Below are 144,179 nucleotides of genomic sequence, written 5' to 3' on the forward strand. Positions count from 1 at the left end.
CAAGAAGAGGGCTGTTCACCTTCATAATGCTCACGGGTGCACCTTTAAGAACTTGCAGCTGCTGAGAGTGTATCGTGATTCATTTCAATAATTTTTAAAGTTATATCTTAGCTCCTTTGGGGACATGTCTATTACTTATTTGTTCGTTTGTTTTGTTTGTTTTTGTTCATGAGCATGCGTTCCTATTTCTGGCCGTCCTCCATTCAGATGGTGCCGCTTTCACCGTCTGCTAAGTCAGTTACCATCTTGTATTCTTTCTCCACGTTCCTTCGCAACAGTGTTTGTGACTGCATACGTGCGCTTTCTTGCTCAAAAAATAAAAAAAATAAACAAGCTTTGCGTTGCTTTGACGTATTTACATGTAAAAACAGGCCAAGATTCCATGGGCACAGGCATGAAAACTCCTGTAATTAGCCGAATGCCATTAGCAAGCTTCTCCCATTTTTATGGTTTCACCGCAGTAGGGTGTCTCACAAATCACGTAGTGATGCCTGACAAATTATCCACAACAATAAAAATACGCAAGCAAACAAATCAGTGGTCACGCTTTGTCACATTGCAGGAGGAGCAACAAAGGCGTGCCAAAGAGACTAGAAAAAAACATACGCAGCCTTGCTTCTCACTAATTTTACCGCTATAACCTGACGAAGGATGTGAGGGCTACGTGTCTATCAGCTCAGTCAACAGTCTCGGTCAAAAAGTCCAAAGGTCTCGCTTAAACGTAACCGATATGTTTCTGAGCATCCTAAAACCTACGCGTCAAGGAATAGCGGGAGAAGAGGAGACGAGAGTGCGGGGAGGCGTTAGAACGCCCAGATCTGGTTGCAATGATTAGTGAGTGGACGCAAAGCTAGATTTCTTTTTCTCTCTACTCACACTTCCAAGGCGTTCAATTGCCTAAGGCCGGCGTCCAGCGCTCGGCGTTCGCATTCGAACTCATTCGAACAGCGAGTAGAGACAAAACCAGCTAGCTATACGTCTACCCACTAATATTTCCAATAAGAGCTTATAGCGTTTTGACGCCCAGCGCGCTCTCGCCACCTTCTCTCTTTTAGTTTCTTGGCGCATTGAAAATCGCTAATGAAATTCTTTCATCACACTAACCCTCCAAAAAAAATATCCACGGGTGATATGTATTCTTCTAAGAACCTTTTACAGCAAAGCTGTTAGGTGCTAGGAACTGGAAAAGAAATGGGTCCATGAATGATAACAAAAGAGCTCCCGTTTAGACGGCGGTCCTTCGTTCCGATGAGTCCTGGCAAGTATGAATAAAAAGAGGGGGCAACCCGCGTGAGTCGGAATTCCTTGGCATTATTGAATAGTGAGGTCCTCATTCCTTGTTATCATCTATGGTCACCGACTTATCTCAACTAAGAGTGCGCTGTGAAGAGGCTGAGGGCGGAACGCGCCGATCTAACTTAATTTCGCTTCCGGGGTGCTGATAAAAAAACTTGGGCTATTAATGAGCATCACTGATAAAAAAAAACCAAGTTGCTGTAAAATCTTAAATAGTCGTATACCAAGACGTATACGTATATTATCAACCAACAACAGAACGTGTATCGACCTCACGTTTCGCAAGAACGTACCCGAAGTCAAATACAACAAATGGCGGTTTAGCATAGTGACCAAAAGGCAATGATCACTTTAGTCACTTAAAATTAAATAAAGACAATTAAAAAGCAAAGTGGTGTACCTGTCTTTATCGCAGACATATGTAAATCGTATAGATGTCGCATAGTTGTCGTAAAGTTGTCGTAAAGATAACAGCCTCGCTTGTCCTCCATCTCCACACGAAGTGCATGGGCTCTGCATTTTTTTTTCTTCTCGTTATACCCACTCACCGAATTTTTATGCTAATTTAATGAAGAAATACAAGATAGAGAGACCTTATATATAACAAGAAGAGCCACTAGGAGACAAAAAGTTAGCTCATGGGGTTACAAAACCCCGTGTCTATCAGTCCCAGACGAACCCTTCTTTTGAAAGTGTTTTGCTCTTGATTCAAGACACTTGAATATTTAAGGCCCTTTTGTAACCTGAAGGTTTCCTAGGAGCCTAAAAGAGAATCCTCTTAATTTTAGAGTGAACATGTTCTACTCCGCCAGCGCCTTGAGTGTCTGGAAGCTGTTGGGCAACGAACGAATCCCCCGTTGCCTCCGTAAAGGGTATCTTTTATCGTCACGCTGAACGAGAATCTATAACACGTTCATTGTTCATGGAGTAGCAGAGCCTGTTGTTGCGCAGAGCGACCGTTATAAAATTAATATGAGATTTACGGCCGCTGTCGCGGCCTTGTGCAAAGGCGTGGGATCGTCGTTAAATTCTGACACAACGTTGTAGAAAATTTTATTGTTGTTTTATTACTTTAGTTTGTTGCTTTGCTCGAGTAAAGCTGATATGGGTATGCAGAGAGCAAAAAAGCGCTTGGGCCGATGCCCCACTACAGGCTTTCTATAAAACAAAACATAATTGAATTTATGCGGAGGTAATGAATGCAATCAGCCCCGTCCGTCCTGGGTTGTGAGATATGCGGCTTCAGACTTTGCGCAAACCCCTATGACAGGTAATTGCATCAGGTTAACGATGGACGGCCGTAACACACTATCTGAGGGGTTTATAAATTGTATTACTACTTCCACTTATGGAGTATTCAACAAAATCACGCAATTTTTGTTTTAAATATTCGAACGGTGTTTGATTTACAGCGCAGCGCGCGCAATGCCCAAATCTGCTGGTTAAAGAACGGTACCAAGTCCCTTTCTATACAATGGCTACAATTTGTTTTACCTTAAGCACATAGGGAATGCCAACGATAGGAACCGATAGAACCAATCCAGCAGCGCTAATAGCGCAATGTCACGTTTTTCGTAATTCTTCTGTTTTTTTTTTTGTTTTTTTTTTGCAAGACTATCGGCTAAACCAATCAAGTGCAATGAGTGCGCATCGACGTTCCACATTATGCATTCGCGTTTATATGTCTACTTTTAGTTCACTCCTCCTGACTATTGGTTAAATAATATAGAGGACTGAACTCCGCATAAGGGTTGTTATGGTAAGTGAAATGCACGGTAATAAAAAGATTAAATGCTTGATGTGTTTTTGTTTTGTTCTTCAAATATTACCCCAAAGCAGGCGAGGATAGGGATAGTGCGCAGCGCTCCTTTACTTTTATTAAAAAAAAATGGCGGTCAGAGCACAGCTTGCGACCTAGTAATAAGAAAGCTATAAATTTGATTTATTTTGTTATATTATTTTATTTCTTTAAAATTCTGTGGTCTTTCAGTCTGCACATGAGTAAGTAAAGAGAACACGCGCAAAATAATAAATTCAATCACGCACTCACCGAGTGAAGCGAGCGCAGGAAGGTTGTAGGTATCCACGCATGCTCAAGATATACATTTTCACGTGCAAAACTTAACAAAACAATTCATTCCGCTGTGCTTAAAATACTTCAGGGTTACAGAAATCAACAACTTGCTCTAAAAGAGCGTTCCACTCAAAAATTGTCCGGAGAAAACGAGTATTTAATTGCATCATTTCTGTACTGGTAGGGTGAAATCGCTTTAGTTTTCCTCGTACTTTAGGACCGTGATGTTGAAGGCAAAATGTACAGTTCAAGATTAATATTCTTCAAGCCATTGTCCACAGCGTATAATTATTTTAATATACACACTTTCCTTTATTTCTTTAATCATTCAAGCCGCACTTCACTTCTCATTGCAGTAACTGGTTCAGTGCACACGTATTCAAAAAAAAAAAAAGAAGTGCCAATTACACTTACTTGTTCTATATGTGCGACCTGCTGCTTCCTGCACGGGTTCGATACGCACCCCGCATATTCCAATGTTGGACGTACGGAGCATTTATACGCAGGTGATCGAACATCTTCATTTTCATGTCCAAGATGGATTCAAAGATAGCCGAACTTCTGATAAGCCTCGGCGCTTATGTAATTCACATGACTATTCCAGCTAAAGTATTATCTAAAATAACTCCTTAATTCTTAAATTATTCTACTTTATTATGTTCCACGCCGCCTAGAGAATTATGGAGCTCAAATGCCTTTTTTCTTATTTGTAATACTGCAAGAGAACACAGTATACAAATAAATTACCCCAAAATATTTCTTACTCCACGAGATTTCTTCCAACGGCTGGGGACAATTTCTTGGTCCTGAACTATAGGCACTGCTGAAAATACCGTACAATATTTTGGGAACAATATAACTTGAACAGAAGAAGGGAAATTTGTTGCTATATCATTTATATAAATTAAGAATTAAAAAGAACCTAACACTAATCCTTGGGGTACTCCTGAGTAAACTGCTAACGGGGGAGATAAAACTTTATTACAGCTGACATACTGCGTTTGTCCCTCTAAATAAATAAGAACGTATCCTTGATATCAAATCCAGATTTAATCCCGAGACAAATTGTTCTACTAATTTGTCGTGAGGTACCCGGTCAAACTCTTTAGAATAATCTATAATTGTTCCGTCAACCTGACTTCGTTCGTTCATAGCTTATGCAAACTCAAGTGTGCACTTCATTAGTTGACTGAATGTTGATAGCCTTCGCCAAAAACCGTGCTGGTGTATATACAATGGCTTATTTTCCTCTAAGTATTTCTCTGTATGTTAAGAAATTTTGTGTTCAAATAGTTTTCAGCATGTCGTTGTTAAATATAGAGGGCAACAGTTTTGAAGGTCCCTCTTATTTTCGGATTTCTAAATGAACAAAATCTTTCCACATAACCAGTCTTCTGGTAACTTGCTCTGAATAAGGGACGCTTGAAAAATTAAATATTAATACTGCGGTACCCACTTGGCATATCTTCTCGGAAATGCGTAAAAGACATTGTCTAGTTAAGTTTCTTTTTTTTTTAAAGTTTATATTCAAAACTGAATTAAAAATACAACTTTTTGACAAAAAAAACTCTGGCATTTGGGAGACGCTGGGTGTGTTCACAAGCTAAACCGGCGGGGGATGTGACACCCCGAAGATAGATTATGCAAATTTCCAACTTTCCTACCCGTAAAATGCGCGATGGATGCAGTGTGGTATCACAGGACTGCCAAGATGGAGGCTTATCGCTTCCATCTGTGATACCCACGCAGGTGAGATAGCGAGAACAAAGAAAGGTATTCGGTGGATACCCCCGCCGAGACGGATAAGACGAATGATGCAATCCCCCATCTTCTCTGATTTTTCGCACCACATCCTCCACCTGAATGTTCGTTCACATTATAGGGAGATTATTTTTATGGTGTGACACATATCTGGAAATATTTGTGCTTAATGTATCCGAAAGCTCGCTTTCGGAAAAAAGTATTTAATTAAAAACAAAGACTTTTCCTCTATTCACCTTCATTAGGCTAGACTTACGCAGTGCTCTACTAAAGCAGACATTAAAACAAGGTGCGAGAAATCTCGTTTGCTAAGTAAATCAGCTCTGCAACGAAAACTTCAGGACTGTGAGTGAAATCAGAGTTATCCAGTATCCCGGTTACACAGGTCAAACCTCGAAAGTAACTCCTGCCTGGAAAGTATGATAAACACACAACACCGTTATAGTTGGTGATGAAATCTTCACCATCAGGCAACAACAAACCAAAACGTTTGTGTGAACCCAGAATCGTTGAAGGGTGGCTCTATCGTTAACAAATGGTTTATCGTATGTCACCAAATGAGTGACAAAGATACTCAAAGCTATCAGAAGTATATTGAAGAGGAACCTTCTGAAGTTCTCAGAGGAAAAGCCGACGTTTGCTCAGAGCCGTAGCTTTTTTAGTAGCAAATATCAAAGCTATTTTTAGCTAAACGTCGCATTCTACTCGTGCGACATCGAGCAACTTTTTCTTTATGTCAATGAGAACGTTTTTTCATTGTAAACATATGTTAGAAACAAACACTGAGTTGTCAAATCTACAATGTATCGCAAGTATCGCGTTGCTCGGTGTCTTAATGAAGCACTAATATCTTCAAGAAACAATTTATGATATATATTTTTACATTTTGATTTGAAATTGTGCAGCACATAAAAAAATAGACAAACAAAGTTTCTGTATCATATTTTTCGGGCTGTTGACCGCACCCGGTGTATAGTCCCCAGGGTTCAATTTAAGACCAAGCGTAAACTTTTTGCTTAGACAGCAAGCACCCGGTTCATAGTCCGCACTCTGTGCAAAGTCCGCCCTTTGTGCCTATTCATACACGACACACTTTGACAAATGTTTGTTTTGTTAGCTCATAAATAAACTTGTAATATAAATTAATAATTATTAAGATCCGCTTTCAGTAACAAGTCTGTCACGTCTCGACATAATAAACGATCTTGAAAAACGAAATTCCTGTATAGCCTAGACATACCGATAGTCCGCACAGCCTAAATTTTCAGCTTTTAGACATGTGTAGTCCGTGGAATATAGCCCGGAAAATATAGTACTTAGAATTTGTTAATGAGGAAATAAAAAAAAAACAAAGATGTTGAACATGATAAGGCGCAAGTGGTTCTGCTGGATCGAACGACGCGTTTTTTTTATTAAGATATAAAATACACAGATTGTAGGAGACATAAAAACGGTTTCAAATTTCACTAATAAAAAAAATGCGTCTAAAAATATAAACAGGGTACAAAGCCAAACCTCCGTACGTAAAAAAAAAAAAAAATTGTGTCTTTGTCGAGGATTAGCCTCGACAAAGACACACAACTTTTTAGTGTTGTTTTTTACAGAGAACGCCTCAGTTATATAATCCCCCTACCTCATATATATATTCACAAACTTCAAGTAACATTGTAGTGCTGTTTTTTGTATTAATATATATTACGTCTTCATTTTACGCTTCGCCCTTATTTTTTATAAAGCAAACTGACCCTCTCTTCTTTATTACACCGAAGTAAGACTCGACTGCATCTAAATATTGACTTATCTTTGTTTTGCAAAGACTTAGTCGAGTAGCGTCATTTCGTCTCCCTTGCTCAAAGCATAACACAACTCAAGCTGCACTCCGAGCTAGAAAAAAAAATCTCGCTTTGTCAGTTGAATAAAAAAAGGAAGCAGCCTCAGCGGCGAAAGAAATAAAGCACGGTAACAAGCGTCCGACTGATCCAGCTAGCAAATAAACAAACTAAGTAAGAACAAAATGGCGACCCAGTAAGTGATAACTAGAAGGAGGAGCAAGACGAGGGAGCAAATGAAAGCAACTTAATCGATTGAAAGGGGACGACGTCAGACCCGGATGAAACAGAAACTGGATTACTAGGAATCAAGACCATGTCAAACTACTTCTCTAGGTGACATTATTTTGAAAGCCGTATCATCCTGAGAAACTTGGAAACCTCTGAAATTTTGCTTTTCCAATAAATTTTGCTTTTCCAATTATTCAGTCTCGGGGCCAAGTAGACGCAATATATCTGGATATGTCCAAAGCCTTCGATAAGGTCAATCATGAGCTGTTATTGCTGAAACTTAGGGACTATAGCCTGAGTCCTGAGTACAATACTTGGTTTAGGAATTATCTTCATAAAAGGCGGAACTGTGTAAGGGTATCTGTCTTCTTGTCTCGACCATTCATATTTACGTTAGGAGTGTCTCAGGGCTCAAACCTTGAGCCTTTGTTGTTTCTTATTTTTATAAATCATTTGGTGTCGTCCGTAAAACACTCTCAAATACTTTTGTTCGGAGATGACGTGAAGTTGTTTCGAGAGGTCACCTCAGTCACTGACTGTACTTTGCTGCAGTACGATCTTTGTTCAGTGGTAGAATAATGCAGTTCTAACAATCTTTTCTTAAATCCGCGCAAAACAAAAGTCATGTCGCTGTCAAGAAAGCGTCACAATTTATCCTATGTATATGTTCTGGAAAATGAAACGATCTGTCGGACCACGCAGATGCGAGACCTAGGTGTTCTTGTGGACGACCATCTTTTTTTCCTTTCTCATGTAAACTCCATTGTCAGCCAGTCATTGCGCACGCTAGGAATAATGTCTCGCTTAACTAGACCATTTATCACTCATCACTGTCTCTTGAAATTATATAGTACCCATGTACGTTCGAAACTAGAATTTGCATCTGTAGTCTGGAACTGCATATCTATAACAGCAAGTGAAAGTATAGAACATGTACAAAAGCGATTTGTGCGCATCATTTACGACCGATATTTTGGAAGAAAGTGTTTTTATGACTATAATTCGATTTTAGCAAAATTAACATTGGGCACGTTAGGTAAAAGAAGGTCTATTCGGGATGTTCAGTTTTTACATAGGCTAATTCATAATGCAATAGACAGCCCTACTCTCCTCACCTGTGTTCACTTTCGCACACCACTTAGAACGAACTCTAGAAATCCTAGAGTCTTTTACCCAGACCTCATTCGAAACGCATCACCGGTTTCGCGTATCCAACATGTTTTAAACACGCAATTTACTGACGTCGATATTTTTAGTGCAAACCTGTCTTTTGGAGAACGATCATTTTGATGCCTGTGTTTTTAATTGGCATATATACACATTTGAGTGCTTTCATGTTTCTTTTTTTTCACAACTCTTTATTTTGTCTACTCTGTATTTTGTGTGTATTTCAATTGTATGTGCTTAACCCAGTAGGCTTTCGAGCTGTTGGTTAGCACAAGAGAAAAATAAACATTTATTGATTGATTGATTGATATACAATATGTAATTAGACTTCGTCCGCGCTGGTAAAACCCGTGATGCAATTACCGGGAAGGAAAGAAATGGCTGTTTTCTGTATTATTCTGAAAGACAGTTTTGAGGCTGGGATTAAAAGGACTATACTTTGTTTCACCGTAACTTGGCATGCGGCGAAGGTTACAGTCCCAGTGAACAAGTCAACGCGTCGGAGTGATAAACATGAGTATACTCTATCTCACTAGTTACGTGCAGTGCTGTCGAAGCCGCAGGCGGGATGGAAAAGAAAGCCGTTATTGTACGGATTTCGAGGGACGGCCTAATCGACAAACGACGGCTGGGATGCTAGAGAAAGGGTCTGGAATGGGAGTACCTCCTTTTTCTCTCCTCCAACTTTCGACTCTGTACATTCGGCACTGTCACGTGCGTCACCTTCAACGCTACGATTGGCTTGAGTGGGTTGTTCGTTTTTGCAAGGTTAAGACACGTTCACACAGCCGCGTCAACTGCGTTGCGCCGCGTGACGACTGCATCCCAGCTCCTGCCATTGGCTCGTAGAAAGGATCGCCATAGCAAGAGCTCGAGGTTAGCAGTTTCAACGTAGTCAAACGCAGTCAGACGCAACTGTATGGACGAGCCGTTTTGGTAATCCGAAGTATAGCTCACTGCACAAACACCAACAAAATAATTTACAATAAAAAATTCTACACTACATAACACCAATACGAAGAAGACAAATCGCGACTAAACTGTTGCCATATTTGTAGCGCAACATCTTGTACGTGCCACAGAAACATCTTAAAGCGTCGCTTACTGAGTGAACTTTGTGGGCTGGTTTGCGAGATTAAAACTATGCTTTCAGCGTGTAGCCGCAAACTGGGAAATGACTGGGGCGTTGTGTTTGAATGCGCTTCCGGCCGTGTCTCGCTGGATGAGAACCCAGGATCGCGTCGCAGGAGCAGCAAGAACGTGCCTCGGGGCTAAGGCAGCGCATCGGGAGCGAATCCAAAACTAATCGATAATGCGTGCCGGAAATGGTTCCATGCGCCTCGGGCAAGGCATCGGTCCGCTTCGCTGCGCGCCTAAACATAGTCGCTTCTACGTGGCCATACGCCGGAACAAGCAAAAAAACGAACTAATCAAAAATAAAAAAGGAACAAGAGTTAAATGAAGAGCACTACAATGCGGAGCTTATTTATCAGAGATGTGAAACTAGTGAAGCCGTACCCAAGCAAGGCAATACGCTGGCTAAAAGGGTGTACAACTCCCTGTAACGCCGAATTAGAGCGCAGCTCTTCAGGAGGCGGAGGGAAGGATACTGAGGGGAAGGTACACCCCTCCTCCCTCCTCCTCACGTTCTCATCCTGTCTGCTACACCTCCCTCCGAACGGCGTCGCCGTCGCCTCACGAGGGTCACGTGACCTCATGGGGGTCATGTGACGTCACCGGGGTCACTTCTTTTGCAGTCCTCATGTGTAACTCTTAGCAAAAAAAAAAAAAACAGATTGGTTCCCTAATATCTTTATTGAACATACTAAAATATAGAATAAAATATCGCTCAAGAAGAAAAAAAGTATGAGTAAATATAGGAAGAATCCAATCTCCCACAAATACTCAGATTTTGAAATCCCCGTCTCCTCGTTTCAAAACTTCTCAGCATTTAAGTTTCAATTATGGGCAATATTTCAGCTTATTCCTACCGTCTCACCAATTCGCCCACTTTCATTTTCTTGGACAGCCTTTCCCTATATTAAGCTGTCTTTATCTTTTCCTAATGATTTCCCCGGTATCATTTCCTAAAATGCCCTCGCTGCCGCCTCCCCACAGAATCTGGGCACTTTTGTTTTTTTTCTCTCGCCAGTTCCTCCTTCTACTAGCACTATTTTTATTCCGCCTTTTTCGGCCGTCCCTAAACTCCCCATTCCCCGAGACTTTGATCTCTCCCGCACATTCTTCCTAATCTCTTCTTCGTTTTGACTCCGCCCCGTTTACTCAGCTATCTCCTATTCATCTCTCCCTAACCCACCCCAGTCTCCTTTCCTCTCCTTTTATAGGCCGAACAGGGGAGGCGTTTCTCCCGTTAAATGTTCTTAGTCAACGCAGGAGCTAAGGCAACCCATCGCGCCGGAAAATGCGCAACCGCAAAAGCACGCTCTTCCAGCACTTTCCCTGTATCCAACTCTCTACCCAAAATTGTCAAAAAACCAGCGATTCCTACCGCCACGTGTTAAGATCCAGAAGAAAAACCGTATAGAACGGGGATGCCTGTGTGCGTCGGCCAAACATGTCGTTGTTGGAAGACAGGGTGTTTCTAGATCCACGAAGGGTGCAGCAAAACACAGCTTGTCTGATTCTCGAATTTCCACATATCTCAGTGCTGCATGGCGCAGTACAATCGAAGCTGAATTTTTGAAGACGCCGAAGTCATGAGCCTTTTCTCTAATATGCGAGGATTCCTATTGCTTTGAAGTTTTGTGGTACGGACGCAAGTAGCGCTAAGCGAATAGCAGACTAGATATTGGTTGATTAGGCAGCGAAATGTTGTTTTGAATCTAAGGTATTGGCCGACGTGAATCAAGAAGTCGATAAAATATTTCACCAGTTCGATACGATCGCTTGCTTGGGGTATTCAATGTTCACAAAGCAGAGTAACTGCTCTACCACACACCGGTACGATGCTCATCGAGAGGGAAGCAGACAGGGGCGTAGATCTAACCTAGAAGGTGTCCCTGGGGGCCGCAGACCTTTTGTGTATTATTGTACGTTAATCGCGACAGCCTGAGAACATTTCGCAGAAATTCTTCCTTCCAGAAAGCGCGGCAAAGCTGAATTAATGGACTGTGATCAGGGGGGGGGGGGGGCGGTTTAGAGATTATTGCAAACTTGATCGGTGCTGCAAAGGGGGCAGAAAAAGAGAAGTAATAACCCCATTACAAAGCACAATAGAGTCATTTCTTTAAATATATATATATATATATATATATTGTAAGGAAGAAGAAGTCGCACGGACAGACAGGCAGGGGTTTGACCAAGCGCGCGCTCGGCACGGGCGCTTCTTGAATGCTGTACCGCCATTCATACTGGTCGCATTTTCCTCCTATCTTCTATTAAATCTCTTTTATCAACGTCTCAACACTTGGTGGAGGTGCGCTAGCGATCCCCAACCTGATCATCTGGTAATTCCGACCTGGAGCTGCGCAGCGGACGGTCGACTGTCACAACCATGAACGACGATAACGGGAATGTAAGAGACCAGCGCCCCACCAACACTTCAACGGTCAAAACTCGCCAACGTGACCCCCAGGATTTCACCGGTTCAGCCGACGCTGACGTTCTGGACTGGCTCAAAAATTACGACCGGGTGAGCCAACACAACCGTTGGGACGACACCATCAAACTCGCCAACGTCGTATTTTTCCTCAAAGGGACTGCACTCCAATGGTACGACAATCACGAGGAAGAAATTAATTCATGGGATGCGTTCAAAACCGCCTTCGCAGACGTCTTCGGTACACCTGAACGCAGAAGACAAGCGCGGGACAAACTCTCCAGGAGATACCAAGCCCCCTCCGAAACATCGACGTCCTACATCGAGGACGTCCTTCGCCTCTGCGGACGTGTCAACGCAGCTATGCCGGAGGACGAAAAAATCAAGCACCTCTTCAAAGGATTATCCCAAGAGCTGTTTTCCATCGTCGCACCCAGGTCACCTCAGACCGTGCAGCAGCTCATTGCAGAATGCAAGCATTATGAAGACCTTCAAAGTGGTCGGATCTCCAACACCGGATTTGAACGGCTCCCTGAAGTTTCAACTACAACTGCCGACACTGACCTCCCCAATCTCATCAGGCGAATAATTCGAGAGGAACTACGCGACTTCTTGGGATCCCTGCGCCTCTCAGCCAGTTCTTCAATCTCGCAACCCAAGGCGCCTAAGATTGAACAGGTAATCAAAGACGAACTTCGTGCTGCCCTTCGTCCTATTTCTTCGTCGTCTCCCACATGCATGGCACCATCGACTTCCTCACCACCCATCTGCTCTTTACAGCACTCAGCACCACACATTTGCGCTCTGCAAACTTCTCACAACGTCTCAATTCCATCCACACGCTACCTATCACCCCGGCGGACAGAGGAATGGCGCACTCAAGATCAACGTCCGATATGCTTCTGCTGTCACGCCCCAGGTCATATCATCCGCTACTGCCGACGCCGCATAAATGCTGAAGCCTACAGTCGCACCCCACAGAATCAAGCTCGACATTCTGACGACCACGACACGCGCCGAAATTTCGACAACCACGGCAGTTCCAGTGACCGCCGCAATTTTGACGACCATCGCAACACACGTCCCTTTCCAGCTGCTGAATTCCGACGTGGTCGATCACCCTCCCCCTATCCTCGACGAAACCGCTCCGTCTCGCCGTTCACTGACGCTACTACCGGACTTCCGTCGTCAAACTAAGCAGCGCAGCCCGTCTTAACAATGGAGGTCAGGCTGCACTACCGTCTCCGGTCCTAAATCCTTCTTACCTTGGCCCTACAACTATTACCGTCTACATTGGAGAAGAAAAACTTTTAGCATTAGTTGACACAGGTGCTGCAAAATCCTGCATTTCTAATCAGCTTCGCCGCCGTTTACACAAAGTGCTCACCCCTCCACCCGCTGGACATTTTCTACGGATGGGAAACAGTGAACTTGTGCAACCTCTTGGCTAATGCACCATCCCTATTTCTATCGGAGGCACTTCCTATATCATTTTGTTTACTGTACTTGCTAATTGTGTCGTCGACGTTATTTTGGGATGGGATTTTTTGTCGGCCACCGAGGCATTCATTGACTGCGCCAGCCGCCAACTTCATTTGAGCACTCGGCAGACTAGTTACGACGTGTACGAAAATTCACCCATTTCGCTTCACACCGACGACGATTACCTCTTGCCCCCCTTTCCGCTATTGCTATCACACTCCTGCCAGACCGTCCATACGAAAGCACCACTGGTTTCATTGAACCCATTGCCAACTTTGTCGCAAAAAAGCCAGTTATTCTTCCCTACTGCATCGCCACGACAACTCAAGGACAAGTTTCTCTTTTCGTCACCAACACATCTACTGAGTCGCAAATTGTTCCCCGTGGTGCACGTTTGGCCACTCTAACATCTCATTCTTATACCACGCTTGCAACGCTCTCTGAACTTACATCTACGAGGCTACCGTCAGCTGCCCAAAGCACCGCCGCACAAGTTGCTAAAATGGTAGACTCTAGCTTGCCTCCTCACCAGAAGGAAGCCCTAACAAAGCTTCTTGTTTCGTATGAACAACTCTTCGATTTTAATAGCCGCTCTCTAGCTCAAACTTCGGTAGTCTCTCATTACATTGACACCGGCACAGCATCTCCCATTCGAAGCCGCCCTTATAGAATTTCACCCACCGAACGTAAGGCCGTCGACGATCACGTCAGAGATATGCTCCAAAGAAACATAATCGAGCCTTCATCCAGCCCATGGTCGGCCCCTGTTGTTCTCACTAAGCAAAAAGACGGATCATGGCGATTTTGTCTAGATTACCGTCGACTTAACAAGATCACCACTAAAGACGTCTATCCCTTACCTAGAATCGACGACACCCTCGACACTCTTCAGGGATCATCATTTTTTTCGTCCATGAACCTTAGAAGCGGTTATTGGCAGATACCCATGGCCGACGCCGACAAGCCAAAAACTGCTTTCGTTACACCCTCCGGCCTATACCAGTTTAATGTCATGCCGTTTGTCCTGTCCAATGCACCTGCCACGTTCGAACGCATGATGGACACTGTGCTACGGGGCCTCACGTGGAGAACCTGCCTTTGTTACCTCGACGACGTAATTGTTTTCTCCGCCTCATTCAACGAGCACTTGCACAGGCTAGAAGAAGTGCTGAATTGCTTTCTCGCCGCCAATTTGCAACTGAACACAAAAAAATGTATCTTTGCAGCTCGCCAAATTCAGGTCCTCGGTCATATCATTAGTGAAGATGGCATTCGCCCTGACCCATCTAAATTACAAGCTGTTTCCGAATTTCCATCTCCGAAAAATTTAAAAGACCTTCGGTCCTTTCTCGGCCTTTGCACATACTTCAGAAAATTCATACCCGGATTCTCCCACATCGCTGAACCTCTCAACACGCTACTCCGTAACAACACCGCTTTCCAATGGAATCGCCCTCAAAGCAATGCTTTTCAAGCCCGGAAAACCGCCCTAACGACTGTTCCAGTGCTCGGCCACTTCGTTCCTGGCTCTGACACTGAGATACGGACAGACGCCAGTGGCCATGGCCTCGGCGCCGTACTGGCCCAGAACATTTCCGGTGTCCAGAGAGTAATCGCCTACGCCAGCCGCACATTAACGAAAAGTGAACGTAACTATACCATAACTGAACGCGAGTGCTTGGCCGTTGTGTGGGCGATCTCGAAGTTCCGTCCCTACCTATACGGCACACACTTCACTATTGTAACCGATCATCACGCCCTATGCTGGTTATCCACCCTAAAAGACCCTTCAGGAAGACTCGGACGTTGGTCCCTGAAACTCCAAGACTATAACTACACGATTCATTACAAATCTGGAAAACGACACCTTGATGCTGACAGCCTTTCCAGATGCCCCCTTCCCCATGGGTCGCAATGTTCGAACTCCTCCGCCCACGAAGACACAATTGCTGTCCTGAGCTCCGTCAACATTGCACAAGAGCAACGGTTCGATTCTTTATTGCACCCCATTATTCAATGCCTTGAAGGTGCTTTGCCGCATCCTTCTGTGCAAATTCAGCGCCGTGCCCGTCTTTTTCAACTCAGAGATGGCATTCTTTATAGGCGAAACTACGACACACAACAAGGACGGCCATGGCTTTTAGTGATTCCCCGCCGACTACAAAAGAATCTTATCCAAGCAAACCATGACGACCCTACAGCTGGCCACCTTGGATTTTCTAAAACTTACTTTCGCATCCGAGGCAGTTACTTTTGGACAGGCATGACCCGCAGCATCAGCAAGTACGTTCGAGCGTGCCACCACTGCCAGACCAAGAAACGTCCTACCACAAAGCCTCCAGGTTGCCTACAACCCCTTCCCCAACCGCAGCGCCCATTTGAACGCATCGGAATTGACTTCCTTGGCCCCTTTCCCCAATCCACTCGCAACAACAAGTGGATACTTGTTGCGATTGACCATTTAACACGCTACGTCGAGACGGCCTCCGTTCCCGCCGATACCGCCCACGAAGTCGCAAACGTTTTTATCCACTCGATACTGCTGCGCCATGGAGCTCCACAATACATAATCACCGATCGAGGCACTCCCTTTCTATCCAACGTGCTCGAAGATGTCCTCCGCCTTTCTTCGACTGTTCACAGCGTTACAACAGCCTACCACCCACAAACAAATGGATTAACAGAGCGCTTCAACCATGCTATCGCTGACATGGTTTCAATGTACGTAGCCGATCATCACGACAATTAGGACATCATCCTCCCCTACGTAACCTTTGCATACAATACTGCACGACAATCTACCACGGGACACTCTCCCTACTACTTGCTCTATGCATCCGAACCCCTAACACCCCTTGACACGATATTACCCTACCAACCTGACAACTTCATGCAACCCTACGCAGAGGAGATTGTCTCCAGAGCAGAAGACGCCCGTCAGCTTGCCCGCATCCGCACCCTTAAATCCCAGCAGCAACAAAAACTGCGCTATGACGACCGCCACCTCCCCACTGCCTATAACATAGGTGACGAAGTCCTCTTGTGGTCTCCCCGGCGAGCACCGGGCAAGTGCGAGAAGTTTCTTAAACAGTTTGTTGGCCCTTTTCGTGTCATCCGACAGCTTTCCCCAACCAATTATGAAGTCGAGCCCGTTACGCCGCACCGCGACCTTCGCTCCAAGTCCTCCGACGTGGTACACATCAGCCGCATGAAGCCCTATTACCGCCAAGACTCATAATCTAAACGCGCCGGATGACCGGCGCTTACAACACGGGGGGGGATATTGTAAGGAAGAAGAAGTCGCACGGACAGACAGGCAGGTGTTTGACCAAGCGCGCGCTCGGCACGGGCGCTTCTTGAACGCTGTACCGCCATTCATACTGGTCGCATTTTCCTCCTATCTTCTATTAAATCTCTTTTATCAACGTCTCAACAATATATATATATATATTCGGAGCCAAGATTTGAGAAGGCATGAAGCCAGTTTTGTGGTACCCTTAAATGTGTCAACAGTGTATAATTTGTTTTTGCACGCCTTCATTACAGCCTGAGTGTTTCTTGTGCTTTGACATGTTTTAGCGGGAGTCACGTGGGCTAACTTCTTTCTATAGTTTCTTCTTTTTTGTTCGTGCCAACACAAGTATATTGAAATTTTGCGATCAATAAACTCAGCTGTAAATCAGTGCTGTGTCCGTGTTACTTCTTCGTCTAGTCCTTACCTTTTTGCACTGTTTTTAATTCTAAAGTATGCACCAACTCGCCGAAGCCTCACCTTTAACATTTTTGTTGATTGGAGAGACCAAACATTAGACGTTATTTGCAGCGAGCTCACATCTTCCGAATCAAGGTTGAATAAACACTTCATTTCTGCACTCTAAACTCTTTTCCAGATTCAGAAAGAATATTTAAGTGACCGTCGCACATTCGCAGTTCAGTCACGCCTGGAGGTTTTCGACCCACACACGTGTTTCCCGTTTTAATCAGAACGGTACAGCTCGTCTCAGAACTTCTCTAAATATGTTAACTAGCAAACACGCAAATCAATATTGCATTTTTGTCACACGATCCCTTTTGAAACTCATCAGCCTCGGTCCATACTTGAGCTTGGGCGAGTTGCTGAATCATGCTAACACTTCACGGCGCACAAAAGACAAGACACTGTAAAAATACATACACACAAAAAAAATAACTCTCACGCAGCGCTGACTGTTAACTATGGGATATATTAAACATAATCTTTGTTGCCTTTTACTCTTACGCAACACTGACGAGATTTTTTTTTTGTTTGTTTTGCTCTGCAGGCACTTTTTAACCTATACAAGCGGATTCATTCTACCAGAGTGCTGCGACAAATACCACAAGACCAAGTTCGTTTCCTCTGCAGGAGTGATTTATTCCTTCCCTCTTACCCGTGGGAAGCGTTACGTCGGGCAGACGGGTCGCTGTTTTAACGATAGACTTCGAGAACATAACAACAACGCCATTAATGCTAACCCAGGTCACCTGGGAATTTGATGCAGAGATTCTGGATGCTCCCCCCTTCTAAACAATTGTACGGTACTTGGACGAAGCAAGAACAAACTGACCCGAGAAATTATCGAAGCCGATGGCATAGATATGCTAGATGGACTATGTGTTAGTACAACGTCGATTATTTTATTCCAGAAAGATTTAGATTATTTAGGAAAACTTCCTTAGCGACTTTCACAGTGGCCGGAATTTGTCTTCCTCTTTCATTTCCTTTTCTTTCTTGTCTTCTCTACTTTTCCTTTGTTTCTTTTCTTTTTCTCTTTTTCACTTTTTTCTTTTTCTTTTTCCTTCCCTGTTCTTCCTTGGGACTTTTTGAAAATTTTCTCTTTCTTAGTGCGTAAAACTAAAAGATAACAAAGACGATGTTTAATATATCCCAAAGTTAAAAGTAAGTCCCGCGTAAGTTTTTTTTTTTTTTTTTTGTGAGTGTGTAGTTATTTTTATAGTGTGTTATTGTGCGCTGTGTGTCCATATCAGCCTCGCTACGTGGCTTGTCACTGTATTGATTGCGAATGGCGCCATCATAATTAAAATAAAATAAATAAAAACACAAAACATAATCTTATTAGTGACTTCCAGCAAAGTCCTCTAGTTAATCTTGTTTCAAAGTTGTTTTAACCGCGTGAAACTACAATAACAAATTACCGCATCTTCACGTGGGGAACGATGTTGATTGGGGCGAAGCTCGGGTGGTGCTGATGATACTGATCTTGGTCATAGGTAGTGCTGATGGCGCCGTTTCCATTCGTGTCACTAGGAGAATGTGTGGTTTTCTTCTTTTTCCTTTTTTGAGAAGACCGATGGGATGGCATCTCAGAACCCCCTACTCTTTTTTCCTTCCTTTTCTTGATACTGATTTTGGTCATAGGTAGTGCTGATCATGCCGTTTTCATTCATGTCAGTAGGAGAATGTGCGGTTTTCTTCTTTTTCTTTTTTTTAAGAAGACAGATGGGATGTCATTTCAAAACCCCCTACTTTTTTTTTCTTCTTCTTTTCTTTTTTCCATAATTTTTTTTCATCATTTTTTCGATTTTTTTTCTTGCTCTCGCAGCTGAACTCACGAGCAGGAGCACGCCGGACGGCGGACGGACATACGGACATGGCTAGACCCTAAAAAGCTTCGCCCCTAAAAAAACAGATAAAGTAAAAGAAAAGCAGACGCAACATAGGAGAAACCTGGGCAGTTTGATACTTTAGACCCATGTTACGGGTAAAAAATACAGGACGCGGGATGGCCAAAAAAACATGCTTTTCGTGCAAGGCTCGTCAAATTATGAGGCGCTGGAGAAATGCAGCATTCTGCGTTAAGTCCATATTTCGAACTCTTTTTGTTCGCCTTCCGCCCATTGAAAAGCATGCGGGAAGGGCCTTAGAACGCACCTGGTATCGCTGCACCGCAGCGTTCTTCCGCATCAAAAAGTTCGTCTGCTTTCCTCGCCGTCACCATGGCAACGAACGCCGAATGAATAGAAGCACGCACGGTACCGCCGCGTGAACCTAGCAACAGCTCACGCCATTTTACGAACGCCGTCTGCTAGCCACAGCCGAACGCGGTGTGTCAGATCAACCGCCTCCGCCGGTGCGCCGCTAGCAAAGACGACGAAGCTAAGACACGCCGACGGCGATCGAGCAAGCAATACCACCGCGGGGCGACTGCAACGGCGGCATTTATTCGGATCAAAGGCTGCCTTCGCCGGTGCGCCGCTAGCAAAGACGACGAAGCTGAGGCACGCCGACGGCGAATGGGCGAGCAACAGCACCGCGGGACGACTGCAACTGCGGCATTTATTCTGATCAAAGGCGTGAAATAAGCAAGAACAATTTTTATTTGAATCATAACAGCCGATATCCAAGTTGGGGACCACATATGTTTTGCAGGGTCTTTCCTGTAAACTTTTTACAGAGACACGGGGTGCCGCATTCGAAACACAGCTCCGTTTGCAAAATATGGGGGCCCTGAAAAGGACCGTTTAGACTGCTACCAGAACCTATAACTGACGTAACGAGCACTTGACGAGCGGTTGGCGCATAAGTCGTCTTTATGAATGCAGGCAGGTGACGGGCTCAGCGCAGCGGATCACTCGAAGTCACCGGGGCCGTCAGAATCCTCGCCCTGTCTGCGTCGGGGCTCTAGATTTTGGCGGCCGCAGCGACGAACGACTGGAATCTATTAGTGTTTCCGCGCGCCTTGTCTCACCTCCAAAACATGAACTTTGCAAGGTGACCAGTGAAATGGTGGCTCTCGCGCCGTCAAGATGGAAGAGAGTTTCTGAGGTGGGCCCAGGTGCAATCCACCGTATTGGTGTGCGCACCAGTGTTCGCGTCGACAAAGTGCAGCTTGTGGTTGACGGTGAGGTGCGTGAAGCGAGCGTCATCTGCAAGCTTGCGATAGCCAGCCCAACAATCAGTGATTATTCTTGTTCCCGGGCGGACCCACTCGGCTATTAGCCCTTACACGGTTTTAGCGTCACGGGTTTCCATGGGAACAAGAAAGTAGCACCCGCTGCAACGCGCCACACCGCCGAAAACCCACTGGCCAGGCCTTAAGTACCCGCGATGGTACTTGTGCCGACCCAACATACTCTCGTCTAGTTCTACAGTCACGCCTTCGCCACCAATCATGTCTGAATGCTTAAAGACGGCATTTACCACAATCTCCCGACAAAGGCTCGCCCAATCAGTTATTGTCTTACTTGCGATATCAGCCTCCCGCTGAATGACGGCGCACGGTAGGTTCTGGCATCCGGAGGATGATTTTCACGAGTTGGAGAAGCGTCAGGTGCGATCCTTCGAAAAAGGAACCGCTCGGTACAGGGACCTCGCCCTGGCACTGAACTTTGACCGGCTTCCTCCTGGGCATCTCACGAGTCATCCACACACCGCACCTCCCCCCCCCCCCCCCCCCCCCCCCGGGTAGCCATCCGCAGATCTAGCGCGGACTTGCAGCTTGTCATCGCAGCTTCGCACTCTGGACACGCACGAAAACCCAGGAGCCAGGAGCAGGCCAACCCGCTAAAGCAAATTAATTGCTTCAAGAGGGTCTTTCATGGCGCCATGAAGACGGCACAAGTTGAACGCCATGGCACTGCGATGCTCGCCTCTGGAAGAATAAAGCGCCGAGGGGGAACTGCGCGCTTCTTTGCATTTATTATTTTTATTTCATCCGCCATTTTATACCTCGTGACACAATTCTAACAAACTCATTGGTTGAAAGGTCGGACCACACCATCGCGTGACAAAACAAACGCCAAACCAGAGTCCGAAAGCGTTGCTGCTAGCCCCTCCGCCGTCAACTTTGAGTAGCTGTCGAGTCTGAAGAACTCTGCTCTATGAGGTCCACATCCAGCCACTGAGCACATACACAAGCACAGGGAATAATACTCGGTTCCAAGTACAAGCGAAGAACCCGGGTCGGAAAGCCCTGAATGCCAAACGACCGGCGTCGGGCGACGGCGACTGACTGCGTAGTACACAGGTTGCACTCCTTCGACGCCTGCATCGCTGCGGCGGGTGGTCGTAGCTAGTCGTAGCAGTTCGTGTGATTTCCTTTGCTCGTACCGGAACACTAGAGCCGCGTAATTTTCTTGCTGTCGAAGTTTATAAGCCTACATTCGCGACCAACGCATTTACACAAAGCCAACGCCCAGCGAACCTATCCCTCTCGTTCTCGTTCGGCGACCGGCCGCCAGGGCGGTGACACCGTCGCTGAAACTCCTCAATAACTGACGTAACGAGCACTTGACGAGCGGTTGGCGCATAAGTCGTCTTTATGCATGCAGGCAGGTCAAGGGCTCAGCGCAGCGGATCACTCGAAGTCACCGAGGCCGTCAGAATCCTCGCCCTGTCTGCGTCGGGGCCAGGGTGTAAGATAGACAGGTGGAGAAACGAGAGGCAAATGAGTGACCGCATTGTGTCCCCCTCGGTTTTCTCTTTTTCTGTGGCGCCATCTATGGCGAGCACCGTGAACACTCACTCCGGGTGGGCGACCGATGGCGACCGGCTAAACTGACGGAGATTGTTTTTTTGTGGATTTTTAATGAAAGACTGTCGTGCTCTCGATTTATTTTGCGCGGTCTCCAATAGAGTTCCACGCAAATCCGATTCCGATTTTTTTCCTATCGCCGCAGCGCCATCTGTCGCAAGTCGGGGGTACCCGCAAGCAGACGAGTACACAATCCGGTCACGACGCTGCGGTAGGCTTCTATGGGCCGTTTCCCCACCTGTCTATCTTACACCCTGGTCGGGGCTCTAGATTTTGGCGGCCGCAGCGACGAACGACCATATTTTGCAAACGGAGCTGTGTTTCGAATGCGGCACCCCGTGTCTCTGTAAAAAGTTTACAGGAAAGACTCTGCAAACATATGTGGTCCCCAACTTGGATATCGGTTTTATGATTCAAATAAAAATTGTTCTTGCTTATTTCGCGCCTTTGATCCGAATAAATGCCGCAGTTGCAGTCGTCCCGTGGTGTGTTGCTCGCCCATTCGCCGTCGGCGTGCCTCAGCTTCGTCGTCTTTGCTAGCGGCGCACCGGCGAAGGCGGCCTTTGATCCGAAAAAATGCCGCCGTTGCAGTCGCCCCGCGGTGTTGTTGCTTGCTCGATCGCCGTCGGCGTGTCTTAGCTTCGTCGTCTTTGCTAGCGGCGCACCGGCGGAGGCGGTTGATCTGACACACCGCGTTCGGCTGTGGCTAGCAGACGGCGTTCGTAAAATGGCGTCAGCTGTTGCTAGCTTCACGCGGCGGTACCGTGCGTGCTTCTATTCATTCGGCGTTCGTTGCCATGGTGACGGCGAGGAAAGCAGACGAACTTTTTGATGCGGAAGAACGCTGCGGCGCAGCGATACCAGGTGCGTTCTAAGGCCCTTCCCGCATGCTTTTCAATGGGCGGAAGGCGAACAAAAAGAGTTCGAAATACGGACTTAACGCAGAATGCTGCATTTCTCCGGCGCCTCATTATTTGACGAGCCTTGCACGAAAAGCATGTTTTTAGATCGGAGTTTGGAAATAGTTTTTTTTTACAACAACATGGGTCTAAAGTATCAATGTGCCGAAACCTGTTTGTAAGAGCCGTAGTAGCACACTCCTCTAAACATAGAAGCTAGGCTTGTGTTATCCGTCCCAGTCTCTTGGCTACCGCTCAGCCGCTCCAATATTGCGGCACCTGGAAGGCGTCTTCGACTGGTGTGTTTTAGCGTCGTATCCCACCTACGCTACAAAAGTTGTCCCGTAGTGGCAACAAATGACGTCGCCCAACTGTCTACTCTACTTCAGCCTGGGTGTCATGTTGGATGTCGCGATTGTAGCGGTTGAGCCTAGAAGCCCTGGAAACACGGACCAGCGAATACGTGCGTCGCTTTCGTCACCGAGTTCCCACTCCTGGCTACCGAAGCTTCCGTGGATAATCAAGCTACAAATTAGGTGAATCCACACTACGAAAACCAAAGACAAATCCACTAAAAACGTAGCTACCCTCGTCCTGGATTTAGTTTAGTCCGTTATCCTTGTTAATTTTATTGGTTTGGAACAGCTTATTACTTTAAACATTATTTGTCACTTTTTTTTACGGTTACATCGAATAAACGTGAGTCAATAAATCTAGAAAAACACATATATGATCAAAGTCATCGCAGACCAACCCGCGCCACACAATCAACAGCACATAATGATTATTTAAGGCAATGTCTCTAAAAAGGAAACTCAATAACATAGTTTCACGCACCTGGATATAAATACAACTCCCGGTAAAAATGCACGCTTCGCTGTCACTAATCCAGCAGACATTAATTTGGTCGAGTCAGGAAATACACGAAACCGAGTAACCCAACTGAAATCAGACGTCTACGCAAATCCGACTATATTGACTTTCTCCTGGTTACTAAAGAACTCAAACTAAAATCCCCTATACGTGGGACCGAATTCTGCGAATGGTCTTAATCCCCCAGACGTCCTAATGAAGATGCAATATATCTAAATCATGCCTGGAGAAGGACAAGGAGGTTGGGCCTAGCCGGTCTGCTTCAGCAGCGTCCGACAAAGCGAAACTTGCGAACGAAGCAGTTTAAAAAAAACAAAAAAACAAAAACAAAAAAAAAACAGCATCGCTAAAAAGAATTTTTTTTTTTTTAACGGGCGGTTTTTTATTTTTTATTCTTTCGCTTTGTATCACCTTCGTCCTTTCATGCCCTCCTTGTCTTCTCTCATGCGCGCTGCTCGTCTCATGGGTTTATACAACGCGACAAAACAAATAATACTGCTGACTCAGTGCATAGAAAACCCCAGCGTACTTTCCCTCCAATCAGTGCTTTCCCTTCCTGCACGAGCAATAGTCTCAGCACACACCGTTCACCCACTGTCAAATCATCTATTTGAGTTGCCTTTTGATCTGATTGTTTAGAGCCATAGAGTCTGATCAAGAATACCATATAAATTAGGAACAAGTAAATAAAACCGTTTTACCCCTCTTGTTTTGTGTTGTTTTGTAAGTTCAAAATCAGATTATGGTTTATTTTACGTCCAAACCAACGAACTGCATCAGGCACGCCCCATCTGGGGACTTGGGACTAATTTGGACCACCTGAGAATCCTTTGGCGTTCAACCGAAAGCTCGGTTATACGGCCCATTTTCCGCAATAAGCCTCCGTCAAATTAAGGGCACCTCGGCCGTGATTCGAACCCGCCACCTTGCAGTTGGTCGGCCGAAGCTTCGCTTCGAAGCCACCGAGGTTTTACAGCGAAGCTGTTTATGGGTAGGTTTCCGTGGATTTTTCGTGTGCGTCAACAAAAATTCAGGTCCCGAATTTGATCCACAATTGCTTCAATTTATGCAAATGCTTATACGTCTCATCACTTGGATATGAATTTTCAGTAGGTTAGTTATCAATAGGCACCATTTTCAAGATCACTAGACTCTCAGGTAGATAACAAAGGTTTCTCAAAGATTTGCCGCTGTGCTACCCGCGTCGGCCATGTCCACGCTCGCACCGCCCTCTCTCTGTCGTCGTTGTAGGCGCTTGCGTGTCTAGTTTCCTTTCCTTCCGCTCTCTCAGGGTAACGGTCCCGTCACGCGTGTCTAGTTTCCTCCGGCTCCTCGGGGCAACGATAGTCGTCCACGCAAATGTATATTAGCGTGGATCACCATCAAGAGCAAATGATCCACCAATCAAGACAAATAATGACCACCGATTAAGAAAATAAATGTCTGTGAACCTTTCGTCACAATGAACACCGATGAAAACAATAAATGTGTTTGTACCTTCGTTCAAAATTCCGTGTCACATCTGCGTTGTGTGCTAAACACCTTCGCTGGTCATCAGTCTTCACAGGGTGGAATGGCTCGTGATTTTTCTCATTTCATTTATTGCGGATTATCGCAAACATCTTTACAAGCAACAAATTCACGTGTATACAAATTAAAAAATTCACTGCAAATAGCCATTGAGGCAATCTCCGTTTATATTTTCGTATCTGGTTATTTTGTATTTTTTTCACGTCGTCTCTGAGATCTTGCGATGTTGGTTTCTTTTCGATTCTTTCTTGTGATCGGCTGGAAAGCTTAAACAAGGTAGACAAGGCAGAAATATTCACGTCGTATACGCCGATGACACGCATCATTAATGTCATTAACCTTTCATGCACATGCATTTAGTGATGACACCTATTAGAAAGGCTATTCGCATTTCTGGGAATAGAAAACGGCCTCGCTTACTGACCAGTGCAAGAATGTCGTTCCGCCGTTAAACTATTTGAGGTTTAGTTTAGCATTCGGGCACAAACGGATCCAACACTAAAAAGTTTATCAAAACGCCATCATTAGCACGCACAACAAAAAAATAAAGTAAAAAAAAAAAAAAAAAACTATGACTGGAGACATTCTTCCTAGATCCTGATTGTACTTTTAATCCTGCTTTTAAGACATCTGTATCAATTAATGTTTTTTTTCTACGGTGTCGTAAACCATAACGTCGAATGGAGCTCATGCGAGGATGCACTGGCCTCGAGACAAAAACTATTGCATAAATTTTAGCAAACCACTATACGTAAAAAAAAAAGTGTTCTTCACTAATGTTTTTCATCAAATCCACAGCAATTTTATATTTTAGGTTGATGAGCCCGTGCTCTTTACACGGTTAACAAAGGCAAAACAAAAATACTGAACGACATGTTAATGCCACTTGCTAGCGATTATTCGGCAAACAATACCCCAACAATGCAATTCTTTTTTAACTTTTCAACTGTATTACGCTTTAAAATGTACTCCTCTTTGACATTTAATTTCTTTTTCTAGAACTTACCTTTTAATTTTATGTATTTTTTTATCTTAATATTGTTATTTGCGCAGTTTTCTTTATTATTTTTTATTTGCGATTTAGAAAACAAACAGCGAGCAAACACCTACGTTTCCACGTTCGAAGAAAAAAAAAACTGAGTACCTAAGGAAAAGAAAAGAAGCAAAAATGTAAGCGAGAAGGAAATGACTCGCATGAATGCAGCCGCTTTCAATTCGTTCCGACTGCCTTTGTTTCCCGTTGTACTTACCCCATGCGTTTATTATGACGAAGTGCCGCACTTCCAGTGACCCACCGCCCGCATCCCCCTCAATGATAGCCGTGTCGTTTAAGATCTAAGAAGGAATAATGACTCGCGGCCGCTCTCGTCGAGCAAACAAAATGTCATTCCCTTTTCGGGGACGAGCGGAAGCTAGGCCTCTTCTTTATGTAAACTTGAGGTGAAGTGGGGTTAACTCACTCCTCGCGCGCAAAGACAGAAATGAGAGCAGTCTTATTTTATTCACCAGAGAAGATCTCTACGTTTTGAAGAAAAGGAAAGAAAATTTTGAAGGAAAATTGTCTCATTTTTGTGAGCATGCATAGTAAGATACTTTGGCACAAGCTATATACTTCCCGGCGAAAAACTTTGGAGTCGAAGGATATACGGTACGAGCGTTACCTACATAAAAACAGAACCTTTAACCACGTTACATTTTAAATTTGTAGGTAGAAAGGTTGCGGCCAAAGGGACTAAAAATTATCCATATTTTCGCTGCCGACAGTATCGTTCTTGCTGTAAGGAAAGGTCTCGCAGTTTTTGCGTATTCTGTATCAAGCAAATGCAATATCCTTGTCCCAAGGCTCGTTGAAATGTGTCACGTCTGCGCCGCTTAAATTTCATACATGAATATTTCACACATCAGGATTAGATCGATCGTTTTAGAAATCCAGTGCAGTTGCCCAGCCTAAAACTAGCATTATCCTCGGGCAGGATTATTGATACTGACCCAAAAAAAAATGCTAACACAGAAAATTTGTACGGTTGAAAAAATTCGGGGAGCCAATAAAAAGACAAATAAAAACGAGGCCTTAACGCACACAGAATATCATCAATGAAACATCGTCACTGTACCCACCGCTAAATAACGCACCAACCTACCGTATAAGGAGGTGAGTCGGCCACGTCGGTGATCGTTGAGCATATTAAAATCAGAGCTAAAAAAAACAGGACAAGAGGGATAAACGTGTTTGTCTTGTGTTCCTTTTGTGTTGTACCTTTGAGCGCTGCTTTTTATCTTGTTCACCTACCGTAACTCATTCTTCTCCTAATTTTTCTATATTTTTTATCTGATAATTGTTTTGACAGGTTAAAAATTAAAGAAAGGCTACGTTCTCTAAATGATGGTGGATTTATTTTTGAGTTTGGTCCTAGTCACACAGCATTTATAAGAAGGCGAGAAAAGCGAAGCAAAAATGAGGTCGTTATATTGAAAACAAAAAGGCACTCTGTCGCTTCCCTGCCTATTGTCTTCCAGCTTTTTTTTTTTTTTTTTTTTTTTTGTTCGCACGGAAGTTTGTTTGTGCCTTCAAGTTGCCTCTAATTGCGCATGCTCCGTGCTTCTTGGCACCTTTTTCACACGATCCGCGTCATTCTCTTCCCTCGCTCGCCGAGCAGAGCCAACGCTAAGGCGCCGTCTTCTGAATTCCGTTTTCCCGCTTATCCCTTTTGTGCGACGACTTAAATTAATGGCGGACGGCTCCTCCTGGTGACGTGACCTGACCCAGATTCCACAAACGTCTCGTCCTTTCTACCTCTTTAATCTCACTTTAAGAGCAGTCCTTGAGAGTATAGTGCATTTGTCCAGTCTTCTGCCTTTTTAAATTATCTCTTTTCTCGCAGGTTTGACAGTGCCCAACGGCTTCCGTAGACGCATCGGGTCTGGTCGGGTCGCGTCGGGTCGGGTGGGGTCGGGTCGGGTCGGGTGGGACTGCGATGATTCTGATGCACTTGGCGAATGCTACGATTGAATTGAAAACGACATGTGCCATTTCTTCCACTCTACAGCTTGGTGAAACATTGAATCCCTAAAACACACCTGAGTGTTTTTTTTCCGAATGTTTTCATTGGGTGTTTTTAATGTTTGTCTACCCATAGTTGGCAAAAACAAAATAGGACAACTACCAAACTTTTAGTTGTAAATCGACTCAGTGGTGAGCTATCTAAGCTCAAGAAACAATGCATAATATTGATACAGGTGGTGCCCCTACTGATTTTCCAATTGTCGACTCTCTCGGCATGAAGAGCCCAGTAGACTAACTTCCCATGACGACCATCTTTCACGTCCAAGATTTCTGTCGATTAGGAGAGGTTAGATAAGTAAATGTGATGTAGACAGAGGAGAGAGATAGAGAGAGGAGAAAATCTTACTGCCCTCTCTGTATTAGGCATTTCCGCCCCGTCAAGGATCGATGAGCTGCGAGTGGATCGTGTGGAAGAGCCCACTCAAAAGCCGCGTTTTTAGGACCCCACGTACTTCACCTAAACCCCCAACAACTCCGGTACCTCGTTGCCGCCGTTAATTTTGTCTGTTTGAACGAGGAGTTTTAAATGACAACGAATGCCAATACGACACGAAACACCGCGAGGAAAGAGTTCCCACAGCGTGAAGGGCAAGCCGGCAATTGAAGCTCACCGACACTGACTTGGGATTCGGTAGAGTGTGGGCCTGTTTGTTGACACGGAAATAGACTCGTGTAGTCGATAGCGATATCTTTTCTCACCTTGTCTTCAATCCTATTTTGTTTCTAAACATTTAGTCGGCTGGTGTGTTTGCCGAGTATTCTAGACACAGACATCACGTGTGGTTAGAGAATCCATGTTTGGAAAACGAGCCTAATATATAATTTGATCATGCGTGTTCGGCTTAAATTTTTTTCTTTAGAAATGCAAAAGAGATTCGTTGGATGAATGATATACAAAACGGAGTTTTTCTGCACTTCAAAGGTAAATTATAGTGGCGTTATTTACTTCCCTGTTGGTATCCTTTTTTTTATCGGTTAATATTAATATCTCACCGACTACTCAGTGTTATTGAAGAGATCGAAGCCGTTCTTTCACACTTAAGTTTCACAGACTTTAGGGTGCTGTAACCAAGAGCAGCTTAGTTACACGAAGGGGATACCTATCAGGCTCATTCAAATTCGTTTAAGTTCCAACTAAAATGTAACGTTTGTGAATTGTAGGAAGGTCCCATGTACTGAAAGGGTTGTTATTCTTAAATAGTTAAGCCACCAGGAACCAGGAGTAATGAAAATCTTCGATTCTTAATTTATTTATGGAATAATTGATTGATTGATTATTTATGTCCTTTGCACCAAAACAAGAGAGTAAGAGATACGTTTTATATTTTGCTAATGATGACGAAAAATCTAGGAAACAATATTTCAGAGCGAGAGTAATGAGTCATACTCTAAAGAAAAAAGAAGGAAGCCTTTCTTCAACAATTAAAAGAGTAATGAGTCATACCCTAAAGAAAAAAAGAAGAAAGCCTTTTTTCAACAATTAAACAAATAACAGTTTTGATATTTTTATAAATTGCGGGCGCCAATTAAAAAAGGACGAATCAGCAGGGTTTCAATTAAGCGTATTATTCTATTCTAGCAAACCAAAAGTATATCTAACGTGCGCCGACATTTTCTCGTTTTAAGTTCAACTGTATGGATCGTACCAGGTGCTCACAACGTTACATAACAATGAATTGTGGTAGACTTTTGTGCCTGCGCCTGGTGCGTATGCGGGGGGAGGGGGTGGAAAAGAGGGTAGGAAGAAGGAAAGGGTCGAGGAAGATTATTGTTTTGTTATAGTTTAAAACCTTCCAAATTCTACATTTTCCAGAGCCCCCAGCAGAACGAAGGTCAGTAATTGAAACAAAATGTGACATCTCGACTTTCCGGTACTTTACAAGCGATCATTTTTAGCGCACACAGCAAAAATGATTATCGGGAAGAAAAACAAGACTGCTCTTTCCGAAAAAAAGATATGAAAAGCTTACATTAAATGGCTTCGTACTGTGCGTCACTTTTACATGAATTAAATTATACATGAAATGCAACAACAGCCTTGCTGTGGGGAGAAAAAAGAATTCACTGCATCTCAGTTAAAAGCAATATTCTATAGCGTAGGAAAACAAAGTACCCTTCATGAGGTTAAAAATGTCTTCTTCACTTATTTATTTATCTATTTATTTCAATTCCTTCAAGGCCCTGACGGGCATTACGGAAGGGGTGGGCACTTCATCACACAAAAGAAAACAATGCAAAAGCAAAAAGCAAAAACAATACAAAAATAGAAAGTCACAAAAACATTTTAGATACAAAATTAGTAATAGACTTTTTAAACAAATCAAGTGACGGTATTGATGTTAAAACTGAGGGTAAGTAGTTCATCTCTGTTGATATTCTGGGAATGAAGGAATCGAGATAGGCCGAGGTATGGCACTGAGGGTCTCCTCAGAGTCATAACTAATAATAATTTAGGTGGATGAAGCACACAGACGATTGCGCAGAAAAAAAATGCAACAAATTTCAAACCCCAAGAGTGGCTTTTTAGAAGTAAATACATAATTTTTTCAGTGTCATTTTAAATAGTGATGCCAACGCCAGTGTTACATAATCGCAATTGTAACACCTTTTACGTTTTTAAATGTCATATAACTTGTTTTAGCAGAGGTTCGTTATTACTTTTCATATCTCCGCACAACGCCTTATATAAGTCATACTTCTAAAAGAAGATTAAAAAAAAAAAAAAAAAAAAACAGCAGCTGAGCGATTCAAGAAACGTTTACGAGATCATCTTTAGGAGTACTGAAACTAACTAAATCACTACATCTCCTATGATTCCGTTTAATTTACCGAAGAAAGAGGATCGTTTTCCCCCGTGTGACTGTAACCGCTTCCTAAGGACCCTTTTTGTTTTGACAGTGGTTCTCTTCTGGCCCGGCACACAGCTTCCTTTTCCTAGGAGCATTGATATGTCACTCAAATTAAAGGAAACCACTCCACCAGAACTCCAGCGTACCAGCGAAAGTGTACTCGACACGTATGACAAAAATGCGACAAAACACTCAACATGTATAAAAAAAACACATGCGGCGAAACTAAACTATAATAAAAGATTTAAGCTGGGAAATATTGTCCAAGCCCCAAGAGGGCCGATGAGCCTTACCATGATGATTCATACTTAGGCGTCATTATATGCTATTTGTGGGTTGACCAATCGGGATGCCTGACTTCTGGCATTCTCCCTCTCTTTGTCACTTTATTTCTCTTCTTCTTTATCCCGTATCCACCCTGCTGCCTTTTCTTTCTTTATATACATATATTCGTCTCTTTACACAGGCGCAGTATCGTGGAACCACTTTCCACGGTGATTTCTTCTGTCTTTCCCACTGCTTACTGTCTCCTCTAACATTCCTGCTTTGGTTGGCTTTTCGGACTCCATTTGTTTTGTTTGGAGTTGAAATATAAATATTTATGTTATCTAGTCTTCCCGGCAATGGTCCATGGGAACTAGTATTTGAAAAAAAATCTAGATGCCATCCTAAGCACCCCTTTTGTTCTTAGCGCCAGCTCCTCGCTTTGTTAACTCTTCTAATTCTGGATCTCTTCACTCTTTCCTGTCACCCTTTCCGCTTCTTTCTCCATCTGTTCACACCCCTCCCTCATCTCCCACGCTGTTCGCCCTTCTTAGTTGTTTTCCTTCCCATAGCAACAAATGCCCTCCGTTATTACAGCATCCCTTTCATAATCCTTTCTCTCTTCTCATCCTCTGAAGCATTGCTTTCCCCGCTTACTTTCTTGCTAGCTTCTAGATTGCAGCTACAATCCGCATTTCACTCTTACCTTCCCAGCACTTCCTCTTAGTTCCCCATTCCCGCTGATTTGTTCCTCACGCCTGGCTAACCCCGTTTCCCCATTCACAATTTTTTTCCTACGATGCCGTTCGTTTTCTACTGTCGCACATATGTGAGTTCCATGAAGCACTCGTTTGTCCAAAAATATTCCCCAAAAGCAAACACTTGTACTAAAAAAAAAAAAAGTTGAAAACGTTAGCTAAAACGAAATAATGGCTACACTCTGAATAGGCTGAACGCGACAAAGAGATCGCAAAGAATAGACAGACGTCTTCTCCCTTTCTTAGTTACAAAAGTAAGAATGGAATACTGAGAGGAAATGGAGAGCGAGGAGGCTGCGCGGTTGTTCGCCTCTTCGGCGGACGTGAGACGCCTACAAAAGCAACGTGGACATCTGCTTCGCCCAAGGTTTGTTTCAGATTCCCATTTCCAGCATCGCCCTTTTGCTCCTTTGTCGCAAAGTCCCTCCTGTCGCCGTTCTTATTGCTTCCATTTTCCCCATGCCTTTTCTTTTGATACTTCTCTCGCAGACCTAGCCTATCTGTGTCTTTTCTTGTCGCCCTTCGTCTCAATCAGCTGTCGCCTGGAGAGCTTTCCCGCGAATCGAAATATACATACGGTTCTAGGGCGATTTGTCAACATATTTAAAAATAGATTGTCCGAGAGTCGATATATTTTCCCCGCCGTTTTAATAGGCCGTAGTAATGGTCATTCTTTAATTAGAAGATCCTTTTCCAAACTAAGCTACCTCCTTGATTCACTGGTGAAGTATTTCTAAAAGTCAGTATATGTAGTATATTCTCAAAGGCGTAGTGTTTGGAAAGGTAAAATTAGCTGCGGCGCTTCGTAAGGAAGGACATAAAATAAAAGGTATGGACAAACTGGCGTACCCAGCATCATTTCTTATATAGGATCCTCAACGTTCTAAATGGATATACAGTTTAGCAAAACCAGGTTATGTCTAAAACCGATAGAACTGAAAATAAAATAAGCTGACGATGTCTGGACGTGTAGTCGACAGAAGGGGGGGGGGGGGGGGGGGTTTGATTCGAGGTTAGAATGTTCTACGCGCCGAACCTTCTACGCCGAATGCTGCAGAAGCCCACGCGTGTACAAAAGCTGCCCTTTTGCCAAGCCGGAGTCAGTCTCGCCTTAGCGTTCGATCCTGCTGTTTCGCCGCCATCGACGCCTGCGACGCTATACTTTTTCTGTCCTGTTATTTGGGCACAAGTTCGCCTCATTAAGCGTTAAATTTCTTTAGTTATTCTTCGCCTCATCATTTGTCATTCGTGACAATATAGCGGGCTTTTGCCCGCGACAGCTTAAATGCCAGAAGGTTTCTGGAGGTCGGATACCTTCTAAACCTTCCCCAAGAACAGTTTCGTCGCTTTCGGGATTCTCTGCACTCATCATCCCACCACGGCTTTGGGCGTCTCGGCAGGTTGCCGGATGTCTGTGTGATGGACAAACGGGCTGCCTCAAGGATTGCTGTTGTTATTACTGCATTTCCATCGTCCACAGAGGCCACTTGTGAAAGGTCCAGGGAGGAAAGAATGCTTGACTTAAAGAGCTCCCAATCTGCTAAAGAGGTCTTCCAACAAGGAGGACAACAAGGAAGTCTAGGTAGAACTTCTAGCGGAGTAAGGTACACTGGGAGGTGGTCGCTCCCGTAAGGGTTATCTAATACGTTCCAAGTAAAGTCGATAAAATCGCAGATGAACAAATAGTGAGGTCAAGACAAGAGAAAGAGCAGTTATGAGAACTGAAATATGTTGGGTGCTTCAGTATTTAAAACGCACACTTCTCTAAGAAACAAAAACCGTGCCACAACCGAACCCCGGGTGTCAGTCCCGATCACTGCCCCAGAGTGGGTTATGTGCATTAAAATCGCCCATTACAAAGGCTTCAAGCTGGGAAGGTTCCAAGGATGATGAAGGAGGGATGTAAATGAAGCAGATGGTAATGAGGCGATCTCGTAGCAACCTTACTGCGACGGCCTCCAGAGAAGTGTTAAGGGAGACTTCGCAGGCGGGTAAACTACTGTCTACAACAACTGCAACTCCCCCAGAAGCGCCAGAGGTCGTCACGCGATCACTCCTGTATATCTGATATGATTTTGAAAATTTATATTAGATGGCTTCAGATATGTTTCCTGCAGACAAAATACGGAAGGTTCATGTTTATGTAAAAGGAACCTCACATCGTCTAAATTACTATAAGAACCTCTGCAGTTCCACTGCATGAAACTCATTATTTAAAAAAACAGTAGAGCAAATATTAAAAAGTTAAAAAAACGCGAAAGAGAAGAAACGAGAACATACTGATCAAAAGCGATCTTCAGGTCTTAAAATCGATCATAATACGCGGGGCATTTTTCTTTTTCTTAACTCCTTCTGTTTCCCAGTGGGACCACTGGGAGCGCAAGAGGAGGACTCAGATCCCGAGAGAAGGGCGTCCTCGTCAGATTTGGATCCGCTCTCACCCATTGGCTCCTCTGTTGGGGAGGAAATGGCCTCAGGTTGACCTGCTGAGGTCGACTGCTTGGGGGGCTCCCCAGGCTTCCTCTTCAGGAGCAGAGGTCCGCGATTGGAGGCCCCGGCCCCGAGGGACCGAAGCAGCAGGTGGGGCAGGGGAGGTCGTACCCTGCCCTGAGGTGGATGCTGACGCAGCAGCATCCACCTTGCGGTTTGGAGGCGGTGCCATGGGCACCGTTCCCGAGGTGGACGCTGATGAGGGAGCATCCACCTTGCGGTTTGAAGGCAGTGCAACTGGCACTGCTCCCGAGGAAGGGGGACCTAACTGGAGACGCGGGTCGTCCGAAGACGTCTGCGTTCCCGTCGACAGCATTGACCGTGCCGGACCCCTGTGCACTTCCTGGGCATTATACCCTTTAAAGACAAACGCAAAGCGCTTCTTTGCATCAACGTAGCTTATATTTTCTTTAATTTTAGTGCGAGAATTTCTTTTTCTTGTTTTCAGACAGGGCAGGATCTGGAATAGGCAGGGTGGTGGCCTTTACAGTTTGAACATAGAGGTTCGCTCTCACATGTTTCAGCAACGTGCTCTTTACTACAGCACTTGGCACACTTGTTGGTCCCCCGGCAGCTCCGTGACCCATGCCCGAACCGCTGGCACTTAAAGCAGCGCAGCGGATTTGGCACATAGGGGCGGACGCGGCACTGGAGGTAGCTGGCTCAAACAACTTCGGGAAGAGAGGTCGGTTCTAATGTTAAAGCAATATGCTTAGTTTTCAATTCTACGCCGTCCCGACGCAGGGTGATCCGCCGCGCAGCCATCACTCCCTGCGTGGCCAACCCCTCAACGACTTCCTCTGGCGTATCAAGGAGGCCAACCTCAGAAATTACACCTTCAACACTGTTAAGGGTGCGGTGTGTTGTGACAGTGACCCTATAATCCGAGATAGAGTTTAGCGATAAGAGAGCGTCACTTTGTCGCTTAGTGTTAATTTGGATGAGGAAGTCGCCAGATGACATTTTCTTGGAATGAAAGTCTTTACCAACCACTCCCTCTATAACCTTCGCGACAAGGAATGGGGACAGGTTTGCAAGAGGTTTTTCGGTCTCTGAATGCATGACGAGGAATTCTGGAAATTTGTCAGGTGTAGATGGTGTTTTTTCAAGGAGTACAGCTTCGGTGCGGCCTCTTCTTGAGAGGCCGATCAAGAAAGTTTCGTTTCGTAACCATAGCAATGGGAGAATCTTCGGTGCCCCGGGTGCGTCACCCACCACGGAGCCCAACACGGGGATAGGTAATGCGCCATACCAAGAATGGCTTGGCTGACGACATGCTCGCCTAAAATAATTGTTGGATAGAAAGGAATCTGATATGTAAAAAGCTCTGGAAAACAGTCAAGCCGGTTCTATTGAAACCCTGGACAGGCACACAAAATATGAAAAATTGTCAAAGGTTCACCGCAATGCTCGCAGCTTGGAGCGTCTTCTCCCCAAAGAAGATGTCCATGACTATTCTTGTTGATGTTTTTGTGTGTTCACTCCCTTGTATAATGCCCCCTGGGGCCCTCAAGGAAAATAAATGATGATGATGATGATGAGTCAGGAAGGTGTGGCCAATTCTAAGACGGCACAAGAGAACCTCATAAAAACGGTTTTTACGAGATGAATTCTCCCACAACCCCAAAACTGGCTTAATATCATGCAGCTTATTTGCACTCTCATGGTTCCACTCAGCTTGCCAAGCATCAAAGAGAGCTTTCCTAAGCAGGGGTTTGATATCTTGAGAGGGTATGCCCCGTCAGGTTTCTAGGAGATTGCTCGCGGAGGTAGCCAGCTGGTCTGCTTTCTCATTGCCTTTGATCCCAAAATGACTTGGGATCCAGCAGAATTTGATGAAGAACCCATTCTCTAAGCAGCTATTGATTTTATAGAGTATTAGCTTAGCAAGCATGTTTTTTGTATCTCTTACAGTGCAAAGGGCAACGATGACACTTTGGGAGTGATTCGAAAAGAGGTAGACCTTTCTATTAACACAGCCGTGTGTCTACTTTGTCGCAGAACCCATGGTCACCAATCATTGAGACGTACGAAAGGAGCCGGCGCATGGCAAAGCAGAGATAATGTTTCGATTAAAAAAACGAAAGCTGATTCACACATACTGTAAACGACTAAATTTTCGCGAAGACCTAATTTTCGCGAATTTCGCGAATTGCCTACAAACGCGAAACTACGTCCCGCGAACAATTCGGGTAATATTCGCGTAATATGTGAACGCTACGGAAGCTACACTCGATTCGCGAAAATTAGAACCCGCGAATAATTTCAAATTTTCAGCATTGGCCCGATTCGCGAAAATTTAAGCCCGTGAAAATGAATGATTTTAATTAAACACGCGGTGGTTAAAGACGAATCAGATGTTCCATGAGTTACACAAAGCTTCTTGTTTGCCGCGGTTGGGCAACACCTCCTTAATAAGAAAGCTTGGTGCTCAATCTTCCTGCGTTAATAAAGAAGGCCACAGTAGAGCAGAGGCTGGACACGAATGCGGTGTCAGCGTTCGTCTAGGAGTCGTTTTGTCACTGATCGGAAGTGATTTCTGGCCGAACGGTGATTCCGTAGTACTGTCCAATCTCTGTCCTATTGTAATCTTCTTTAGTGACGCAGAAAATATTAGCACTTAGGCTTTCTCATCTATGCGGTGTTGGTTTAGGTGACAAAAGGTGAAGAGAGCGTGAAACGACTTTTAAAAATGAGTAGTCACCCATGTTGCAATTACTTATTGGCTTTCTGTGGTGTTTTTTTCTAGTATTCGCTTCCGTAATATATCCTCAGTTTTAGTTCACTGAAACATGTTGCAGCCGCGATTGTCTGTAAAGGGTCGTGCTTTAAGTAAGCGTTTTTGATGATTCCGGGTAGACTATGCTTTGATCAACTATAGTCTCGGTGGCTGAATAGCGAGACATTAAGGAAGCCCTTTCACTCATTTATATGCTCTGCTTCTGGGAGAACTTTCTCGGCTCAATCAACCCGGCTTGACATGTTAGGCGACCAGTAGTGTTCAGTTATTTTACGAATGGTCGGCGTCTGAAAACTTATCATTATAAAATGTGAAGACACCGGCTAGCTTACGTACCTAATTTACAGACCACAAAAGCGCACAACCTTACGTAAAAGAAGCAACTGTATAATAAAACAGTGACACGCAATTTCTATAATGATAGATGGCTAAGGAAAAGGCTATTCTCCCCTTTTTTGAAGGAACCTGAATAACGAGACTTATGACAACAAAGCAACAATGTAACATAAAACAACACATTAAAGGAAGACATCCGATGAAGGGGGCGGGGGCTTGAGAGATGAAAGACAGTTTCAGTATCAAGAAAAAGTACACTATGCAAGTTAAAGGCTTCTTTTCTGTTTTGTTTTTGCCGAGGGGGCCTGATATATTTAGAACGATTAAAGACTGCCCCACAATGGCGTCATTGCGTTGCCCTACGATCTCAGAAGAGGGAATCCTCGATTTCCTTTATTGCCCTAGGCTCCCCGGCTTGTGTAGCACAAATAATCACGCGCCTGCATGCACTTGTAATCTCCGGCACATGGGGAGGGAAAGGGGCGGGGGGGGGGGGGGGGGGGGCAAAATAACATCAACATTAATAGTTCAGTGTTGGCATAAATATTATTAAAGAAAGAAGGACAACATTTTGAGTTCTTGACAGCTCATTCGCATCTTGAAAAGCCTCTTTGTACCAGAGATACAGGTTGGGGAGAAAACTAACAAGTTGTAAATTAAGACAGAATTGGGCCTGTCTCCGAACGTGAGTGCAAGTTGGTCTTTCGGCGGACGTCAACTTTGGAGTTCTTTCTTACGTTCTCTTCAACCGCTTCTCTCTCTTTCTCTAACATTGTCAACCACTCCTCGCCTTTTCCCCTCTCCTCCATGTACAATACTGCCGCTTGCTTCTAAGCTCCATTCATCCGGGAATGCTGGCGGACTTATAATGACGCTACTCTTTCTCTTTTGCGCTCTTTCTCGTCCGCTATACCTTTTTTCACGAGGTGTTTTTATTTTGCCTTTCTTTTCTTTAGGGAAAAGCATTTCGCTTTAAAAAATGAAATAATTTGACGTACACATCGCGACACTGTTAGCGCGAACACGACGTCGGCGCATTTCCGCTTTTTACTTCTAAATAGTATTAGCGAGCACGAAATGTTTCGTGACCGCCACTGAGCCCACGTCGCAGACGGAGTTGTGAAACTGAGCTTGCTTCATTGACGTTGCTATATACGACATTATTTTTTGAAGGGATATAAAATAACCTGTCGACCTCGAAAGGCGAATATAAGAATGAAAAAAAAAATAGAAGTGATCGCTCACTATTCGCAGCGAAGGCTAGAAGCACGAGCTCATAGCATTGGCCCTCGGTGCACGGGAGCTTGTGCCGCCGAGATGTGCCCTAGAACATGGAGCTCGCGCTTGTAGCCTTTCCTGCGGTACAGCACAAGGTGAAACAGAGTATAGTTGTGAGTTAGCGCCTGTCCTGTCCACTTCTTCCTCTGTCCTTGTTTTTGAGTTATTTTTAATTTAGTATGTATAACCAACTAGCCCGGCAGAATATTTTGATACTGAGCGTTTAGTCGAGAGCAGCGACCCCTATAGTAGGGTGACTGGAGGGGGAGGTTTTCTCGTTGCCTGCTTCGCTTCACTACAATAGGCCGCTGATAGCTGGTAGGTACGCGCATTTGCACGCGGTAGCTTGTGCATCGAACGGCTGGCATTTTCATTGATGTTACAAGTGACCGGTGCTGGACCCTTGGCCCTGGTAAGACTTCATATTTATCCTTCACCTTGCGCCGTATGTTAAAACGGTCTCGGCTCTTTCACGGCCTAATATGCTCGAGCATGAGTAAAACCTCAGTTACCACACAGAGGTTTCAACAAGGTTTTTAAATATTCCTTTCAATCACAGGCGTCTATAAGCATTCTTTTTTTTTTTTGGAGTAGGTGGATGCAGTCGCCTTGTAATTATAGTTTATTTTTCTGGAATGATAGGAGACTTTAGTAAGATAGCGAAACAGCCATGGCCGTGAACTGCACATAAAAAAAGACTAAGGTCATATATATAGCATTTTTGTGGTTGCGTTCGAAATGTCCTTAGGGACTGCCATTGTTTTTTTTTTTTTTTGTTTCTTTTTAATGTCGTCAGGATACGTCTAGTTAATTTTATTACACTTTTTTTTAGCCTCCCCCCCTTCTAAAAATGAACGGGAGAGTGTTTTTGCCTTTTTCAAAACTATTTTAAAATCGTGTTGTCTGCAAGTAGCCATGGGTGAGCTCGCTGCTGCTGAGCACTTGTTGACGGCAAGCTTTCGCAAGGCTACCAACACGCACATTGCACACTATGAAATTTGTATCCTTCGGGAGATCATAAAAGGAAACTCACCATGCGTGTGTGCTTTGAGCAGTCACCTCAAATGTGGGGTCCAGTGAACAGTATAATTTCGTTCAGACATGCGTAGAATACATGCGCTTTACATGAGACGGTGCCATTACAATTCATCTGACCGGTGCCAACTTCAGCGTTCGGACGTGTGGTATGCAATTTTCTCGCTATTCAAAGCGACACCAAAACGTGCTGCTTTGTCAAATTTCCCGCGGGCTTATATATTTGTAATAATCCTAGGATGGTGTTGCCAGAGCTTGCTTTTATGCCAAAAATGTGGGGCTTGCAAATAAGGTCATTGCACCGCGGCCCCCGATGGGTTGTGCCCTCTGTCAATACAGCCTAATGGACAAGGCCCGCTTATGACGTCATCCCCTATTGAAAATTCCATCAAGATACGTAATTTGGGACACTGACTGCCAGTCAGCAGCCTTGGTGGAACGTGCCCTGATGGTCTATCAGATGACGTCTGACTGCCACTGCCAAGAGAATTTCATCCACAAGGGCAGCATTTATATAAGAGTAAAGCTATACGCACTCATAAATATCGCCAAATGCCTCGACAAAACAAAATGTTCGAGAAAAAAAAAGAAAAAAAAAAAGCTGGTTCACCGCGGATCGAACCCGCGTCCACTTGCGTACAAAGCGGACACATTAACCCCTATGCTACGCCATCTTTTTTTTTTTTTTTTATTTCCTGAATTTTACAACACAGAAAATGACATCAATGAAGGGCTAAAAGAGCCACCCTGGCCGATAATAGAAACGAACATTAAAAATCCTTAATGGTCGCCAGCTCTTCAAGAACGGGCAACCACTCAGGTAACGGTTGTTGCATTTTCATCACTTCCTGCAAGTGACACACCTTTTCTACAAAGTACTTGTGCACTGGGCGGACGTTGATATTGGCATGACGCACCGCAAGACGACACTGCCAGATACTGTGCAGGCCTAAAAGCATTATAAGATCATAAGGCACCGTGCCCTTTCCATCTACAGACAGGTATCGGATGCCGTGAGGCGATAGGGGTAAGTCCTTTTTTAGCGTTCTCTGCAGAACATCCCAAAAGAACACCGCGTCCCAGCAGTCGATAAATACGTGTTCTATTGTCTCGGGCTGCTTACAGAGGACGCAGTGCTCTGACCATGCTGTTGGTACGCCTTTAGCAATAAGCCATGTTTTAACGGGCAGGGTTTCAGTGTGCAACTTAAAGAAGAAAGTTTTCACGTTCGCGGGAACTACCATCTTTTTAACTCTTTTTAGAACGTCTAGTCCCGGGCCTGCACTGTATCTGGACCGGTACAACGGGACAGGAAATAACAAATCAATCAAATCTCTTGACAAACGTTTACGCGAAACCTCAGCGAGATAATCCAAAGAGAAACGCGTCGCTAAAAAGCGGTACGCACCGATGACTTCCTTAAAATAGCCGTATGCACCAGAAAAACAATCATCACACGACGCAACTACAAACTCTGGCAAAACATTGTATAGCCTTAACTGAATAACAGTCCTAAGAAAAGGGTCTTTCTGGTCACGAAGAAAAAGAAATCTGTTGACCAGTTGTCTTATGAACATGTGTGTGAGGCCTAGCCCTCCGTCTTTCACCCGACGAAAAATATTGGTTCGACACATTCTTTCCCAGGAGGAACTCCAGACAAAAACAGCAAAAACCCGATGCATACGCTGTATGTTAATTTGCGAACAATGTATCACCTGTAGTACGTACCACAGCTTTGCTGCTAAAAAGGTGTTACAGATAGTTGCGCGAGCAAAAATAGACATGGCACTTCCTCTCCACTTCTCAGTCCTTGCACGCAAAGTTTCCGTTTCCTCGCGCCAAAACTGATCGCTGGAGCGGTAGTACTCTAACGGTACGCCGAGATAGCGCACCGGCGTGACAGACCATTCAATGCGCTCAAAAACCGGAGCCGTGGAGGGCCAGTCGCCGTGCCAGAAACCCAGACACTTCTGCCAGTTGACAGAGCTACACGTGTTTTCACAAAACGTCACAGTTAACTCTACGGCTTTTTTAACACTCTCTTTATCCGAACAAAAAACGGCCACGTCGTCCGCGTAAGACAAGATCCGAACTTCACTGGCCTGTAATTTGAAGCCACATATTTGGTTACTACGTATGACGCTTAAACAAAAGGGTTCTAGATAAATACAAAAAAGCAGTGGTGAAAGTGGACAGCCTTGCCGCACTGAAGAAAAAAGGGGAACGCGGTCACTGACCCGCTTGTTAACAATGAGTCTGGTGGCGCAGTTCTGGTACGCCATACGCAGACCTTCAATCAAAATAGAGCCTACGTTTACATGCTCTAAAATAGAAAAAAGTATTTCATGGGACACTCTATCAAATGCTTTTTCGAAATCAATTTGCAGTACCGCCACTCTGCGCTCCATAGCATCGCAACACTCTAAAATGCTGCGTGCCACATGGACGTCGGTTACAATGCTTCTCCCCTTAATGCCGCATGTTTGATGCGGGCCAACAATCTTAGCTATTACAGACTGTAAACGTTCCGCCAAGACTTTCATTAAAATTTTATAGTCAACATTAGTCAACGTTATAGGTCGATAAGAACTGACTTGACGAAGTTTCGCGGGGTCATCACTTTTCGGAATGAAAACGGTATGTGTGCTTAAAAAAGATGGTGGCAAAAAGCCGAGGTGATAAGCCTCGCGGATAACACCGAGCAAAAAAGGAGCAACGTCCTCTTTAAACGCTTTATAAAAGTCCCCTCCCAAACCATCCGGGCCGGGCGATTTACCTTGTTGCAAATTATCAATAGCTCTTTCGATTTCACTTAACTCTATCGGTTGTTCTAATCGTTCCTTAAGTTCATTCTCAAGTGTTGGCATAAGTGGCAAAAAAATACTATTAAACTCCGTTTTCTGCGGGGTGCGATACTTGAAAAGTTGGGTATAATAATCGACAAAAGCGCTTTCTATTACGTCTCTATCACCAGACACTCTTCCTTGATAAAAGATTTCACTTATTTCATTTTTGCTTGCATATTTCTTTTCTATGCCCAAGGCTCTTTTTGTTGGCAACTCTCCAAGCGATAACCGCTTTAAACGCGCCCGCACCATGGCTCCCTGAAACCGTTCGGTATCGAGAGCTTCCAGCCGCTTTTTAAGATTGCTGATGTCATCCGAAAAAATACCCGGCGATAAGCACTCTTCGCGCACTAGCTGGTCTAACAGGCCTTTTAACTCTTTTATTTCTTTCCTTTCGACCTGCTTTATCAAACTAGAACGCTCGATTGCACTCATCTTAATCTCTTGTTTAAACAATTCCCATCGTGTGCCGAAACCTTCGTCGAGGCCGCCCAGTTCACTGAGCTTTTTTCGAACTCCCTTTACGAAAAATTCGTCCCCTAACAGCTGCGAATTTAGTTTCCAAAGGTGCCATGTAAACTTATTGGGGGCTTCCTTAGCGGCACACAACATAAACGAAACGAGGCAGTGGTCGCTAAACGACACGGGCTCTACTGTGTACTTCTTACACGCCCTGACGAGATCAAGTGAAACGTAGGCCCTATCCAAGCGGGCATGACTGGCCCCTTGGAAGTGGGTAAAACGCACACCTGACGCTCCTGACACGGAGTGACCAACGTCTTCCATCCCGTACTGCTCGATCATGTCGCTTAAAAACATTGTGCTCGCGTCTCTATACCGGATATTGTTAGAACGGTCCTGCGGTGCACACACGCAGTTAAAGTCGCCGAGAAAAATAACTAGTCTGTCGGTTTGTACATACTGTTCCAGATGCTCAAAAAAGATTAAGCGCTCATTCATTCTGGTGGGTGCATAAACGCACAGGACTCGAAACTTATAGCTAAAACTAAGAAAATCACACATTACAAATCGGTCAGACTCACAGCTAACTACTTGTTCAACGGTCCCTAAAAACTTCCTTAATAACAAAAGACACCCGCCCGAATTCCCAACGGCGTAGCTTACGCAAACGTCGTATCGCGCCTCAAAAATTCGCACCATGCTTTCCGTCTGGGCCTCACTTTCCATCTTCGTCTCTTGCACCGCAACAATATCCATATCTTTCTCGATAAGCAAGTGGTTTACTTGATATTGGCGGCGTCGGGCACATAAGCCCCGCACGTTTAACGTGCCCACACGCAGGGACCTTGCGAGTTGCATTAGAGGGCGAGAGGAGGCAAGACGGAAAACACGGTGCTTACAAGAACCGGCATGTGTTGCCTCGACGAGACAGCGTTCGATTGTAATTTAACTGCGTAGTGACGACACATACCCGGAGTACTTGTGGTAACGTCTATCTTCTCCGACACCGTTCCATCCCTCCCACGAGCATCCGCTCCCGCAGTCCCCGTCCACCAAGCCATTTGACCCTGACCCCCATCCTTCGTCGTCCTGACTTCGATTCCCTCCGTCTTTGGTCGTCGGAAAGAACTAGTGATTTCGCTACACGGCTCTTTTTGCTGTCAGGGGTGTTCCAAGACCTTGTATTGGTGTCTTGCTCTGTGACAACTTCTTGCGAGGTGACAGTGAGTCTCGGAGTCGCTTGGGGGGCTGTCCATCGGTCGTGTCTTCATCCAAGTCTTTGGTCGCCGCGCCGTCAGAACCGCTGTCACCTGCGCCTTTCGGTTCGCGTGCTGCGGGGTGGGTGACATCTGTTTTTGGGGTCGTTGGGTTCATGCTGTCCGCGGCCATCGTTCCTGGTTCACTTGGCGTACCTTCCGTCGCGTATCGTGGAGCCGCGGTAGCAGGAGGGCTGGTGCTCGCAGGGGCAGGGGACCCACAGTTGTCGGGAGGTGAAGGCAAGTGCGGCGAAGAGCCTCCTACCGCTTCCTCTGCCTCCGCGACGTCCATGAGGAAGTCAGAGTGGTCGTCTTCGCTTCGGTCACGCGCCATGGTTGCGTACGTCTTGACGCAGTCCTCTGCGTCGTGGCCGTAGCGGTGGCAGTCGGAGCAGCGAGGGATGCGGCAATCTCGGCGAATATGACCCTTACGCCGGCAGCGGAGACAGAGCGGAGCTCGTCCTGGCACCACGACCAACACCTTACATCCTTCCAGACGGAGCTCATGGGGGAGGCTGTCGACAGTGTTGCCTTCCTGGAGGGTCAGGCGCACGATCCGGGTGTTCGACTCGACCGCCTCAAACCCCTTCTCCCGGAATCGCTCTCTGGTGACGTCGGCGACTTTGCCGTAGCGCTCCAGCTCTTTCTTCACAAGGACGTTGGGAACGTCGTATGGGACCCAGTGCAGCTTAAGTGTCACCGCCAAGCTCGCTGGGTCAATGACGAGGCAGCGGCCCCCCTTCACAGTCAGTTCTTTCGCATCAACCAGCCTTTGCTTTGCTGCCAGCGAGTGCAGCCTCAGCAACCACACGTGGTTCATTTGATGGGGCCCGGCAGCCACCAGGTCCTTCATCACATCCAGCCGTTGCAACTCTTGACGGAGATCTTGTATCTTGTACGGACGTCCTTTCACATCACAGTGCAGGAAGACTGCGTTGGTCACAACGTATCCGTTTGGCAGTGGAGGCAAGATAACCTGGTAATCGTCGGGGGATCCAGAAACAGAAATACCGCGGCCTGACGCGGCCGTTTTCACCGCTCCTACGGAGCACATGATAACACGTCCGTCGCGCTCGGCAGCCGGAAGTGTCCTATGCTACGCCATCGATTAGGAAACTCGAATTGACCATTCGTTTTATACGAGTTTAGCGGAGTGCGTATAGCTATCTCCGTCCGAAGTGCATTCCGGAGTGCGTATAGCTTTAGACTTTATATAAAGCTCAAATTCCGCGGTGGCAATCTTGGATGGCTATGAAACGGTTCACAAGCCGAGGTGACGATCTTGCATGGCTGTGAAACGGCTCACAAATCTTTAAAATGGATGTAATTCATGACATCAAAAATCAGGAAAAGTGTGTACCCGTCCTTTGTTTTTTCTTTTCCCCTTTTGAAATCTGCGTTTTTGAAATTTGCGTTTTTCGGGCAAAAGGAACATTCGTTCACAAACGGAACCACATGCACCGTAAGCATGCTACAAAGAAACGCCCTCGATGTCGGAACCTTCCGGGACGACCGTATACACTTTAATTCACAAAACCTATGCGACTCCGTTGAAGCTAGAGAGCAAGCATGCATGCTACGACAGACAGCCCTGGCTTCCCCGGACAAACGCGAGCAGCCCCGAGACAGCGGCAAGGCCAATAGCTTATGCCAGATAGAAAGGTATAAACTTTCTAGCCCAAACCTCTCGGACCGAGTCAGGAGCATTGCAGCGCGAGATTCCGACAATGAGCGCATCGCTCTAAAGCAGTGGTTCTCAACCATCGACGTTTCGCGAACCCCTTTGAATCGGCGGAGGTGATGAAGGACCCCGTTCGTGGTGAGGGGAAAGGAAGGTATAGCTTAAATATAATCATTATTTAATAAATGAATAAAACTAAGGGCTAGTGTGAAGTAGATCTTTGGTATTGACATACACACGACGCCCAAAAACTAAAATGTTTCTTCTCGACCTGAAAAAATAACTTTTATTGCCGGGCTTCACTGATGAGGCAGGGCTTTGCGGGACCCCTAGAATGCCTTCGCGGACCCCAAAGGGTCTGCGGACCGCCATTTGAGAACCACTGCTCTAAAGAATGCTTCGGCTGCATATGAAATTAAGCCTTCAGCATGTTATGCAAAGCACTCGTACATCACTCGCCGTACTTCAGTTCTACTCACCATTCATGTAGAGTACTTTCGCGTTGTAGAAGGATTCTTTTGTTCGCGCGTCTCCGGCCCAGTAAACCTGGTACACCTTGTCGTCTTCAAATACACCGCTAAAGTCCCTTACATCGTTGGAACTCACAACAGGCTGGGTATTGTCGAGTTGAAATTCTACTAAAACATAAGACATTGTAGAGATCGGGCAGGATCGACAGGTTGGAGCAAGCGGGCAAACAAAACGAGTCGAGAGCGATCGTTCATGAAAGCTCGGCGAAGCCTCTATGGGCGAAGCGAAAGTGGCGTGTTCGGCATTTCGGCGGGCTTCTGATAAAGGTTGTCGTTCGGTTGCGTGTCATATCTCTTACATCAGCGGTTTTATGAGCTCACGTCCCAAAATTGTTTTCTCGTGCATAGATTATTTTTCGCATTCATAGATTTGACGAAATAGTGATATCCGACCGAACTTTACGTCCTTTGACCATACATCTGTCTGCACGTCAAAGCTTTTTGACGTAAAGTCAGAGACAATCGATGTACAATCAGAATCGCCACCAAGACATCTTGATGGCATTTCGCGGCGGCCGACTGCCACCAGGAAACCATCAGAAAGCCGACAAGCGGAGTCTAACTGGAGTTTGACTGTCGGTCAGAGTAACTTGTTGGCCAATCAGACATGCTTGACGTACAGTCAGGCACAGTCAGCGGTCCAGTAGAAAACATTGACTGCCAAACAGAGTTACATTGATGGATTTTTCATTCGGGTCGTTATGAGTCTCTGACGAGCCCTGAGCGACCAATACACCGGAATCGACGAGAGTCGCCACAAAGAGACCGACGCGTCCGTCTTGGTGTCGCCACGTGCTAGCGTTGCTCTCGTCGTAAGACACTGCAAAACGCATTGGCCGCGACGCTGACGCTGGCTTGGTGGTGCTTCGTGCATTCCCTAGGGATGACGTCTGAGGGAGAAAAGTGCAGGTCTTACATTCTGGTGGCATTGCCTAAAGCTCCTTGACGAAAGTCGCACTTGGCGTTTCTCACAAGCCCTGCCAACGATTGTTGTAACAAAGCACAAGCAGCGTGCCTACAAGCAATTCCTCCACCGGCTTTCGGTTCCAAATGCCGCTTAATTTAGTGCAGGCCTCGTGCACTCGCGGATTTGACGCTACTTCCGAGACAAAAACATTGAGGGGCTTTAGAAGAGTTTTACACCATGTTAGAAACGTAAGGAACCAAATTTACAATCGCTCGATCCTAAATTGTAGTTAATTACAATTAAAATTATCCTTTCGAAAAAGAAAGGGACCGTTACACCAAAAAGTAATCTGATACTTTCAGAACGCCCTCAAACACCCTTGCTTGCAATCGGGACACGTTTCTCTCTTTGTCCGGGTGGTTCGCGGGAGCATCTATGACTAAATGCAAATATACTCTAAAAGCGGGGGAAAATCACAGTGAAGAAGATTATTCTGTAATGACATAGCAACAAAAAAATAACATAGACGTGTCGCCACCTATACGGGTGGCATCCTCGGCATACGTTGACGCGGCGATTACGAGGGCACGAACCAGTTCACTAATCCAAAATACCCTTGTAGGCGCGGAGTAGGGGGCCTCCATGAAAGAGGTTTTATCTGGGGAAATGTGGCGCCATTCACTGTTGCGGAAATGCTCGAGACACGTGCCGTGCGCCACTTCTCGAAAGAACATGGCCTCTGAAATCTAGATCAGTGCTGCGCTGTGCTGCCATGATCTTCCCCAGGGCTGCACGTTGTACACGCCTCGTGCATCGACGCCCCTTGCGCTACTTTTGAATCATGAAGGGGCTTTAGCAACCATTTCCATCACACGGCTTCCGGTCACGGCCACGGTGTAAGATAATACTTTTCAAGTGAGGACAGCGCGCTCCTCGCGCAGTGCGGATAAAGTTCACTTTTCACTCTCTCTCTCTGTCTTTATCTAGGGTTTCAAGCGGCGCCGGCAGATGACTCGTCGACCTGTGGGCACGGCAAAGACGGCTCGCGCCGCCTCATGCTCCACACGCGCAGAGCTCCAGCGAGGTTGTCGCTCGTGGAGAAAGACCACGGTGTACCAGGATGCCATGGCAACGAGATAATTTTTTTCGCTCTCACACAGTTTCGCCGTTTGGCCGCCGGTGACACTATCAGCCGCGGGCACGGTGGCCGCGGAATAATGCAGCGTTTCGGATGCCCGTCGAACGAACACTATCTGATTCCTCGCGCCGCGCGTTCAGCCCCGCCGTGTCCTCACCTAAAGAGTGTATCTTACACCGCGGTCACGGCGGATAAACAACGATTCCACAAACTTTCACGGACCGTGCACGGCCCCATCGTGGCTCGCGCGCCAAAGACAGGACAGTGTTAATGTCAAACACGTGTTCCGTCGTCCACCTGTGGTCGACCCGCTGGGTTTTGTTTCTCGTGGCGTGCGTGGTTCTCGCCACGTCTCCTTTGTTTTTCTTCCTTAGGGTCTTCTTCATCTGCCGATGTCCCCGGCGTATGTCGCTTTGCAGTATGAGCACTTCCTTTTGCATTCCCAACACTCCAATTCACTATAGGTGGCGCCACTCGTTTTATAAGAAAGAAATGAGCGGACGCTAAAAAGGAGAAAACAAATCCGGACTTTGTACCAAAACCAGACCAGTGCAAGTACTGCCTGATTCTGAGGGCAGGCACTCAACACTTGGTCTGGGAATGTTCAAAGATCGACCAGGAACGCAATGACGTCCTGGGAGCACTCAACCGTGAAGACAAACCAACACTTGACGAATGGTAAACCCCGCAGGTGACTCCGAACGCCGCAGCCTCATCCTCCGATCGCTGGTCGACTTTCTCAAGTCGGCCAACCTCGGCAGAGATTTGTAGCGGCCACAATTACAACCTTACGCGCTTAAATTATCCCAATAACCCTCTCCCCTCTGGCCCTGTTATTGTGTAAACCGCCAGTTGAATCCCAGTTTTAATAAACGTTGTCTGACCTGACCTGGTGGTTATTGTAAGGGTCCGAGATGCGTGCCCGTATACCAGTTGCTAAGCCTGTCTATTGTGCTGGCCTCACTGATCGACACAAAATTATTCCTCTTTATTCAGTGAAGCTCGGCCGTTATTAGCGCAGGTAACATTTTTATTTTTAAACCAAAACAGCGTTTAGTGTAATAACTACGCAAGGAGGCACCTTTTAGTTCTGGAACGAAACCAAAACTAGCCTTTATTTCTTATTTAGCTATCTGCAAAGGTGTTCTTTTCGGATTCTTTTATAACCCTAAACGTTTCTCATATCGCCGTTATTGAGCTAAAGAAGTTGTTCGCGGAAAGTTTATTTTGTGTCCTTAGTCTCCGATAGGGGCATCTCAAAATGCTTCGGAAAGTTAAAAATCGCTTTAAAAACAGGGTCTTTGTACACTTTAGAGGCACCATAGTATTTGTTTAACAAAATTGGTGCTGATATTAGTGTGTTCTTGCTACCTTTTCTTGCGCAGATACTGCCTTGTAAAATAAAATAAAAAATTACGAGAATATTTTTTTGGTGTTTAGATGATTAATTGCACTGGTATAATTCCCAGTACAAGAAGAACAAAATCAATCGAAGTTTTACGAAGTACTGCCGGGCGTGATGACTTTCAAGCATGTTCACAAAACGTATAAATCAAAAAGAGCAGCTATTCTGATTACAAAAGCCCAAAAATAGAATCTGACTAGCAATGCTTACATTTGGTCTAGTTGGTTTGACGTTATGAGGTAATACTGCGCTGCGAAGTTTCACTGAACATGTAAACACGTAAACTATGACACGATATGGTGGACAGAAAAAGCATGACATACATATGAAAGGGCAGTATACCTCATGACGTACATATGAAAGCCCTACTACGGTTTCATGTGTACAAAGCGCGACACTGTTAGCGCGAACAAGCGATCGCCAGTTTTTTGTGTTTTTCTCTTAGAACCAAATGGCTGTCATCAAAGATATCATTGTTAGAGAGAGAGAGCTGATCTAGGGCTCTAATATAAGGGGTAAAATTGCTTGCCCGTTAGTCTGTCTGCCTGCCTGTTTCTGTCTGCCATGCATAATGCAATCCGAGTCAGGCAGCAGAAGTTTGCGTGTGATTTTAAAGCAAGGTGTTAAATATGGAACTTTATATTGCATGCAGTGTTTGACTGTTTTTTTTTTTTTTATTATGATATCGATGTCAGAGTTTTCCATATGTTAAGAAAGGAGAGACCTTTCTAGAAACACTTGTATCAGGGCTAATAGGCGTATTTTTGTGATCGTGGTGTTAAGCGGGGGCCTTTACTGCCGCAATTCGTACTAATATTAGTAATACAGTTAATACAACGTAACACGTAATTTCTGGAGCTCTAATATAATTTGTCGCTTCTGATCTAATTTCAAATGCGTAAACATGTATGGCAACAAAAAGTACGCAAATTATCGTAAAAATTGCCGCGTTTTTAATTAATATGGTATAAAATAAAAATAGTATAATATCAATGGTAACATTTTAGTTATTTTAAGAAATTCACGTGAAATTACTTTAATTGTGGTACTATTAAACTCGTGGCTTTTGTCAATCGGCAACACTTCCAAAGTCACCGTTAATTCTTCCGGATCAAGTGCACCAAAATGAAAAAAAAAGTAGGATTTTGTTTTCTTTATTGCCAATTTTTCAAGAACGTTTTGTATCTTTAATTTTTAAGCCTACTGTCGTTCTGCCAATTTCAGTCTTTCCAATTCGAAGGAACGCCTACCCGCTTGCAAGTTTGCGCATTATACGGCACGTTTCGTTGGCGTTGGAAACCAAGTAAAACAGTAATGTATTAGCATTGCGTATATGACGGAACGCAAGCACTCCGTTGTTTCCGTCAGTGTTGCGCGTTTTACACTGCGTGTGCGCGGATCCCAGAATTGCCGTCTCGGATTGGAGCATGGCGACGACACGAATGCCCTACATGAAGCACGCAACTCTAACACACAGCACTTGCGTTTGGATCGATACGCAATACTAAAACTTTCTAATAAAGTACAATTCCATACCGTGTGCAGCACTATACATTGGCACAGTGAAGAGTTTTGTTTGCATTTGAAAATGACACTTCGCGAGCCATGATCGCGAGCAGTTCCGCCGTGGCCGCTGAGAAGGAGAACCGAGGGCCCATCACTAGTGCGCTTCCCGTTTCCGCCGCTGGAGTTCGAGCAGCAAGCTGGAGACTCATATACCAAGCCTCTCTGTGACTCAGCGGGGTTAGCGTCTTTCGGCTTTGAAATCACATTCGACAAAATACACACTGGCTTAAACACCGTTCGGATGTCCTCAACGGGCTCAAAGCTCTTCTAATTAAGTCCGATACACCATGAACGTAAGGAATGCACCGCACAGACCTATTTATTTCAACCGTGTTCACCGCGCACTTTTGCATGCTTTTACGAGTGTCACTTACAAACCTCCCAGGATAATTGCCCTTATCCGGGAAAGCACTTATCCAGGAAAACACAGGCAATCAATCGTCGACAGCGCATGGCAACACGACAGTATAATCCGTACCATTGGCAGCTTGAGTTTAGCTGAATGGGGGAAATTAAAACGCAAAACAAATATTTACTGTCACATAGCTTCAGGTACACTGCCGCCGCCTTCAGTGCGCCATTGCCACTCCGACAATCGAATATATACGAAAAAGGCAGAACACCAACCCGTTTGGTGTCCCAAATAAACTTAATGGCGGTATGAACTCTTCAACGCCAGGTGAAAATATAATGTTTAATTTGTTCAAAATTACGAAAGTGTCTGCTGCATAGCTACATTACGTCTTCAATGGAAATTTCAGTGAGTTCACCACAACGAACTTCACGTGCTTCATCACGGAAGTAACCACAGTAGCAGATTCCAGGCTCCCAAAAGGGCATCCACTGATTTGATGGTAAACAGCGTTGTCAAATGTGAAGTAGGTCTCATATAAGCAGCACCGCAACACAATCTCCATGTCCTGTATACAAGCAGCGACGTGCCACTCGCCAACGCACAGTCATCCTGAAACCACTTTTCGACGACATTAACAGCAAGCCAGTCACTCTAAAATGTCTGTGTGTCTACTTTTACGCACAACATTCGGAGAACCAATCAGCCCAACTTACGGAGGCAGCTCAGCGAAGGACGATGCCGAGACATCTGTTTAGCCGAAAAACACAGACTGGGTTGTGACATTAAGCAATGCAAGCGTGACGTTTTGCATTGCTTTATGTCAGAGCTCAGAGTGCGTTTTTTCGTCTAAACATACGTTTCGGCATCGTCATTCGCGGAGCTGCCTCCGTAAGTTGCGCTGATTGGCTCTCCAAGTGTTTTGCGTGAAAGCAGACGCACAGACGGTTTTTTTAGAGTGACTCCTCAATCTGCTGCTTGGGGACCGCTGTCACAAATTTTTAAGAGTTAAAAACCGACAGTGCGTTCCCATCTGTCAGTGGCCTGAGCGATTCCGCTAGGAACTTTGACACGTTGCGATGCAGTGTCCTCAAACGAAAGCCTCCGGAAGAGGCAACTAAACAACATGGGTAATGCTTTAAAAGAACGCCACTATCCGAAGGCGTTTATTGGCGATACTTAAAAGCGCATGCCGAGGGGTAGGGAGGGTGTGTCACGGGAAAAGAACGCCTGGATTGTGTCTATTTCATATGTTCGCGGCGTGTCAGACGCAGTAAAGAGAGCCTTACATCCGTCGGGCATACAAATTGCGTTTAAACCTTATTACACTCTGGCGAAAGTGTTCCCGAAGCCAAAGGACCGCACACCTGCGGACGTCCCGAGTGGGGTGGTGTACAAAGTGCATTGCGGCGATTTTGATGCTACGTACATTGTCGAGACAGGGAGGAAGAGGACAACGAGACTAAAGGAACATAAAAGAGACATGGCCATGGCCACACACGCGACACGATCAAAGACTGAACTTGCCGACCATTGCTGGACGACGGGGCACACGTTTGACCTGGACAATGCGGCGACGTCGGGTCGAGACCAGCGGTGGGGCCCAAGGAAGTTACCTGAATTCCGGTTCATTCGTCGTGACCCATCCGTGTGCAACACTAACCGTGGCTTCCTGCCGGACATTTACGCGGACATTTGTGATAAGCAGACTTCGTCTCACAGAGACCGTACGGCGCGGCTGGGGCCGTGGGCAAATCTCCCGGCCGGTTCGGGAGGGGGGCGGGGGGGGGGGGGGGGGGAGAGAATTCTAGGTTCGCTCTCCTGGTTTCCCCCGTTCCTCCTTTTGGGCAGGTTGGCGGGCGCCATCTTGACCGGAAGGAGGGTATGTGTCCCGACCGGTTTGGCAGCCGAGGGGGGGGGGGGGGGGGGGGGGAGGGGGGGGTAGTCCCGACCGGTTTCAGGGAAAGGGGTAGGGGTAAGTAACTGGTTGACTGCTCACCTCAGTTGTGGCAGTATGTAGTGAAGATGCCACCTGGCATAGGTGGCGAAACGTCTAAACCTTGTTATTCCGATTTTGTTATGTTAAGTCAGCGTAAACGTCTTTAATCATGAATTCACCTGGCTTTTGGAACATTTTTGCGTTGTCATCTTCGCACGATCGACCCGACTTTGTAAAAGCTTACTAGAATAGATATGACTATTCATAAATATATTAAATTGTGACTTCGGAGCATGGAAGTAGTTTAGTCTTCCGAGCAGTGAAAAACAGTAACCAAACTTTATTTTTATTTTGCTTCATTATCGGCGAAAAATGATGAGTATGCCTACGGACAGTGCAGCCTTGTACACGTTACTAAAAAGAAATTGATTACAGTTACAAATATTTTTGGGTAAAATTTAATATATTTTCTTACTGGACTGCTTGAGAAGAAAAGTAAAAGGCGGTTATTTGAAAAACGTAACCGCTACTTTCCAAAGCACTCTAGATTTTCAATACGGAAGATATTTCTGCTCGTTTCAATACGGGTTGTTCGCACTGTGCATTATTGGAATAAAAACCCCTTACTATAGACTGCTTATCTTCTTACTGCTTCAATTTTTAAAAAACCGTTCTCCTTTATTGAAAGTTTGCACCGGCAGAGGGAGCCATTAGGAAGGGGAGGAAAGAGAGTAACGGTTAGGGAGTAATTTAAGTACTTCAAAAAAAAAACCTATTACTTTTAGGGGTTACTTTTAAGAAATGTAAGTAAATGATTTCTGAAGTATTCCAAAACGAAATGAATTACAGGTAATGCGATTAAATCTAGTGAGTGCCGTATAAGTCTGGGTAGGTGGCGTGCAAAATCCAGTGAAACGCGTCATAGCGCTCTGGTGGTTTCACAAGACGTAAAAAGGTACCTTGGAGTGCACGAGAAGACTGCACAGTTATGTCTTAAAGCGATGGCCTCGAAGATAAAGTGGAACACTTTCTTTAAAAAAAAAGATAGATAGGGTTTGATTCTAGCGTAGTTTTATCCCATGAATTTGTAGACCACGTTCGTTTTGCCCTTAAATGCAACTAAACTCGAGAAAACACGAAAAAACCTCCGATCTGTCCTGACGTCATAAGAGGGACTTTTCGGCCGCCAAATGCGTGTCGCACGAATGCCGCGGCTGCAATTGCCAGCTTGTCAACTATATTCACCCGCATTCGTACTAGTCGTGACGTCTTTTTCTGCACTTTCTCAAAAATAGCACGAATGCGCGTGCACACCTTCGATAGGCGCTGAAGATGCGCGAGAGTGGAGATTCCGAAAACTTATTTTGTGGCGTCCCAGTCAAAGAAGGGCCTTTGGGGGTTTCTTTTGAAATTATTTTCTGCAGTCTCCAAAGAGCGAAGTAACGAAAATATAATTTTGATATTCGAGATCCTCTAGGTGAAATGAGGATAATTTAGGTGCGTTTTGTTAAATACGAAACCGCTTCAGCTTCTCTTTACGGTACTCGTGTCACAAAAACAAAAAAAAAAAACAAAAAAAAAACGGTGTTGGCGTCGGTTGGACTGAAAAATCCCGATTGGTCGATCAGTAATTCATTTGCATTAAAGGACCAAAAAAGTATAAACCCAAGACCCTTCCGTTTCGAGCCAGACACGCTACCGACTAGGCCGTGCAGACACTTTTTTTTATTTATTTATTTATCGCCTCAAGGCCACGCAGATACGCTTGTACGGCTTCGGAATGAGCGGGTGTTTATATTTAGCTATTGCGTTCCACTCTTAAAGGCCAAGCTTAGGCGTCCTGTTGTAACCTCTTTAACCATGCATTTGCTACCATTTTGTATACATTACCTTTACCTGTTCGCAGCAATGAGCTTCAAGTAGAGGGCCTGTAAAAAGTTTATGAACTACTTTGTAAATTTAGGATTTAGAGCGTTGGGTTTTTACTATACGATTCTTTAACATATATTTTATATTTTGGAGGTACAATAAGACCTTTAATGTGTGGCCTCTGCAGCAAACACCCTCAGGTCGCGAAACACGTAGTGAAGAACAGTCAACGAAAAAGTCTGTGGACATAATAAGAAGCAATAAAAAAGCCATGGAGTCTTGAGGCTGAACACCAGTGAGCATATATTTTACAAAAAACACAAAAAAACGCAACTTTTTTTGCGCCCGGCGCTACACGCCAGACGCAAGAAACTGCGCCAACTTTTCTTGCGCCCGGCGCCACACCGACGAATTTCGCGCGACAAAGATCGTTAGTTCTTTGCCGAATCTTCACTTCATCGAGTCCAGGCTTCATATGGCGTGCAGCATGCTTAGGATAGATACCTAAATAGGGTTAGGCGATTCTTACCACCCTGACGGGGTTTGGTGAAGTGGAAATGCAGTACATCTGGAAGAGAGAGTCAAGTACTCAAAACGGTCATTTAATACCCTAGTTACGCGGGCGCTCTCAACTGCCATTGAGTCAATGACAGTTGAGTCAATCTCGATAGGTCGGAGTTACACGGCGGCGCCATTTGTCATCAAGCCACTAATAACATTTGAGTTCAACTGAGCTTTCCTACCTCAGTTCAACTGTACGGACTTCCCAACGGAGGTAAAATGGCGCCTGTCCGCGGGACCGCTGCTGCTGACCATCATTTCCGAAGCACTTATTGTTTCGGAATGCATGTGAGGCATCTAGAAAGAATCGTAGCAGCAAAATATCATGGAAGAAATAGGTTTAGGTGTTGGAGCTACCGTTCAAACGATCCCGGCTAGCCGGCAAGCCACCAAACGAGTGAAGATGGCGGAGGGAGCAGCAGTATAAATGGACGAGTAGTAATGGGTGGACCCATCGTAGCTGGCGGTAGCTTGCATCCCGCACCATGGTACCTGGCAGTAGCTTGCATATGCGTAACCCAGCCCTGATTCTGCTTTGGTACTCGTGTAAACGCCCTTAAAAAGTAACAATGTATTGAGCATATTGTACGATATACTTAAATAAAATATGTCTCCGAGTAAATTACTCTAAAGTTAGACTGATCACGTGGCAAACGAACTAGTTTCATTTTAGCTTCAACTGTGTCCTAGAGAGCCGTATTGCACCATCTCAGTTCAGTTCAGTTCAATCACAGTTGGGGCCGATACCTGTGATTGAACTGAACGACAGTTCGAAGCGCCCGTGTAACTAAAGTATTACACTGAATGGTTTCCCAAGTCTGACGAGGGGGTTTGGGTTAAACTTAACTCGTAAACGGGCCGTCCTTTTCATTGTGGTGCGGAAAATTTGCGCTCGTGATATAATTCATTGTATAGCTCAGGAGTGGCCAGGCTGACCCAGCCTTAGAGCCGCAAACGCGGGGGGTTGGGGGGGGGGGGGGGGGGGGGCAAAGTTTTATTTGGAGCAATACACGGAACTTTCAATATATCAGAGTCAACAGCAGTCCATTATACGTAAGGTAGCAGTAGCACAAGACTACCAAACCGCAGCAAATCTTTCGTTCCATTTCTTTTTTTTTTTTTTTTTTTGGAGGGGGGGGGGGGGGAGGAGGGGAGGAAGGGTAGGAAAGAGAGCCGCGAGCCGCGCTTTAACACCCAAAGAGCCGCAGCTGGGCCACCCCTGGTATAGCTTTTCAGTAAAAATATCTCGATGTGGTCTCTTTACCTACAGAACAAAATCGATATGAAGGCAGTAGGGCTTTTTCTTATGACACTTTCATCTGCGATGGCTATCGTGTTGAAAATGAACAGTGACGGCGGATACTCGGACATTGGCGTTTTCGTTAACATTCCGTACAACCCGACTGTGAATAAAAACTTGAAGGTAAGTGAAACCTGAATATATCACAGTGTTCTCAGCGCGTATTAAGTCGTGTTTGTTTGGCTTTCGACAGGATTTCTTCACAAGGTTCGCTACCCTTCCCAGTACGCGTTTGAGATTCTGTTGTGTCGGTGAAAACGCCTTTCTGAGTTGTATAACACACTGTTCGCGCACATTATAGTTTTATTGAAAGCAAGAAGTTTTTGAGTTTAATATTTGGCTAAAAGAATAGGACTCACGGCTATACTCAGAAGCTCGAAATACAAAAAAAGCTCCATTACAAGCTTTTCCTCCTAGACAGACAATCTAACCACCTTACGCTTTTACAATGGTAATTTTGTATATTGTGTATTACAGGTCACTGATGCGCGCTTAATGCTATACGTATTGAAGCTCTTTTCTCAGGAACAGCTCTATTTTATTCTTGCACTTCTTCACTTTTCAAACAGGACCTATTCAGAGCATCGTCAAGGCTTCTACAAGACGCGACATACGGCCATGTTTACTTTAAGTCCGTAATGCTTATGGTTCATTCCGACAGCCGGCAGAAGAATTTTACTGTGGTTCCTCGTAGTTTTCTCGAGGGAGCCCCATTTCACGTCACAAGAACAGGGAAAGTCGGCAATATTAACCGAATAGCGCTTTGTCGGAAGGGTGGCGGCACCATACAGCTGCCGCTAAGTTTCGTGAACTCGAACTCGAACAGCAAGTATGCAAAACAGAATGGTGAGTAACTTCTGTCATAATTTCTCTGTTATCACTTGACCTCTATAAAAAATACGTAAATGCGTGGGGAAAAATAATTTGTGAAAACATTCTCACGGAAGGTTGGGTTAGGCTGTTCAAAATCTAACGCAGTAACTTCGGTGCTAGTGCAGCGCCCGGAAGTGACAACAGTGTAACATAAGATCGATATCACCATTTTTATCGACTGCTGGAAACTCATAAACGCTTGCCCTCAGACGCAAAAATGAAAGGTGTGTGCCAACTTTACTAAAACACTCAGTTGAGAAACTCGCCGTCGAAGCCTGGGCCGCTGGCGTCCACTGAGACCGAGCTAATTACGACAACAGCGCCACCCTTTTGAATTTGTCTGTACTGTGGTCACCTTGAGCTTTTAGAAAGCATGTTTTTGTGTAAAAACAAACGGAAAAGACACTTTTTGTTTGAAATTTATTGGAGTTTAGTACAAAATGAGAGGCGGGTGACGTTTTTAATATCTTTAGTTTGCAAGGTTTTGCGGTACAATTAATATTGTTTTATACAACCATGTCTCAGCGGCGCTTTCATGTAGCGCGTCCCGACCTAGGTGCATTTTAACTTCGGTGGTAAGACGCGGCGCGTCCGCCGGGGAGGCGGGGGTGGCACCTTGTAGCCCTCGTCCACTATATCTGTTCAGCCGCCGAAGTGACCAATGAAACCCATAATTGAAGTAATGTGCAGTTCCTCGAGTGGCCGCTGCAGGAGAAATGGCGGCGTTGTGTTCGCAATTAGCTCGGTTCTCGAGGACAGATTGGTGCCATATTTTCAGAGCAACCTCTATGGCAGTTTCCCAACTGAGAAATAAAGCGCGAGACACATGCGCGAAAAATCCATCCGATCCGACGTCCGATCCGGCAATACGACTGCCTGATCCGAAAAATTTGGTCGCGTCAGGCGTCGGATCGGCGATCCGACGTGCGTCCAACGCGCCAGATAGCTTCGCACGGCGGACGGATTGTCGGATGCGTCCAGCCAATGACAGCCCAGCTAGCGCGAACGTCATGATGACGTACTGGGTCTGTCGGGACGGGCGACGGGAAGCCGGACGCGTGGATCCCGCCGACCCATTCGAGGAAGATGGCCCCGGCAAAGAATGCACGCGCTAACGAGAACGAGCTTCTAAGTTTGCTCGTGTGAGCTAAACCGTCAATCTGACAACAGAGATCTGTGAACGCGGACCTCCGCTGGAGTGCTTGGATCTCCTGGGCGGAGCCGAACGGATCGTCGCGTCGCATGTAAGGTCGGAAGCGTGTGTCTCAAACTGTCGCGCGCGGCGATTCGGACCGGCGTTCGGACTGTCGGATCGGACGTCGGATCGAACGATTCTGCCGTCCATGTGTCTCGCACTTAACGCTGGTGTGTGCGTCGTTTAATACAACTGAATTTCGCTCTCATTGCTCAGAACACATAGCTTTATAAAAAAATAGGGTTATTGAAAGTAATCCCAATAACATTTAGGAAAGCTTATGTAACAAAATCACTTTCAAATAACTATACTTTTTCTTGATAAGCGTTTCTCATGTACCAAGTTAATCACTCAAATGTTTCATCTTCTAAATTATTTTAAATGAATTTGAAACCGACTAAAAAAAAACGAGCCATATAGGAGACTAATTCTGTTGTACTAGCCTACAAAAAGAATGCTATCTAAATAAATTTAATCTCGAAGAATTGAAGTGTTGCGTTTTTACATTAACATGCTGTTGATGAAAAAAGCGGCTGGGTTGTGGTTCTGATATTTTCATGCTGAGTTCTTAAAGTTCGTTGCTGAGTTATACTCCTAGAACTGGCAGAACTCTTTAAGTTTGTATAAAAATTGGCGCATTTGAGGAACAGAAAAATGCACGTGGGCAAATTCGGAGCAAAAAGCACGTGAATTCCAAAACACACGTTCCGCTTTTCTATTTAATATCGCAATCAGAACGCGACTTGGCTGCATTAGAGCCACTGAATGTTCGCAGAGTAGCGAAACTCGTAAGCTTCAATTCAGAGCCGAGTCGGAGCTCAGCAGTCACGATCCTCAACGTTGCGCTGTTGTGCGGTTGACGCGAAGCGCGTCCAGTTCAGCGTTCGTTCTTGTGTGAGCTCTTTAATCTACGTTCCTGGCCTGTGGTGACACTAGATTGTTTTTATTAAAGTTATTTCTTTCGTTCCGAGCGGTGCGTGAGTTACTCATCGCTGTATCGTCACCCTCCTTCTTCCCTCGAGACACATCGAATTCGAGTGTTAGGCTTAGTGTCTGAGGAATGGAGTTTGAAACGCATCACTAGCGCACACGGAGCGAGCAAATGAGTAGGCAATTTTTTTCTTTGATATAAAAAAAAGAAATCTAGGGAAAATGAACGCACCTTCCGTTCGGTCCCAAGTCATCGATTCCCAGGGTACCAGTCGTGGTAACGCGGAAACGTCTTATATACGTTCTTTTTTTTTTTTTTTTTTTATACCGATCTACAAAATGGCCGACTGATAACTTCCGCCACGGGCTAATCCAGCCAATATGAACTGAATTCTGTGGGATTGACTTCCAGCAAGCTGGCTGTACTGAATTCGGTACTCTGGGAACATTCAGTGAATCTAGGTTGAATCATAGGTCTACCAATTTAGATGGCCTATGTGCAAGTGCTAAAAAAAAAAAAATAGGTTTGTTATTGCGGGGTATGTTTTCAGAGATATATATCACATTCCACACAAAAACAATACGAACATAAACCGGCCATTGATTCGAAATAAAGAAGAGTGATCATACTTGTCGTGTTTATAGTAGGGAGTTGAAATGTAGTGCTCGAACATGGCTTAGTGACTGCACACTATTCTAACTGCGACACTTGTATTCGTCACGGGCTCCGTTAAAAAATTGAAGTTGAAATAATGATTGTCACTGATTTGTCACAGATTTGATTCAACACATTAATAGACACTCTTGAATAGTTTTATCAACAGCGTCCCATTCAATGAAAGACAACGAGGGGCACAGAAGCAGCCCGGGTGGGCGCGAGAAAGCTCCAGGTGATGGTCGCTTCGATTCTAATTTTTATCCTCCATAGTGTAATGCTCAAACGGGCCTTGTCCCATTAAATCCTTTACCATTTTTCGACACCAGAACGATCGTTTAATTATTGAACAAAAGGAGCTTTGGTGCCGAAACCCGGGAACTCTTCACCTCATCGGCGGCCCTAACCAGCACCGGAGGACGATCTGACGACATGGAAAGGGTCAGAACGAAATGGAGAGCTCGTTGCGCTCAAACCACTCGGCTCATTAATGAGGTCAATACAGTTATTTAAAAAGACATCTACGACCTCAAGGATTTTTCAATGTTGCTCGAGCGACTGACCGTAAGCGGCTTGGAACTCACGTGCCTAAATCGTGAGTTACAGCAATTCATGGAGGATGGAGATTTAAAACATTAGTGCGAAAGTGTGATGAATTAAGGAGAGCAAGGTAGCTTACGGGCTTGCTAGACTGAAGCACTACATTGACCGGCTCAATTTCAGTCAGGTAACAGCTCCACCGACGTCTCAAACGGAAGGTAAACGACGCCGCGAGAATAATCTGACAAGCAAGGGGCAAAACTACTAAAGCTGGAAATGCAGAAATTCGACGGGCGTATCGGAGAGTGCAAATCCTTTTGGAGCATGTTCACCAACACGGTCCACGAAAATACGGTACTGAGAAACATAGACAAGTTCCAATACCTCAGGTCACTTCTCACTGGAGCAGCGGCTAAGGCTATCGTTGGTTTACAAGTAGCGGAATCATAATATTCCGACGCAGTGAAAATCCTGTAGGGACGATTTGGCGATACTAGTCTGATAGTCAATGATCATGTCGCCGGGCGTAGGACTCGCCAGAAAGTGAAATCGACTGGCAAATTCTTCGCTCTACGGAAGATGTTGGACGCTGTACAAATCAAAATCCGAGGTCTAAAAGGCCTTGAAGCCGACGCCATCTCGTATTCAGCGATGTTGTAAGAGATTTTATTGAAGGTTCCGCTAAGCGAAATCATAATATATTCCTACTTGCTACAAAGCTTCGGAGATCCAGGCATAACGGCAACAACACCAGTAAATAGCGACCTAGAGGGAATTTCGGAGTACTTGAAAAGTGAAGTAGAAATACGAGAGAGGAGTTTGTTTCTGACTGTACCACAAAAGACAAAAGTATTTCTGTTGAGCCCACCAAAATTCGAGATTCGAAGACAACAGCACCAGTGCTCTGTGCAAAGCCGTCCCCCACACATTGGTTTTTCTGTGGCTCCCCAAGACATAAAACGAAAGAGTGATACACAACAAAACGTTTAGAGGAAAACAAGCACAAACTATCACAAGACAAGATCTACTACAAGTGTACGATGCAAGCTCAGAAAGCATGGTGCTGCAGATGTCGTATATCATGTGGTGCGTGCAAAGAAAGGCACGCGCCACATGCCAGAAAAAAAGGAACTCTCGAAAGAACTCAATACCAAAGCACTACATCTTCGTTGCTGACAACACCAAGGAAAATGAGACACCACAAGTCCCGGTACAGACATTCAGGTCATGGATTACCGGTAATGGAGCCTACGTTTATGCGAGAGGAATTCTAGACGGTGGGAGTCAATGAACGTTTGTCCAAGAAGACAACTCTCGCCGATTCGAAGTGCGGGTAATCGGTGAGGTAAACATCAAAATTAACATCTCTGGATCAATCTATTCCCGAATGACACGGCGAAAGCTTGTTCAAGTTACAATAAAGAACTAAAACCATCAAAGTACGTGATAGAAGCGGTAGAGGTGTGTTACATTTGCAACGACATAGAGAAGCTCACAGTAAACCATGCATCTTTGCGGGCTCTCCAGGAGCAAGGCAAAAACCTAGCAGGCTCATGCGTTTTTTTTTTTTTTCGGAAAATAACGATGCTTGCAGTATCAACTTATATATTGGTGCCGACCATATTTGGAAGACTGTCAAGGAAGAAGTCGTCCGAATGCGGACCAGTCAATCATGGCTCTCAACATTTGCCTCGAATAGACACTGCAAAAGCCCACAGAAGCGTCGTGCTCCTTGACAAACCAAACAAGCGTAATTGTGTGCGCACTTGGTATCGACGCGCTGCAGCGAAGAGGTGAAAGAAGATTACAAGCATTTTGGGACCTCGAGAATATTTGAATTTCGGGCACTATGGTCAAGTCAGCTTATGAAAACTACGTACTAGAAAGATTCCAGCAAGCGATTTGCGCCAGCGAAGGACGTTATGAGGTATCTCTACACTGAAAAACAGACCTGACAAAACAGCTCAAAACAACGAAGACCGGGCAGAGCCTCGACTGCGTGGACTGGTTCGCATGTTCCAGAAAGACAAGGTCCCCGAGGACTACGACGGAACAATTTGTCAGTACCTACAAGACGGCCACGCAGACGTTATTCCCTACGCGGTAGCAGCGTACACCGTAAACAAGCCCGACCACCTATGCTACATGTCACATCAGAGAGTAGTATGAAAAAAGTCTGTAAAAAAATCAGATGAGAGTCGTGTTCGATGCGTCCTCACACAAGCAGGAACAAGATTTTCTCAAAGCTCATTAGGAAACAGAATCCAAGTTAGTAGACGAGCTGCTGCAGATCTTGGTGCGATTCCGAACAATGACAGTTGCAATGACACCAGATATTCAAAAGGCGTTCACACGAGTTTCAATCAAAGCGGAGGATCGTGATGCTCTTAGTTTTATGTGCTTTGCTAGCACAACTTGGACTCCCGGTGTTTTGCCACAACTACAAGAATGGAGGATGACGCGAGTGCTCTTCGGAACCACGTCTAGCACTTTTATGCTTACAGCTACGCTCCAGCGTCACTTTGAGACGATCGAAATACACCCAAAGACTGCACACATCTTGGTATGGTCGATCATTCTAAGTCAACGACGTGCTCATGGGAGCAAAGAAGGACATTGAAGTTGTGAAAATCTAACATGAAACGCAGGAAATTATGCGAGCCGCTGACATGACGATGAAGAAGTGGACGTCGAACCACACGAAGTTAGAAGAGTGCTTCACTGAAGGTGAAGACGAGATTCTGAAAGGACCTTTAGAAAAAACTCCCGAAACAAAGATCCTTAGCGTGGTATGCGACACTACTGAGGGCACCCTCAATAATTCACTAGAAACTGTGATAACTTTCCTAGCGTCGGGTGTCAACACTAAGAGGTTTATGTTAAAGCGTCGGCACAAATGTTTATATCACGGACCTATTTTTGCGTTTGTGAGTTAGGGCAAAAATTTTATTTCAGAGGCGGTGGCAAGGGAAAATTTCCTAGAACTCTGACGTTCCCGACGGCGTCAGTAAAGAGTGGAGCACGTGATGCAAAGAAGTTCACCAACTTCAGTTACTTGCCATACAACGATTCTTGTACCACGAAGTGCGAAGATTCGATTGATCTAACAAATTGCATGTCTTCACAGTTGCGAGTCCCCAAGTCTATAGCGCCAAACTTTACATTTGATTAACGGACAATGAAGGAAACGTCCAGACTGATTTACTTGTAGCAAAAACTCAGGTTACTCCAATTAAAGTCAAAATCTCCTACGGTTCGAACTGATGGCAGAACTCATCGGAGCGAGGCTCTTGCAGTACACTTAGAGAACGTTTGAGGCAGATGACTTCACCTGCTACTTGTAGAAAGATTTAATGAATACACTGAAGTGGATTCAATGCCAACAGCAGCGCTGGGAAACGTTTGTAACAAACCGTGTCGAAGAGATAAAACGGCTAACGTTTAAATCCAACCTTAGATACTGCCCTGAAAAGGACAACCCGGCCGATTTACTCCCTAGAGGGATCTCTGTCGAAAAACTGAAGACTACTCAGGCTTGGTGGGAAGGCCCAGTGTCGCTCCACAGACCTAATGTTTAAATGGCTAGATCACTCCTTCGAGAAAGTATAAGGGAAGCAGAAAGAATGCACATCCACTGCAGTACTACCCAGTTGGAACGAGATATTTTGAACCACTCTTTGAGCTTTATCGTTACAGCAGTCTGCAGAAAGTAATTCGAGTTACTGCTTGGATACTTCATTTTACAAACAGCGGCTCAAGAGAAAAGTGGTCAGCGAATCGCCTCTCCGCGAGCGAAGTAACCCGAGCAGAAGAGCACTGGATCACAATTGCTGAAAGCACCTTATTTCCAGAAGAGATGCCGTCACATAGGTGAAGAACGCAAAACCAGTCAAAGCTCCCAAATAGGCGAGCTTAATTCATTTCTCGATTACAAAAAAAAAGTGTTACGAGCGGACGGAAGACTCCAAGAATTGCAGTCAAGCGTGGAAGTAAAGCACACTATCACTTCACCAGCCAACTACGGTCTAACCGAGTTGTTAGTCCCAAGCACACACTAACGAGTTCTACACGGAGCAGTTGCTGAAACTCGAGCGCAACTACGTGAAGGACTCTGGATGATTCTAGGAAGGTAACTGCTAAAGAAAAATATGCAGACATACCCTACATGCTAGAGTTATTGGCTCGACATATCAAGACCTACAGGCCCTCTACCTACGGACTGTATTAAGCCAACAAACCCCTTTCAGGTTGTAGGAGAAGATTACGCAGGGTCACTTTATACGACAAATATGAACCCTAACAAAGTTTTATTACACACTTTATATGCGTTGTGACAAGAGCGGTGTACCTTGAAATCATATCCAGTATGTCTTCCGAGACCTTCATATCAGTACTGCGTCGTTTTGTTGCGCGCAGTGGTCTGCCAAAAATATTCTAGCCAGATAACGCTCTGACCTTCTAACGGAAGCCTAAGAACATCACGGAAGTATGGACTGCCTTACGCCACCAGCACGTTGAAGATTACGCTGCGCATCATCAGATTTCATGAAACTTCTGCGCTGAACGGGCACCCTGGCTGGGAGTTTTTCGAGAGAGACTGGTGCCTAATGTGATATCGTGCCTTCGAACAGTTTCTGGATGAAGTTATTTAAACTTCGAAGAGCTCACAAAGGTGACAGACGAAGTTGAACAGCGGTGGTATCACGGCCGTTGAACGACCATTGACTGCTATGCACTCAGAGCACGACGAGCCGAGAGCTTAAACTCCTGCTCATTTCTTGATCGGCAAGCGACTAACAACCTTGTTCCCGTCCACAAAACCTAAGGTAGAACATCGGAGACCAGATGAACTTTCAAAGCGCTGGAACTACCGACAGCGACAAGTTACACAGTTTTGCAAGGGATTGATGACCGAGCATCTTCTTCAACTTCGTTCAGCACACCACGTGAAGCCACAAGAAAACAATGACCTAAATTTTAGAAACGTTGTGATCATTCATAAACCACAGTGTCCTAAAACAGTTTGGAAAGTCTCACCCGGGTTAACACTTCGATATCCGATCATGCGACGCGAAAATGGCAAGTGGACACGTCTTGCGACGACCTGGGCAAAATCTTTATCTACTCGAGTTGCTTCGTAGTCCTCCTCGGGCGGTAGCCTGTTGAATATTTTCAACAACGTCCCATCCAATGAAAAACAATGAAAGGCACTAAGGCAGGGGGGGGGGGGGGCATAAGAAAACTGCCCGTGCTGGCTGCTTTGATCCTAATTTTATATGCGCCACAGTCTAATGCTGAAACGGGCCTTGTCCCATTAACCCTTTTTACCATTTTTCTCCACCAGGCAGATTGTCTAGTTATTTACCAGAAACATCTAAATAGTAACCCAAATTACAAGGTAGAAAATTTTTTTTTTGCGAAGTTATTGAATTTTTGAATTTTGCCTGAAAGGTTGAAAGACTACTGACAACATCAACGGTCGACTTCAAATCTGTTGTTATCGGTGCTATGGATGCATGAACAAGAGGAGGCGACATCGCGGCGCAAGCCAGCCAGAAGAGAAAAGCCTAAGGGAAGACGGAAGTAGAGGCTGCAATCGGTGGGAACACCCCCAAGGGTGACAAGCTTCTGACGCCAAATCAGCTGCTCTTTCCGCCCAATAGCGTCTTTTGGTTTTGGTCATCATTGAAAGCGTATACCTCCCAACCGGAAGTCTTCCTCGGCTTCACCTCTTGTGGCGTCATGTCGCCTTCAAAAGCTTCCTACCTCCATGGTCTTTACAGTGCAGCTTGTTTCTGACAGGTCGCCAAGAAGTATGTTGGGGTGAAATGATCACTTAAGGAAATCTCTTGCCGGCAAATGAGAAGACAAAGCGCACAATACTGTGTTTTTAAAGTTGCCTGTTTGACTTACAAGTTATGCAGCACGCGGCCTCATCCCACCTAAAAAAGCAGAGGAACTTGAAGGATGGTTTTGGCATAACCATCATATGCCATTTTTTCCAATATTTGTTATGAATATAGATACAATAAATCGCATGCCGCAGAGAATAGAACCTGGGTATTATAAAAAAAAAGCTTAGTGTAGGTAGCTTAAAAACCGCTGGAGCGCCCCAGTAAAAACTCTTAGGCTAGAATATAAGAGCTATGGAAGCACCGTTGAAAATAATTTCAAGTGTACGACATAAACCAGGTCGTAATATTGAATCTGAATGTCTCTACGACGCGGAACGAAACAAAGAAACGTCACCTGTCAAGCGACACTCACGCAGCTTGGATCAAAACGAGTGATGTTTTGAATTATAGTAATAAAATGAACACTTTATTTCATACTTTTTCAAGAGTATTTGGCATAAATAAGAACGCAGACTATTTGAGACGTTTTATTTGTTGTTCCCTTTTTTGTCCGTCGTCTTGGTTTTTCTTTTTTTTTTCTTTTAATGTGTACATTAACCAGCTGGCCTGCCTACCCACTTTATCTTCAAATCTAGCTTTGCGGCATTATTCTTTCAAGAAATTCAACTGCTTCGAAAAATGTTAACATTTCACACTTCTAAAATTTACCCTTTATTAATACCCAGTTTCACTTTTTTTTTTTCAGCCGCGACAGTAGTTCATGAATGGGCTCATTTTAGATACGGGGCGCTGGATGAGCATAGTTCCTGGCAAACGGATCAGGATATCTACGACCGCTGGTGCAGAAACAAAAATGTAAGTACCTCAACTCTACAGTCAGTTTATTTTGTGGCAAAACTTGGAGCGTAATCGTGTCATCGTACCTATAGAATGCATAGCTCAAGCAAACTTCCGAATGTTTTTTTTTTATTCCTCTAAATCATTCACATGGATTGCGCTGCAAATTAAATAACGTCAAGCACAACCGATACCCATGTACCACTAGGAAGATACAGTTTATGACAGTTATTTTTATTTCTGAGCTGTTACTAATAAGTGACGTGTATTTCTAGATGCACTGTAAAGTAATATACTGTATTGCAATTTTTCATTTAATGCAAATATTCATACCGTAAAATGTTTTGTTATGCTTGAAAGAGACCCCATGTGGTGCCTCACATCAAATGCGGGGAAAACCTTAAGATCGCTTCCTCGTGTCAAACATGCGATAACAAACCATGCAAATTCCATCGTTTGTTTGAGAGATGGGACAAACCAAATGCATCTCTCATGTATCAACCGTACATTAAAGGGGTAAGTGCGTTTTTGAGAATATTCTCATTTAACGGCAAAATAGCAGGTGTATTAGAACAAAATATTAGCCCGTTTAAAAATTACATTGTGGAAAGAAGACTGAATTCCACTATAACAGTTCTGGCTAGGTTTCAATAAATGTCAACAGCATTTGGGCAGAGGATATTAGACTATCTTCGGCCATTGTATTAATACTTTTATGGATCGTGCTCAGTGGCCGCACAGCGCTAACAACTAATACCGAATTTGTTTTTCAACTTGCAAACAAATGTTCAATAAAGTATTGAAATAGAGATTATTTTCGCAATGAAAACTTCTTGGCGGTTTAAATTTTTTAAATTCAATTTTTGTGAGCTAGACTCTATGCCCCTGATCCTCTGTGAAACTCCCTAATAAGATTAAAGTATTGATTTTCCTTACACCAAAAAAGGATTTGGTGAAATTTGGTAAACTTCTTCCTTACTTGTTTCCTGACGAGACCAACAAAAGGCACTGAAATCTTCAAAAACGTTGTTGAAGTGCCTAAACAAAAAAATACGCCTTGCACAAAAAAAAAGACCTTAGGAAATATACAAAGATAGGCGCAATATTTAAGGTGTGTTTTATATGAGTAATTGCAAAACGTATTAGTCCTTTGGGCCGGCATCTCAAGATAAAATCATGTTTCGGAAACTGTGCTAACTCAAAATAATTATTTCGTCACGTAAATACTTTGTTTAAGGGGTAAGTATTTTTTTTAATTGCATGCTTTATTTTAGCATTAAACATTGCTTGGGGGAGCCCAGCGTAAATTTAAAACACAATAAGTTAAGAGAGCGGTCTTACCAAGCGAACTGCACAAGCGCGCGCATTCCGGAAGAGGTGCCGCCGATATGCTACACGTAGTCTTCCCTCTCCGTCTTCCCGGTGGCAAAGGGCTGCGGTGCACATGCATCATCGTTTGAGCTGCTACGGTATCGGCTTCGATTCTTTTGAATATCTGTTGCATTTGTCTTATAGCTTTAAAATCCCTTTGACGTCTGCTTCATCGTTGTCTGGTTCGTCGTCTTCTTGAACGCAAGGACCCACTGCGATCATCCTGTGGTGCCAGTGCGGCCGCGGCAAAAAAACAACAATGCCACTTCTTGGGACTCAAGTGAAAATGTAGTTCAATGGCAAAGAACATGAGATTTCGAGGAATCGTCAGCTCTGTGTGGCACTTCGGAACACCATCAAATTTGTCGATGGAAAACGGAAGTTGCTAGTGCTCAGTCTTGGGCATAATGTTTATTCGAAAATGAAGTCAAAAGAGCTAAATAAACTTTCTCGGGGAGCGATAGCTTTCTAAAAGTGGTTTCATTCTGGCTGACATCTTGGGTCACAGAAGCCTACACACAAACACATACAACTCGCCTGTCAAAAAGAAACCGCCATGCCAGATACCTAAAAACGACGAGTGGAGATGGGTTTTCGTGCACAATTTTTATTCAATTTTATTTTGTTCGCGCAAGCTCAGATCCCAACGGTGGTCGTTTTTTTTTTTGTGGTCTTGAGCGGTGTTAGTGCAGAATGGACCAGTAACGCAAGAAAAAATTACGTTGTGGCGGTGGGTAAGGCTATTTTGCTGCCTTTTTGACGTTAAGTGTCACACTTCTAAATTGCATAATGCGATATTTACACGTTGTGCTAAGAAAAAAAAGTTAGGACTACAATTCACGTTGTGAAGATGGGTGACCGGCGAAGCTGTGGTATCACCTGCATCGATTTCCCACCACACTAAACCAAATGTTGCCGCCGTATTCAATCAATCAATCAATCAATCGTTTTATTTATAGCCTTTATGCCAACTGAGACCCTAGACAAAAAGCTGCCGGTGGCAGCTTGACGAGGTCTGGGGCCCGTCTCAAATTTGTCAGCAGGACATCCATTCAGGACACAAAAGGATATTAAGAATATTACATGCAAAGGAAAGATACGCTGAGTAATCACTTCATGCATGTATTGCCGTTCCTTTACCTTTTTTCCGCTCCTCGTATTCACGCTGCTCCTCGGGGGCCCTAACTATGCGTGCACCAACCCACAGCGGTGCTTCAACCACAATGAAATCAGTTGCTAGGCGGGTTGTTTCTTTATATATGAAAGGCTAGTAACGTCACATTCCACGTCGCGAGCTGCAGCGTCGCCGTGGCAGCTTCCGCAACAGTAATATCTACCGAGAAACGCATGCGGTGAGCGCTACGTGCGTCGCATTCTTTTCAGGAGCGCCTTACCATTAATTATCTGGTTTGGATGCTTGTTTTGCGAGTCTCCTTAATTAAAACGATTGATGTGCTGTATACTGCATGCGTGATGTATTCACTTTTCGCTTCGATAGCTAAAGCCTTTTTTTTTTTGTAAGGATTTTAACACTGAAAAATTTGACAACCGAGTCATATAGAGCCTCGGTGTAGAAAGGCTACCTTCGAAAAAGCCGTTTCTTTTTAGGCGATATATATCAACCATTTTGTTTTTGATCGTTTCGGTCTTTTAAAGCACAGTTGGGCTTGAAACATGTTGCCATAACAGTTATAGCCACCAATATATATCGAACAAAAGTGTATGAACAACGGCCGCCGCAAAGCAGTGCGGAGGTCCCGATTGAGATAGACAGCTACGGTGAGTGCTCGTGGAGGTTCCAACGAGCGGAACACTTCTGCACGCCCTGTAATCTTACACTCCCTGGCTAACGTACTGTGGGTATGAATACAAATGATGAAACAAATCGTGGAACAAATTGAAAAACACTATTTTTCCTGCCGCTCTGTCCGGCTCTGCTTACCTTTATTAGCCAATCTTTTCGGAGGCTGTTTTCTTTCGGGAAGACATACAATACGACGCCTTTCTGGATGGTGCTGTATTTGTAGCACGCTGTCGCAGAACAGGTGAAGCCACCCATTAACGACCGTCAGCAAACACCCGATCAAACGTTTCGTGTTAACCCGAAAATTTCCAAACGCCGGGCGTACAACCGCAGAACGCGCGTCGACGCGGCCAGAAAACTGGGGAGAGTTATAAGTACCTGAATGCCCTGCGGCAGCGGTGGTGTCGTGCAACTCCCGGTGAGATGGGTCTATCAGAATATCTGAATAAACAGTCCTGTTAAGTTCAAAAATATTATAAAAATATCTGTAGATTAAAAATACGTAGACGTTTTAGTTTCTTTTAGGTACTCAATTTCTTGTCGAACCATATTTTTCAGCGCTATGTATTGATCATATTCAAGACAAAACTGTGCAAAATCTTTACAATCACACAAATGCCTTCCACGCAGTAATATTGCTTTCCCATTTCCGCATGTCAAATCTGAATTGAATTTTTAATGAATGAACTGACTTCTTTATGTATCGATAGATGAACGCGTTTTGTACAGAGAAGAACCACGTTAAAGGAGTGGCTAACGACCAGAACGTTTTCTGCGATGGGAAGTCAACATGGCAGGTGATTTCAGAACATCAGGACATTCGGTGAGTTTACCACACAGCGCTCTGGAATGTGAGCTCCTAAATTAGTAAATGATTGAAAACGCACAAAAAGCTCGATTTCATTTTTGCCTTTTTGTTTAAGTTTTATTATGTGAAGCTAAAGGTGTCACTAATTTGTTTTGGACAAGAAAGAGCTGCCGAGGTAAATTCGTTAAGTTTGGGCATTTTGCGAATTCCTATCAGACCCGAGATTCGACTGGTTCGGAAAACTTTTGGATGTTTAGCAATTTAATTTTGTAAATAGTTTCGCTTTTTTTTATCATAAGGATCGCCAACTGTGCCCGCTCTTAATTAAACTCAAAATGGCGGCTCCCGCAAGCAAATAAAACAACGAAGTGCCGATGCGCTTTCATAATGGCCGATTCAAAAGTTGCACCGAATCGCGATTTTTCTTCCTTGTACAGTGCACTACGCGACGGTCACGTCACCGATTCATAGGATCCGAGCCTTGTCCACGGATGTGAGGACTAAAATGTCCAAGTGACTTTTCACTCGCGGAGTTTTGGGGGGTGATCGACTTGAAAAGTGTTTTGTCTAGAAACAACACGTTTTCTATGTTTCTGGGCGAGGAAAGCAAAAATGGCGCATGATTGTGTTTTGTGCGTTCGCTGCATATATTTATTATAATGCACAATAGAAGTTCAACTGGCGCTAGAGTGCTGCTGCAAATAGAGCAGACAGAAACCAGTCAAAACTTGATTAATGGTAATGCATTTTTATGGAAAAACCCGAGTGCATTCTCTCCCCAAGATCGGCCATAAGTGCAATGACCCGAATAACGCGTACATAAAAGGTTACTTAGAACATTCTTCAATGACATAGACGAAAGAATTGGTCAGTTACAGCAATTGCTTTCGAATCCAGGCCAATACACATAGTGCTAAAACAGATTCAAACATTTATTTATTTGCGCTGGCGGACACTGTTAGTGCGGACACGGTGTTGGCGCTTTCCAGCATGGGGGATATACGTGTCAAACGAACGAAGGACATGTGGAAAACCAAGAAAACGGCAACAAATGGGCGCGCGATAGTTTTTAGAAAGTTTATAGTCTTTCACCAAACGAACCGCAGTCCGTGTACCAGACCTTGGCTTCTTGATATACCGCTAAAACTTCAGTCCTACTGCCTTCGTATCAAGGATGTGTTGGCGGCGGGCAAGACTCTAGCAATTACTAGGGCGCGTTAATATCAAATTTTATGTGATTACTTCAAAAAATCTGTTTTATTATTATATAGAGTGAATGAGCTCGCTTCCTAAAAGAAGTGGGCATAGTTTTAATATACTACTCTTTGTCGCTCAGGCCTTAATGATATCGCGGGTCAAAAAGTAATATCACGTGGAGGGTTGAGCGTGTTGGTGTTTATTTTACGATAGCGAGAGGGACATAGAAAACAAACAGTGGACACAGGCATTTTATGTCCCTCTTTGGTTATCGTAAATTAGAGGGTCCCCGACTGGTGGACACCAAGTCATGCTTTGTAAACAGAAGAAAATGACTTGTTTCTACTTTTTTATGACACACACGCTTTTGTGTTTTATCTCCAGAACCACGAAATCCAGCAAGACGACGTATGTTGACACTGTGTTCAAGGAGGTAGAAATAGGCACACCCTCTTCCGGTCACTACACCGTTTTTGTGCTGGATGTATCTGCCAGTATGTCTGTAAGTAGCACAAAATAAGGACGCTTATTAGATATAGAGGTACGAAAAACGTAAGCCAACCCAACAGTGATCTCAATTTTTGTATTACAGGGCCTCCGCATTGAGGCTTTGAAAGATGCGTTCAGATCGATGGCTTCTTACGATCTCACGAACAACGACACGTTTGGAGTAGTAACATTTAGCAGATCTGCAACCCGTGTCGCCGAAATAGAGAAGTTCGCTCATTACAATCTCGCAGAGGTACGCTTCATGGCCGAACTTTTTTATCCCGACTCCTCCACTTGCATTGGATGTGGACTGAAGGAAGCTCTGGAGGTGAGCAGATCCGCTTTTTAAGGTCAAATGTTGAACAGTGCTGTATATATACGCTTGAATAATGCGTCTGCATGCATGGAAGCCATTAAAATACTCCAAAAGTATACTAATAGTTAGCTACCCTAATGCATGGTCGTTGTAACGCTTCACTTCGTTATTTTTACAACTCTCTGGGGAATAACCGCAGCTGAGATATAACAACGTAGTCACGAGAAACATCCTCCCCGCTGCATGTATGATAAACCCATAACATATTTTTTTTGTTTTTGCACCTGACACTAAAATGTAAACAATTAAAAAGAAGAATCTAAGGATTGTAATACGGTTGAGCACCATTAATTGTAGTTTGTACTTATTATAGAACCCCATGTTTACGAACAACTGGACTTTGTTAATTCTAGGTGTGGGCGTTGTGAGTTCGCGGAACTTGATTTGTGGGACGCGTATACATGCGTGCACTGAGCCGTCAGTCGCGCCGCCCTCTGCAACAGAATGAAACTGACACACGTTCGTATGTGTTACAGTCATTCCGTTAATGGGTGAGCCGCCTCCGTGGCTTCGAAGCAAAGCGCCGTCATTCGGATCCCCATGTGGCGGTTCGAATCCAATCCAAGGTTCCCGTCAGAGTACGGAGCCTTATTGCGGAGAAGGTGCCGTGTAATTGAGATTTTGCTTGCAAAACAAGGGGTCCCGAGGTAGTCGGAATGAATGCTCACAGTCCTTCCTCGGGGCATGCAAGATCTCATTGCTTGGTCTTGCACGCAAGTCCCCCATATTTGACTTTTTATTGGGTGCTTTGCACTAAACCAAAGATAGTAGCAACATGGACGTCACGCAAACTTCTAGCAAATGAGTGTGAGAAGCGACTTCCTAACGGTTTCAGCGCGACGCGCCGTAATATAGTCACGGGTGGTGATCAAAAAACAATAAATTAACAGGAAGAAAGAAACGTTTAATGTGGCGAACTTGTGCCAAAAATAAAAGTGTACAAAAGAAAATAACAGAGTGTCGCGGGCGTCGAAGTCGGCGCAACAGCAGAGTCGAACGCTGGGGCGAGACTGACTCCGCTCGCCTTGCGGAGTCCCTTATGTACCCTTGTAGGTTTCTGGATCATTCGGTGTAAAACTTTCGGTCCGTAGAACATTCGGAACTTGATCAGACGAGAATGTTCTCGACCTTACGAGTAGGCCAAGTTAGAAGAATAAATAAAAAGACAGTCCGCTGAATGGGATCGAGCCTACACCTGCCGAGCGACAGTCATGCGCGGTAACCACTCGACCACATAGGCGCTTGCTCGCCGACGCGCGTGGCATTACTCCCCCCTTTATAAGCGCGTCGTCTCGATGCGACGTGCTGGGAAACAAAACCCGCGAAACAAACAAACATAATGGCAAACTACGTGGACTTGTGCAACACAATCCTATCGCGCGTTTTACAAAGCATAATTTACAGTCCTATCGACCGTAGTACGGCTTGAGGCGCACGACGTGGACGATTTCCGGTCGTGGAGGGCGGCGTGATGAAGACCGTGTTCCGTCGGGCATCGCCTCGTAGTTCAGATCCCCGAGTCGACGAAGCACTTTGTAGGGCCCAAAGTAGCGCTTCAGGAGTTTTTCGCTGAGACCACGGCGGCGGATCGGTGTCCACACCCACACCGTCTCCGGGCTGGAAGTGGGCGTCCCCACGACGAAGGCTGCAGCGGCCAGTGTCGATAGGTTGTTGGGCTTGAATCCGGAGTCTGGCGAGCTGACGGACCTCTTCTGCCCGTTGAGGAGCCACCTGGGCGTCGTCGCTTCCGTTGACAGCCGATTCGTGGGGTAGTATCGCGTCCAGCATTGTCGTCACTTTGTGATCATGAGCCAATTGAAATGGTGTAACCCCGGTGGTCTCTTGCACAGCCGTGTTGTAGTCAACTTTTTTTCTGCTTAGCTTTCCTCCGCACCTCATAAATCGCGCATTCTACCAAACAGTTCATGAAGACGGAAAGGGGGAGTCCCTCTTGCTCGGAATCTCGTTTCTGTAGCCGGACACAGCCATTGTCCCCCTAGAAGATTATCCCGTCGCTCAAAATTCAGACAAAAGTTGCTTTCCCCACCCCGTTCACCCCGAAGCTGACAGTGCGGTGGAAGCTACGTGCTCGTTGGGCCAGCCACACTTTTGCCACGTGATAACGCTCTCTCGCGCATACCGACGCGCGGAGAATGAGGTCAGGTGATGAGAGGGAGGTGGCTGATTGGTCCGGCAAGCCCGTAGCTTCTACCACAATGTCAGCTTAGGGGTGAAGGGAATAAGTGAGGTTCGGTGCCGTCTGACGTGCGTTTGGGCCCGATGACGCGCGGCGGGTGCCCGGTGACGCGCTGCGGGGTCCGCGGATGTATCACGGTGAAAAGGCAGAGAGCTTAAGAAGGGCGAAATTATACGCACCACGACGCCCATGTCACTAATCACGAATACGTCCGCGTTCGGCACCGTCACGTACCTTTCGGTCGCCTCGAAGCGGTGGGGCACGGACAACGATTGCCCGCGGTGGAGTTAAGATTTTTGTTACGACTTCACCCGCACAGATCCAACTCGACGGCGCGACCGGCCCGCCGACCTCTCCATCCTCGCCGCGCATGCGCACTGCCGATTTAGGCGGAAATCACGTGGGCCGCTCTGTCAACTTCCGGAGAGATCTGCGAAATCCCGCAGAGCAAGTTCGGCGGGGTTTGATGCGCTCCATGGAGCGGGCGCTGCCAGAGATCTACGAGCGGAAGATGACCAGCTCGAGCCAGATGTGCAAGCGGAATATGCGCGCTCCAAATGGAGCGCTTTTGGAGCACTCGGGATCTGCGAGCGGAATTCACCATAAGAAAAAAAGGGTGTATTCGCGTGCATCGGGCGCACATACACCCTTTTCCTGAAAGATGCACCCTGCGTTGCCCAGCCAGTGTACTTGTACACCGACAATGAGCATCCTCCTCTCCCTTAAAAAACCTCTAGGTGTATCACTGCACCCCCACGTTAACCACGCGCCCCGATCAGCTTGTGCTTGGATTCCCCTTTGGGGGTCACTTGTTGGGTTGGGCAGTTCCTTAGGAACTATGGAGCTATCCTGTTCACTCGGTATTGACAGTAGAGTGAACGTTATGCTTGCTTTAGGCCACTCGGGTCTCCGGTCAGGATCGCATGACTACAGTCTCCAAGCTAGAGATAAGGCGGAGCACGGCACCTGCCTGAAGGCCAAGGCCAAGGATAGCATCCAGTGCACTATTAACTCTGGGTTGAACTTTCAAGAGAATATAAGTGACTAATCCTCTCGTGTTTATTGTTGGGTTGCCCCTGAAGATAAACCTTTGCGAGGGCGCCCCCTTTTGGCCTTGAAGGAGCTGCTTTTCCCCTACTCCACTCTTTTTCTTTCTGTCCCCAAGCTGAAAACATGGACGAAGGTAAAGGTTTTACGGATGGAGGTAGTAGCTTTTTTCGATCTCGGTGCTTCCCGGCCTAGTTTCTTGTGTGCTGTTCCGCGACCAGCGGGGCTGCCGTAGATTTCGTCCGCGACGACCTATTCGAGTGTACCAAGATTCCCAGTGTTTGAAAAGTCCTACGCGTATATCGGCAACCAGCGAGTTCTTCAGAAAAGCCCAAGGAATTCATGTGATGAGTTTAGTGTTCGGTTCGGCCAACTACTGCTTCTGCTACATTGTGTTGAATGTTCATGGACCCCTTTCCTTTCGTTTTTGTGTTGTTCTGCAGTGCCCGTGTCGACATAATTTTTTGGATTACATATTTCGAGTCCGGTGTTTTCATCGTAAGTGCTCTGCAACCTACTCCTTTGCAACAATTGACCGTTCCGTACCGGGATTACCTCTAGAATTAGGCAGTGTCTATTTTGTAGCAGTCGGGAGAAAAATTTCCCCAAAATTTTATCGGCAGTCGCCTGCCATTAGCTGACTACAATTATGTGACAACCGAACGTAGAATAGTGACTTCTTCTCCTGACGTTTTGTGAAAACACGTTTTCGTTGATACACGTTTTGTAGACGCGTTTCATCAACACTAACGTTTCATCGTCACTCGTTACGCGAAATGCACGCTGTAGGGACATTTTGCCGCGCGTGTATCTTTGAGGCGCGTGCTCACCGACGCAGCCTGCCCGTTCACGCCGCTTCGTGGCGACAGTCTGCGGCAGCTCATTACAAAAATGTTAACCCACCTGTCTCACCCGTACACGTCACTTCGCGGATACATTCTGGGGTGGCTCATTACAAGGAAGACGCGCCGTTCGTACTTTTTTCCTCCATTTTTTCTTAGAGTGTGGGAATCGTGTTCAGCAAAGAAGAGCTACTGAAAGCTCAGCGGAATGATCCGTTTTGTCGAAATGTGATCGACGGACCCTCGAGTGAGTCGGACTCTGTGGAGTCGGGCGGCGCGTCCGCCGGGCGTGCGACAGCTGGTATTGCAGTAAACGCCGAATGTCGGGATGGATCTGGTAATGGTACTGACACGTTGGATCGATTTTTGTTGAACGCCGACGGGCTCCTGCTGAAGTACATCCCATATGAGAAGGACACAGGTAATGTGTTCAAGCTGGTAGTGCCAAAAAGACTGAGGTGCGCAGTAATGCGTTACTATCACGACTCGCACTTCACTGGACATGCGAGCGGCTCCAAGATTTACAAAAAGTTATGCCACATCACAACCTGGCCGGGCATAAAAAGGGACGTATTCCGCTGCGCCCCCACGTGCCACACTTGCCAAAGCTTCAAACCAAGAGGCGGCAAACCTCCGGGCCTAATGCAGCCGATCCACAGCCAAGAACCATGGTCTTTGGCGGCTTGCGACGGGGTGGGCCCTTTACCATGGAGCCCCGAAGGACACAAGTATCTATTGGTTGTTACTGACCACTTCAGGGAATGGGTAGAATTTTTCCCACTACGAAAACTTGCGGCCCAAGCAGTCACTGAAAAGCTCGTGGAGGTTTTCACCCGATTGAGGTTCGCTGAAGCTCTTCTAACAGATAGAGCAAGCTACTTCGTCGGGAAGGTATTTGTGGACGCTTGCAAAGTGCTGGGCATGAAGCACAGAACAACCACACCCTTCCACCCACAGGCAAACATCACGGAGCGATGTAACAGAAACAACAAACCCATGCTTGCAGCATTTGCCAAAAGCACCGCGACTGGAACGCATACATTCCCGAGATTGGGTTCGCTCTCCGTTCCACTGTCAATCGTTCGACAGGCTTTATCCCCGCCTTCCTCACATTTGAAAGAGAATTGCCGAATGAAATGGACCGCGTCCTGGGGGCACACACTGGGGTGAGCGTCGCACAGTCGAAACAGGCTGAACATGCGCCGCGTTACAAACCCGGATGACGAAAGCTTTCTCGGAGGCCCGTCGCAATCTCGGGGTACCGCGAGCTAAACAAAAAGCTCAGTACGACCGCTCTCGCCGGGATCTCCGCTACAAAGTAGGCGATCTCGTGCTCAGACGAAATCATGTTCTGAGCGATGCCAGCAAAGGTTTTTGTGCTTCACTGGCACCAAAGTGGTTAGACCCGTACCGAGTGCACGAAGTATTTTCACCACTCGTTTAAAAGCTGACTGAGAAGGACTCAAGAAAAGTCAGCGGGCCTGTGCATGTCTGCGATCTCAAACCCTACGACGAAAGGGGAAAAAAAAAAGCGGACGAACGAACGCAGCCCCCGCAGCAATATGCACGCAAAACGCGAGACAACGCCGACGATGAACATCAGGCGTCTCGCTACAATCTGCGAACTTGGAAAAACTAATATCCGAAGTTTTCGTAGAGGCAGCCCCAGTAAGTGACGAAATGTCACATCAAGGTAAGTGCAAAGCACAATGCACCTGCTGCTTTCGCGAACGCGCCAGACACCATTGTTTGGTGGCAAGCAGTGACCTAGATAGAAGGTCACCTCAGCGTTCGCTCCCGGATCAACACGTAGGGGAATCCCCCGAACTACGGCATCCGAGGGAAAGGGTAGGCGTAACGGCCATTGGTCAATTATTGCCACCTAAGCTCACGGGTGCAACACCTCACCGCAAGAGCACGGTGCGAGCGTCGTCACAAGCGGTCGGAGACCAAGTGGTCATTCGACCGCAGTACGTCCCCGCATCCACGAAGAGGATCCCCAGGCAGCACGGGGTTTCGCGCCGTTCGGGAGCTGCTGTCTCCTGGCTACGGCGGTTCAGCGGCGTTCATGGACCACAGCTGCGCGTGACTTGTCAAGCAGCCCCGCGATTCCGGCCGGCCGAGGGCCGAACCAGCGACCCACCGTCTTCGTGCGTGTCGGGAGATCGACAACCGGTCAGGGGACTGCCCAATCTTCATCCACGACCACGGGACCCGCGCGGCGGTCGGGCAGCTCGCCGACAAAGACCAGCCGTTCCCGTTCGTCCCGTGACGACTCCCAGGGCCCGGCAAACCTTCCAGCAGGGACCCTACGCCACGGTGAGCGAACTACTGCAACGTCAGGAACGTCACCAAAGACGGCAAACTATATGTTACCCAATGCATGAGGGAGCTGGCACCGCCGCGTTGTTTTTGTTTTGTTTTCGAGAGCCGGTAGGTAATTTTTATTTTCCTTAAATCCTACCTCAGCCTTAAGGAAGGGGGAGTGTGAAAACCACGTGTTCCCCGCATCCCTATCTAGGCTTAGCTCAGGCAGACCGTGGGACGTCGCCATGTAGGGGCGCGTCCCGGATGCGAAGGCGAAGCCGTATTCCCTTGTGGACGGCTTTCCCTCGCCCTTCTCGCGTGATCTGCCTAAGGCACACCCCACGGGATCATGACTTGAACGCGTCCGCCCCTCCGGGGAGCGCACGGGGATCGAACCTTAGACCGCTTGGTCAGTAGTGTGATGTTCTAGCCCTGCGCTAACTGAACAAGGAGTAACTGGACCTCCTCATTTCGTCTGAACTTCCGCTCCCCTCTTCTCTGGGCAACGTGTCCACAACAAGGAAGAATATTCGCTGTCGTAAAAACGAATACGTTTTGTAGTGAGAACATCGTTTCTTAATTTATGTTTTTGAACATATTCTATACTCATAACCCGTGGCGATATTTTGTAAAATTGGCATTTATTATTTTATTCGTATGCTTAGAATGAATGCTAAAGCAAGTAATATTTTAGATGCCCAAAAACCCATGAAAGTGCCCGTAGTTAAGGCACGTAGCCAGGGGGCGGGGGGCATGGGGCTCGCCCCCCCCCCCCCCCCCCCCTAGATGTTCCATATTGCTGTGGCCTCCCCTCCCCCCTCCCCTCATACAGCATTTTGTCATAAGCCCCAACCCAACCCCCCCCCCCCCCCCCCCCGGGACAAGATCCTGGCTACGTCCCTGCCGTAGTTAATTGTTTTCCATGCTGATTGTCTCAGTGAGAAAAAGCCGGAAGACCACAAAAATATCAGCGCAGATTTTTAAAAGAAGTAAAACATTCTGACACCTCGACGGTGTATGAAAGGCCCCGTCTTTAAAAGTGCCGGAATCAGACATGTGTCACAAAATAATGTTTCCGTAAACATTTTCTTTAGCTTAATAATTACGCTGTGAGACACATCTTGAATTTAGAAGATAAACCGAAATTGACACCTACATCGAGAAATGCAATCCAATAGAAGCTAGTTTCGGTCCTGCATTCAAACGAGCCTCCTGGCGCAAGTACTATGCTAAACACCATTTTTGTTTTTCGGATAAAGAGGCGACCTGCAGGCCTAACGCCCTAGCGTCCTCGTATAAGCGGGGATAATTTGTGTCACTTAGTGAAGCCGGCAGGCACACTAGACAGGCTCAGGATCTTGTATACTGTGAAGAATTAAAATTGATGAGGCGACAAAAACTGAAACAAACTAAACGTTTAATGGGGCGAACTTGTTCCCAAAACAAACAAAAAAGGAAACATACGATTACAATAGAGCGTCGATAGCGGCGTAACAGCGGAATCGAACGCTGTGTCGAGACTAACTCCGCTCGCCATGCGGGGTCCCTTATGTGCCCTCGTGGGTTTCTGGAACATTGGGTGTAAAACTTTCGATGTGTAGAACATTCGGAACTCAATCAGACAAGAATGTTCTCGAACTTACAAGAACGCCAAGTTGAAAGAAATTAATAAAAGGACAGTCCGCTGACTGGAATCGAACCTACACCTTCCGCGCGACAGTCAAGCGCGATAACCACTCGGTTCCCCGATCTTTTTTTTTTTCTTTTTTTTTTATTACCAGGTTTTCATAAAACAATACAGAATAAATGCGAAGAACTGTATGTTGGGGACGGTAATAGACACGTGTTACACAACACACATCTAAAAAGTTGAGTGAAATCTAGCCTGTCTTGCTAGTGTAAGTGAAGTTAAAAGGGTTTTAAAGTTGCCAGCTCATCTAGAACAGGCAGCCACTCAAGGTCACTATTAATCTTTTTGTAGCATTCCCGGAGGCGTTTAACGCTGTCAATGAAATACTCGCGGACAGTACGGGCGTTTACGTCTGCATGACGTACCGCCATTCGACTTTTCCATATACTGTGGAGCCCCAGGAGCAGGATTGTGTCAAATGGTCACTGTCTGCCGTTAGAAAACGAATCCCATACGGTGTTAACGGTAGTTCTTTTTTGATTGTGCGCTGGAGCACGTCCCAGTACAGCAAAGCATCCCAACAATCTAAAAAGACATGCTGGATACTTTCTGGCTGCTTGCATAATTGGCTGTTTACTGTCCAGTACAAATTTATTCCTTTAGCTTCTAAAAAAGTTTTTACGGGTAGTGTTTCACTGTGTAATTTAAAAAAGAACGTTTTAACCCCAGGGGGAACCAACGCTTTTTTAACACGTTTTAGCACGTCCTGTCCGGGGGCTCCAGCGTATATGGACCTATACCGTGGCAAGGGCATTAACACATCCACCAAATCTCGCGTCAACCTTTTGCGCGATACAACAGACAAATAATCCCGAGAAAACCGTACAAAAAGGAAACGACACGATGATACAACTTCTCTCAAAAAACGCGATAATGTTCCGTAACGAACACGGCATGACGAAACCACATAACTGGGCAACACATCAAAGAGCTTTGTTTGTATTACCATGCGCAGAAATGGGTCAGATTGATCGCGCACAAACATAAATCGTGTAACGAGTTGACGGATGAAGAAGTGACACAGACCAACACCACCATCTCGGGGTCGAAGGAAAAGATTGGTTCTACTAGTCCGTTCCCATTGAGACGCCCAAATGAATACTGCAAACACCCGGTTAATTCGCTGAATATTGACTCTAGAACAAGGTAATACTTGAAGAACGTACACATCGCGACACTGTTAGCGCGAACACGACATCGGCGCATTTTCGCATTGTACTTGTAAATAGCATTTGCGAGCACAAAAGTTTATCGCTTATATTATAGAACTAAGTGAGCTCTTTCCGTAGCAATAATAACTTGGATGACATCCCTTGGTTTCAAAGAGAAAAACTGGAAAGACCGGGGATCGCCTGTTCGCGCTAACAGTGTCGCGCTCTGTACCATAGTTTCGACATAAAGAACAAGTTACAAACTGTCCCACGTGCGAAGATCGACAATTCTTTCGTTACCCACTTTTCCGCGGTTGCCTTCAGTTGATTAGTCTCCTCCCGCCAGTAGTCGTTATTTTCGCGATAATGTTTTAACGGGACACCTAGATACTTTTGGGGTTCCCGAGCCCATTGGATATTTTCAAAAAAGTTTGGCGCAGAAGCCCACTCTCCGTGCCATAGCCCGTAACACTTCGACCAGTTGACCGCACATGCTGTGACGTCACAAAACCGCTTAGTCGCTTCCACAGCCCTTGTGACGCTTCTAGAGTCTGAACAAAAAACAGCTATATCGTCTGCATATGCTAAAATTTTTACTTCGCACTCGTGCAAAGTGAAACCCCTAATGTCCTTACATTGAATGATGTAGCGGCAGAAAGGTTCCAAAAAAATCGCGAAAAGTAACGGGGATAAAGGACACCCCTGCCGTACTGAAGAAAGAACGTTTATCCGCTTAGTGACTTCCCTGTTAATTATTAATTTTGTTGTGAACAGTTTAAATAAGCCATTTTTACTCCTTCGAGAATGAGAGACCCGATTCCTACGTGCTCTAAAATTTGAAAAAGTACGTCATGACATACACGATCAAAGGCTTTTTCCAAATCGATTTGGAGCAGTGCGATTGTCCGATACTCAGCATCACAACACTCCAGCACACTCCTAGCTGTGTGGATATTCGTACAAATACTCCGGTCTTTAATTCCGCAGGTTTGGTGAGGTCCTACAATTTTCCAAATTACACTCTGCAACCTCCTCGCTAACACCTTCATGAGAACTTTATAATCAACATTAGCAAGGGTGATCGGTCTATAGTTGCTAGGGAAGCGTAGCTTAGAGGCGTCGTTACCTTTCGGTATCAATACTGTATGCGTACACAAAAAGGAGCCCGGTAACCTATGATTCCGATAAGACTCATTAAAAACCCGATGCAACAACGGCGCTATTTCTGGTTTGAATTTCTTGTAAAATGCAGCGCTCAATCCATCCGGGCCCGGCGATTTGCCTGCGCTTAGTTCATCTATCGCTTTCTCGATCTCTGTTACGCTGGCTGGTTCTCCCAAAACTTGCTCGTCATCATGGTCTAACCGTGGAAGACTTGGCAGGAATTCTGTGTCGAGACCCGTCTTTTTTGGTATTTTTTTTTTGTCGAACAATGTTTCGTAGTATTAAACGAATGCACGGTGGATAAGGGCCGGATCGCTAGTCATTGTGCCTTCGTACTCTATTTCCGCTATCTGGTTTCCGCTAGCATACTTCTTTTCAAGGACAAGTGCCCGTTTGGTGGGCGCTTCCCCCAAAAGCAACCTCTCTGCTCGGGCACGAACAATCGCCCCCTTATATCGCTCTTCGTCAATTTGTTCAAGTTGCGCTTTTATGCTGCTTATATCATCTTTGAAGATTCCGGGTGTCCTTCCTTCCTCCACGTGCAGCCTCTGTAAATCCGCGCGAAGACTGTTTTCTACTTTTCGCTCTTCACGCTTAATTTGACATGTCCTCTCTATCGCATCAAGCTTCACTTGTTGTTTAAATAATTCCCGCTCTCTGCAGACTTCATTACCAGTTACACTGCTTGTTTGCTCCAGCCTACTTTGAACCTTTTCAGTAAATTGCTTATCGTCCAAGAGCTTAGCGTTTAGCTTCCATAACTCCCAGGAGAAGCTAGAGCGGTTCTTGCAATGACCCACTGTGAAAGTCACTAGGCTGTGGTCACTGAAAGACGCGTAACTGACTGCATAACTACCACATTCGGGCACAATGTCGACCGAAGCATACGCTCTGTCCAGCCTCGCATGACTGCTACCTTGGTGGTGCGTGTAGATCACACGATTACCGGTTGACGTACATTGCGCTACGTCTTCAAGTTCGAAATCTTTAACCAAATTATTTAGCTGCTCCCCGGATTTATCTCTGTTGTGTGGTCGGTTTGATCGGTCTTCAGGTGAACAGATGCAATTAAAATCTCCTAATAATACCATGATTCTATCACTCTGGAGGTAAATGGAAATATTTTCAAAGAAAGTGCATCGCTCCCTTTCCACATTGGGGGCGTAAATGCATACAACCCTCCACTTTAAATTGGAGAAAGAAAAGTCACAAATAACAAAACGACCCGACGCGCATGCAATAACATTTTCCTCCATGATTCCTGATGCTTTCTTCAAAAACAGGCAACAGCCGCCTGACCTACCGACAGAGTGGCTCACACATACATTGTACCTCGACATAAACGGTCGCACCATGAGGTCGGTCTGACTCGTACACTCAACTTTTGTTTCTTGGACAGCAAGTACGTCCAGGTCGTTCTCCGTGAGTAGGCGACTAAGTTGACACTGGCGGCGACGTGCCGCTAAGCCCCTAACGTTCAGAGTTCCAATACGGAGCCCGGACGTGAGCCCTACCATTTTTTGTTTTGTTTTTGTTTTTGTTTTTAGTGTCGACAGACCAACCTCCTGGTGCTTACCTGTCGCTTGGCTCCTGCAGAGCTCGGCTCATGGCGGAGAGGGTCTCTGTGACAGTTCCCCATCGCGGGTCAGCGACGAGGACCGCAGCTTGGTGGCGTAACGACCTTTCTTTCCGATTTGTTTCCACCTGCCTTGTGGGCGATGTAGCTCCTGTGCCTCGTTGTCCTTGGTCTCATCATCCAGTCGCCGCTTCACATTCGCAAGGTCCAGTTCCATTAGTGGCTCGTTCACGTCACCCTTGTCCACGGCGTCTGTGCCTCCCGCCGTCGTCGCCTGCGTCTCCTTTCCAGGTTCCTCAGCGTCGGGCGTCGAGGCCTTGGCCGTCACCTCTGCTGCGTTGGTACCGTTAGTTGTATCACCTGTCGTAGCTTGCTCCGTTGTCTCCGGTAGGCTCGAAGGCAGCGTCGCCGCCTCCTCTGTTTCTGTTTCGTCCATGATGATTTCGTCATCTTCATTGGTGGCTCGATTAACTACTGCGCTAGCATACGAGCGCACGCACTCCTGGGACACGTGGCCGAAGCCTCGGCACTGGCCGCACCGGGGCACACGGCAGTCACGTCGTATGTGTCCTGCCCTGCTGCACCGCAGACAAACCGGCGCTCGTCCAGGGACGACAACAAGGATCGTGCCCCCGTTAAGCTTCAGCTGGTGAGGCAACTTGTCCGGCGTCATTCCCTCCTTCAGCGTGAATTTGGCAATCCTTGTGGTGGACTCGATATCCTCGAAGCCATCCACACGCCAGTTTTCCTTGCTCACCTCGTTGACAGTCCCGTACTCTTCCAAGGCTCTTCGGAGAACGTCGTTGGGGACGTCGAAAGGTACCCAATGCAGCTTGACCCGCACTTCCTGCCTGTTGGGGTCCACGGGAATGCACAGTTTACCTTTGACGGTAAGCCAGCCCAGCTTGAGAAGCCGCTCTTTCGCCGCCGCACTCTTCAGGCTGCACAGCCACACGTGTCCCATCTGGCATACGCCGAGCCCTGCAACTTCTTTGAGCATGTCGACCTTTTCCAACGGTTCCTTGAAGTCTCCAATTCGAAGCGGCCTGGCATTTACGCCGCAGTGAAGATAAACTTGGTTCTTCGTTTTATCGCCCGCCGGCAACGTCGGCAACAGAATCCGGTAATCAGCGGGGATACAAAACGCCCTGTCACCACGGCCGGCAACGACCGTTATCGTCGCTCGATCGGAGCTCGCCATCCGTGCGTCCGCACTGCTCGGCAGCCGAAACACGACCACTCGGTTACGCGATCGCTTGCTTGCCATCGCGGATGGCAATACCAGCACGCATCTCCGACCCTCACTATGACCACCATTGGGGAAAACGAGTGGCGCCACCTATAGACAGCTGGAGTCGCGAAAAGTCTCTGTCGCCCTAGACGCCGATTCACACGGCGTTGAATTGGCTGGAACACGTCTAACCTTCTCGACTGGTTTGGAGTTATAAATCTGGTCTCTACAGTTCACTTTAGATCAATATTTCACCTAATGTTTGCCCTTATACAGGTGTACTCATCCACGTCTGGGTGGTGAAAGCCTTGAGTTTTTACTTTTACTTGTTTGTCAAAATTGAAAGAATTACCGGGTTCAAAAATTGATCGAATAATTAGCAGCTTAATCGTTCAAGTGCCCAGCCCTATTTGGCACTATTAGTACTATTAGATTAGTAGAAAAAAAATTAACGGTATAGCGGCAAACACAGTTGGTGTTACTAAGAAAATCCCCAATATTACCGCCTGTTTTAAACGTTTACTAGTACTGGAGAAAAACATACATAAGGTGTAGAACGTTTTAATGCCCCTTTGAAAGAGAACAACTTTTGATGCACGCTAGGTACTACAGAATCATTGTACTTTGTTCAGGTAAGATGATTAAAAATCCACAATTTGAGGTAACAGGATGATCTACAATAAATTATCTGCAATTTCCTCGCGTTAGTGTTTTGATATTTCCTTAGCTGGCACATTACAGCTTAGAATTATCAGCGTTTCAACAAGATACACCATACAATTTTGAAGATTTAAAGTGACTACATTTTTCATATAGGTATTATAGCTGGTAACTTTGGTCAAAACGAAAAAGAAAGGAGCCGATTTTGATAAAATTAGATGTTATCTCCGTTGAGGAGACATCGACCAAATACGCCGAAATTGTAAATGTATTTTATTAACTATTATGTTTTCTTGGGAGCTTTGTTTTTATTTTTTAGAGCTTCCTACGGTGTTGCTGTTGAGAGAAGGGGAGGCACTCTCAAGCAGCTCTTTTGCTGCCTTTTTGTTCCCTCCTTCCTCTCTTCTTGCATAACTAAAACTAAAACTTTAAAGTTTTTATACCCTAACAAAACACTTCTAAAACTATTTGTAAAGCATATTTTTGGCAGACGGGGTCAGAGCACTCAGCGCACTGCGAGAGCAGAGTGCAGGAAGGATATACAAAAGTAGGAGCGATGAGTTCCTCGACTGGGAGCATACGTGTGAAATTGTTGGATTCGCAAAGGTATTTGCACTTTCTCTTTGTTTGGTGGTATTTTGATCTGCATTTCGTTTTAGCGCCATAAGTTTCATTTTGTGTATTCCAGGTTGTAAAAAACTACACTTTCATCTACCTTAGAATATTGCCTATTTTTATCTTTACCATAAAATATATTGATATTTGACGACATTTCAAAGAAAATTGTCGTATAAAATAAGTTAGCTAGCCTAATATTTGGATGCTCTCTTTATGCCAGATGCTTCAAGAGAAAGATCGTGTCGCAGGATCTCGAATAGTGCTGCTCACCGACGGCAAGGAAAATGAAGGACCACCATATCTTAACACAATGATGAAGAACCTGACCGCGTCTAATGTCGTTGTGGACTCAATGGCATTGGGATCTGAAGCAGACGATCGGCTAGAAATGTTAAGCGCTCTGACTGGTGGGACAACCTATTTTTTCAAAGACCTAAAGGGTGAAACACTACACCAGATCAACGTCGCTTTTGTGCATTCCTTGGCCATAGAAAAAGATGAGGCTCACAGAGTCATCACGGTGAGTTAATTGGTTAATCGTTTGTTTAAAGTGTATAGACCATTTTACAAAAGACACTAAAACTATAAATTAAACAGAATTCGTTCTTGTGATCAGAACTATACCTCCTCAGTTATGTCAATGCGAGTTTTACGGATTTTTGTACCATGATTTCAACTGACCTCTCCGCTATTCGTTAGTCATAAGAAAACGGGTTGCCGTCTGAATTATTAATGTAATTTTTAATGTTTTATTAGGATTTCATCTCGACCATTTGGTATTGATTACTCAAATGCCAACAGGATAATCTGAAGTGAAAATATTGGTTCTTACTTATGACACAGAAATATGCAGCCGGACACGTCCCAGCATATTTTTTTTTTATTTCAGTAATAAAGTAAAGAATACAATATAACATATAGTTAGGGTGAAGGCGAGCTGGTGAACATCATCAAAAATAAAGTCATAAATTTGACTAATAAAACTTAAAATTAACGTTTAATGCGGCGAACTTGTGCCGCTAAACATAAAGTTTAATAAAGGCTTTAACGGCGACGAAAGGACGACTACCTCAAGCAGCCACGCGAAGGCCCTTTTGTATGCGCGTGGGTATCTAGAAGATTCTGAGCTCGAACAAACTAGATTTCCGAATCGTCTGGAACATTCCAGTCATTCAAAAAAGGGAAACGTAAAAAGGACAAGCGCTGGCGGGGTATAAACATCAGCCAGCGGAGCACGTTGCTGACTCAGCTATTTGCACGCGACAATATTCACCATGTTGATTTAATCTCAGACCGGGAAACAAGAGAAATTTGAAAACGTAAAAGAAACACACACACAAAAAAAAATTGGAGGATGCTCAAGTTTTGCCTTCTAAAGGGGCGCGGTACCGTCGATGCCAAGAAGCGCCCCGATTGAAAACCGAAACTTACAAAATCCGTCGAAGTTCTGCGGTTTTCCAGAAAGCTGTAAAATGCAGCGTGTGCCTTGTATCGCACTCCACGTTTTATTTAGGGTTTTTCGATGATGCTCAGCAAGTCTCCAAATAAAACAATGCGCTTAAACTCAATATTAAAAAAAAGAATTACGCGAAAATAAATAACAACCTAATTATCTCCAACTTTGATAAAATTTCCCCAAAATAGGCCCTTGAATGAGGACTAACATAACACAATCATTTTTTTTTGTTTTGTTTTTGTACGATGGGCGTAGTGTTTGCAATATCGAATTTGTCCACCTTTCGTGACACACCGTATACTCCCGGTATTGCTCACCCCGTGCAAGAGTGACTTGCGTGGCCTAGTTAGTAGCCTGTCTGGCTTGCAACCGAAATTCGTAGACTGAATCCCGTCTGAAATTCAGAAAATTTTTCTTTAAAGCTAATTGATTACTTAATAGAGTGAAATCCTTTGAGACATGCGGCGACCTTAAATTCGCATTACATGTCATGTTTTGTAATAAATTTCAATGCCCGCCTGACGTTACGTTTCATGTGAGCGTGTGGGTTCCTTTAAATTCCCGCGCGAGGTCATGTGGCCGTGATATCACGACCCTGTCTGCCAATCATTATTTTCGCGGAATGCCAACGACGCCGGCTTTCCTGTCACGCCATCAAGGCCGGCGTGACACGAGCTCCTTAGCGCCACCTCTTTAATAGACATGACGTCGTCCCAGATTCAGCCTATCTCGTTTATTTAGTGCTCCTTTTTATATAGCGTTTTCATGATATTTGCCACAACCGGAGGGCGGGCACGGAAGCTTGCAGTCGACACGGTTTTAGAGCGCAGCTCTTACGCGCCCGTTTCCGGCTTGGTCGGCGCCGGCGTCGCCGTCGGCGTAACCGTAAGATCACGTGACCCCCCCCCCCCCCAGGTCACGTGACCCCCCAGGTCACGCGTCCCCCCGTTAGGTCACGTGACCCCCCAGCAGTAGGAGGGAGGTGGAGGGGGTGGAGAGAGGAGGAGGAGGCGAGGGGAGGAGGTTGAAGGATGAGGACGAGGTGAAGGAGAAGGAGGGGGTGGAGGATGAGGGGAGGAGGAGTAGCAGGCAGGATCACGAGGGAGGAGGGGTATACAATCACCTCAGTACCCTTCCCTCCTCCTCAAGAGCTTCGGTGTTACAGGGAGTTGTAATCGGCTTTCATGGATTTCAGGTTAAGTTAATGCCGCCATTTAAAAAAAACGTGAGTGCAAAGAAGCCCATCTGGGCAAATCGGTACGTTGCGTGAATGGTGTTGCGTATGAAATACCATTTGAGTGTGAATTTATGTAAGTGGGACACACCAAAATGCATCAATAACAGATTAAACTAACATAAAAAAGTGGAAGAAAAATTTCGAAGACATTTAAAATCGCGAACAAAGATCACGAATGTAGAAACTGCGCAAATCATACGCAAGATATCCGCCGAGTCGGAAATTATACTTGCGTATGAGTTCCGTCGTTGGTCAGGGACGGAAATCATGCTCAAGGAGAGGAATGATGAAAGAAGGGTAGTAAGGGATACAGAGCCCCCCCCCTCCCCCCCCCCCCCCCCCCCCCCGCCCCGAATAAAATCTCTAAGCACTTGTATAAGTCAGGCTTTACAAAGGTTTAGAAGAAATTTAAAAATACTTTTACAGCGAAGCTGTGTATGGCTCACTGGGCGGGTTTTTTCGTGTCCGTGGACAGAACAGTAGTCGACAGAATAGTGGACAGGAAACCATCGCGCGCACCTTATCACCGTTCGCGCGCGCCTTATCTCTTATCATGTGGTTTTGAGACTTGCTACAGTAACAAAACAGCAAAACAAGTTTCATAACCACGTGATAGATGCTAAGCATGCAGCGGTCCACGCATGCGTTTCCGGTGAAGATTGCAGTTGCATAAGCTGCAGCGGGAACGGCAACGTACGAAGTATTTCATATATAAAACGTTTTGGTAGAGTTCATTCACTTTTCTTTCGTAAAAAATTTAGTATAGACCATTTTGCTGATCACAAATATGAACTGCTGGTTACGTCCCAAGCGACTTCCGGTCACACCGTCTTTGCAAGCCTGCTGAGCTTGTTTATGTCACCTGTGCTAGAAAGCATAAATGCTGCATGGACAACAAAGTTTGAGATTTAACCAGAGCCTTCGGCTGTACAATATTACAACTTGGAGGAGGCAAGTTTTTTTTACAAGAACACTCAAAACAATTTAACAGATCTCGCACTCCTTCGTTCTTTCAGCGTTCACCTGGAGTCGTTAGGACCGTCTCCATTCATCCCACACCTTTCGTGGCGTAGCTATAATTGTTGCAAATTCTACTCTTTGAGTCGGGGTACCACTTAATACCACATTACATGCTGTGGCAGTTCGCATCTTTCCTGATCGACTGATAACTGTTTGTTCTGTGTATATTCCTCTAAGCTACACCTTATATCGCAGAAAGCTAGAGTCTCTCTATGACGAACTGCCCCAACCAGCTCCAGTCCTAGTAGATTTCAATGCTCATAACCCTATGTGGGGTAGTAGACTACGTGACTCACGTGGCTCGATGGTTAAGTGTTTTCTTTCTTCTACTGCTTTATGCCTGTTAAACAAACTAGAGCCTACATATTTCAGCGTTCCAACTCGTTCGTCCACGTCCATTGATCTGTCACTAAGTAACATAACATTATTCCTCCTTTTCTAATGGGCTGTTGATCCCAACTGGAAGCGACCATTTTCCCCTAATTTTAAACCGTATCAATCCATCCGCTACACTATCCACACGAACACCCTGTTGGAAGTTCGAAGAGGCAAACTGGGGTACTTTTAGTGAGGCTACTCAGCTCGCTTGCACATCATTTGACAATCTGTCTGCCAATCAAATCACCAGTCTGCTTAGTAGCCACATTCTTCATGCTGCAATAATAGCTATCCCCATGACCTCGCCTCACCTACCTCATCGTCCTAAACTATGGTGGAATGCCGACTGTGACAAATTGAAAAGATGGCAAAACAGAGCCTGGGGATTTTCAGACGTTACCCAACGCAAACTAACCTGATCAAATGTAAACCAATGAAGGTTTGTGCGAGATGCATACGTCGCCCTTCTAAACGTCAAAGCTTCCAAGGATATGCATCCTCGATTAACAGCACTGCCTCTAGCAAAGAAGTGTGGGATAAAATTCTTAAAGTTAATGGGAACTACCGTGCTTTCTCAGTACCGCTTCTTTCTGCAAATGGACTGTGCCCCCAGAGCCTTGAACAGCAGGCAGATCTCATTGGGGAACACTTTAACGTGTTTCTAGTTCCGAGCATTCTTCAGCTGCTTTTCTGAAACACAAGACTCAAGCACAGTTGCAGTCTGTTCGAACATCCGGTGGTGCTCGAGAAGCTTGCGACTCGCGCCTTACGCTGAGTGAGCTGGAACGGGTGCTGCATGAAGTCAAATTTACGGCTGCCGGACCAAAAGTAATTCATTATTACATGCTTACACATCTCCACCCCTCCAGACTTGACATAGTCCTGTTTTTTTTAATCGCATTTGGCAAGAGAGCACATTTCCATCCTTATGGAGAGTGGCCACTGTTATCCATTTGCTGAAGCCTGGAAAAGGTGCGTCGTGCGCGACCAGTTATCGCCGAATAGCGCTAACAAGCTGTCTTAGTAAGACTCTGGAGAGAGTGCTTAACAAATGACTCATGTATGTTTTGGAAAAAGAAAATATCCTTGACAAATACCAGTGTGGGTTTCGTTCGTCACGGTCTACAATAGACCATTTAGTTCGTCTGGAGACTACTATTCGTGAGGCCTTTGTAAATAAGCAGTACTGCCTGTTTGTTTTCTTTGACTTGGAAAAGGCGTACGACACGGCATGGCGTCATGGCATCCTGCAAGACCTGTATAGTTTTGGCATTCGTGGTAGAATGCTAGCATTCGTCAAGAGCTATCTGGGGATGCGTACCTTCCGTGTTAAATTGGGCACTACTTACTCTAGAGAGTTCTGCTAGGAAAATGGCGTTCCTCAGGGAGGCGTTTTGAGTGTGACCCTTTTTATACTTAAAATTAACTTCTTGGGAGCTGGGAGGAAACGAACCAGCTCGGACAGCGTTTGGATTCGAACTGCTTTAATTGCTCGCGCTGCAGAGGCAGCTCGACCTCCTTGTCGTCGTTCATGGCGTAGGCTGGCTTTGAGTGTCGCTACAAGGCTCCCCCCTGTGGAGCCGTGGGCCCTGGAAGGGTACATGTGATGTGCTTGGTTCTTGTTGCAAGCGCCAAAGGTGCTGGCGGGGCAGGAGCGGTTGGAGGGGATGCAGGAGATATGGCTTCTAGGTAGGCCAGCTTGACACGGTCGGTCGTGACTACGTCACGACGGCCGTTTATGTCTAGTGTAAAGGTCTTGGCTTACCGATCCAGCACTCTGAACAGGCCGTCGTAGGACGGTTCCAATGGTCGACGGACCTGGGCGCGACGTAAGAAAACATGCGAGCATGTCTCAAGGTATTGGCTCACGAATACGTCTCGATGGCTCGGTTGAGCTGGAAGCACAGGCCGGAGGAGACGAAAAGTTTTTCGTAAGTCGTCGACGTAACCGGTGGGGTCTTCTCTTAAGTCATACAGGTCATAGGTCCTACATACCTTACTCGTGGCCTGTGAGAACTGTTTTAGTCCTCCAACAGTTTTACACATTTTACTTGAATGCCCAGCGTATGACCGAGAACGTCGGAAACATTTTCCTCAGTTTCATAGCGAGCATACGCCTTTACACCTTAGTATTCTACTTGGCAAAGGCCCACTTGTACCACACAGTTGTGTTTTTAACTTTTTGAAAGCTATCGGTCTTTTACACCGGCTATAATTTTATATTCAACTTCATCTCTATTACTATTTACAAGTCATATACATAGTTTTAATCCATGACAGCTACTAAAGCTCTTTCCCCTCTGAAACCCTCACTGCAATAGTTTGTATCTGGTGCATCACGGCCTAAGTGGGTTTTGCGCCATAAAGCCCTAATCAATCAATCAATTCACCTGGAGAATTGGTGGTTAAACGTTCCGTCTTCATTTCAAGCAACGGTGCAACGGTGTTAAAGGGTCAACGCAACGAGTTTTGTATTTTGCGTAAATACCGCTTAAAACGGATCCCTGACATTAATGACCTATGGAACACGCGTTCGTTTTTCACCCCACGCAATAGAAGTCATAAAAAATTAAGAAAAACGAGCAGCGTTCACCCCCTCAACTCGCAGCCAGAACAAGATGCCACGTGATCTGGAGCCGACTATATGCCGCCAATGTTGGTCATAGCCACGCGCTGGGGTTGGCAAAGCACAGGACACGCGCTGAGTTCCAGACATTGTTATGGCTCGGCTCACTGTCGTCGTTGCAGCGATTGGACACAGGACACTACCCGAATGCTTCTCGAGATATAGATTATTACGGGCCCAAATCGAGTGTCGACGCAATGCTCGGGTCCAATCTATGAGCCGCATTCAAATATCGTCACTGGGCGGTACTCAACCGCCCAGCTACGTCATCAGGTTTTGCGAAGGAGAGATTGAATGAAAACGCTTGGTTTTGTCGTCGAAATTACAGCGCAACAAAGGAGTTTCTTGGTCAGTGGCGTTGCGTGCGAGTATCCTTGAGTCCCACTAGTGCCAGTAAGCTCGTGTAAAGTGAAAAACATTCCAATTGAATATCGTTGCACCGCCCCTTTAAGGTGGCCTTCGTTCATTCTTTTAATAAGCCGGAAGTTCTCCGGGACGTGAATGACCGGAGCACCATCTGGTGGCGTTTGCCATAAGAAAAATACCACTGCGCAAAATTTGCGCAGTGGTATTTTATTAACATAATACATCTTCGGAACATCGACACTTTATTTAGAGCTCAGCCGTATTGGCAACAATTATATGCTAGTATATAGATGATATGGTATTGCGTTGATTATGCTTTCGAAAACATGAAACAAGCCATCATTCGTAGTTGGCACACCAGGCCTTTTGACTTCCTTGGTGTTTTTAATCAACGTGAGCCATGCCCATGGCATCCACAATAATACATACTTTACAACATCACAAATATTTAATGCGGGGTGAATATTTGTTGTTCTGTACAGGATACACAGATATATGGGGTCTATTAAAAAAAAAGAAAAAAAAAAACATAGACGTGAGAAGTGTATTAGGTGTCGACTCGAAAAAGCATACTTGGAAATTCTGTTCCGTTTTTTTTTTTTTTTTATAAAGCTTGAGACCTGTTATATGTCGTTTATAAGGCTATTTTACATCACACATATGGTGTAACCCACTGTGACAATCACAAATCGTCATCACAAATCGACTTGAATTATAAATATGCGGTCCTCAATATGGACAATCAATTTTAGCAGTCCTGCGAGTAGTATCAAAATATTTAAACAAAACATATAAGTGGCTACTTTAAACTGCTCACAGTTTTTGTACTCGGCACCCTCTTCAAGATGAATAATTACCTTCTTTGATGGAAATTTTTTTATAACATTTGTGTTATATATGGTCGGTAAGGATGCATTAGTTTTGTAATTAAGGGAATGTTAAAATAGAAAAAAAAAAACATTTCAGTTTAATATTGCACAAAACAACTTCGAAGGCGATAGGAAGTTTTATAAGCTAACGGTAGGAAGGTGATTTACAGGCTCAAGCACACGCACGCACGCACCACACACACACACACACGCAATGCACCCCCATACCGCACGCACGCATACAAGAAGATTGACACGCATACGCACACGCAAGCCAGATACCACACACACCAGACAACCCATCATACACCAAAGACCCTACAGAGCCCCCTTCAAAATACACACGCGTGCGCTTGCACACAAACACGTAATCCCATTCACGCCACAATCAAGACACTAGAAGGTGCCATTGCAATAGCTTAAATGATCTTGTAACCAAGCTCACTGATTTAGTGAATAAACATTCTTTACGCTCTGAACGGTTGTTTATTTAAAAAAAAAGTACGACTAAGGTTCGTTTTAAACAAAACTCGTCTGTCTTATATAAGACGTTCTAAAAACCCGTTAAAAATATGGTATTGGAGCATTTTTTTGTGGAGGTCATTCCTGATGGCCGAGATATTATCAAATTGAAATAATTGTTACAACCGATTCCTTTTTAAGGTACTGGACACAAAGAAAGAAGCAAACAGTAATGAACCACTGATGTTTAAGATCAGGGCCACTGACGGCTTGAGAACTGTGGTGCGTCTCGTTAGCCAAATTGCAAAAAAAATGTCATACCAACTAACAAGGCCAGATGGTACACCTTGTTCAGAACCACGCTGCACGGTGGAAATGGACGAAGAAGCGACCACGCCATCTACATTTATCAGTATTGACGAAATGGCCGAGGTAAGTTTACACATCATAATATCTAACAGATATTAAGTTTGTAGGCTAAATTTCACGCGAAAAGCGCCCCACTTAAGTGTAAAAAGAAGCAATTACATGCAGGACCGAGGCAACGTCAAATATACATCGAGAATAGCAGGCAATGCGTAAGATAAGCATACGAAGCATATAAATGTATAATTATTCATAATTATTCCAACGTAGTCATAATCAGTGAGATTTAGGCAGCGCCACAGCTTAAATCGAACCCAGGACTGAGTGACGTGCCACCCGGCGCATTTGCTCGGCGCCACTAGGAGGGGGCGAACGAAAGCGCATACTGCCGGACAAAGATGGCTCAAGGGGGTACTGGGCAGTGGAAAACAGTGCACGCGTGCTCCTGTCTTTCGAAAGACCGAAACTAGCTTCCCACATAATCTCACGAAATAGCGGATCATAAGTAAACCCAAACTTGTCTTGGTAATGTTGGGAAACCCGAGGAGTGCATGCGTGTGTTACGCGTCCAAGTACCGACACGGCTATGACAAGGAAGTATTTGCGGCAATGATGAGCTGTTCCTTATTCATACGTCGATTTTCTCTTGAGTAACGGCCACGATACAGTAGGACATTAGAATGCCGCCTTTGAGAAAATAAGTAGTAATGGCTCGATGAGAACAACTACTGTTTAAAGAGGTTTCATGGGAGTGAGAACGACTGCCAGAGCAGATTGTGGTGGTAGGAGTCAATGAGTGTCAATTTGAAGAACTGTGCGTGAGGTATCGACAGGAGGAAAAGGAGGAGCGTCAAAATCGGTTAGATGGAGCTTAAGATCAGCACAGTCAATGAATACGTCGGTGGACGACAAAAAACCACGCCTAATATGACGTCGACAACACAGTTGGGGAGTACTGTAAACATTGCAGTGTTGTGACTATCGCCAACGCGTAGAAGAAGAGTGCAGTAGCCCAGTGGTTGCAGGAGGTCACCGTTTCCCATGTGCAGCAGCAGTATCCGTTAGACGGTGGGGTGAGTACGCAACGAAAATGGCGACGAACACGCTCCAAAATACAATATTTGGCGGAACCTGTGTCATTGTTGTCCTCCGATTTCTATCACAGTTGTGGACGGTGTTATGAAGGGGGGCTCGTGGCGTCGTTAGGCTAGGCTAGGTTAGGTTAGGTTAGGTTAGGTGAGGTTAGGTTAGGTTAGGTTAAGTTAGCCTGCCCTCCGTTGTCGATGCAGGCTGCTCCTTTTAATTTAACGGCGGCAAAGTTGACAAGATGTCGTTATTGAGTGGCGATACAGAACGGTGACGTGCACGTTATGGCGACAAGGGTCGACCACGGCGGTTTTGGGATGCTGCTACGGGACTCTGAGGGTGGCGGTTTGGATCGATAAAGCGGTTGTCGCTATTTTCAGAGGATAGTGGATAGCTTGGTGGAAAACAGTGCAGTGTTGCGTACTCTGTCTTTCGACTGTTAGGGAACGATGTGCTATTCTAAGCATTGTCGGTAAGGCGGGGAGTGCCTGACGGGAAACGACGGAATCCAGTGTTCTGGGCTCGGCGGCGGCAATAACGCAGAATATGGCCAGGAGTGCGATAATAGTAGCAAATTAATTGGTGTTCCTCGGCTCTCCAAATATCTCTTCTTCGGCGCTGTTGATTCCACTGTGGCAGTGCGGAGGAGGTGGTGGGAAACGTTTAATAGGCGTAAGGGGGGGGGGGGGGGGGCGGCGAGAGTGTGGGTTGCGACGTCACAGGTTCATAAACGGGCGGGGTTTGTTTTGTCATAAACAGCACGGAGTTTGTGTAGGATCGTTTGCCCGACGTCGGAGGGTACACTACGGTGTTCTCGCTCGCCATCGCCCTTCCGCAGGTATCGTCGAGACAGCCTGTCACCCACCGCTTCCCGCCGGGAAAACTAGGCGCGGCAATGCAGGGAAGTGGTGTTACCGAAGGCGAACGATGCCAAGATCCTCAAAGATCGTCGGAGCTCTCCCACTCTAACGCCGCAACGCCCCGGCACGACGTTTCTGGAACAGTATCGAATAACCTCAACGTTATCGACGGCCACGACGTGACGGCGCTCGTCGACACGGGGGCAGACTATACCGTTTTTAGTGGGAGACTCTTTCGTCGCCTTCCGAAAGTTATGACGTCATGGGATGGCCCGCAGATACGAACCGCCGGAGGCAATCTCATCACACCAGTTGGTATCTGCACTGCTCGCGTCGAGATCCATGACGAGACATGCCCTCTCAAGTTCGTCGTTTTGCAAGACTGTGCAAGGGTCGTTATCATCGGAATGGACTTTCTCTGCGAGTATGGCGCCGTCATCGACCTCGGAGCAAACCGGCTGACGCTATGAAAACCTGCTGCACCACCGGAGGAACCCCAAGCGGCGCCATCCGCGGTACGATTCCTCGAAAATCACGTGAACTTGCCACGGCGGTCGAGTGTTTTCCTACCCGTCGAGATCGATGAGGCTTCCTGCGGCGACGTTCTTTCCGAAGGGAGCCTCGAGTTGCTTTTAGGAAGAGGGATCGGCGTCGCAAGAGGCATTGCGGACCTCCAAGACGGACACATTGTTGAACTCATAACGAACTTCCACCAGGAGGCCCTGCACCTTACGAAAGGCACCGCGTGAGTCACGCCAAGGAACTCCCGGACTCAGCCATAATCGTCGGAATATCAGAAGACCTCTCTTCGTATGTATCTAAGACAACGCGGCCTTAGCAGTTCGACATCTACCCAACCTGCCTACCCCACAACGACGACAACTCAGTGACCTTCTTGCCGAGTTGAATGAGTGCTTCTCCGCGTCGTCAAAGGTGCGCCAAACGAGCGTTGCGAAACATCGAATTGTTACTGAAGACGACGCGCTTCTTATCCATCGGCCGCCGTACCGTGTCTTTTTGAAAAAGAGAGAAGTAATCCAGAAGCTGGTCTAAGACATGCTTGATGACGACATTGTCTAGCCCTCAAGCAGTCCGTGGGCTTCACCGGTAGTCCTGGTGAAAAAGAAAGACGGAACTCTTCGGTTCTGCGTGGACTGTCGCAGTCTGGACACCGTAACAAAAAAGAGCGTCTACCTGCTGACACGCATCGACGACACTCTTGACCGGCCGCGCCACGCCCGATACTTTTCGTCGATGGATCTGAAGAGTGGGTACTGGCAGATCGAGGTCGACGAACGGGATCGTGAATAGACTGCCTTCGTCACGGCGGACGGGCTGTATGAATTAAAAGTCATGCCGCTCGTACTGTGCACAACACCGGCGACGTTCCAGCGCGTAATGGACACCGTTCTTTCCCGCTTGAAATGGCAAAGTTGCCTCGTCTATCTCGACGACGTCGTGGTATTCGCAAGCGACTTCGACGAGCACCTGAGACGCTTGCGAGCCATGCTACAGGCTATCCAGAATGCTGGACTGACATTGAAGCCTTCAAAATGTCGGTTCGCTTACGGTAAGCTCAAATTTCTGGTCCATGTTGTGAGTGCTCTAGGTGTAAATCCTGACCCTGCAAAGACATCCGCTGTCGCAGAATTTCCAAAGCCATCAGACAAAAAAGTCGTACGAACATTTCTTGGGCTTTACGCTTACTACAGACGTTTCGTTCGCGATTTTGCCAAGATATCTGCACCGCTCACGCATCTGACGAAAGACGACGTTAACTTCCAGTGGGGCGAGGAGCAACAACAAGCGTTCAACGAACTCAAGGAAAGACTCCAGCCGCCCCCTATCTTCGGCCATTTTGATCTATCAGCGGAAACGGAAGTTCATACAGACGCAGCAACACCTGACTAGGCGCGGCGCTCGTGCAAAGACAAGACGGAGCAGAGAGGGTGACCGCTTATGCAAGCCGGGTACTGTCCAAGGCAGAAACAATTACTCAACGACCGACAAGGAATGTCTCGCTGTCGTCTGCGCCTTAACAAAGTTCCGCCCGGACCTGTACGGGATCCCGTTCCGTGCTGTAACCGACCGCTACGCTCTCTGTTGGCTCGCCAACCTCAAGGACCCGTCAGGACGCCTCGCTCGCTGCAGCCTTCGACTGCAGCGAATTCGACGTGACCATTGGGCACAAGTCTGGCCGCAAGCATGATGACGCCGATTGTTTGTCTAAGGCCCCAGTCGAACTCCTCCCGACAGCACCGACGGCGACGATGACGCCAATTTGCTCGGAGCAATTACAGATACCGACATGGGAGCACTTCAACGAGACGACTCCGAACTTCACGCTATGACCGACCACCTTGAAGGTCAAGGAAGTTTCGTTTCGCCATTCTTGGCCCGAGACTTGTCAAGCTTCTTTCTGCGGTGAGGCGTGCTCTTCAAGAAGAACTTCGGAACCAGAAACCCTGCCTGGCTGCTGGTTGTTCCTGCCAACCTGCGGGAAGAGATCTTTCAAGCATGCCACGACGACCCTACAGCTTGACTGACACCTTGGCTACAGCAGGCCGCTCGCCCGAATTCGCAACAAGTACTATTGGGCGAGATTCCCGAAACCGCCCATTTGTATACACGGTCTTGTCATGAGTGCCAATGGCGTAAGAAGCCTCCGACGTGGCCAGCAGGAATCCTGCAGCCGATACCTGCCCCGAGTACGCCCTTCCAGCAGGTCGGAAGGAATTTACTTAGGCCGTTCTCAACATCGACGCAAAAAAAACGATGGATTATTGATTATATATATATTATTATGATAATCCAACGGTTTATCACACGATACGTCAAGACGAAAGCCCTTCCGTCGGGAACAACAGTGGAAGTCTCCAGGTTTTTCGTCGAATCAATTCTCCTTCGACATGGCGCCCCCAAAGTCTTGATAACCGACAGAGGGTCATTGTTCTTAGCTCAGCTCACGCCAGATATTCCTCGGCTCAGCCACACCAGTCATCGTCGGACCACCGCGTACCATCCGCAGACCAACGGGCTAACAGAGCGGTTCATCAAGACAATCGCCAACAGGATCTCCATGTACGTCGCCGTAGAACACAGGACGTGAAACGAAGTATTACCATACATCACGTTCGCCTACAACACCGCAGCTCAAGAAACAACCGGGTTTACACCATTCGAGCTGGTGCATGGCGGAAAAGTGACGACCATGCTGGACGCGATGCTGGTTCATGAGCCAGTAGATGACGTATGCGGCGATGCTCATGTGGTCAGTCAGAGAGCAGAAGAGGCATGCCAACTAGCCCGCCTTCGAATCCACGATCAACAGCGTGTCGACGCTCGCCGGTAGAACCTTCGTCGCCGCGCCGTCCAGTTCCAGCTCGTAGCCTGAGTGTGGGTGTGGACGCCGATTTGTCGCCGCGATCTCAGCGAAAAACTGCTGAAACGCTGCTTTGGGCCTTACAAGATCATCCGACGCCTCGGAGATCTGAACTACGAAGTTCTTCCGCACGGAATACGACCATCAACAAGACGTCAGCCGCGACCCGAGGTGGTTCACGTTGTCCGACTGAAGCCGTATTACGAGCAATAGAACTTTCCATTCTCATCGAGGAGTGAACGTGAACTGTGGTCGCGATTCTGTTGTCCATTTGTTGTGGATTTGATCTTTTTTTCGTTTCGTTCTGCATGGGGACGATGCACTTCTTTTAGAGAGGGTATAATGCCGCAAGCCTATAGCTTACCACGTAGGCAGCGCGCCCGTGGCCTAACGGTTACCGCGCCCGTGGCCTAACGGTTACCGCGCTTGCCTTCCACGCAGAAGGCAAGGGTTTGATTCCTGGCCGTGTCTACACTTTTTTGGTGACGCTGTAATGTGATGTTCTGGTAAATTTGAGAACCGTCTTGCTGATTCGAGGTTAGAATGTTGTGCGCACCGAACCTTGTACGCCGAATGTTCTAGAAGCCCACGCGTGTACAAAAGGGGCTCCGCGTGGCAAGCCGGATTAGTCTCGCCCCAGCGCTCGAACCTGCTGTTACGCTGACTTCGACGCCATCGACGCTCTGCTCTTATCCTATGTTTCCTTTTCGTTTTGAGCACAAGTTCGCGCCGTTAAACATTCCGTTTATTCAGTTATTCGCCACCTCATCACTTGTCATTCGTGACATTAAATCATTAGAAGAGATTTTCTTCATGTCAATTTTTCATGTGGAGAACTAACACGCAAAAAAATACCAAGAAGATGATAGAAAGATATCAATAAATATATAAAAGAGGATTAAACTAGTCGTGGTACAACTTTCTATATTAAATTGACACGTGTTCAGCCTTTTCCTATTTCCTTTTGTAGGAATACACAAGATTTGTAGCCCGTACAGTTTTTATACAGGTGCAATCATGTTTTGACATTACACATTTTCATTGCAGGCGGGTTTGTGGACACTCGATGTCAAGCAACCCGACGCCCCAGGAAGCTATATATTTGTTCGAGTGACAACTTTCCAACGAGATCCAGGAAACGCTTCTATTAGGGCACAGACGAAAACATATTCGGATCCAAAAGGTGGATCTCATGTTTCTGTAACAGTCAAGAAAGGAGAAGATTTTGTTCTCGGAGCCAAGGTGAAGGTGAAAATTACTGGAGCAATGCAAACGCGCGCCCTTGAGTTTGATGCACTCGACACAGGAACAGGTAATCAATCGTTAAAGTAAAATAATTTACCGCATACATTTAGCTGATGAACTTAGAGACGTTTTCTAAGAGTCCTACACAGTGGAGTTAGCGCAGGTGTAGCATGGACATATGTGTAGTGGCCGGGAACACCTGGAAGCAGGTCGGGCGGAAAATTTGAAGGAGCTTTCGTGGACAGACCACTGCCTTGTGGCCAGTGTCCAGGCAGTTGAGGAAGATAAGGCCTTTCGGTCGGTACTGGATCAGTCACATAATGACGACGCGGTTGTACAGGCAAAAGTTTGGCAGCTCGGTGCATTCAGTGGTTATTGGTATGAAGTTTGACTGGCCAAGCCATCGAATGTGGAGGTTTGCATGACAAGTGATCTTCCGGTTATTGAGCTCCGCTTCCAATATCTGGGAAAAAATACCTGGACTGGTGGCAAAGTTGGACCGAATCGGGTGAGTCATGTTGCTTATCTCAATGCTCTGCACAGCTAGACGTTTGCGTTTAGCCGTCGGTTGCTATGAGTTCACTGCGACAACGTTTTGAGCTGTTCGAATCTTTACGTGGGCGTCGTTTTTTCCTATTTGTTGACGTCAAATATTTGCATAAACGCGTGTCCCTAACTCGCTGTGGGGTACGTTGCTAACGTCGGTGCCATCGGTGCATATATATTACAGTTACATATTCGGGGTAGCTGGCCTGACATCCGCCAGTAGCTCCTGAGCCAAGATCTGTAAAAAATAAATATGATTTGTAGTATAGGCGAAAGGGAGCAGGCGTCGAGGCTGCCAGGCGGAGACAGGCTGAGGACCCGAAGGCGCTAAAGGCGCGTTCACACTTGCCACTAGCGACAGTCAAGTGGTCGAATAGCGATATTCGCCAAGCGACCACCAACGTTCGCGCTGGGGCGATTGGCGAGTCGCTTCACGGAGCCAATCGGGAGCACCCGTCAATTCCATTCTTTCCGCTGCAAGTTGTGTTCGTGTTTCGCTGTTTTCACATTTTTGACGTCCAGTCCGTTGTTTTTGCCTTAAGAAGAAGACTTGTCATATTTGCTCGGGTCATTCGGAACCCTACAATAAAACACAATCACTAAATCGGCGTGCACTCACGAATCTGTCCCACTTTTGCCTTAAAAGGTACTGTCAAGCCAAATGTAAATTTGCTACCAGGCCGAGTTCTTCCTTGGGCGCCCCTTAAGGTCGGGAAGCTGCTTCTGTAGATAAAAGGACATTTATTTATAGCGCCGATCGGCGCCACCGCCACTACCGTGAACCGAGGCGGCCGAGGCGTTCGACAAACTTGTTGGTTGTTTTTCCCGAAGAAATGCGTGCCGTATGCAAACAAACGGAAGGCACTCCACGCGTCACTTCCAATGGCGCCGCTGATTGGTCCAGCCACCCGGTGACTCGGCGACCGGTTGCGAAAATTGATTTGAAAGAAACTGCCCCCAACCGGTTGTTTTGGCAACTGTGACTGTCGCTTTTCCGACAAAAAAAAAAATGTCGCGCGAGGGTTACGACTTGCAAGTGTCAACATGTCTTGAGGCCCGCAAAGTTCCGGTGTCATTGACTTGGTAAGGTTTAAAGGCTTTCTGAGAGGATACAGGAAATGCCGACACGGCGAAACAAGCTTGAAATTCCCTTGAACAATGTGACAGTTGCTGCGGGCGCATCCGTTCTGAGTTTGGAGATTAACCACGCAAACAGCGCGCTTTTTCTCCTCACCACGTTGCTGTCGTATTGTCCGTTATGTTATTTCTCCTTCTCAGAGGGCTTTGATTGTGATGCTTTCTCAACACTTCTCCTGGATATTTTTGGCCCCTTGCAAACTTCTCCTTTCTTGTTTTCGGAAGATTGGTGACTGACAACAACTCCGAAACCTTGACGACAGCCAGCGGAGCCTGTGAGCGGCTGTTCGGGCCTACGTAATGGACGCGCACATAGCCTCTGCCAAAAAGAAAAAAAAGACGTGCAAAAACAAACCGGGGTATAAAAAAACACAAAAAACACTCGACTTTTGGTACAGCAGATGACGTTATTGCAGAAAACCGGCCGTGGTTGGATAGTCCTCTTTGCCTGGTGGTAATGGCTCGACCGGCCAAGAAGTCGGTGTTTCCGTGAAACTGGGTAGAGAAGTGTCAAAGTTTCGCGCTCACAGTGTACAGGCTATTACTCCAATGTTCCGCATGCCTTTGTTTGCTGGTTGAGAGGATTGCTTGTAGAAATTTAAAAAATGCGTGGTGCTCCACGTGTAATGACCCAGTCTTGGTGTTTTTTCTTTATTTTTTTTATCAGAAACTTTCCACAGCGGTTATTTTACTCAAGTTCGTCCTTACTGCTTTGCTTAAAGTAAAAATTGACTGACGCGTCTTTGATGATATCACCAGTGTGAATTGCCCACTTTGTACCTCCACTATTTGCTTAACTTTTATGAGGATGGCTGCAGTAATCTCACGTACGAAAATAAATTATCCGAAGATAAAAAAAAGAATGAATTTGGAAGTAGCGTGTGTACAAAATTTTCTACTGCTGTGAAAAGTAATAAAAAAATGAAAGCCGTTTACAGCTCCCTGTAACGCCGAATTAGAGCGCTGCTCTTGAGGAGGAGGAGGGAAGGGTACTGGGGGGGGGTGGGTCAAGTGACCTCGGGGGGCGGGAGGTCACGTGGCCTTGGGGGTCACGTGACCTAGTGGGAGTCACGTGACCTTGTGGGAGTCACGTGACCTTGGGGCGTCACGTGACGTCGGGGGTCACATGACGATGCCGATGACGTCATCAGTGACGTCACTGATGACGCCATCAGTGATGATGATGATGACGATGCGGATGCCGGTGACGTCATCAGTGACGTCACTGATGACGTCATCAGTGATGATGACGATGACGATGCGGATGCCGGTGACGTCATCAGTGACCTCACTGATGACGTCCTCAGTGGCTATGACGTCAACGGGCGGTCACGTGACCTCGGGGGGTATCCCCAGGCCACGTGACCCCCCCCCCGGGGTCACGTGACCTGGGTAACCATCGTGACCCTCGTGAGGGTAACCCTAGTAACCCTTGAGAGGGCAACTATCGTGACCCTCGTGAGGGTAGCTCTCGTGACCCTCGTGAGGGTCTCTCGTGACCCTCGTGAGGGTAACTCTCATAACCCTCGTGACCCTCGTGAAGGTAACCCTTTTGAGGGTAACTAACCCTCGTAACCCTCGTGAGGGTTACGAGGGTAAGTAACCCTCGTGAAGGTAACCCTTTTGAGGGTAACTAACCCTCGTAACCCTCGTGAGGGTTACGAGGGTAAGTAACCCTCGTGGACCTCGTGATCCTCGTGAGGGTAACCCTCATGAAATTAACCCTCATAACCCTCACGAGGATTACGAGGGTTGCGGTTACGCCGACGGCGACGCCGACGCCGACGCCGCTCAAGCCGGGAACGGGCCCCGAAGAGCTGCGCTCTAAAAAATGAAAGCCGTTTACAACTCCCTGTAACGCCGGATTAGAGCGCAGCTGTTAAGGAGGAGGGGGAGAGGGGTACTGAGGGGAAGGTATATCCTTCCTCCCTCCTCACCTCCTCATCCAGTCTGGTACTCTTTCCTCTGAGCGGCGTCGCCGTCGCCTCACGAGGGTCACGTGACCTCACAGGGGTCACGTGACAATAACGATGACGTCGTCAGTGACGTCACCAGTGACGTCACTGATGACATCACCATCACTAGTGACGTTATCAGTGTCATCACTGATGACGCCATCAGTGACGACGCCGATGACGTCATCAGTGAAGTCACTGATGACGTCATCAGAGACGATGACGATGCGAATGACGTCACTGATGGCGTCATCAGGGACGTCACGCGTCCCATAATGCACCGCGCGGTTACGCCGACGGCGACGCCGACGCCGCTCAAGCCGGAAACCGGCGCCTAAGAGGTGCACTCTAAAAGTGTCGGATTGTTCCGTTTCGCGGTGTAAGAAAAAAACATCCAAACTCGCAGCAGTTTGGACAGAAGTAAATAGGTAAGTCAAAAGACCAAAAGTATAGGCTCCATTGAGGCGTTTCTTGTTGTAAACCTCTTAATCTTCTCGAACGATAAGGTTCTAAATGATATTAATCAAACGTTTACTTAAATAAATGAAATACAAAAGTGCCATATTTATCAAAAAAAATTATCTTCCGAAATGGAACATCTCTGCAAAAGATACCGCTAACAAAAGAAACTTATATGAATTGCTCACGAAGGCAAAACACGCACGTTTGTTCTTAATATCGGAGGAACATATTTAGGGCACTCTATATATTTTCAGGCGCTGACCTTGTTGCAAACGACGGCATTTACACAACTGATACTCATCGCATACAGAAAGCAGGAAGATACTCAGTGAGGGCAGATGTGTATGGTCTAAGAAATGCCAGACTTCTCGCAAAGAATAATTTCCGCCGGAGCCTGCGGCAAACATCCCTACAAGGTACGTTTACAATATGTTATAACGTTCAAACACAAGTGTCGTACATCGTACCATATATGCTGATCTTAATACGAGCTTGGTATAACTCCTTTATATAAATACAAACTCTACCATTTAAATCTTCATTACTCTTTTAAAATTTAGGGAAGACTTTATGTAACATTTATTTTAAGTTTGGACAGAAGAGAGTTTAAGATATAATGTACAAGAATAATTTTTGAGAAATTATAGAAATACTTCTGCAGTCGTAACAATGACTTTACATTGCTTTTATAATAAATATCAACCCATAAGTTATACGGTGAAAATACTTCGATAACTTGCAGTTGTCTTCGTCCGTTTTTTTTATTGGTCGCCATCTCAGGGTCTACAAGCCGTCGATTCATAGCCAGCTCGCCTGCACTCTATCACCGCTTACAATAAAAGTACCTCACGCTAAATGTTTGAAATGTGTACGAAGAAAACAAGCACCTTTAAGTAAAACCCCTTCATACAAAAACTAATAGAAAACTTGAACTTTAGTTGAAGTGCATTTTTTGAATATGTACTTGTAATTCATTTAAAGTATTTTTTTCTGGTAGTTTCCAAGGAATGTACAATTCACGACTTCCAAGTACTAGTGCTAAAGTTATAAAGTATAAAAGACACTTAAATGAGTTAACGATATCAACCAAGATATATTTTGTTTTTACTGTGTCCGAAGTTTTCCGGTTTGAAATCTTAATTGAGAAACACGTCGGTACCTGATGTTAAACTTCACAACCATGGATTCTAAGTGTGGTGTATTTTAAAAGCTGCTTCTGCTAAAGCATGCGATGCATCGATTTTGTACTTTTATTAAATACCACTGCGAAATATTAATTCACGTCCATAAGCTACAAAGGGCACACTAGTTTTCTTTTTTTACAGCAGTAATTAGAAAATAAAAAAAGTGAAACTTCCCCTCCTCAATTCGAAGTAGGAGCGAGCGGTTAAATTATGTTTTACCTATCGTATGCCGTCAATGTTCATCCTAGCTTCGCGTTGGGGTTGGCAAAACACACTTCCCGTTCGGATTATAAAATATTGTGTGACATCGCCTATGTTATTCACTGCATGAATTAGACATAAGCTTCAACACAAATGGTCATCGGCTCATCATTGGTGTAAATCGAGCCGAAATCTAGTGCTCACGCAGTGCTCTTCTCTAACCTATGAACCAGATTTGATAACTGTTGCCACTAGTTAGCCCACATGACTACGGGGACACAGCAATCTCCGTAACTACGTAATAAAAGTTTGCGAAGCAAATATTTTAATAAAGAGTCCGCTTTTATCCTTCAGAGTGCACTGCGACAATGAACCTTCTTGGACAGTAGCATTCACTGCTAGTGCAACTTGTGCCATTAAGCTTGTGTTTGAAGGTGCGGAGGAACACCAGAGCACATGCTGTAGAGAAATAATCTAATCATTCACTATGAGGCACAATCTAAATAACGATTCTGCGCTTGTACTAGTTCTTTTTATAACTGAAATTGGATTGCTGACGCCAGAGCTGGCTTAGTTGCATTTTCATTCTTCACCCCCATCTCACAACCTAGTTTTACGGCAAATCCTTCTTTTCCTTTTCTTTCGTTCGTTCTTTCTTTCTTTCTTTCGTTCTTCCTCTCTCTCTCTCTCTCTCCCTCTCTCTTGTTACCGACGTGTGGGACTGAAAAAATGTATTCGGAATCATTTATGTTGTTGCGAGATGAAATATTAATCGTCCGTCCCAAATGTGTTTTTTTTTCAGCGTCAGTAATCAATTAAATTAAATTTTTATTTGCAACTCAAGTCGTACAAAATAAAGAGCTGGCCCACAAAAGCAGCTTTCTGCTTGTATGTAGGGCCAGGTGACCAAATCAAATACATGTTATTACAAAAAAAAAGAAAAAAAAAGAAGAAAACACTCCGCAACACAAAAAAATGAAAGGAACACAAAATTAGCAACACAAATAAATACAAAAAGGAAGGCCTTAGAGCATGAAATATAGGTGCTTATAGCCAAGTCTACTCACTTAACCATGAAATAAAAGTACGAAATATCTCCAACGGTTGGGCTCCGATATCTACAGCTCTGATGCTTGACACCAATTCCTTAGTTTCCTTTTTAATACCCTAGTGGATTCTATATTCATAAGGGACTCTGGGAGTTCGTTAAATAAGAAAGGAATCAAATTTTTCTACTTTTCTTTCCATACAGTGTGTATATTTTCGGAATGACGTCTCTTTCAGTACGTCTTAAATCTCTATTTTTATTTACGGCAGTTTTGTAGGAATTACTGAAATAATTATTTGTTATTGCTACGTATGTAAAAAAAAGCTTTAAAAAACACGATGCCCAGCTCTTTAGCTTTCTCTTGAGTTTCCAATACTTGATATGAAGTTTCTTATGATATGCTGTTTACCATGTGTTTTAGTATCCTATCTATCGCCCTTGTTTTGTATTTTGAACAATGACCGTACAGTGTAATACCGTACCGTAATGCAGGTTCAGCCAAAGATTTAAACACAAGTAATCTTATCTTCAAGCTGCACATACTTTTGAGTTTATACAAATACGCAGATATGACTCGTAGTTTTCTTACAACAGATTCCACCTGCGCATTCCACAGCATGTGTTCGTCAACAAAGACGCCTAAATATATAACTGAACTGTCATATGTTAAAGGTTTACAGCTACAATCCAAACACTGCACCGAGTGCAAGGAAATATTTGGAGATATTGCAATCTGTTTGTGTCGATTTCGAAAACACATCAGTTTTGTTTTCGCAACATTCACAGAAACAAAATTCGCAGCAAACCATCTAGTTATCATATAAATGTCTCTCTGAAAAACAGAAATTGCTTCATCATACATTTCATGTGGTAAAACTAATACGTTGGCATCCGCGTATTGAAACATTTTTGACTGAAGGGGCAGAAATCCTAACCCATTCATATAAATGTTAAATAACATAGGTCACAAAGTGCTTCCTTGTGGCACCCCAAATTGGGCTTGAGCCGGGCTGCTAAGATTATTCATTATCTTAACCATATGGAATGTATCCTTGAAGTAATTCTCAAAAAATTGATAAAAAGGGACCCCGAAATCCCATACTATATAATCTTCCAACTATAACGGTTGATCGATAGTATCGAATGCCTTTGACAGGCCCATGAAAAGAGCTAGGGAAATTGTGTTTTTATGGAGTGTTTCGTTAATGCAGTCAGCGAAATCTTCCAGCAGAGTAATGGTACATTTCTGTTGTCGAAAGCCGTAATGCATAGTGATAATCAGGGAAAAATTTGTCGCAAAAATTATTCATTGCTATTTTAACCCATTTTTCGATAACCTGTGTCATGAATGGTAGGATTGATATGGGTCTGTGGCTCCCGACCTCTTGCTGCTTTCCTTTTTTGTATAACGACCTTATCACCGATACTTTCAAACCCTTAGGAATATTTCCGGTGTGCAGTGTGGTCATTCACTATTTTAAGCAAAATGTGTTTTACTTTATCGAAATTGTAGCGTATGTCTCTAACTCAGATATTGTCGATTCCTGGCGTTTTTTTTAAAATTTTACATAGCGTGGATGATACGCAACAAATCACTCTCTGTCATATCTGGAAGATAAGCTGAGTTGACACAGCATGCTGGGGAAACGTCATTGCAGGTGGTCGCCGGTATATTATTTTCAATCGCTTTTACGTCGTCGATAAAGATTTTGTTGAACATTTCTGCTAACTCGCTGTTAGCAGAAATGTTCAAGTAAGCCTTTCTGCTAACTCGCTGTTAGCAGAAATGTTAATTAAGCCAACACGCTTCTAAGTTCCCTACATAAATCGTCCTCTTAAATTTGAAACTTATTGCGAACTTGGTATGCAGTTTAAACCTTAAGAGAGGCTGTCAAATAATGTCACGTCACGTGGCCTCGCGACGTCGTGGCGTGACTCACCGCGTCAAGTCGACTTAAATTCTGAACGTCAATCCCGTTGCAACTGAAGAAGGTAGGGCGAGGGAAAGGAAGGCATGGGAGGAGGAAGCAGGAAGAATGCTGGAGAGAGGAGGAGGTTTCCCCCTCTCTTCTCCAGCGTTTCGGCTGCTTCTTCCTACCCGGCCTTCTTTTCCCTCGCCCCACGTTCTTGAGTTACAGTGGACTACAGATGTATTATCGTTGTTAACACCGTGACGTCACAAGCCATCACAACTTCTCACCCCGAGTCACGTGACATTGTGACGTATTCCATTTTCATGAGCCCGAGTCGAGTGCTCGGGATAATGACAGCCTGCATCTCCAAACATTCGTGTCTGCTCGTGTTCAATCAAAGATGAGAATCACTAATCTCTATTTTAGTAGGCTGGATCGCGGATCGGAAGCCCGTCGGTGTCGCCACAGGCAGCCATTGCTTGACACTAGGCAATACACGCAAGTCTATGGGAGGAACGCACAAAAGTAAGCACATTGAAGCATGCACGCTGTGCTCGCAGGCGAGTATTTTATGGTGCGCTGCGATCCTTATGTCGGGTGTTTTGAGATCGAATCGGTATTTGTCAAACGCCCGATCGTCGAATAAAAAATTCAAACGTACCGGAGCACCTACGGCTGTGCTGGCAAGCTTGCTCTCGTAGTGGAGTAAACAAAGAAACTTTTCGTCAATAAGACCGTCCTTAGGGAAGCCCAATAGTTGATGAATGACAATGAAGTTCCATCTTGACAGCGGCTTTCCGGGAGTGAGCGAATTCCGCATAGCAAAGCCATCGAGCTTGTCGTCTTCTAAACACAACTCAACGAAACCGCCACCGACTCGGCGGTAACTCTAGGTAACTCTCGCCTCATTGAGCTGCAGTACAACGGAACCACTCTCGACCACAAAATATTTATAAGAACTGCAAGGGCTGTCGGTTTTAATGCTTGTGCGCAAGCTATTTGACGGGCTTATTGAAAAGCATTCAAAAAGTTTCAGTGCCGACAACAGCTTAAAAACAGGGGAAAACGTCACTTTTTGTCGTTCTTCCCATAGAGTCCCATGCATTGGCTGGAATCAATCAATGGCCGCCGGTGGCGACACTTGGACCCAACTGCCGAGACCGCGGTCCGCGATCCAGCCTACCACAATAGAGATCAGTGATGATAATAGCCAAACTCTAACAATGACTAAAGTTCAAACCATGCTTTATTTTTTCCCAACCCCAGCGCATGACTATGATGAAGACAGGTGGTATACAATTAGTGTCAGATTACATCGCCGCTTGTTCTAATCGCGAGTTGAGGAGGGAAAAGTTGTTTGCTTTCTTTATTTTTTTTTCTTTTTCTGCCATTAAGCAGAGAGGAAACCTGACGGGTGTTTTTGCAAGCTATCAACGTCAGGGGTTACCTCTTAGCGGTATTACGTAAAAGTACAAAAATTGTTGCATGAACCATTTTACATGTAGACATCGTTGAGGCACCCAAACATGTTTTCGTTGTTGCTGAACTGTCTGGGAAAGTTGTCCTCAAAAATAGAAGCATTGAAAGGACAAAATATGGCTTATTAATGTGACGATAAATTGAACTACAAGTGTGTACGGCAGGGATACATGAAAAGAAAGATTCTAGTGGCCTTTGACGGACAATCGAACGTCGGCAGCCGCTCAAATTCTCGCAGTTTTGTTTAAACTTCACAGCTTTCGGTGCAAAATAAAAGAAATGAAGGATTACTGTTAACAAATGACACAATTGTAACTGTCCAATCGGCACCCACAAACGGAGGAGGGAGAGCCTCAAAAATTAAAAAGTATTCTTTGAAGGAGCATCGTCAAATAAAAAAAAAAAAAAAAGGGGGGGGGGGGGGGGGGCGTGGGTAAAAACATACTGTGTTGTAAATGTTCCTCTGCTCAGCATTTTATGCACGAAGCAGGCAGCGTGATCCTGCAAAACTACTTCGTTTGGAAAATCACTCCTGCCAGGAAGCGCGTTTTCGGGTGCCAGTCGCTCGCACCGTTCCTCACGACGCTGCACCAAGCAAGAATAATTTTTGTTTCCGAATACATCGGTTGCACTGAGCGCGAACCTTCTACAGAGTGCATATAGCACCACGGTACTTGATTTTCTCAGCAAAAACAAATCTCTCACCACTATACTTCGTTTCAGCTAAAGTCCAGACGCAGTCGATGTTACAAGCTCGAGCATGTGGCCCTGAACAGTGCTTGGAGTGCACGAGCACACGTGCTTGGCAGGGACGCTGAAAGCCCGGAAATCGCGCTTGTAGCATCGGTTGCATTTGTAGTTAAGCTAAAACGAAGTATACCATATAGCGCGATGATGTCACGTGCTGACCATGTTAAAAATGTCATGAAACGGTTTTCCTACCTCTTCCTCCTTAGCCTCAACTCAAATGCGAATTGTGAAATCACGTCGTCGTGACATTCTTCGGCACCGGTGCGATGACTTCTAGCTTCCACCGTGCTTTTTATGCACACCATAAAACTTGTCATTCCCCAGTGACCATAAGTTCCGTCAGGGCACACATTGGCCACGAACGCGAAATGAAATATTCGTCGACAGATTGATTGTTGACGATCGCATACGTCAAAGTGACGAAGTTCTCGTGTCCAATGCGTGAGCTGGGCTCGGCTGACGTCCGGTTGGCACCGCTGACGCGCTTTGGGAACCGCGGATGCATCATAGCGAAAAGGCGGAGATCTTTGGAAGGAAAGAAGGTACAAAATAGTCTGCTATATGTTGAAATGTTCGTACCGAAAAGCTGGCTTTTGTCTTTCTCCCCTCTTTCTTTTGGCCAACTAACCGATATGCGATCAGTAAAGTCCCTATTTAAAATCATTTACCCAGCCCGAAATTCGTTTCATGGCCCCTTAAACAGTTCGGTTTTCTGCTGAAATGTGATGTCTTAACACAATACTCAGTTTCACTTTAAGTGTGAGCGTAGCAGAAGCTATAAGAACAAGCTCCGTGCTTTCAGCGTCCTTGCCAAGCACGCGCACTCCTGCAGTGCAAGTGGTCAGGACCACTTGCTCGCGCTTGTAGAATCGGCTGTATCTGGACTTGAAGGGGCCATGCAAAGCGTTTCTGACCATTTTTTTTCGAATTTGCATCACTTTCGCTCGAACAATAACAGGAATTTCAGCAACACATTAAACATAAAATAACCAAGAGATCTGGAATATTTTGAACAGAACAGGGTCGCTAAACTCGTCAAGCACAACTTTGTGCCCGAAGTTTGCGGAACGCGTTAAATTGGACTCTCGCGACGCTGACGTCGCGCCGAGCGAGGTGTCAATCATTCGAACGCTCATTTTTTTTTAGAGAGGCAGAATGTAGCAAAGTTCATCGAGGCGCGCGTGCGATGACGTAGCGCCCATTTGTCCCCACATCCCTACGCCAAGCTAAAATTAAGGCTTAGCAGATTGTCCCTAGGCGACCTAATGCCGGTCAAAATCCCTCCGAAGTTTTTGTAAAAAAGAAACCTCGTTTGTCGAAGTTGTCGCTGACGTCAAAGTGACGTTTCCGAACTTTGCGAGAGCCGTGGTTTGAGCTCGAGATCTTCGCTTCGGATCGAGGCGAAGTTAAACTTTGCCAACATGGCGGTGCCGTAGGCTGCGGCCGAGCTCATCTTCCGCCACCGTCGGCGTCGCTACTGAGACCACTGGGGACGCCTTTCAACTCCCCGACGACGACTTTCGGCGACAGTGCCGGCTATCGAAAGCCGTTGTGCGTTAACTCTGCGACGACGAGCTTCGTTCGCCGCCTAGGATCGTGGAACAAAACGTTCTCTGCGCGCTCCGGTTCTTCGGAACCGGTAGCTTCCAAGGCATGGTGGCAACTGACGAGCACCTTTTAGTCTCCCACATGACTGTGAGCCGGGCTGTCAGAGTTTTCGCGGCTGCCATCGTTTTTTTTTTGTTTTTTTTTTCTGTAATATTCGAAGAGGTATTAATAAGCTGGTATACAATTCAGGATGTTGGGAAACAAACAAGAACCAGGGTAATTCTTGGGTAGGGTCCAGTCTCCCGGCAGCCGGCAGAATTATTTCCCCGAAATTCTACTGGCAATCGTCACTCATTGGCGGTCAAATCAGTTCATCGAACGACGTGTCATCGACAGATCGTTTCATCGGCACGCAATGTAATCACATGAAAGAGATTGCCTTTCGTTAGAGCTATATGCACATTAAACATTTTACACCTTTATACATGTAAGTGGGGTGTCCCATAACTAACACCCTAATAAGTGTAGCGATGGACCTTATAAAAGAAATGTAAACCTCACACCTCTAAAAATGTGCGATTTTTTAAACACGTTTCTTAAAATGCGTGATAATGCACTACACCTTCACCTTTTTATAAAGATGTAAAACTACAATACCCCTTCTCGTCAGGCTATACACTTAAGTGGGGTGTCCCATAACTAACACCCTAATAAGTGTAGCAATAGACATTATAAAAAATGTAAACCTCACACCTTTAAAAATGAGGGATTTTTTTCAACACGTTTCTTAAAACGTGTAATAATGCACTACACCTTTTTATCAAGATGTAAAACTACAATACCCCTTCTTGTCAGGCACGTAGCCAAAAGGGGGGGGGGGCATGAAGCCCCCCCCCCCCCTCCCCGAAATCTTCCATTTTGCTGGGGCCTCCTCTCCTCCCTCCCCCTCATAGAGCACTTTGTCATCGGCGACCCCTCCCCCCCCTCCCCACCCCCCCCACCCTCCCCCCCCTTCTGGCTACGTGCCTGCTTCTCGTTAAGGTGTAATTACCACAGTACATTTCTTTTTTGGGGGTGTACACAGTGGCCCGGGACCCAATAATATGGCTGAACAAATAAATCACACAAACCAGTCGCCGAAACAGCACGTTGCTTCTTGGCGAGTGTCGAGGCAATATCGGCCGAAAACCGGCTTCAATATTGGCCGGATGTACGGTTTTGCGCCTCATCCCGACATCCGGCAGGTATGTGTGTACCGATGCAAATAAACGATTTATGTCTAACAGCAGTGGGGGTCGAGGGGCACCACCGGCAGTCATCGCTTGACACGATCTTATGCATGCTATAGGAGAAACGAAAAAACTCAATTTTATTACGTTAGTAGGTTGTTCTCTACCATGAAACTTCTATCGTGTTTCCGCAAATAACAGCTAATATTGAGGGCAAGAATATTAAACGCGTTAGAATACCAATCTTGTGTAACTAAATGTTGTGTGGTTGAGCGTCGAGGGCGACTTTGTTGGGCGTTAACTGTGATGTGTTTAATGAGACAAGGGCTACCGAAAGTTATTGTGGAGTCATCCGTGATTTCGGAGTCATCAAAGCTCAGCAAAGTTAGAATGCCTTTACTGGGGACATTCGCACCGTTTTGACCGCTTGTACATAGTGCTTCATGTTGAAAGCTTTTCCTTTGAACTGCTGTGAGGGCTTCCGTGACAAACTGAAACTCGGAGCGTGCCGTTCAGTCGCTGAACATGCCATTTATTTAGCAACCGAAGCAAGCGACGTCGGTAATGTCAATCGTGCTTCTGTCAACTTTTCTTTAATCGATGTTCAAACGCTTGACGAAGGTCCATTTGATCTCCGAGAACCAGACATAATCATCGCAGCACGTCATAAAATGCTCGCCCTCGAGCACCGCGTACAAGCTTCTAATGTTTGCGTGTTTCTCCCTTAGAGTTGCGTGTGTTGCCTCATGGTGTAATAGGCCAAAACAACAAGGACGAAAATGAAGGGAGAACTAGACAGGACGCGGCGTATTGCCTGTCGTCAAGCAATGGCCGCCGGTGAAGCCAGTGACGGGCTCCCGATTCGCGATCCAGACTTGCACTGTCAGAGTTCTAATGCATTACACCCGTCGAATGCTGCACGGAGAACAGGCCCCGAACGAACTTGCCGAATGCACCAAGTGCAGACTGATGCTGTCGCCATGGATGTTCTAGAAAAGTACCGACCTCAAACCAAAACTAGCGCCTTTTTGTTCGACGTGATGGGTGGGAATGCGAGAGTGCAGTCGCTGCCATCGGTTATCTATACACTCCATGCGCCGCGACCGCCGCGACCGCCGCGCCGCCGCGCGGCCGTTACCGAAGGTAGGCAGTGAGAGCCCCAGCAAAACGAAACCACGACGCGTCCATTGGTACGCATTGAAGTCGAAGCTGTGTGGTTGCGCTGGGTTGACAGCCTGAACTGCTGCGTCGTTAAGTGCTCCAATAGTGATGCGTCGTGTCTCGTGGGGATAAAGTTTCACAGTTTTTCACCTCGCCGATGTTTTGTGGGACAGCGACAACAATGGGCCCGTGCCGTACGACGCGAGAAATTCGGTCTCCCGATCATGTCTGCCATTGGATTGGCACGGCTGACATATTCTACGCTGCCGCTTTGCGCTCTGCGTTTGTTTTCGTACCAATAACGCCTACATATCTCAGCTCGAACTGAAATGCCATCCCACACTCGCGGGTATGCAGTGCGAATTTTGTTGAAGAAATGCCCTCTAGAGAAGTTTCGTCCCCATCGTACGTGTCGATGATATTTCCGGACCAGTATGGCACGCAGTCTATACTTCATGAAGGAAGATTCGGACGGTTCAAAAAGTGACAAATATGAATCTTACGAAAACTACAATGAAACTTTGAAACACTGGACAATCGGTGCTTGAGTATGGAAGTTTATGTGGTGTGCTTTCTTTTTTGATCAGCCTCCTTTGGAATGTGGAAACGCTGACACACTGAGTCTCGTAGACAACAATTTTTTTTCTCGGCTTTAGAGCCAGCTATCGCAAAGTTGTTCGAACTGGAAGTGCCGTCCACTGGTCCCTTCCTACTTGTAAACTGCACCTCCCGACCACGGTCAGTGGTATTCTCTTGACAGCATTTGACGGTCAAAACCGGTTCCAATTTAGTTACGTCGCCCAAAAATATTTCCACCTGGTTAAGCTATGCGATCTCTTTTAGGTATAAAAAGTTTTTTTTTTTTTTTTTTCAAGTTACGGTTGTCAAAGTACCTGTGTGCCGAAAATATGCACCTCGCACAACCAGATTACTACACAACAGCTGACCGCAAATGCCTTGGACGGCCAAACCGTGTGTTGGCCGGCAACTTGGTTATCTCGGCTTTGAAACCACATTTCGTAACGGTGTTTCAATTGGAAGTACAATGCACTAATCCCTTCCTACCTGTAAAGTCTTCATCTCCCACGACAAGTGGTATTCTCTTGACAGCCCTTTCACGGTCAAAACCGTTTCCCAGTCAGTTACGCCGCCCTAACCAAATTTCCACCTGGTTTTTTTATGCCACCTATTTTCGGCATTATAACTGCTGTGTCAAGTTAAGGCCCGTTCACACTCTTGCAACCGAGTACGACCGAGAGAAACCAGACCGGTTTTTGAGCCTCTTGTATTCTCTTAGGACCAGCTCCGCGCTGCAGCGCATCCGGTCCTAAGAAGTCGCAAAAGGCTTAAAACCTGTCTGGTTTCTCTCGGTCTTACTCGGTCGCAAGAGTCTGAACGGCGCTTTACGGTCATGTCCAAGAACCTGTGTGTCTAAATCTGCACTTCGCACAGCCCGGCTATAACACAACATTTTGGGTCCAATATTAGATATTCCTGACAGCTTTATTCCTTTATTCGTTCGAACCATAACTTTCACACCTGCTGTCTTAATAAAACTTGACCCACTTAGTGCACGAACTTGGTGAACATCTCACTCGCCTTCAAATATCATCGTCCCGGCAGTCCTACCTTTACAGCGACGAGCGAAACAAATTTCCCAGTGAGAGCAATTATGGTGGCGGCCGTCTTGCTTTTCGGAAAATTGCTCAAACCCCTTTTTCGACCGCAACTAAAGAAATTACTTCTAATAACGACTCACTCAGTATTTCAGGACCGGAAAACAGCTAAATGCCCTGCTTAAATCTGCCCCAGCACTCATGCAACGTCACCCTCAACTTATCGGCTCAAAAAACGAAAGTTCCGTCCGTGCGCGCTTCTGCCGCGACAGCTTCGCACGCGAAAAGGCGCCACAGGCTGCTGAACGCGCCTCACTGTCGAACGCCAGCTGCACCGCTAGCTGCGCTACGCGCGTTTTCAAAGCGCCCCCTATAGTTCCCGCACGGAGCGTATATAAACGTTGGTTGCTGCAACGTGGAACTTACATTTGCGATGACTTCCAGTTAAGCAACTCGGCTGTCAGAGATATCTACAGACGGCGTAAGTTTCCGAAACCAGCTGACTACAAAACAGCATACACTTGAGGAAATTGATGGCACTGTACGCGCAAGAGCATGCTTCGTTTTAAGCACAGTATTATGAGTGAACTAGGGTGCCTTCATGTGCGCACGGGAGCGCGTGCTGTCGGCATCGGGTACTACAAAGGGTGACATCACTCTAAACAGAAGGTCATTGATGCACCTCAGAGTGAACCACTGAAAGGATACGGCTTAAATCTAGTTCTTTGAAACATCTAGCGATACGTTTCGTAAGACTTTCTATTTCCCTTGTGAGGGCATTGAGAACGAGAGCTTTCTCAAAACAAAATATGACGGGGCAAGATAGCTGCCGTTCAAATATCACTTTGCTTGAGTCTCGGGCAACGTTATCATGTTTAGCCTTCCCGGACGCTGAGTCTATGCGTCACAGTTTTCTGCTGTAGGAACTTTGTCGAAAAATGTTCCACTTTTCACCCATACACAAATGATGCTAGGTCTCGCGGCCTCTGTGGTTGTCCTGGGCCTTTCATTACACACTGGTAGGTTTCAGCGTCTGTACGGCTACAAAACGACTCAGACTTTGCAAATAAAACACGGGCCGTCGATTTCTCCCTTCGTGAAATATCAAACGCTTACAATTCAAGCTCGCGTTTGAGTTTGTGGCCCGCGGAATGCGATTTCGAGCAGAAAGCCAACTTTTTCTTTCAGTTCCGCTGTGCGAATGCCGCATCGTAGCAGACGAACTCTCGTCGTCTGCTCTCGCTCCTCGCCTGGGCGAGGCATGACGGGATTCTCGGCTCTAGAGAGCTTAAAGACAACGTACAGCGAGCAGCGTGAACGCCCGTCTCCCCGCTCTGTCTCGTGCTCTCGTGCACCGCCTAAGGATCGCGGGGGATTTTCTGTCAAAAGCTGCGAAGTTGAGCGCGCGCAGGGAGGAGGAAACTTTGCGGCGTCCTTTTGGTCACTCCCCCGCTACGTCAAAAAGCGAAGAATGTTTTGCTCCACGAGTTTAGCTACCCAGGTAATAGAGGTTCAAAATTTTGAGCACATTCTTTTGTTAATGACCATGCTTGGTCTCAACCAATAAAGAACCGAAACGAAAGGAGCGTGCAACAACCGCGCGATCTTTCTAAGTGTTGGAAATTGACATCCAGTTTTGAAGATCTTAACGCCCCACAAATTTACGGGTGTTCCAAGCAAAATATTTGAGTGAGAGTCACGTGCTTGAAAATATCAGGAGTCCCTTGCGCCTATTCAGCCAGACCTACCTCTAGAATTCTATGTCGTCATTATCTGACGTTCTAGACCAATGTTGTCACTGAACGCTCGTGTTTGACACTGATAGGCACGCCATTCGAAGCAGCATTTGGTGTTTAGAGCGCAGCTCTTAGGCGCCCGTTTGCGGCTCGAGCAGCGTCGCCGTCGGCGTCGGCGTCGTCATCGTCATCAGTGACGATGACGATGGCGATGCGGATGCCGATAGTGACGTCACTTATGACGTCATCGGCACTTGTCAAGTGACGGGGGTCACGTGACCCGGGGAGGTCACGTGACCCGGGGAGGTCAAGTGACCTCAGGGGAGTCACGTGACCCCCTCCCGATGACGTGGTCGTCACTGATGACGCGATCAGTGACGTCACTGATGACGTCACCGGCACCCGGATCGTCATCGTCATCATCACTGATGACGATGACGATGCGATGACGTCATCGTCACTGATGACGTCATCAGTGACGTCACCGGCATTCGAATCGTCATCGTCATCATAACTGATGACGTCATCAGTGCCGTCACTGATGACGTCATTGGTATCCGCATCGCCATCGTCACTGATGACGTCATCGCCATCGTCATCGTCACGTGACGCACCTAGATTAAGTGACCCCCCACCCCACCCCAGTACCCTTCCCTCCTCCTCCTGAAGAGCTGCGCTCTAATTCGGCGTCACAGGGAGTTGTAAACGGCTTTCACTTTTTTCGTCCCTTTGCACTGCCCCTTTAAGCGGAAACGAAGCATAGCAAAAGGGGATGTACAAATTGTAAAGTTGTGCAGTATATTGCCACGCGCTAGACACACCGGCGGATGGCACAGGCAGTCACAACCTCCACTGCACGATGCGTTGAAGAGGAGAAATCAACACTACGGCGTTCTCCACTCCGAGTAACGGATGACCACGTTTGTCTCCCGCCATGTGGCGGCATACTCGTGACTGTAAGAACCGACGAGACTGCCTCCTCAGGAGTCGTCGAGCCGAACTCTTCTCTTCTGCTGAAAAGGGGAATCTGCTTAGCCAGGGGTCTCGTTCATCTCCACGACGGACAAACCGAGTTATTACTTACGAACTTTCGTTCCGAACACCAGCATATTTCCCGTGAAACTACCATCGCCTACCTTGAGGACGTCACTCATGTCAGTGTGTCCTTCTCACTAGAAGCTTCACTGCCAGGCAAGATAACGACAACCTGCACAAAGACATTTGACGTTAATCGTGAACTCCCAGAAAAAGAAAAGGGACATCTGCTGGATATTTTACATAAGTATAATGACTGTTTTTCATCCACATCGAAGGTGCGCCGGACGACTGTCGCCAAACATCGGATCATCACGGATGAAGCAACAACGCCGAAACGACAGTCACCGTACAGGGTCTCGCATAAGGAACGAGAAACGATACGGCAACTAGTCGAAGAAATGCTCCATGACGACGGTATACAGCCATCAAAAAGTCCCTGGGCATTACCTGTTGTGCTTGTGAGAAAAAAAGATGGTACACTACGATTTTGCGTAGACTACCGTAAGCTAAACACGGCCACCAAGAAGGATGTATACCCGCTGCCCCGCGTAGATGATACACTGGACAGGGTGCGTGGTGCGAAGTACTTCTCATCGGTGGGTCTCAGAACAGGTTATTGGGTGATCGAAGTTGATGAAAGAGACCGAGAGAAGACCGCTTTCATTACGCCCGATGGTCTTTATGAGTTTAAGGTCCTTCTGTTTGGACTATGCTCGACGCCGGCCACATTCCAGCGGATGATGGACAGTGTGCTTGCCAACCTCAAGTGGCAAACATGCCTTGTGTACTTGGACGATGTCGTAGTGTTTTCCTCGAGCTTTGAAGAACACCTGAATCGAGTAGAAGCTGTACTGCAAACCATCAGGACCGCTGGCCTCACACTTAAGCCGGGAAAGTGCCACTTCACATTCAAAGCGCTCAAATTCCTCGGCCACGTCGGGAGCGCAGAAGGTATTCTGTCCGACCCTGAGAAGGCTTCTGCCGACGCATTGTTTCCTCCTCCCATCGACAAGAATACCGTACGACAGTTTCTGGGACTGTGCGCCTATTACAGACGCTTTGTGGAAAAATTTTCCAAAATCGCCGAACCGCTCACTCGACTCACGCGTGACGATGTCCCGTTTGCGTAACGGAAGAGCAGCAATGTGATTTTGAAGAGTCTGCACCAGTTCTCGCACACTTCGACGAGCTCGCAGAGACCGAGATCCACACTGATGCTAGCAACGTTGGCCTCGGAGCCGTTTTAGTCCAGTGGCAAGATGGAGTCGAACGGGTGATTGCGTGTGCCAGCCGCTCACTGTCCAAAGCAGAGACTAACTATTCGACCACGGAAAAAGAGTGTCTTGCAATCATTTAAGCCTCCATCAAATTTCGCCCCTACCTTTATGGGAGGCCTTTTAAGGTATTCCCCGACCACTATTCTCGAGGCTGGTTGGCCACCCTCAGGCGTCTCACGTGCTGGAGCCTGAGACTTCAGGAATTCGAAATCACCGTCGTGCACAAGTCGGGGCGAAAACACAAGGACGCGGGCTGTCTCTCTCGTGCTCCTGTTGACCCTGCTCTGCAAAGCGATGAAATGGACGACGCCTTTCTCGGAGCTATTGACACTGCCATCATGACCCAACAGCAACGAACAGACCCCGAACTTCGTGCTTTTATTGATCACCTTGAAGGCCGTGATACACCTGTACCAACCGCATTTTCTCGAAGTCAAGGTTCTTTCTGCTTAAAAGACGGTGTTTTGTACAAGAAAAATTTTCAGCCAATCGCGGCCTCATACGTTCTTGTAATTTTGACAGCCCTTCGCGATGAAATTCTTTATGCCAGCCACGACGAGCCAACGTCGGGACACCTTGGTTTTGCCCGCACACTCGCGAGAGTCCGTAAGAAGTACTACTGGCCTGGAATCTACGCGGCTGTACACCATTACGTAAGGACATGCCGCGAATGCCAGCGGCGTAAGACGCTGCCTGTAAGGCCCGCCGGCCTTCTTCAACCAATTGACCCGCCGTCAGCACCATTTGAACAAATCGGAATGGACTTGTTGGGCCCTTTCCCAACCTCGTCCTCAGGCAACAAGTGGATCGTCGTTGCGACGGACTACCTGACGCGGCACACCGAGACACGGGCACTACCCCAAGGAACCGCATTAGAGGTGGCAAAGTTCTTCGTCGACACCGTCGTCTTGCGTCATGGCGCCCCAAAAGTGGTTATAACGGATCGTGGTACCGCATTCACAGCTCAGCTCACGCAAGACTTCATGAGGCTAAGTCAGACGACTCACAGAAAAACTACAGCATATCACCCGCAAACTAACGGCCTCACAGAGCGCCTCAACAAGACAATCGCCGATATGCTGTTCATGTACGTGGATGTCCAACGCAAGACATGGGATGAGATTCTTTCCTACATCACGTTCGCGTATAGACCTTTCCAAAAAGAGCGCTCTGGCCGCCGCCATTTTGCGAATCGAGCGACCCCTATCAGCCAGAAATTTCTGGCACCCGCCTGAGCTGTGGAAACCCGGTCAGCGTGACTCCCCACCTGCATTTTGCATTCGGAGTTCGCCGGCTTTTCTTGGAAGTTTTTATTTTGTTCGCCTGTTTAGGATGCTTACCCTTTGTATGTTATCTTCCACTGTGAGAACCAGGGAATACCAGGGCTCGTAGCCCGCTCGGCCTTCGCAGGGAACGAACGAAGAGAGCGAACGTCAAGCAGCCCGCGACACAGGCAGTTCGACGTGCTTGGAGGATTATTTTCGTCGAGATAATCTCCAAAAAGCCTTCCAGGCTGTGTTCCGGGTCTTCGCAAAAACTAGCTGATAGGGTCGGGTCCGGGGTGTGGCGACATAATAAACACGTTCGTTCATTTGCTATGAAGCTGTGCAAAAAAGGAGCTCTCTTCTACATGTTCCCCAAAACACACCGGATTCCGTCCGATCGTCGTGAAGTGACTATCGTCGACACTGTATATTGGACATGCTGTGTTATTTGAGACCTTTCTCAAATCCTGTTCGGATAACGCAGTACCGAGGGGTACGTACAATATATTTTTTGTTCGATTGATGAGACTCATTGAATTTTATGTTGTGTGCGGGGAATATCCATGCAGTACGGATATCCTGTGTGGTCAAATATTTTGACGTTTATAGATTGGCACGGCTGAGTTTACGGTGCGTAAAACAATGAACATAAAATGAAACAAACATTCCAGTTGCATTTGTTCTGTCGCGCACGGACTCACCAAAACAGCTTTCATTTCTTTGTTTTTCTTCCCAAAAATAGAGCACTGCTTTCTTAAAGACATCAATAAGTTATGCTCGCCACAGAACACAAGATAAAAAAGAAAACGCGGCAATTCAGCCGCCACCAGCGTCCGGAATTGCGCCAACGCAGGCTGCCACAGCCTACTGACGAGAAACTCCACAGCTCAGCGCAGTCGGGCAACACTGACGTACACTCTCAAAACCAGGGACACGCGCTGTAAATCGCTTCGTTTGAGACTGCCGCTGGAAAGGTCTATAATATGGCCCCACAGGAAGCAACGGGTTTCATGCCATTTCGACTAGTGTACGGACGCGAGGCAACGACTACGTTGGAGGCCATGCTGCCTCACTTCCCGGACATGATGGATGCCGACGCTGATATCTTCGCGCAACGTGCAGAAGAAGCTCGTCAACTGGCGAGAGTACGAATCCGCCGACAGCAGCTCGTCAACGCCCTCCACTACAACCTGCGCCGCCGGGACGTCCGATTTCGACCGGGTGATCAAAGTATGGGTTTGGACACCTATCCGACGCCGGATAGGCGCCGCCGGGACGTCCGATTTCGACCGGGTGATCAAGTATGGGTTTGGACACCTATCCGACGTCGAGGACTCAGTGAAAAACTTCTGCGAAAGTATTTCGGCCCCTACAAGGTTCTTCGTCGTCTGGGTGACTTCACATACGAAGTCATTCCGGATAGTGGACATCTTTCCTTGCGACGCTCCGCACGCCCAGAGGTCGTCCAGGTGGTCCGGCTAAAACCCTACTACGCCAGACAATAGACACTTCTCACTCTGCATTTATTTTTGTTTAAGCATCGGGACGATGCTTCATCGGAAGGGGAGGACACCGGTGGATGGCACAGGCTATCACATTAAGATAAGCACGTGACATCGGACAGTGCCACACGCCAGACGCACGGGCCGGTCGCACGAACGTCTTGCGCTCGTGCCATCGTGTGACTGTGAGCATTGTTTTTTTGGGACATTCTTTTCATCGACTCCACTGGTACTTGACACTGAAGTGAAGAAGTTACAGTTTTTGTTTTTCCACGGGGCCGAACTCTCTTTGTGTTGCACATAAAGTCGTGACAATATATAGCAGTTTCGCGATGATATGCGGCAGCCTAACCAAATATTAGAGTGAGCATGGCTGATAAAGCACAGAGTTATAAAATTAGGCCCCAAAACAAGTGCACGCAAAGCTAACTATAACTTTAGCCTCCCAAAACAGTATTCTGCGAAGTTTCGAGCTCGTGCAATTTGATGACGAAATATGATTTAAATTATAAATATATTGTCTGTACTTCGCGATATTTTTGTGTAATTATGAACATCATTGGCACTTATTTTTAGTAGAGAAATACGGACCATAACCAACCTCGTCCCGAACAGTAAGGAGTCCGACGTTTGAAAACCGATTCGGTCTCTTCATCAGGGGCGACTATTTGCATGTGGAGAACACCAGCCACTTTTATATCTGCGGTGTGTCGTTTCTTTACCCATTTTTTTTCTTCTTCAAGTGCGTTGACACATGCCGATGGTTAAGGGGCTGTCGACCTATTGAAACGTCGGGCCACTAAATGTTTAAGACTTGGTTTGTGAAGGTCTCTATTTCTCAAATTTTTGACCCAACCGTCAAACGTGTTTACGTTTAAAACATGCATGTCTATATATTTCTCTTGCAGCGACCCGTCGTGTATCGTATTATTTAGAAGAATATAATTTGTTATTTCTCTTTCTGCACGTTTCATGTATTTGCCTTCAGATATATAACGTGAACACACAGTTCTTCTTGGCATAGACCGCGACCCGGTATTTCACACTGCCAAACAGCGAACAAAAAAGCACGTTCCGCAGGCTCAACAGATAGCGTTTTTTCGAGTTATGTGAACTTCATACAGTCAAATTTATTGATGACAATAACAAATATTTTATTACTGCATGCAAACTTGACAACATAAAGGGCCGATCAACCTAGAGATATACATTATAAGTAAACGCACCCCCAGATTATCTGAAATATGGTCTGCAAATCTTTTCCGACTTTATCCTCGAGAGGCACGTGTTTAAGGGATTTGGGAGAAACTTAGACCATGTTTTTTTTTTATTTTGAAATGTATTTAAATAACGTGTTTCTGACTCATATTCAACTTCTCAAACATATAGAAGTCTGTAGCTTCTTTTATTTGATGAACAACAATTTTATGTGTTTGCGGGCAGTATGGAAACAAAGTGCACAGTGGCGCGTGGCGGCACTATGACGAGGGCGCGCGCAGACCGTTAGAAAGTGACCAATTAAGTAGCTGTAACGTCGAGGAGACTATGAAATACTACTCTGTTATATCTAACAAAAAATAGCAAAGCTGATGCTTATTTGCAATTTGAATTGACTAGAATCTTGTCAAGAACAAACCTGAAATGCCAAGCTCTGTCGAAAATGTTCACTTTGGTGCGCACTATTTTAGGACCCGATCTGAGTACGAAGGTCACTCTTTTCTGCATGATTATTCGCCTGCATCACGGTGCTGAGTGCAAATAATATTGGTCAGGAAATCAAGCGTTGTGATTGCCGCTCAGTGTTTCTATAAAAAATAGACTAAAAGGGTTTGTCCTAAAACGTTCCTGGTTTTGAAAATATTATTGCTTTAAGCTCAGTTCCGTCGTCATCTCATATATTGTGAAACGTATTTTATAAACTAGAGTTCAGGATGTATGTAACGAGCACGGGCCCATTTTATGATTTGATGCACTGTAATTATTTTCTAAGTGCAAGAGCATAGCCGGATGCGACTTTTGATACTGCGACGCAAAATTGTACGAATCACGCGTATTGTAGGCGACCCACCAGACTGATAACATTTAGATTCGGGTAAAATGTATGCGACTGAGGCTAAGAAAAAAAAATAGATGTTCAGTCAGATATACTAATCTAGCTTTTCATTTACTGTCTCATGAAACTTAAATAATGCAATTTATTTTTTGTACCTTAGAATGAAAGTGAATTCTGCGAATGATAAAAAGCTACAAAGTTCCTCGTTTCACTCTTAAAATAGTGCCTATTGCCAAAGAAACGCGGAAAATATATTCTCAGTTTTGCGGTTCGAACTTGTTCGAACCGATTCAAACCGTTATTTTTTGCTCCCCGGAACTGAACCGGAGCTGAACCGAAAGCCGTGAACACGAACCGGTACCGAACCGATAAAACTTTCGGTTCGACACTCTGCTGTCCATTACTCGATGTCGTACTGGTACGCTGAGAAAACCAGCGCCCACCGTTCATTTTTGGCAGAAATTTCCGGTTCTCAAGATTCGAATACCTCGAACACTGCTGGACGGACTCCCGTTCGATTGCAGACACGTCACTCGCTTCAACAACTTCTAGTTTTTCTGCAGATGTTAAAGATGCCGTCGCAGGTTTTTTGAATTACCCGAAAAAAACTCTTGTAGCCAAAGTTTGAAAGTTCTTGTTCCTGCGTCGACGAATGCCGGTCGCAGTTTCAACAGTTACCGTTCAATAGCTGACTGAGAACCTGCTACGTAGAAGATCCACAACTTATCTCGCTGGCTGCAGCTTTCAACATGACTTCGATCACTTTCAGGGAAAAAGGCGGTATTACTTGGGTGGTCGTTAATAAACCTTGATCGCTTTTCCGGCTTGTATTGAAAACTTGTTTGTATTTCAGTCAATAAAGTATTTTGATAGCGTAAATGCCATCTCCAAGCAAGACTAGGTCTTCCTTTAAATGTGGGACAACCCCCAAAGTGGTTGTCCCACAATGCTCTGTACAACAACGGTTTATATATCAAAGGCTAGTGACGTCACCCCCCACGTCGCTAGTTGCCGTAGCCGTGGAAACTTGCGCAACAGTCATGTTTACCGGAAAACGTATCCGGTGAGCGCTAAGTTTTTTGCAATATTATCAGGGGCGCATCATCATGAATTATCTGGTTCGGATGCTTGGTTTGGACTTATTCTTTATTGAAACGAATCCTGTGCTATATGTTGTTTGCGAGATATACACTTTTCGCTCCAATCTTTAAGGGTTTTCTTCTTCCTTTTTTTTTTCTTAAGGACGCCGACACGAAAAAATTTCGTCTTCAATTAATATGCAGTTAAACGACACTATCAGAGAAAAACTGGCGACCATCACGCCATTTTACGACGTGCTGTACGGGAAAGCGAATACACAACTACTAGGAGCCGCAGTTGTATTGGTTATGACATCACATGACGTCACTGCTGGCTGGACCTGCCACCTGGGTTCGGCTATAAAAGGGCCTGCACGATGGCAGATTAAACAGAATGTATCTCGCGACTGGTGTGATCACTGCTTGCGCTCGAGCCATGGCGCAGCCGACAGGGTCTTGGAACAATTAGGCTTAGCGCTTCCGACGACCGAAATGGATACGCTGAAACCTCCCGAGCCACTGCGACTCTCGGGCAACCTCGAGCAGAACTGGATCAAGTTCAAGCAAAGGCTGGAGTGGTACCTGAAAGCCACGGGTTTTGCGAAGAAGAAGGAAGCCGAAAAGGCGGCCTTGCTACTCCATGTCGCCGGAGAAGAAGCGATCGAGCTCTACAACAATTTCGTATTTCTCGACGGAGAGGACAAAGAATCGTACACGACCCTGGTGCAAAAGTTTGAAGCCTACTGCATTCCACGGAAGAATGAGACCTACGAGCGGTATGTCTTCAGAGTCACGCAGCAACAAGAAGGTGAGCCTTTTGAACAGTTCCTTAGAGGCTTAAGAACCAAAGTTCAGTCGTGCAATTTCGGAAGCATTACAGATTCGATGCTGCGAGACCAAATCGTTTTTGGAATTTCTGAAAAAAAAATTGCGAACATTGTCTGCGTGCTCTTCGGCCAGGTGATATTGTCAGAGTGGCATCTCCGACTGGCTCGATCGTTAAAGCGAAAGTACTCCGTCAAGTTGCGCCGAGGTCCTATGATGTTATCTCAGAAGACAACCACGTATTTCGTAGAAACAGGCAGCATCTGAAACAAACTCAAGAATCCTTCTGCCTACACGGCGACAGTGACGACGACAAAGATGACGGACACCCTTTGTACCAGGCACCCGAGTCAACAACACTTACATCACCGTCACTGCCACCCCCAACCAGCCAAACAACTGCCTCGAGCTATCCCAACCCACACCATGGACACGTCCATGGACAATTCCGCAGGTCAGCAAGACGGCGTCACCCCCCGACAAGACTGAGTTATGACGAAAACTTCCATCAAGAACTCGTGAACTCCGTCTGAAGAGGGAAGATGTATCGGTTATGACATCACATGACGTCACTGCTGGCTGGACCTGCCACCTGGGTTCGGCTATAAAAGGGCCTGCACGATGGCAGATTAAACAGAGTGTATCTCGCGACTGCTGTGATCACTGCTTGTGCTCGATCCAGCAGTGAAGCGGGTTATTTTATTGGCTGTCGAAAATAATGACTGTGTGAACGTTTCAGTTTTAGTAAGAGATTCATTTATTGTGATGTTCCAAACACCTTCTGAGCAATGACATTACTGAGAAAAATCGACATACTAGTAACGTTATTTATTGCTTAGATGAGCGTCGAGAAAAGGCGTACCTTCAAGATGACGAGTAGAAAAGGTGGACGCGCAGTGTACAGTGCCAGTGATGGGGGAGTGTGGGTTTATGTTGATATATCTTTATGTGCTGTGTATGTGTATGTTCTCGCTGTAAGTGAACTCTACACTATCCTATGCAGTGAGATGGGAATTGTATAGACGTTTTTCTCTTTCCTATTGTTCTCGGTCACGTGGGTTTCGAATCTGGTATGTGGGACGAAAAATATATAAAATATTTAAACCATGGTATATGCGAGAAATTATAGGTGAGCGCAACCTAGCGCCACCTACCCTAGATATTTGCATTACTCTGCCGGTGCCTGCCCTGTAGCCACGCTTTGTGATATTTTTTGGAAAGTGCAGTGAGCCAAGTAGGCTGATTTCAAATAGATTTTCCCGCAACGGATTTTTGGTTTTGGGTATGGTATTCCACTCCTTTGTGACGCGCGGTGCTAACAAAAGAAATGCCGCGGCGAATGGGAAAGGTGAGACGTGATGTTCGCGCAGTGGACGGGTTTCAGTTGTCTCCGTTTAACACCGCAGTAATGCCGAACGACAAGACTGAGTGAGTGCGTTCGAAACACATTTCTGTACCTGGAGCGGAAAGTCGCCCTCGGTAATTAATACAGTGCGTGAAAAGCTCGTGATGTTTTCATTTGCCACAGCTCTTGCTCTGAGATCAACTTATGTGGATGTTTGCGAAGCGGTTGACTTCGTTTCTTGCGATATTTGCTAAACAGGCTTGGGGTGCCACCAGTGGTGCGAGGTATTTGCATACCAAAATCTAAGCTAGCTCTTTTCGTTTGAATCGCGGCAGCGTTCCGCGTGAAGTCCGACAATATCAGTTGCGTCTTGACGTCCTCGTTAAGCCCTACTAAGCTGGATTCACTTGACTTTGAGCCGCAATATTGCTGCGCAGGAGGGAGAGGAACTTTGCCCCCCTGATAGCGGGGAAGGAAAGGACGTTGCTTTGTTTTTAAGGGAACACAGGGGACACCAGCATTCCTTCCTTTATGGAGGTATATTTAGACGTCTTTTTTTAAAGAGTGTTGTGTAAACTCACCTTATAACTCTACTTCGACAACTATTTTTCTTCGAGCGTGTATTTTAAGGAAATCATAACTGAAACTCAACAGCACTCAAGAAGAAGGGATATGTAAAGGCTCACGCAAGACAACAGGGGCATCTTTTTGTCGTCCTTCTTAAGCGTTATTAGACTTCCATCAAACACGCCCCGCTTTGACATTTCTATATATAAAACCACATGTCTTTTTTTAAACGTTGCCTTCTCCAAAAGTGACTATTATTTGTACGAACTACTAACTGGAGTTGCTCGAGGTACTACTTTTTTCGAAACTCTTTTTGGAGCAGTAACTATTATAACTAAATGGAAACCGCTTGAGAAAGGTTTTTCTACCTCTGGTACTTATGCTCAAACTCGCATAAAATGTTATTCTAAGATCAAATCTAATACTTTCATGAAGCTTAACATGCGTTTGGCACCAAACGGTTCCATTTGTGGGGTTCAGTATTTTGGAGCACAGCATGTGGTACTATAGAACTGGAGCAAGGGTGCAGGCGAGCTGGTTAGATAAAAAAAAAAGCCCGGAGCGGGGGGAAGGCGGGATGGGCAAGCACAAAGCTCCAAACGCAGCTAGAATTTTTAGTTCAAAGATGGTTATTTCAGTGTTGACTCTGACTGGTCGTGGGCCAATTTATAGATGCATATCTGCTATGAAAACTTAGCTGCCTTTGGAGTTTTGTCTTTATGTTTTGTTCGTCCCGTGTTACTCACGCTTCAGGATTTTCCACCATAGGACAAACCCAGCTGAATTTTATAATTATTATCTGTACAAAATTACTCATGACTACTTCACTTGTAGATGACCATGTACCTGACTTGGTGAGTCATGGAGAAAGCTTTAAATTGGAAAGCGACATAAACGAAAGCGACTTAGAGCCCCAGCGTGTTAGGGATCTCAAAATACTCCGTCACACTGTCTTCAGCAACGGAAGTTTGGAGCTTCATATATCGTGGACATCAATGGGTGCATATGGAACTTTGAAGACAGGTGAGTATCTGTTGAACAATGAGTGCTTCCCAATAGACCAATCTCACTAAGCGTTCTACGCATGCGTGACGTCGTCATAATTATAGGTCACGGGAGATTGGTGCCAGTGCACGAGACAGCTCATGTCGTCATAGATTAATATAGTAAACGTAAAGTGTGGAGACTTCCAGAGGCCCCAGAGGCTCAGAAAGTGGAAGGACAAGTAGGACACGTGGCAGTCGGCAGAGGCGCTAAATTAGCTACGGTCTCGACTAATATTAGTCTTGGTTCCGTATTTTCAGCTTTTGATTGGCTTCCTTTGCGAGCCTTTTATTTTTTATGTATTTACTTGTTTACTTCTTATTTACCTCAAAGTCAACCTTCAGGGCTTATGACTTCCTTCAAGCGGAGCCACGTTTTTTAGAACGTTGCATTTTTAGAAACATAATATTTGCTAAAAGTGAACACAGGGATCGTAGTTTTTGCGACTTGCGACTTGCTCATTGAAGCTCTTTTGAGTTGTGTGCATGCATGATTTGGTGATTGAATTGTTTAGATACATCCTCACGACGCCCATCTTCACTAGTTTGGAGTGCGCTGAGTGCAATGGGAGGAGCGGTTTATTCCCTCTAGGCTGATAAGACCAGGATACATCCCGAGTTAACACTTCTTGTCTAAGATCTAGGAATCTTAATTATCCTGCAACCGGTAGTTCATAAAGGATTTCGAACGGCTGCATACAATTTTTAAAACTTGTAATTCAGGGACACTGACTGAGTTGAAAACAGCCGTAATCTGTTTGAAATGAAATTAAATGAAATCTCAAACTCCAAAAGATTGACCGGAGTTGCCATTTAGACAATTATCTGGCTTCAGGTTAAGCTTATCTAGTTGTAAAGGCGGACGTTCCGGCTTCGTTGGAATCAACCTAGAGAACTATATTTTTCGGTTGTCCAGGCTGTCTTTCTTAAAGGGGTTGAGGTAGAAAATAAGCGAAGCTGCTTAGTTTGATACCTGTGTTGGTGGTCCTTATTCATTTCTCGGTCTTCTGTTTTTGAAACGTTCAGTATATCAGCTCCGCGAACCAGAATTCGGCAGTATCTTATTGTAAGAATAACTTTTGCTTTTCAGCGTCAAGAACTGAATTGAGAATTTCCGAGGACTTCGAACCTTCTCTCACAAACTTTTCAAATACGATATTTATTTGGAACTGCGAGGTCATTCAAGGGAGTCTTGATCCACTTCCTCCGTTCAAGTGAGTCTCTGTATTTTTGTTACTAAAACATGTAGGTTAGCTGTCCTCATCTTGAAACATAAATCACTCCATACACAACGAAGACAAACCACCGAGTCGCAAAAAGGACGATAAAAATGACTTAATAACGCTCAGTTTACTGTAGCCCACATGCTGACAAAATAGAAGTACGAATCACCAAGGAAAAAGAAACAAAAAGCAACATTAACGGGTAATTTTACATCACCACGGCTATGCTATTTTGGTTAAGCACACTGCGGCGGGGAGAAAATGCAAGTTATTTTTGTTTGAAAGAGAAAGACAGCGTTGTATTGTTTTGTTGCATTTCTCGAATTCATCGTTGTCCTTGGGCGCTCGCCATAAAAATATCTCCGAATTCCCACAATAGAAAGTAAGGACCCGTGAAGCTACGTAAAACACTTAAAGCACTTATGATCGTTTTTTTATTCCTGTTCGTGCTGACAGCACGCAAAAGCGTAAGGTGTAGTGTGAAGGTCAATGTAACCGACAACCGTAAATCCAAAGGCGCGACATACGCAGGGTTTTGGTTTCGTCTTTCTTTTTGCTCAGTGAGGACTTCAAAGTGAGCGACGCGGCTGTGACTCAAGCGAGACATGGGAAAAGAAAAGGAAGATGCGCGAGGGCCGTGAAGAACGTCGGTTGGGCATCGATTCGATCTGTACTGTAAATAGACGTTTCTTTTTATTTTCCTCCCCTTGGTGGAGTCCTGTCAGTCATATTTATGACCACCAACATCCGCAGACCATCAACGATCTCATTCATCGGGTCCCTGACGCAATCGTAGCAAAAGAACGAACATTCGCTTGTAGTGCGTAGAAAATTGAGTTACTGCGCGTTTAGCACAAACATAGTGAGTTCGATAGGCCAGAGACCTAAAAATGTTTTGAAAGTGCAACCAAATACCATTGAGACTTATACAGAAAACTCCGGGATAAAATGGAGACGGAAGTAGAAAGCGATCCTGACGGTAAGGAGTGGACAACTCGCCACATTCCCCGAAAATGAATCAAGCGAATCTGACTCAATAGAGAAATTGATAGTCTATGAAATATTTTCTTTTTTCGATGGAGCATAGGGAGTGCAAGGAAGCGAATGACTCGGCAAATACGCAGCGCACAAGCCGATGCGCTGTTGTTGTGTTTTCTTTCTCTTGCCAACCTTTTCCCTCTCCCTCTGCCCATAAAAAGACCTCCCAATTACGAATAAACGTTCTTTGACTGGACCCATGCGTCTTCACTACACTGGCGACGAGGCCACCTGAGCCCGCTCTGCGTGCGAGCGGCAGCATGAACTACGCGGTGCCCCTCTTCAACGAAGGTACAGATAAGTGGACATCTTACTTGACTCGTCTGGAGGCGTTTTTCGAGGGAAATTTGGTGACAGAAGCCGCACAGAAACGGGCCTTACTCGTCTCGGCATTAAGCTCAAAGTCCATTGAAGTGCTTGAAGAATCATGCTCGCCTGAAACAGTCAACAAGCTCAGCTATTCTGAAGTGATACAACGACTGGGTACATACTACGCCCCCAAGCAAAATGAAATCGCTGAAAGTTTTAAGTTCTTCAACCGGAGCCAGGAACAGGGTGAAACAGTTCAAGATTTCATTGTGGCGATTCGCCGCTTAGCTGAGCACTGCAACTTCGGTGCCTCTTGTGACGGGCTGCTACGCGACCGCATCGTTTGCGGCATTGCTAACAAAGACGTTCAGAAGCTTTTACTTGCCAAGCGGGATTTAACCCTAAAAACTGCTGAAGATTTCGTCCTTGCTGCTGAAGCCGCCGCAGCGAATTCGGCAGCCATGAAGCAGTCTCCTTCTTCGGAGGCAGACGTCAACGCGGTCACGCCAGACAACGCTCGCCAAGCAGCCCGCCATCCCCGCAAAACGACACTCATGCTGGCGTGCTCGCGCTGCGGAAGCGATTCTCACAACGCCGAGTCATGCAGGCTTCGGCACGCGACGTGCTATCGCTGCAGACGGATCGGGCACATTGCAAAGTGCTGTCGCGCTAGAGAGCCTCACACTACGGGTAAATACAGACCACGTAAGCACAAATCAGCCGCCACAAGTGCTATTGAAGGGGACAACAGCGGTTCGAGCGAAGAAGGAAGTTCGTTTACAGTGCAGTGCTCCCAAGCCAACTCTGATCAGTCTGTCGGTTTGGTGGAACCCGTCATGCGGAAGTTCGTCTGGTCCGGGGTACCACTCATGATGGTGGTGGACACAGGGTCACCCGTCAGTGTAATACCGCAGGACGTGTACCTGAAGTTCAGGAGTTCGTGGCCGCGGCTCCGGAAGACGTCGGTTCGCCTCTCGTGCTTTCTGGGGGCTCTGCCCGTGCTGGGCGAATTGAACATGCGAGTGAAATACGAAGGCAAAATTACAGATGGGACTCTCATCGTGCTCGGCTGTTCTGGTCCTTCCTTGTGTGGCAGAGACCTAATCAGGGACATGAATGCCCGGGGAGCTCCCGTTTTGAGTCTTTCAGGCAGCCCCCCACAAGCCTCGGTTCAGCCCACCGTGGTGTCATCGGACGACCGGAGCTTGGAACTGCTTCTTGAAGAGTTCACGGATTTGTTCGAGCCCGGTCTGGGAACGGTGAAAGGACCACCGGTGAGTCTGCATGTCCGCTCCGATGCTCAACCGAAGTTCGCAAGGGCGCGGCCGGTGCCGTACGCGCTACGCGATAAAGTATCCAACGATCTAAACAGACTGGTGGCGGAGGGGGTGTTGTCTGCCGTGCCCCCTTCCGACTGGGCTGCACCGATTGTGCCGGTAGTTAAAAGGAATGTTGCTCTCCGATTATGCGGTGATTTTAAACTAACCGTGAATGCGGCATGCCATACCGAACAGTACCCGCTACCCGTGATAGACGACATCTTCGCATCTGTTCGCGGTGGGGAGTTCTTCAGCACTCTTGACTTGAGTAACGCCTACTACCAGCTCTGTCTTGATGAGGCTTCAAAACAACTAGCAGTTATAAATACGCACAAGGGACTGTTCTGCTACAATAGACTACCGTTCGGAATTGCATCTGCACCGGCCATCTTTCAGCGCAAGATCGAATCCATTTTGGGGGATCTGCCCGGAGTTCAAGTATACCTGGACGACATCTTGGTGGCTGAGAAAAAGGGTGATTCGACGCTCCGGCAGGTGCTGCTACGTCTGCGGGACTATGGAGTCAGGCTCAACAAGGAGAAGTGCAAGTTTCGACAAAAAGGGGTAAACTACCTTGGCCATAAAATAGACTCATCGGGGCTTCACCCAAAAGAAGAAAATTTGGAAGCAATCATGCTAGCTCCCAGGCCACGTAACGTGTCAGAATTAAGGTCTTATCTTGGCCTGATCACGTATTACAGCAAGTTCCTGCCAAGTATGTCAACTTTGCTAGCTCCATTGTACGAGTTGTTGAAAAAAAATCAACCGTGGAAATGGTCCAGCATGACCGAAACGGCGTTTGAAAATAGCAAGACCGCTCTCAAAAACGCGAAAATTTTGGCTCACTTCGCCTCTGGCAAACCCTTGAGATTAGAATGCGACGCGTCACCCTACGGCATCGGGGATGTTCTTTCTATCAAGGTTGGCAACGACTATCGCCCGATTGGGTTCCGTTCACGCACGTTATCAGTGGCCGAGCGTAATTACGCTCACCTCGAGAAGGAAGCCTTGGCTCTTGTTTTTGGTGTATCACGATTTCGTCAGTATTTACTTGGCCGCCATTTCACGCTGATCACCGACCACAAGCCGCTGGTAGGTCTTTTTCGCCCGGATCGAGCAATCCCTTCTATGGCCGCAGCCCGGATCCAGCGTTGGTCGTTGCTTCTGCGGGATTATACGTATAATCTGGTCTATCGTAGTGGCTCTGAAAATCAAAATGCCGACGCCCTAAGCCGGTTACCCCGTGCTAGCACCGGTAGCTCGTCTACTGAGGAACTGCCGGAGTACGTCCTGTTGACGGAGCAGCTCAACGAGAACTTCGTATCAACTGCTCTTCTGAAACGGCTTTCGGCGGAGGACGTCGACTTGAAGCAGGTCCGTAGCTGGATCCAGGATGGTTGCTGGCCTATCAAGCACCAGGTGGCAGCGAAAACGTTAAGGCCGTTCCTGAACAGGCAAAACGAACTCACATTCGCTCATGGATTGGTGTATTGGGGATGTCGAGTGGTAATACCACAGGGAGCGCGAAAATTGGTGCTTGACCTTCTGCACGAAAGTCCCCGCGCAGCCTCGGCGATGAAATCGTTAGCACGAACCATGATATGGTATCCTGGGATTGACCAAGACTTAGAGCGTATGGTTCAGCAGTGCCAACAGTGCGCGCAATTGGCCCCGAACCCACCTGCAAGAGAGCCGGTTCCGTGGCCAGAGACGAACGAGAAATGGGCTCGGGTACACGTTGACTTTGCGGGCCGGTGGAAGGGTTCATGTTACTGGTACTAATAGACTCCCACAGCAAGTGGCTTGAGGTCGTACCGCTAAAGTCAGCATAAGGCGAATCCACAGTGTCAGCATTGAGGTCCATTTTCAGTCGGTTTGGTATCCCTCGTACCATTGTATCTGACAACGGGCCACAGTTTGTAAGTGCTGAGTTCCGATTGTTTTGCGAACGAAACAATATGAAGCACCTTTGTTCACCACCGTACTTTCCGCAATCCAATGGTTTGGCGGAGCGGGCCGTCCGCACAGTCAAGGAGGGTCTTAAAAGGTCGAGCAGGGGTAGCTTGACAACCCGGCTAGCTCGGTTTTTGCACTAGTACCGCCGCACGCCCGGGAAGGATGGTTACTCCCCATCCCGGCGGTTGCTGGGCTACGATATACGCTCACGCTTGGATGCCATGTTGCCTCCACTGAATCACCCGTCTCCGCAGCCAGGAACTAACCCTTTCGTTCCGGGACAGTCTGTCTGGTTCCGGAAATACAGTCCCGGTGAAAAGTGGAGTCCGCGAGTTGTGAAATCGACCAGTGGTTCCCGCCTGGTTAAAGTGCAGTCTCCAGATGGTGCGAACATCCACCGGCGCCACGCCGACCAGCTCCGCTCCCGTGATTAGGGTGACAAAGCACCCGAGACTTCCGTGCCGCCCCCTGGGACTCCAGGGTCCAGTCCAACCGGACGGCCCCACTACCGTGCTTCCGGAGATCCAGCGGCCAGGACTACCAGTACGACGCCTGGGCCTGCAGAACCGACTCCTGGCCCCCCGGTGACCACAACATCCGCCCCGCCCGGACCAGTGACGGCGCCTGGGCCCGCAGAAGCGACTCCTGGCCCCTCGGTGACTACAACATCCGCCCCGTCGGAACCAGTGCCGGCGTCAGGCGGCGCCCCCGCTGCAGCTGGCAGTACACCACGAAGATCTTCGCGAACTCGGCGACAGCCATCTCGACTCGTCTATAAGGATAGAGGAGTGCAAGGAAGCGAATGACTCGGCAAATACGCAGCGCACAAGCCGGTGCGCTGTTGTTCTGTTTTCTTTCTCTTGCCAATCTTTTCCCTCTCCCTCTGCCCATAAAAAGACCTCCCAATTACGAATAAACGTTCTTTGGCTGGACCCATACGTCTCGTGATATTGAACCTCTTGGTATTTCGATGTCAAAATGCAGTGTGTTCTTAGACCAGTCATGATTTCTATAGCGATTTTGCAGAATAAAAAAATTTAAACATTTCTGAGCCTGTTGATTTATTTGTTGTATTCCTACAGAAACATGTCTTAATAGATATCCTTGGCTGCAAGTGATCATAATTGGCAATATGCATCTATTTTTAATGAGATCGACTTGAAATGGCTCTAAATGACTAGAAGCGATTGATATTCATAATTATGTGAATGCCGCGAACAAAGAGCTAGATTAATTATCTACCCTAGCCCCATTAAGCCCTTTCATCGACTCAACTAGCCTTTTGAGGGTTGTTGGATGACCCCGAAATGCCAACAAAACAAAAAATGCAAAACACGCTCTCCTAGTCTCTCCTGAGCATTTTTTGACGAAGCCGCTTGTTTACGACCGCCATTTAACAGCTGTGCACAAAGGAATTCAGGACACTACAGCACAACTGCGAGAGCGATTCTAGGTACCGAGAGGGCGACAGTTCGCCTAAAAAATCCTACATAAGTGAAACGGCCGCGATCGACAGACTAAAGACGGCCTCTGCTCCGACCGCACCACTTCCACAAGAGCGAGCGAGTGAGGCCGACCCATTTGAGGTGGTTGGAATAGATTTCGCTGGACCTTTGTTTGTTAAGTCTCAACACACCCACGAAAAAGCTTATATCTGATTTTCAACTGTGTGGTTACCAGAGTAGCTCATCTGGAACTTCCATCAAGTATATTGGCTGCGGTCTTTATTATGGCTTTTCAACGAGTTACGTCGAGATGGGCGCTGCCAAGAGTTGTTTAACACCGACAATACCTGCAGGTTCAAAGAAAGAAAACATCGAGAGATTTGTGCTGCTCATGAAATGTCATCCGAGACCAAAGTGTTCTCGAACGCTACACTGAGCATAGGGTAAAATGGAAATTTATTGTAGAACGAGCTGCATGGTGGGGAAGATTTTGGGAACGATTAGTCCGAACCAAGAAAGACCAGTCTCAGAAACGTTTTGGGGAGCGGCCACTACAACTTTCAGAAACGCACCACAATTCTCTGTTAAGTGGAAACCATCGCCAATTTGAGACCAATCACGTTTGTACATACCTCCCTACGTAATCAGGAAGCACGAACTCCTGCGCATATCGTGACCAGAAAGCGCCTGACGTCGCTTTCGACACCACTTAAACCAAGAGCTCAGAGCAACACCAGAGACATCACTCTTAGCAACACCAAGCACTACTGGATCACTTCTGGAGTAAATGGCACCACGAGTATCTCCTTCAGTTAAGCTTCGCTCAAGATTCTCCTAGCCGTCAACTCAGCACACTACGTGCTTGAGACTTGGTGCTAGTGGAAGAAAGCAATTCACCACGACATATGTGGAGGACATGACGTATTGAAGAGCTTTTTCACGGAAGGAACGGAATCACACGCTCATGCTCCGTTGCAGTGCCCAATGGGCAATTGCTAATGCGGCGTGTTCACCTCCTAAACCCCTAGAATTTGCAAAATTAATGAGCGTTTATTAAGGCGTTCATTTCGGGGGGAGATTGTAGTGCATTGCTGAACACCACTGGGGGTGCAAGGAAGAAAAAAAAGAAAGATCCAAAATCGGCGGAGGCATGAGAGCTTTAGGGACTGTGTGGCACGAGATGGAGCTCCGCTGATAACCTACACGTTCGATGCTTCCCTTGACTGTAATGTACATATTTAAATATTTAAATATAACGTTCAGTAAATAAGTATTTCGTTACCGAGCCAACGCTCTTGAACAACTGATTCTATTAAAGAAGAAACAAGCCGTGTGTAGTAGGAGATAGTAGTTTAGTTAAGTTCTCTATTCCTAAAAAAAGCAGATGTGTTTGTCTTTGGTTCTTCTTTATAGTATACTAGGAACCGGTAATAATGCATATTTGAAGCTCTAATTACCTTAAACTGAGCAGAAAGAGCATCTGCGTTGCTTAAGAATGATACATTTTCGACCAGTCTTAGTGGTTTTGTTTTTGCAGTTAGAATCTTGTTTATATTTTGCAGGGTAGTGGTACCCCATATGAGCCTATGAGGTGACCATACAAAAGTTTTAACTGCATGCACTACTCCATTCAAAAAAGATTATCTTAACCAAAAAGGTGAAAATCGTGCGGTATCTGGACAATGTTTCCACAACCCTTCTCGTTTTTTTCATGAATATAGTCGACGTCCTCATTTCATGATACGTTGTCTGTAAAAATAACACCTACCAATTTTGAAGTATTTACTACCACAATGACATCCCCACCTAAACTTATGTTAAGGTTAGCTTCATTGGCCATGTTTTTGTTAGCCAGGGAGAGTAGGCACTTTGTTTTGTTAGCGTTAATTCACATTTTTAAAATTTCTGGCCAGTTCCGAGAGCACACGATTTGCCATATGTTCATTCTGGTCACTTGCATTTCTCTCGATAAATAATGTATTATCATCGGCATACACTATAACTGCACAGTTGGGAATACAATGCTATATGTCATTAGTAAAAATAAGAAATATTCCAGAACCTTAGACACTTCCTTCAGGTACATCTATAATCGCTGTTCTTATGGATGATACTTAATCCTTTATTTGGACAAAATGTCTTCGCTCAGACATTTATGATTTGACTAAATTAAGTGCATGACTACGTACCCCTTAGAATTGTAGTTATTTTTTCTTTCTTAAAGATAATTGTGATTACTTTGATAGAATTTTGACTTTTCGGAAATTTCAAGCATGGAGGCCCAATCAAAGCACGTAGCAAGAGAAATAGCGCACGCTGGAGGC

At 46.0% G+C, this 144,179-nt stretch overlaps 1 non-coding gene across 1 annotated transcript; it reads left to right on the forward strand.

The window, feature by feature from the left end:
- The first annotated feature begins 5,041 nt into the window (after positions 1–5,041).
- Positions 5,042–89,933, forward strand: LOC115329904. The gene is made up of 7 exons (XR_006077466.1): positions 5,042–5,119; positions 11,843–12,904; positions 72,611–72,723; positions 74,290–74,407; positions 74,498–74,722; positions 89,474–89,773; positions 89,886–89,933. It is a non-coding gene; the product is annotated as an uncharacterized LOC115329904 (transcript).
- Positions 89,934–144,179: the final 54,246 nt, after the last annotated feature.

This window comes from Ixodes scapularis, unplaced genomic scaffold (assembly GCF_016920785.2).
Source record: "Ixodes scapularis isolate PalLabHiFi unplaced genomic scaffold, ASM1692078v2 PGA_scaffold11__112_contigs__length_91849675, whole genome shotgun sequence".
Taxonomy (NCBI): domain Eukaryota; kingdom Metazoa; phylum Arthropoda; class Arachnida; order Ixodida; family Ixodidae; genus Ixodes; species Ixodes scapularis.